Raw genomic sequence first — 144,179 nt, 5'->3', positions numbered from 1 at the left:
GATCATAAATATATCAGCAATTAAACAACATCTTCAATTTCTCTTCACACAATACGTCTCCTTGCAGTATCAATACTAATTTGGCTGACTTTTATATTTGATCAAATTGGTAGATAGGTAGCAGTGCACAGTTGATGGACAGGGACTTGTAGTTTTTAAAGATATTATTGATTTTATTTTAATTAAAGAATGTAAATACTGAGTTGAGAGAATAGTCAGGGGTTTTGGGTGATGGGAGATACATCGATGGATTCAGAATTTCAACAGCTTACCATTAAATGACGGATATACCTTTCTGTCTGTGATGTTTTACAAATCGGATATTAATGTGTAGAAGTAAAACCTGTCAAATAATACAGCAATATCCTGTACAATTATGTGAAAACATGAATGCAACTACACATCTTCAGATGTACATACATAAGTGTCCTACACTAATAATAAAAAGTATAATTTGTTGTGTTAACACTTTAAACTTGGCAGTTTTTTAACCCGCACAGTGGTTAAAGGACGTTATTGAATTTTTTTGTTGAATATGTTATATTTGATGAAAAAAAGTATTAAGAGTACATACAAAATAGGGGGAAAGTAGAAGGTCAATGATAGAAATATAGAATATAAAATATCAAGAAGCTACTGTAAGTGATCTCTACAATAAAACAGTTTGGTGCCGGATGTACAAAGATATTAATAGGAGGATGTGCATAACGGAAAAACGAATTTACCTTTATTTAAATATGAAGAATACTTTAGGTTAAAGTTCTTTTAAATAAGAAAAAAGCTTTGGGGGTATCTACAGATAAATATTAAGCCTGACAAAGTACTTAACGTCTACTAAATTGCTGCAATGTTAACTACGTTGAAGCACTTATTTTTAACTCATATTATACATATTAATTATACTCTTATAAGATGTATGTAGATAGTATAAGAAATGTGCAGAATATGACAGTTTAATGGTGGAGGTATACACACATATTGATAGATGTCTTGTAATTGTCACAACCTCGACACAAAGTGATGAACCCAAATGCACGACCCAGAGACAAAGTCTTGAATATAAAAAAATGCATATTTATTTATACAGTTCAGGTAATCCCTCTTAACAGAGTAGGTGGTGGAAATAACAAAAGACGCTGACAAGGAGGAAAAAACTAGCGTAACAAAAAGAGGACCATTCGAGGAAGACGAACTGACACAGGACAGGGGAGAGACAGGACTATTTAAACATGAGGTGAGTGGGAACAGGTGGAAACAATCAGACGTGGGACAGACACTGATAATGGCGGGAAAAACACACAGGGGGAGGAAGATACAGGGCCTGAAATGAAAGAGAAGAGGTAAGTACAAAATAAAACAGGAAAATACATAAACACAACTGACGAGACACAACAGTAATGCACTGTTGAGGAACCTGCGACTCAAGTTTTTCATCATTGCATAACTACACCGTAGTTGTGTATATGATATGTCAATAAACCTTAGAAAATCTTGAAATCTTGAAAGGGATGTGCAAAATAGCCATTATATACAGTCTTTAATTAACTATTAATATGCTTTATAGTGATCTTCAGATAAATGTTTAGTCTTTTCAAGCACCAATTATCAAATATCTCACCTGATTGTTGGCACTTGACAATCACCTTCCCTGAATTTTACTCAGGTGTAACTAAAGTCTGATTTAAGGGTTGTTTATATTCCACATCATTAATCAGAATCTGAAAAGTAACTAAAATAAATGTATTGGAGTAGAAATACTAGGTTAACCTCTGAATTGTTGTGGAGTAGAATTACAAAGTAACAATGAGCTGTCATGTGGGTATATTAATGCTGCCCATTATGGACACAAGCAATTTTCCCCAATTTATTAATTATATGTTTTAAATTTGATAACACCAATGTGTTTCTTATCCCCTAAACCTCCAGGGCTGTACACAGTTGAATACTGGCAACTTCTAATTGTGGGAAAAACGAAAACGTAGTTTAGAAAACTATAGGTTACTTACGTAACCCCAGTGCTCAGAGTAACATGAAGTGAGATGTCTCACTATGGGATGCGCCTCATCGCGGAGCAAACAGAAGCATCAATCTCATTACGCCAATCCTGATTGCTGGTGATCTTGACGTCAACGGCAGGGGAAATCACCCCCTATAAGTAGCTTGCGCCACGACGCATGCGTCATTCAAAATAAGCACCTCTTCTCACTTCACCATAGCAAGGAGGGCCGTCTGGTGAGACATCTCACTTCATGTTACTCTGAGTGCTGGGGTTACGTAAGTAACCTATAGTTCTCATTCATAACACTCCGTTCGATGTCTCACTATGGGATATTGTAGCTCCCGTATTGCCAGACGAGCTTATCTCGAAGATCACCGATCAACCAGAATTTAATAGGTGGAGTCCCGACTCAACAAGGTGCCCAGCACTGCTCGGGCCACGCTTGGAGCGGAGACGTCTAACCTGTAAAAGCGGATAAAAGTGAGCGGCGAGGACTAGCTTGCCGCTGCACAGATGTCTCGGATGGAAACACCCTTGAACAAAGCCCAGGATGTAGCCAGGCCCCGAGTCGAGTGAGCCCGCAGACCCGAAGGTGTTTGCAGATTCTGACTCGTATAGGCCAAAGCAATCGCCTCCACGATCCAGTGGGATAGTCGTTGCTTAGGCTTACCCTTGTGAGGTTTAGCCCAGGACACGAAGAGTTGGTCATTAAGATGAGGCTCTTTTGATCTGTCCATATATGTGTGTAAAGCCCGGACTGGACACAATAGATCCTGCTGCTGCTCCCCGGAGGAAACCAGCTGCGGAGGAAATGCCTCAATGTCAATTGGGGTACACGAACCAACCACCTTTGGTGTAAAGGCAGGGTTGGGTTTCAACAACACTCTCGTTTGCCCTGGGGCGAACTGAGTGCATGAGGGATGTACAGACAGTGCATGGATATCACTGACCCACTTGGCGGATGCCAGGGCCAGTAACAGCACTGTCTTGAGTGACAGATGTTTCATGTCAGCTCCTTCCAGGGGTTCAAATGGGGTCATTTTGAGCCCATTTAAAACCACTGCCAGGTCCCATAAGGGCACCAGCGACCTGGAGACAGGGAGGAGCCTGCGCGCTCCCTTCATAAAACGGCAAACCAAAGGATGTTGGCTAGCCGTCTTACCCTCAAAGCCCACATGGCATGCAGCAATAGCAGCAGGTACACCTCGATCGTGGAGAAAGCTCTGTGTTTATCGATAAAGTCCTGTAGGAATGATAAAATCACCCCGACAGGACATTGAAAAGAGATGTGCCCTTCTTGAAGGCACCACTCCTCAAACACCCTCCACTTACAGTCGTAAAGAGACCTGGTGGAGGAAGCTCTCGCACTCTGAATAGTGTTTATCACCTTTTGAGGGAGTCCCACTGTATTCAGATTGTACCACTCACGGGTCAGGCCCATAGTGCCCCGTGCTCTGGGCGTGGGTGAAGGATCGCCCCCCCCGCCTGAGACAATCTGTCCCTGCGTGGTGGGGGCTGCCATGACTGCCCGCACAACAGCTGATATATCTCCGCCAGCCCGTACGTTGCGGGTGGAAACATCAGAGTAAGTGTGTGGCGTTGCTCCTTCACTCTGTCCAGAGTTAAGGGTAACAGAGCCAGGGGTGGGAACTTGTACAGAGGACCCGGAGGTCAATCGTGTACGAGTGCGTCCCCGCCTAACGGTGCGTTTAAATCGTGCATTAAAAAGAACAGCTGTCATTGAGCATTTTCTCCTCTTGCGAACAGACTTAACGCGGCTCCGCCGTAACGCACCCACAGCGGACTCCCGATCCTTGGATGAGGAGTCCAGTCTGCATAGAGTGGTGCACCCTTTGACAGTAATTCTGCCCCTAGGTGCATAACACCCGGTACCTGTGTCGTTCTCAGAGAGAGAACGTCTGCCGCTCCAAGGGATCAGTTTGTGTGCCAGTGTGTGTGACTGGAGACAACGCAACCTCCCCTGGCGGTTCATACACGATATCGTGTTGTCTGTCCTCACGAGGACATGATGTCCTCTGAGAGAAGGCAGGAAGCGTTTTTGGGTGGGGAACACCGCTAAAAGCTCCGGGTAGTTTACATGTGCCCGCTGGAAGTCTCTGTTCTAGGGACCTCTCACCGGGCGACCTTCGTAAATCCCCTATCAGCCCGTCTGACCTGCGTCCGTGGTGACCACCTTCCGTGAAAGGACTGCACCCGTAGGCGCGTCCCGCACTGGAAAAGTCGGGTGTAGTGCCACTACGCATTTCCTAATAACCAAAACTTTAGTTTTAGGGTTTAGTTTTATTATGAGGCCCATGTTGAGTGGGTGCTTTACGAGGACATTTTCCTCCGTAATCTGACTCCGCTCGGTGGGCATTATAGATAAAACCCCTCTTTCTAGGAGAGAGAGAACCTCTCTCTCCGGAATATGGGTTGACTCTCTCTGGGTTTGTGAAAACTGTTTTGAGAAGCCCAGGCAGACGTCGTGAGTATCTCCTGCTGTATGCTCCTTAGAGCCAGCTGGGATGTCACTCTTACGGCTCCGGCGGGCACTGCGCATGCGCGTGACGGTAGTGCCCTTAAAGCCTCAACCGGCACTGCACATGCGTGTGGCGGTGGTGCCTTCACAGACCCGTCAATAATCCGCCTTTTGAGAGATTCCGTAGCTGCTCTCAAAAGGGGAGAAATTTGGCGGGCTGCTTATTGGTTTTATTGATTTTCTTTTCATATTTTTGAGCTGCGCCCTCGGCCTGAAGCCTGGATGCGTCAGCGGCAAATGTTTAATGACAGAGGAATCAACCAACGTGTGACATGTGTTTGTGCGGACTTGAGGATGGTGTTTAGGCATCTCTTGAGGCGGCGGGAACACATTCACGGAGGGGAGAAGGAGGGGCTGTCACGCCGCTCGCTTCTTCTTCCTCGACTGCTGGCAGAAATTCTGGGTTGGCTGAGCCTGAGCTGCAGCCGGAACCGGAGATTTTCTCGGCCAACTTGCCCTTGTCTCCAGCCTGGGCTGGGGACTCGGGATGGGCTGCGACCTCTGCGTCTTCGGTGTTCTAAACCGAGCAGAGTTCGAGGCAGCTTGGGTGTCGTGAGTATCTCCTGCTGTATGCTCCTAGAGCCAGCTGAGATGTCACGCTTATGGCTCCAGCCGGCACTGCGCATGCATGTGACGGTGGTGCCTTTACAGCTCCAGCCTGCACTGCGCGTGGCGGTGGTGCCTTTACAGACCCGTCAATAATCCGCCTTTTGAGAGATGCCGTAGCTGCTCTCAAAAGGGGAGAGAATTGGCGGGCTGCTTATTGGTTTTATTGATTTCCTTTTCATTTTTTTGAGCTGCGCCCTCGGCCTGAAGCCTGGATGCGTCAGCGGCAAATGTTTAATGACAGAGGAATCAACCAACGTGCGACATGTGTTTGTGCGGACTTGAGGATGGTGTTTAGGCATCTCTCGAGGCGGCGGGAACACATTCACGGAGGGGAGAAGGAGGGGCTGTCACGCCGCTCGCTTCTTCTTCCTCGACTGCTGGCCGAAATTCTGGGTTGGCTGAGCCTGAGCTGCAGCCGGAACCGGAGATTTTCAATATCTTGTTTGTGCAGATCCGATAAGTAATAAGGGTATTTTAATGTGAGTTATGTGCGTTAGTATTTTTTCACTCAGGGCTAATTCAGAGCCTTTGTTATTACCCTTGTGTTTCGTTTAGCTAAACATTGTTAATATTGTTTGATAGCTGAGTTTCTTCCCGTTAAGTGGGTATGACACATTCATAGTTTGTTAAATCTTAAGAAGCCCTCAGACGCTGTTTCTTGCAAGATGTTGCGGTAACGGGGGCATGGGGCTTAACTGGTTAATGGCTGACCTGAATGTAATCAGTTGGTATGTGGGTGTCCTATCTGAACGATAGCCCTACCCTTATTGGAATGTGAGCTGGTAAAAATGAAGGTTTTCAATATGCTACAATTATGGAAGGACCCACATGTATTTGCATTGTTTATGATGGCATTATAAAGGTATTCAGTGATCAAATTGCAAAAGCTATACATGAATATATATATATTATTCAAAATGCAATTAATGCTGGATCAGCCAATCAGGAAGGACCACCAACAGTTCCACTGAGTAGCTTTAACTCCTCCGTTGATCCTTTAAGAGTTCCTCTAATTTCCTTCGATGCACTACAGGTCACAGGAGAATATCCCAAGCCTGACTACAAACGAAAAATCCAGTCATTTGGCTAACCACTAGTTTTCAGATCTGTCTATGGAACCATACACACCCTTTATCTGAGGCTTAAAGTCTGGTCCGCAGGAAGACAGTGGGCTGCAGTCTATCATGGGTCAGTAGAAGGTAGGAGGTGGAAAGGAGTAGGGCCATAAAAACATGCCTCTGAAATCCTTAAGATTAAAGGGAACCAGTACTTGTCCCTCATTGCGATATTAATGCCGAAATGAGTAATTATAGCGTCTCAGATGTTTTCAAGCCTTGGTAGATGATGCAGCAATTTAACTTGTTTGGGGCAGATAACTGATCAAAGCAAGACACCAGCCAGGGTAGTAAAGGGGAAGGAAGGCTGAGCTCCATCAACTACAGTATGATCAAAGAAAAGCAAAAGAAAATGAAGGAGAGAAAGATAGAAAAATAAAGATACTGTGCATGTATGACATGTTTAGGATAGTTAAATGACAGTAAAGAGTTTGATTAGTTGAGCTACCTAAATTAAAAGCATAAAGCCAATGATAAAATGGCCAAAGTTTGCCATAGCTTACAATGCGCCTTTCATCAAATGAATGGGTAATGTATGAATTTTCAGTTAATAATATCAACCAGAAAAGATTGGCATTAACTAAGACATGTATATTGTCTAGCTGTCAACAGTGGGTGGATAGAGAGCGCCTTGTCCTGCTGACTCACAGTTTTTCTAAAACTTCAGCAGTTCCTGATTGACAAAGCATGAATAACCTGAGATTAATACAAGTATGTCAATTCAGCCCTTTCATAAGAAATATAAAAGAAAAGAAAACGCGGCAGATACATAAATAAACAGTAAAAGGATGTTGATAAGGATATCCATGTGGGCTGTATTACTTTCACTATATGTTGTGGGTGTTGGTAAAGGGTTTCCAGCTATTCAAGACAATACATGACAGATGAGAAAAGAATGCAGACATAAAGACCAAACATTAATGGCACATTAAGTGGGCAACATTCCTATGTTTGAGGTCAATAAATAAGATATCAGCCATCTCCAGATGTGTTCTAAATTCAGCTGAGGCCAGTCCTCTGAGGTAAAAAGTCAACACTTTGTGAAATCTGCCTATTTTCTTTGTTGAAGGAAGTTAGATGAGAAGATACGAAATAGGCCTATAACAGCACTTCTAAAGCTAGCCACAACATTATGAATATCATTTGTTAAATCTGTACAGAAAACAAAGTCAAATTTACGAGCAATGTTTACACAAAGATTCAAGAAATTGTCCAACTATTCTTTTGAGATGTCATATGGGTGGTGGTGGCGAAGTCGATATGGACTTGGCTTGGCAACTGGAAGGTCACCAGTTCAAGTCCAGGCAAGACCAAGTGCTACCGAGGTGTCCCTGAGCATGGCACCGTTCCCTACACTGCTCCCCGGTCGCCGTTCAAAATGGCAGCACACTGCTCCTAACACTAGGATGGGTCAAATGCAGAGAAACAATTTCCCCATGAGGGATTAATAAAAGTCCATCTTAACCAAGGAGCTAGTGGTTGACTTCAGGAAGCGGAGTACCGCCCCAAGCCCAATTACCATCGTGGGCATGATTGTGGACAGCTACAAGTTCCTGGGTGTCCACATAGACAATAAACTGGACTGGAGTAAAAACACTGATGCCCTATATAAGAAAGGCCAGAGTCGCCTGTAATTCCTCAGGAGACTCAGGTCCTTCAACGTCTGCAGCACTATGTTGCAGATGTTTTATGACTCGGTGGTCTCCAGTGTGATCTTCGTTGCTGTAGTGTGTTGGGGCAGCTGATGCCAACAGACTCAACAAGCTCATCAGGAGAGCAGGCTCTGTCCTGGGAGTGGATCAGGAGTCATTGGCAGTGGTGTCGGAGGGGAGAATGCTGAGGAAACTCCTCGGCATTCTGGACAACGGGTCTCACCCCCTGCATGCGACGCTGGTTTCCTACCGGAGCACTTTCAGCCACAGACTGAGATCACCGATAACCACCACACAGCGCCACAGGAGGTCTTTCCTCCCAGTGGCCATCAAATTCTTTAACTCTTCACCCCTAAGTAAAGGGCACTGAGAACCTCCATACCAAAACTATGTGCAATATATCAATATAATTAACATCATTGCAATTACTCTCGCTGCTATATATAACTATGTGCAATATTCCATCCATCCATCTTCTCCCGCTTATCCGTGGTCGGGTCGCGGGGGTAGCAGTTCCAGCAGAGAGCCCCAAACTTTCTTTTCCCTGGCGACATCAACCAGCTCTGACTGGGGGATCCCAAGGCGCTCCCAGGCCAGCGAAGAGATATAATCCCTCCACCTGGTCCTAGGTCTACCCCTTGGTCTCTTCCCAGCTGGACGTGCCTGGAACACCTCCCTAGGGAGATGTGCAATATTATATTATATTATTATTATTATTAGTATTATTATTATTAATAATAATGCTATGATAACGTGCAATTACGTAACTGCCACTACGTTTTAATTTTTGCACTACTAACTACTAAATACTGCTAATAATGATTGCATTGATTGTGTGACCATCTATGTTTCTATGTTTCATGTTGTCGGTCGATGTTTGATTGCTCTTTTTCTGCTGTGTTTATTGTGTTTGTTGTATTTTGTTACTCTGTTATTCTGGCACAACAATTTCCTTCGGGATGAATAAAGTCTTATCTTATCTTATCTTATCTCATAATATGGAAACTATACTTTCAGTAGAAACATGGTTCTGCAATAATCTTAATGAATTCTAACTACAACTAATGTTGATGTGTATCAACAATCTAAGCAATACGTGTCTGCGATCATGTCAATTCACTTATTCCTGAACTTCTTCATTGGATTATCAATGGAAAGCTTGGCACCCGAAGTAATTTTGCTAGCTAAATACAAACGTTTTGAAATGATTAAATGAGTCTATGATTAGTCGTGCAGTTGGCAATTTGCAATCAATCTTCATACTTTTCTGTATTTGTATTCTTACATATACGATTTGAAACTAGTGTTAATTTCGTTGACTAAAACTATGACGAAATATGTTCGTCAACGACCTTTTTTTCCATGACGAAAACGAGACGATGACGAGATGGCACCGACGGCAGTAAACAATTACTGAAACAAAATCATCATGCAATATCGTTGACGAAAAGTGACGAGACGAAAATGTAGTTTACTAAATAAAAACTATACCAAATTCTCTCTTTACTTTCGTTGACGAAAAATGAGGAGACAAAATATTATCAAAGATAACGTTAGATCTCTGATAGTCAGTTTTTCTCCCAGCAGTTCCATTTCCAGTGCTGCGGCTGGGCAGCAGCTGTGTGTCTGTGGTGCGCGCGGCGGTACATTTGAATTACACCGGGCAGCGGCACAATATGAACTGTCAGGAAGACTCGGGTCTAACTCATGGTCTAACTAACCTTATTTAACAGAAAATAAAATGGCAACAACAGGACTTGGGAGCAGTGGTCGCACTCGCGTTAACCGAATACCCCAGTGCGAGTGATTGATAAATTGTGCACTCGACAGATAATAATGGATTATGACGGAAATGTTACGATCCTGTCCGTCAAGATGACTGACAACGAAAAAGTCTAAAGCCACCACTGCTTGGGAGAAAGAAACAATGTGATATTTGGGCCCATTTTTGCTACAATGAGGCGGAGAAAAAAAGCGAATGCATTGTTTTATCAGAAGGGAAGCAATGTGGCCATAACACAGCTGGTAAAAACACCAACCTGAGCAGATATCTCTGCAAAGCTGCATTCTTAATCATTCAACCTGTGTTTTTCATCAAATAAGGACAAGATATAATCTTATTTATATATATACTAAAATTACAAATTATTGGTTTTGGCTAGACTAGTTTGACTGAAATGTTCTATATAATCTGATGACTAAAAAAGACTCAACATTTTTCATTGACAAAAAGTAGAATAAAATAATTAGTTTTCTTTGACTAAAATAAGACTAAAATGCTCAGACTTTTAGTCGACTAAAACTTGACTAAATAAAAACAGGATGAAGGTGACTAAATATGACTAAAACTAAAAAGGAAATTTAACACAGGACTAAGACTAAAACTAAATAAAAAAATAGCTGACGAAATTAACACTATTTGAAACTTCCCTATTCATTGCGAAAGTACTGTCCAATTCCATATCCGCATTTAGCCAAGTACGGCCCAAATACCTGGAACATTTGGCTGTCTTCTACTTGGTTAAGCTCAAAGTGCAGTTCTCGATGAATCAGTAAAACCAAAGGTTTCTCCTGGGGAAACCCCTGGACCAAAGGGGTTGGCCTTCTTCCATATATAGCCATTCTTGTGAGGAAATGGTTGACCCTCTGATCAATATTTTAGGAAATTGCTCCTTGTGTCACTCTCCATCTCCCAAGATGACATGGTTGTGATTGCAATATATGTGTGTATGAGGCTTGAGTTAAAGTGAATGCGTCAGCAGGCCCATAGCATTTCTTCCCACCATCTCATTCCGTGTCAGGCTTCAAGAAAGTGGAACTCAAATCCAGTGGAGCAAGTGTGAGCTTAGGTCGAGTGGGACATGTTGCAAATGGTGTTAAAAGCATGTACTCGTTGGCCTCAGCTCTCAATAAATAATGAGAGAAGGCCCACAAAAAATGATCCCTGTTTCCTCTTCGATCCTTCCCTGGTGGAAGAGGGCATGAATTAGTAACGCAGATCAAACTGAAGTGTTAGCGCAGATCAAGTATTTGTAAAGAAGCTGAAAGGACTATTATACAAGAGAGGTCCTATGAGATAATGTGGATGTGCCTAGATGTTCCTTGTTCCTGTCACATTGAATTTTTATTTGGAATGGAGCAATTCTACGAGGTATAAGAATGATGAATTAGTAATCAAACCACAAGACCTATCTTTAGACAGAGATGTCCTTTAAAAAGGTGTTTAAAAAGCTGTTTTATATAAAGTTTAAAGTGAACGATCTTAAAACAGAAAAAAGTATCACCATTCAGTCATCGGTATTCTGCAGAATGTATATTAAAATTATTCAAGGTTGGTTATCAAATCACTGGATAGCAGATATAGTAACTTCAAACTGATTAAAGCTCAGAGGTTCGGTCTGCTTCAGCTAATTGGATTAAACTGTCCACTTGTGTGGGCCTCTCTGATCTAAATCCATGTATGCTGATGTGGTATGTCTAAAATGAACGTAACGGCCCCTACACACAGCGGCGTGCGTTGCCGCTTGCCGGTGGGCATGTCTGAAGCTAGACCAACAACCAATCACCTGAATCTCCCGCCCCGGACACACAAGCAGCGGTTTGATTGGCTAGAGCTTGTCGAAGCGTCAAAAGTAGAACATTGCTCTACTTTTGCAGCGAGCACCGCGAGAAAAGCTACGCTTTGCTTGCACACTGTGGTCTTGTTGCTTGTAGGAATATGCAAAAGTTATGACTTTAATTAGTTTGTTTGAGGAGAACTGAGTAATTAAAACATACTTTACCAGTAATCACGGAAAACAACAATATCAATTAAGCAATTAGGGTTTGATTAATGAATATACCTGTTGACAGTTTGGCAATGCAGTGCCAAAGGAGCATACCTGTCAATGTCCTGGGAAAACCTTTTTTTTCTTAAGCTTAACAGATGGGAGAAACCAGTGAATTTAAAACAACATTTCGATTACAGAAGTTGACTTATGGCGCTTTTTCACTGTGGGGCCTCGCTCGGCTTAGTACGGTATGGCTAGGCCTTGTTAGGCCTTGTTAGGCCAGGCTCACTTTATGCTGCGTTTCCATTACAGTTTAGGAACTGGGGTAGTAACTATATTAACGCAGTGTAGGCGGAGTCATGACGTCATCTTCCATGCGAAACACAAAACCAACATCAGCCGTTAGCTGTTAGCCCTCAGAGCTCAAAGCTCTTCATATCTGTTCAGAAACTAGACAAAAGTTAAACAAGTACAAACCACAGACTGCCTGTGTCATGGTGAATACAGTCGATGGTTTATTTATGTCTGTAGGCCGTTATTGTGAGTGTGGACGGTCGGAGCAACTGCGTTAGCTTAGCCAATCTCCATTCAGAAAACACGCATTTTAAAAGGTTTTTTGTCTGCAGACTTGTCAAAGCATTAATTCATGGTTTTTACTAACCGGTATCAGTATGTTGTTACTCCGTCATCATTTTGAAACGTGTATTACAATTAAATCACGGTAAAATATGTTAATTGTGTTGTAGTTGCCAGCGATTCTCTCACTAGTTTACCATACTCAGCCCGGTTGTTGGCCTGGATAGAACCTCGATTTTGGAGAGCCAGAAAACTGTGAAAATGTACCCGCTTGCCGGAACTACGCCTAGTGGAAACGCAACCAAAAACGGGCCGGGCACGGCATGCTTAAACCGCGCTCTGCGCTGTAGTGGAAATGCGCCATGAGGGAATTGCATCAATCAATCAATCAATCAATCAATCAATCAATCAATGTTTATTTATATAGCCCAATATCACAAATGTTACATTTGTCTCAGTGGTCTTCACAGTGTGTACAGAATATCAGTATGACAATACGACACCCTCTGTCCTTAGACCCTCACATCGTACAAGGAAAAACTTCCAAAGAAAACCCAGTTTAAAGGGAAAAATGGGAGAAACCTCAGGGAGAGCAACAGAGGAGGGATCCCTCTCCCAGGACGGACAGACGTGCAATAGATGCCGTGTGTAAATTGAAAAGATAATACATTTGCAACATAGGTAGTCCAAATGTTTGGAAATGCATGTGTGTATAATAGGAAGATGAATCCACGAGGATATCCATCGAGGACCTATGATCCAGGACCACAGCCACGACTCAAGATCCAGCGCTCGCGATCCAGGACACAGGACCGCAGAATCATCCATGACTCCGGATCCCAGCGTATATAGACACCAAAAAGAAAGACATTTGGGGAAGCTGGGTTAATCGGAACATGAGTGTACACGGGTATAGACAGAGAGAAGGAAGAAGTAAGATGTCCCCCGACAAACTAAGCCTATATCAGCAAAACTAGGGGCTGAATCTAATCAGCCCTAACTATAAGCTTTATCAAAAAGGAAGGTCTTAAGCGCACTCTTAAAAACGGATAGGGTGTCTGCCGCCCGAACACAAACTGGAAGCTGATTCCACAAATGTGGAGCTTGATAAGAAAAGGCTCTGGCTCCCATTGTACTTTTAAAGATTCTAGGAACAACCAACAACCCTGCATTCTTGGAACGCAATGCCCTAGTAGGACAGTAGGGTATAATGAGTTCTTTAAGGTAAGATGGCGCCTGCCCATTAAGGGCTTTGTAGGCGAGAAGAAGAATTTTAAATTCTATCCTGTGTTCTATAGGGAGCCAGTGTAAGGCAGCCAGAACAGGAGTAATGTGGCCCCTTTTCCTAACTCTGGTTAGTACACGAGCCGCAGCATTTTGAATCAGCTGAAGCGACTTGATTGACTTCTTAGTACTCCCTGATAATAAAGAGTTACAATAATCCAGCCTAGAAGTAACAAATGCATGGACTAGTTTCTCTGCATCGTTTTGAGGCAAGATATGCCTGATTTTTGCAATGTTACGTAGATGGAAGTAGGCGGTCCTTGAAATTGATTTTATGTGGGCGTTAAAGGATAAATCCTGATCAAATATAACACCAAGATTCCTTACAGTCTCACTGGAGGCCAAATTAATGCCATCCATAGTTAGTATGTCTTTAGATAATTTGTTTCGTAGATTCTTCGGGCCAAGTACAATAACTTCAGTTTTGGTCGTGTTTAACATCAAAAAGTTTAAGGTCATCCACGTTTTTAAGTCCTTAAGGCAGTCTTGAATTTTATTTAGATGATTAATTTCATCAGGCTTGATTGATAAATATAGTTGAGTATCATCCGCATAACAATGAAAGTTTACAGAATGATTCCTTATAATATTGCCTAACGGAAGCATATATAATGTGAACAAAATAGGTCCGAGCACTGAGCCCTGTGGCACTCCATGGCTAACTTTGGTTTGCGTGGAAGATTCATCGTTAACACGTACAAACTGAGAGCGTTCAGATAGATAGGACCTAAACCAGCCTAAAGCAGTTCCCTGTATGCCAACTAAGTGCTCTAGTCTTTGCAATAGGATATCATGGTCGATAGTATCAAATGCAGCACTAAGATCGAGCAAAACAAGAATAGAGACAAGTCCCTTGTCTGAGGCTATTAGAATATCATTTGTGACTTTAACCAGAGCTGTCTCTGTGCTATGATGTGTTCTAAAGCCAGACTGAAAATCTTCAAATAAATCATTGTTTTTTAAGTAATCACACAACTGTTTTGCGACCGCTTTCTCAAGAATTTTTGAGAGGAACGGAAGATTAGAAATAGGTCTATAGTTGGCTAAAACCTCTGGATCGAGGTTGTGCTTTTTAAGAAGCGGTTTTATCACTGCTACTTTGAATGATTGTGGAACATAGCCTGATAATAAAGACATATTCATAATATTTAATAAAGAAGTGCTAATTAATGGAAAAACTTCCTTCAACAGCTTAGTTGGAATTGGGTCTAACATGCACGTTGATGGTTTAGAAGAGAGAATCATTGAATGTAATTGTTCAAGGTTAATGGCTGAAAAGCATTCTAGTTTACTATCTAGTGTAATATTAGAACTTACGATTCCGGGAGCTGTTGATAACACTATATTGGTCGAAGGCAAGAGGTCATTAATTTTGTTTCTAAGAGTAACAATTTTATCGTTAAAAAAGCACATAAAATCATTACTACTGAGTGCTAAGGGAATAGAAGGCTCAATGGAGCTGTGGCTCTCTGTCAGCCTGGCTACAGTGCTGAAAAGAAATCTTGCATTATTCTTATTCTCATCTATTAATGAAGAGTAGTAGGCTGCTCTCGCTTTACGCAGTGCTTTCTTATATTCATTGAGAGTAATATGCCAAATTAAACGAGATTCTTCAAGTTTAGTGGAACGCCATATCCTTTCAAGTTGTCTAGACTTTTGCTTTATTTTGCGGGTTTCGGCATTATGCCATGGAGCTAATCTATGTTGTTTTATTTTCTTCTTTTTCAAAGGAGCAACAGAGTCTAATTTTATTCGCAGCGCATCTATAGCACTATCAACAACATGATCAATTTGGGGTGGTGTACATTTTGTATAAGTTTCCTCCCCTACATGCAGACATGCTATCGAGTTAAGTATTGGTTGAATCTCTTCCTTAAATGTGGCTATAGCACTAACAGATAGGTTTCTGCTGCAAGAGCTTTTGACTAATGCTTTGTAGTCTAGTAACAGTACTTCAAAAGTTACTAAGAAATGGTCGGATAAAGCAGGATTATGCGGTTCGACTAATAGTTGCTCAATTTCAATACCATAAGTCAGAACAAGGTCGAGAGTGTGATTATAACAGTGGGTTGGTTTATTTACACTCTGACAGAAACCAACAGAATCTAATATAGAGTTAAATGCAACAGTAAGGCTATTTTTATCATCGTCAACATGAATATTAAAGTCACCTACGATAATTACTTTGTCTGTTTTAAGAACCAAAGTTGATAAAAACTCAGAGAATTCTGATAAGAATTCTGAATAAGGACCTGGTGCACGATACACTGTAACAAATAAGATTGGCTGCAAAGTTTTCCAGGTCGGATGCGTAAGACTAAAAACGAGGCTTTCAAAAGAGGTATAATTACATTTTGGTTTAGTATTGATAAGTAAACTTGAGTCAAAGATTGCTGCAACTCCACCTCCTCGGCCCGTGCCTCGAGCAATATGAGTGTTGACATGGCTGGGTGGAGTGGCCTCATTTATGCTGACATATTCTTCATGTCTCAACCAAGTTTCAGTGAGACAGCATATATCAATATTATAATCTGATATTAAATCATTTACCAATATTGCTTTAGATGCTAGAGATCTTATGTTTAAGAGACCACATTTAATCTTCCTGTTTTGTTGCACTGTAGTAGTTGTTACATTTACTTTTATTAGGTTATTATGTATGACACCTCTATTAGGTTTTACCTTAAATTGTCCTTGGGCAGACACACACACCGCTAATATTGGGTATTTTATTGGGTTCGGGATTCCTATGGGTGACTGCCTAGGAGAGAGCGCAGAGAAGCGTGTAAGACTGCGACTCTGCCTCCTGGTCTCAACTCCAGTTTGTCATGGATTACGTCCACAAAGCCCTGAAATGTTTGCCGAAATGAGATCTGCACCTTTCAAAGTAGGGTGAATGCCGTCTCTCTTAATCAGACCAGGTTTTCCCCAGAAGGCTGTCCAATTATTTACGAAGCCCACATTGTTTGCTGGGCACCACCAAGACAACCAGCGCTGAAATGATGACATGCGGCTATACATGTCATCATTGATCAGATTGGGGAGGGGACCAGAGAAGATTACGGTGTCCGACATTGTTTTAGCATAACTACACACCGACTCCACATTAAGTTTTGTGCATTCTGATTGGCGTAAACGAACATCATTACCACCGACGTGAATAACAATCCTACTGTATTTACGTTTATCTTTAGCCAGCAGTTTAAGATGCGCCTCAACGTCGCCCGCTCTGGCCCCCGGAATGCATGTGACTGTGGAGGCTTCGGTCTCTAAATTCACGTGTCTCATAATAGAGCTACCAATAACCAGAGTTGGCTTCTCAGCGGGTGTCTCGCTGAGTGGGGAATATCTGTTAGATACGTGAACGGGTTGGTGGGGACCTGCGGGTTTCGCGTTATGCCCCTTCTGAACAGTCACCCAGCCTCCCTGCTGCTCGGGAGTTGCCGGGGGACGGCTAAGAGGAGCTACATTTTGCCGGTCCGCACATGCTAACATGGGCTTTACTTTAGCTGAGTTACTTTCTAAGATGCGGAGCCGGGCTTCTATGGCTATGATTCCCGCCTCCAACCTAACAACTATACTACATTTAACACATGTATCCTTACCAGTAAGGGAGGCCGGGAAGTAACCAAACATGAGACAGGAAGAGCAGGAAATAGCACCAGAAGGTGGGGAACGAGCCATGGCTAGCTATCAAGCTAAAGTAGCTACCGTTAGCAAACCCGAAAAGAGTGTAGGCAACTGTGGAGTTACAGTCGCTAAGAGAAGGAGAGTTGTGAGTGCTTAAGCTGTAGTAACGTGTGATTACAACGTCAGGCAGTTGCCGTGATCAAGAGTTTTAAAACGATCGATTAAGTTTAAGTTAATAAGCTATCAGCAACAGAACAGGCACACGGGATACCCGGAGATGACAACAACAACAACAACCGGAAGTTACAACGTGCAACGTGCTCACCGCAATAGGTTCCTCCTTCCGCATGTGTTTGACAAGCTATTCATGGTAAAGACGTACATGTCACAACTTGTTATTTACAAGCATAGCGAGTGTCCATTTAGGCATCATTGCATAACAACCTGACCCTGACCTTGAAAAACATTAAAATGTGTTTTACATGTGATTCAGACCTGCTAGTTCGTGCTAAGGGATCATAACATAATAAATCTTCTTCACCAGCATAATGTTGTTTCAGCTCAAATCTGCAGTAACTTTGGGACCTGCTCTCTATCAAAATAACAGCCACTGTTCAAATAAACTCAACACACAAGTTTGGGCCTGGTATTCCTTCCACTGGCGGGAGCTATTCTCATGAAGATTAATGTTTTTTTTCCTTCTATCGAGTAATCTGATATTAAACAAGTATTTCTCATGGATTATCATTTCTGTCCAGGTTTCTGAATAGTCAAATGATCATTTGGCATTTGTTTCTTTCCTTGCAAGATGAAATCATTAATGCAGAAAAAAAGAGAAGGGTTTCTTTCTGATTCAAATTTTATTAAAGTGCCCCATTATGCTTTGGGGGGTTTTCCATCTCCTGCAGTGTGTTATATAGCTTTTTGTACATTAAGGGTGTGTTTACTTCCGTAACATGGTGACATCACTACGTAACAATAAGGGTTTTATTGGCTAGTGCTTCAACACATTAAACGTGATAGTGCAAGGGGCGGGACATCTCTAAGCAGTTGAGCAATCAAAGCAGACTTGGCTCTGGTTTCAGACAGAGGGTGAAAAGAGCTCATGCAGTGTGAGAACAAAAAACAAAACTTTTAACATAAATAAGCAAATAAACATGTCACAGTAGAGGAACAAAATACAAATATGAAAACTGAAAAGAGCATAATCTGTCCTCTTTAAAAGATCGGGTGAACTTTGATTTTTCAGCAATTCAAGTGTGTATCTCAGCAGGTTTCTCAACCTTGACATGAGGTCGTTTTCAACACATTATACAGGCGCACATACACACACCCTGTCACTTAAATGCATGATTCTGCGAAAAGAAACACACATGCTTGCATAAACAAACACTCACGCAATAGTGTTGTCACCCACGAGAACATATCCACACAAACTATTCATGCACATAGAGAGGGAGATGAAGAGCATGTTCACTTAAATCAATGCACTAAAAGATGCACTCTGCATGCTAAAGTCAACATACAGATGGAGCAGCAGGGAGGAGAGAGGAGAGGTGGGAGGGCCCGGCGAAGCTTTCTTTTTTCTCCTTGAAAGCGAGCAGTGTGTTTGGATATGAATAGAACCGCATGACTCTAAAATAGCACCTTTTTACTGCACATCTGTTTACTTTGAAAGTGTATCTCTTGCATTCTTACACTTGACTTGGTGACTTCATCACTTCCCTCCGGGGACAGAATATATAAGTGAGTCAGGACGCTCAACAGGATTTCTCTCTGCACGCAAGCAGCAACTGGTAAGGGAGGGTTTACACTCGACCACAGACTTGTGGTCTTATCTGGTCTGAGTATATCTAGAGAATCCTAACAAAACATTCTGACTATGTGCATTCAAAAGCAATCACTAGTCACTGTATTACAATATGGAGGCCAAGTGCTCCAATGAAAGCTTTTGCACACTTCCTTCACATCGGATTTACATTTAATTGCATATTTGTCTGTGTCAGGATACGTGGAAAAGGTAGGACCCAAATGCAGAATTTAACAAAAAGCGAGCTTTATTAAATAATAAAAGCTGTGTCAAAAAGGCAGTATCCAAAAACAAACGAGCAGCATAAGGAACATGGACCGTGGAATAACATGGAGGGAAAACAATGAACCGACATGGAACACAGGGGAAGACTAGACTAAATACACAGAAGGGTAATCACAGGACAAGACACAGCTGGGCAGGGGAGGGAGAAACACAAGGGCAACAGGTGAACACAATGAGACAATTAGACACACCAGGGAAACTAACGACAGGGAGGAGGACCAGACAAAACACAAGGAGGAAGACAAAACACCAAATGAACAGACTTACAAAACCCATAACCAGACAGACAACACTAAAACCGTGACATAAACCTGGGAGTGTGACAGAATCCCCCCCCCTCAAGGGACGGATCCCAGACGTCCCAAAAAACAAAGTCCAGCAGGGTGGGTGGAGGGGGTCTGGAGGACGGGTGGAGGGCGGACGGCCCAGGGGCAAGGCAGAGACCAATGAGGGGGTCTCGGGCGGAAGGCCTGGGGGCAAGGCAGAGTCCAAGGTGGGGCGAAGGCCACAGCGGGCGAACTCAGGGGGCCGAGCATGAGGGCGAAGGCAGCGGCAGGAAGAGTCAGGGGGCCGAGAGAGGGCTTGAGAGGGAACTCGAGAGGAAACTTGAGAGTTGACTTGAGAGGTGACTTGAGAGGGATCTCGAGAGGGAACTTGAGAGGGAACTCGAGAGGGGACTCGAGAGGGGACTCGAAAGGAGACTAGAGAGAGGGCTTGAGAGGGAACTCGAGAGGTGACTTGAGAGGTAACTCGAGAGGGGACTTGAGAGAGAACTCAAGAGGTGACTGGAGAGGGAATTCGAGAGGAGACTCGAGAGAGGGCTTGAGAGGGAACTCGAGGGGTAACTCGAGAGGGGACTTGAGAGGGGACTCGAGAGGGAACTTGAGAGGAGACTTGAGAGGGGACTCGAGAGGAGACTCGAGAGGAGAAACTTGAGGGGACTTGGGTAGGAACTTGAGAGGAGACTTGAGAGGGGACTTGAGAGGGAACTTGAGAGAGGACTAGAGAAGAGACTCGAGATGAGACCTGAGAGGGGGCTTGTGTCGGTCGGTGCGCCGACAGGACTCGGGGAGCTGGCGTTGGCCGGTAAGCCAGTCCTGGAGCCGAATCTGGAGTCGGGACCATGACTACTGGGGCCGGTACTGAAGCCGGGACCATGGCTGCTGGGCCCGGTACTGGGGCCCGAACCATGGCTGCTGGGCCCGGTACTGGGGCCCGAACCATGGTTGCTGGGGCCAGGACTAGGGTTGGAACCATGGCTGTGTGGGCCGGTTCAGTAGCCGGAACCATGGCTGCTGGGCACGGAACCGGAACACGGAACCATGGCTGTGTGGGATGGTATTGGAGCACGGATACATGGCTGTGGGGGCCGGCACTGGAGCATGGAACCATGGCTGTGGAAACCGGAACTGAAGCCGGGATCATGGCCCTGCGTCTCCTAGAGGCCTTTTGGAGACTCCGTGGACCTCCAACAGGACAGTAGTCGGATCCCAGGAAAGGGTTAGAAGCTTCGGACCAGTCCTCAGGATAACTTGTGAAAAGTTGTATTCACTCAGGCAACGAACTCCTCAACCAAGGCATTTCGGCCACCTCCATTCGTGCCTTTTTGAGGATAGCCTCTTTGTCCCTTCTAGAAGAGGTTGCATTCCACTCGGCATGATAACACTGTAGGGAACAATCTAGATCGAACAGATCCAACTCAAAGTCATGAAAATCCGCTGGGTCCATTGTTTGTCGGTTCATTCTGTCAGGATACGTGGAAAAGGTAGGACCCAAATGCAGAATTGAACAAAAAGCGAGCTTTATTAAATAATAAAAGCTGTGTCAAAAAGGCAGTATCCAAAAACAAACGAGCAGCATAAGGAACATGGAGGGAAAACAATGAACCGACATGGAACACAGGGGAAGACTAGACTAAATACACAGAAGGGTAATCACAGGACAAGACACAGCTGGGCAGGGGAGGGAGAAACACAAGGGCAACAGGTGAACACAATGAGACAATTAGACACACCAGGGAAACTAACGACAGGGAGGAGGACCAGACAAAACACAAGGAGGAAGACAAAACACCAAATGAACAGACTTACAAAACCCATAACCAGACAGACAACACTAAAACCGTGACATAAACCTGGGAGTGACAGTCTGTCATTAGGAACAGTTCTTACTAGACTAAATCCTCCAACTGTTTACATAATACCCCAGTATGTCCTCCAAATAAAAGGTCAAGCCATTAAAAACCTATGTTGAATAAATGATCTGTTTTCCTCCCTTGACATTTTCTTTGTATCCAAATTGCATTAAAATACAAAATTAACTGTGTATTGTATTCTGTTGCTTTTGAGGACCATTCAGCATTCTTAAAAAAGCCAAAACAAGATTGGGTTTTTCTTGGTTCGTGTTGAGTTTGAGATATATGAGAATTGATCTAGCTCAGGGAAGCTAAAACCACACTGTTGGATTATATTACTAAAATGTAGGATACATTGTTGTTGAGAGTCATTGATAACTTCTGAGTCAGAAATTAGAAAACCTCATTCAAAATCCATTTCCAGTTTGTTACTAACAACTGAAATAATCCAGCCCAAATGTCGTTGTTTAATTATATATCAACTTCACAGCTTAACAGGAATGGCGAGTCCATGACCATTTCTAAGAGTAGCGGCTAGCTCAGATGTGTCCTCTATACCAGCGGGACAGAGATGATTGAAGGCAAGGCAAGGCAATTTTATTTATATAGCACTTTTCAGCACGTGGCGATTCAAAGTGCTTTACAGATTGAAGGTTGTAGAAATTGGTACACATTAGGGATTACAACTAGAATGTTGAATCACTTACCTTAAAAGGGTGTTGGTGAGAAACGGAAGAGAAAAAGTCACCAACTTGACAATACATGCGCAGCATTTAGAAAACATTCACCAACTTGACGAAAAGACGACCCGAGCGCTTGTTGATGTTCGGGGATTATAAAGTTGGGCAAATGTCACTCTCGCAGAGTTAGTCAGTTTCATAATTGAAATGGCTAGGTTACCTACACTGAACAAAAATATAAACGCAACACTTTTGTTTTTGCACCCATTTTTCATGAGATGAACTCAAAGATCTAAAATATTTTCTATATAAACAAAATAACCATTTATTTCAAATATTGTACACAAATCTGAAAAAATCTGTGATAGTGAGCACTTCTCCTTTGCCGAGATAATCCATCCCACCTCACAGGTGTGGCATATCAAGATGCTGATTAGACAGCATGATTATTGCACAGGTGTGCCTTAGAATGGCCACAATAAAAGGCCACTCTGAAACGTGCATGTTTGCTTTATTGGGGGGGTCTGGGGGGGTCCGAAAACCAGTCAGTATCTGGTGTGAGGGGTAGGGTTAGGGTTAGGGTAATGTTGTGAATCGAGTGGCCCATGGTGGTGGTGGGGTTATGGTATGGGCAGGCGTATGTTATGGACGACGAACACAGGCCACTCGATTCACAACATTACCCTAACCCTAACCCCTAATAAAGCAAAACTGCAAGTTTCAGAGTGGCCTTTTATTGTGGCCAGCCTAAGGCACAACTGTGCAATAATCATGCTGTCTAATCAGCATCTTGATATGCCACACCTGTGAGGTGGGATGGATTATCTTGGCAAAGGAGAAGTGCTCACTATCACAGATTTTTTCAGATTTGTGAACAATATTTGAGAGAAATGGTTATTTTGTGTATATTGAAAATGTTTTAGATCTTTGAGTTCAAAAACAAAAGTGTTGTGTTTATATTTTTGTTCAGTGTACGTTAGCTAGCTAGCTTACAGCAGATCTGCAGTAATATCCGAAGGAATCATGTGATCACATTGTTAAAATAAACCAGTAAAAACTACTTTTTCCAGGTTTGTTTCCAGTGACGGTGAGAGTTGGCAAACTTTATAAATCCCCAAACGTTAACAAGCATTTGCTCCCAGCTGTGTGCATCACTTGTTATTGTCCCTCTTTCTGTTGTGTTTTGAGCCTTTTTTATTTTGCAGCGTTTCTTTCATGCAGCGCTTTTAGTAAATGCTTCGCGTGTTTTGTTGAGTTGGCAAATGTTTTTTTTAAATGCTGCGCATGTATTGGTGAAGCTGTTTCTAAATTTTTCTCTAATTTCGGTCAATTGTGTTTTATATTTTCAACGTTTCGGAAAAGCTCAGCGCGTTTCTCCAAATGTGCATGTATTTTTTTGTGCTGTTGTAGTACAGTTCACCCACAAAAAAGTGGCCCTTCAAAGGCTTCAGAAACAACAACACAGTACATTTTCATAAATATCCAATGTTACACCATTCCATACCTGTATCTAATGCAGCACGTTGGTTCTTTACGACAATCTTGCCTGATTCCTTTGCGGCTAAAGTGCTTAGTAATAAACAGCTGATATAAGGAAGCTGTTATATTTTTACCTCGATAAAGGAATGATAATTAATCCAATTCAGATGGAAACTTGAAGAGAAACCTTTGAAGTAACCCTTACATTCTGTAGCATACTAAATAACGGATTAATCGTCATCAGCTGATTCGTGACAAAATAAACACAAAACGGTTTTCTTACCAAATACACTGCTCTCGTGTATTTTATTATTCATCACAATAAAGCCCCTCTCAATGTTATGGTCTTTCTTTATTGTCTTACAAATATTAAGTTATCCACAAAAATAAAATAACTTAGATAATAGCGATATTAAAACGTAAAAACACATACAGACATACATACATTACACTTATGACATGAAAAAATGCATATTGCTGATATCTCCCAGAGTTTTCCTGGACACAGTTCTGTATGTGCAAACTACTCATCAAAATCAAAATAACACTGGAAACACAATTCCAGATTTTCTTTTTTTTACCCATCTGCTTTCAACACAGAAACACATTTGCTTGAAATAAATTACACTGCCTGATAAGGAGCCTCACTCAAATACATATCATAGAGACATTCATATCAACTTTGCTTTAAATGTAGTTTAAAATTAACTTGATAGTATCCATATTAGCACACATGGAAGAAGTGTGGAGAAAGTGAGTGTGGATATATCACAAGAAGTCTACGGTGTTGCACGGGCTAAATTGCATCACAAAACAGGAAACACTGATTGATGGCAGCTCAGGATGTTTATAGTGTTAGTAACCAAAGCCTGTTCACGTGCTCTCAGTTTCCCGAGGCACTTTACATTTATTGATGGTATTTGTGCAACATTATTCAATTGTATTTACATTTACATCATGCTAAAAATGAAGGTCTATTGTGCACTGTGTACTCTGACAGTCCTCTTACACACCACACACAACACATGGAACATTTTGGACAATCTGTGCTCTGATTTAGGGTGGCTAACCTTAGCGTGTGCTCTATTGTAGCTGATTTGTAGTCTTTTGGTTGACTTAGCTTCATCGTTGATGTCATTTGCTCCTTTTACTCATATAGTCCTGTCCTTTTTGGGATTCATGTGAACGTATTGTGGGGTGCTATCACCATTTGCAGGGTTACACATTATGCGTGCAACATACTAAAATTGACATTCACATTAACATGTCAGTGAAGCAACACAGTCCCCTGCTGTTATTTTAGGTGAAAATGTGATAGTTGGTATAAACATTGAAACTTCTGAACTGCCCTTGAACAAGGCACTAAATCCTTAAGTGCTCTGGGTGTTGTGTGCTGTGTCAAATCCTGTGAATGTGAGTCCTGATGTGGGAAAAGGTCTTTATTGGTCTCAGACCTTCCATACTGCTGGTGCTATGAAGCAATACTATTTTCTTTTTTGCATGCAATCTACTGCTTACTCTCAACTTCCTGTTTGCACACCTGGATCTCATGCAGCTGTATGTCAATCCTTATCAGTCCAGATTTCTTAGCTTTCAGATAACTATCTGATAAAACTAAGTTCCTTTGTCTCAAAAGAAAGTCAGTGAACATCCGAACTCTCTGAGTTGTGGCAGCTTTAGACATATGTTGCATGTGCACGCTCTTTACCAACATGCGCATCTATCTTTCTGCTGGATCTACTGCTTAACACACTGTCCCCCTGCTTTTGGAAAACAGCAGTCCATCGCAAAAAGGTATGGGGCAAATATATAACAGTCTTACTCCCCTTTCAATTGAATACCCTTGGTTTTAAAAAAGTCTCTTTTTCTTTGTTTTCTTTATTGTGTATAGTCTTGTAGTGTGTGTTTCTTCATTTACAGACACTGACCCACTCTGTTATCCTGCACTCTTCGCACACCACATAGCAGCACCAGTGGAACTTGCAGTTGCAGCGTTCGCTCCGCGTCTGCTGCAGGATGTTGTGGCCTCTCCCGCAGCACAGACTCTCACAGTTGTCCATGCCGGGGCTGGTCTTGTTGCAGATCCGGCCCTGCGTGCCCGCCGAGTCCGAACCCAGGTCCCTCTCGCAGAAATCTGGCGACTTTTCAAAGTAGACCAGTTCGTTGACGTTCGGCCTCCGCCGGTGATGGTGGTTGTGGTGGTTGTTCTGATGATGGTGATGGTGGTGGTGGTTGTGATGGTTATGGTGACTGTGGTGGTTGTTGTTGTTGTGGTTGGAGTGGTCCAGTTGTCCGGTGTTTCGGTTGTGAGCTTTGATGAGGGTGGCGAGGTGGAAGCGCTCTTTGAGGATGGAGCCCACCACCCGGAACTCCGGGGTGACCTGCCAGCAAGTCTTCAGCTGACAGCTTCCCGACGTCCCGTGGCACTTGCATTTCCTTCTCATGTGGTCAAGCACCACCTGGGAAAAGACAGATGGAGACAGACACAAAGAGAGAGTGGGATGGAGGGAGGAAGTGAGAGGAGGTGGAGGTGGGCAGGAAGAAATTGAGAAGGATTAATTACTTTATTGATTACTGGCTACATTTTAATTGTAATGTACACAGGTACAGGCTGCACGTCATATTGCAAAATAGATTTTTTTGGAAACAAAAGGTGTTTGTTATTTCTTATATCACTATTCCACCGTATAGTGTGTGACACATAGGGCCCTGAAGGAATATTTGTCCTGCATTCAACAAGCCAGGTGGTCTGACTCTGAGCCTGTTGTCAAACATACTGATATCAAATAACTCATACGGATGCAGGCATTACCCAAACAGACAGTAAAGTCATTATTCATAATTTGGCTTTAGGTAATGACTCCAAGCAGGTCACACATACATGTAGCTGCACATTGGATAACTATATCTAATAGTTTAATGTTGGCCAATGGAATTATTTAAGTCTTTTAAAAGGTTTTTAAGCACTAAAATAATGTTTCTGATGTCTGTGGAATATCTACTGTACATGCATAAACAAGAATAAACAAAAATGAGAGATTCGTAATTGTATAATTACGTTAGAGCATGACACCACAAAACTGGAAGACCTACCCACCTATTTCAGAAGCACACACACACATACACACCAGATAAGTATTTCCCACACGGCATACATATTGTCGATCCCAATGATATTCCCTGGAGGCTATGTGCATGTATCCAAGTGTGTGTGCGTGCTTAAATCAGTCATCACCTGCTCTAAACTTTAAGATCCAATTACCCAACCACCAGGCCACCCACCGTACTGACAGATGCTGCTGCTGTTGCCTCCCCTATCAACACACACACACACACACACACACACACACACACACACACACACACACACACACACACACACACACACACACACACACACACACACACACACACACACACACACACACACACACACACACACACACACACACACACACACACACACACACACACACACACACACACACACACACACACACACACACACACACACACACACACACACACACATGCTGGACACTTGCACAGTTCAACACATTCCACACATTTGCTAGCAGTAATGCTAATCTCAACACATACCCGCAGACACAAAACATGGCTGTCATTCACAACCCACTTAAGTGTCTTCCATAGAGATTAAGGCATGGCGAAAAACTAATTTAAAAAGACAAGTAGAGGAATTTATTGTTTGTTTGTGTTTGCTTTTAAATATAAACATCTCCCAAGTAGAGCATCATATTATAGATAACTGGACTTTTTCAAGGGGCCCTATCATGCTCATTTTCAAAGTCGAATTTGTATGTTGTACCTCTTCTGTGTCGTGTTAACATACTGCCTGTGCTGCAGCACCTCTTTTCATCCTCTTCAACCCCTTCACCTTCAGCCCAGTCTACCCTGATTGGTTAAATGGCCGGATATGTTGTGATTGGTCAACTGCTTAGAGATGTCCCGCCCCTTAGGCTAATGCTAGCCAATAGAAGTGCAAGTATTATATAGTGATGTCATTATGTTACGAAAAGTATACATGCCCAAAAATCAGATATACATCAATTGATGTTTCCTTTGTTGGATTAGGGTTAGGGTTGGGGTTATGTCAGAGGGAGCTGAAACAAGTTTTTGACGACTTGGTTTGCATGCTGTAAGGCTTCATTCAGTATACTGCAGGCTCCCAATTAAGCTATGCAAAGAGGAGAAAAGGGGAAAAGGGTTGCTGCAGTTTTAAATGATTTTAATGGTGTATTACGACAACTACACAAACACAAAATCTTTTCAGTCTTTTCATCATTGTATGTTTTGTTCACTTGTCAAGGTAACAGAAAGTGAGTAAGAAGTATGCATTTTGGATAAACACGGCTCTACTGTTAATTAGAGTGTTGAAAACAAGGTTTAAAGAAGCTGTGATCTGGTGAGGAGAGGCTGTAAGACTTTATAGTAAACAACATTATAATAGCTCAAACAGCACTTGCACTGAGTTCAGATTGCAGCCTTCGGTTCAGTTTTTACATCAGGGGAAAAGCAACCCCAGAATCACAAACGTGCTGGCCTTAAACACACAGCAAAGTCTGTAATCATAAAACTCTCCAACCCACTTAAACCTTAAAGGGGCAAACTGACCCAGGAGTCATAATTGCATCCACATTGCTTCTGTTTGAAGGTATATTCACAGCAGGATAGGGGTTTCAAAGGACGGTTATACAACAAAAACACAGAAAAGTGTTATTTCTAATGACATTTTGTCATATTTCATAGGGGGGTAAAAAGCCAAATAGTTCTTCATCAATTCTGAGGCAGAAATAGGATAGGGTTTTTCCAACTATAATCGTGATGTTTAAAATAGTACAGCATGTCTTGACCATTCACAACACCCCTACGCCTAAAGGTCCTTACACACCAAGCCAATTTTCGGCGTCGATAGATATCAATAGATGTCTGGCCGCCGATGAGCGTCCTGTCGCCCTACTCAGATTGGTGTGTCCCGCCCCGTCGTGTCTTTTCGGCCGTGCCGACACCTTCCGCTGCCGATTCAGAAATCACTCTGATTGGCTGTTCAGCTAGCGAATCAGTGCATGAGAAGTGAAACGGAAGTGAGGGACCCAAACAAACTATTAAGAAGGCAAATCTGAGATTTCATTTAACTCCAGCTCTCGACACTGTAGAGTGAAAATGGAACGCACACACTATTTGTTGTTTGTTTATATCAAATAAATTGATTCTATTCTCGGTGTATCATGCAGTCTGTCTTCCGGTTGTTGCCTCTTTTGAATGACGAATACACACTACCGCCGCCTGCTGGTAAGGAGAGTTATTGCCACTCACGCATGCGTATGTGCTACTTGGCCGTCGGCTGAAGTCTTTGCGGTGTGTTCCAGTGCGACAGTTGGCCAAGACGCAGGAGACGTGAGGCGACACAACAGTGGGGTCCGTCAGGACATGTGCTTTGGTGTCAGATTGTTGTGTAAGGACCTTAACAGTGATTGACCATCTAGGCTACCATAACTTTATAATTATACTATTTCTATTTGTTCTGTCAGACAAAGCCATTTATGGTTAGGATCAGGGTGTTCACAACATGTTACTTAGCTAAAGTCCAACTTGTTACCATTGGTAAGGCCAGCAATGGTTTGATTGCACCCTTCATTATAAACTCAAATAAAATGGTAAACACCATGTTATTTTTTACACATATAGGTTAACAATGTATAGAAACTACATTGTGATTTTGGCCAAGGAGCGCATTATTATCTTAATAAATTAAGTGGAACTGCATGTTGTAATAAAAAAGTGTGTCACGATAAATGGATAACTCAGACAAAGTCGGTTAGGTTTACAAAATGTAACTCAGCAAAGGTTTTTTGCAGAGCAACATTTGTATGCTAACAAAGTAGAACAATTTGTCATAGTTTACATTCAATTTGGGATGGTTGAATGGTGTTTCGGGACAGTTTGTTGACTATTCTGGGACGATGGTAAAATCTTAATATGAAGCCATTCCCAAAAATCAGACACACCTGGTGGAGATCTGCCCTCTACTGAGTGCACTTTCAAAATAGAGATATATTTTACATCAAAGGAATAGCATATGTCAGTTCTGTTTCAGCGTGGATTTATCCTCATGCTGCACACCCTGTGCTCTGACTGCGCAGAGCTTAATACAAGTTGTGCACGCTTCCTAAAACCCCAACAAAAGAACATCACTCCGGGTGACAAGAACGTGTGTGGTGGGAAAATGTCAAATAGTCTTTTCACATGCAGTCAAAAGGCAAAGAGGTACAATCCAAACGGGAAATATTGAATCTGTCTGCTCATGCTATATTAAAAGTGGTCTGTCAGTATGACATGGGGAGTGCTGATCCATCTGACAAAAGAGAACACTGGGGAAGCACGAGTACATTTTGTACGAGAGGAGAAAAGGAACAAAACAGAAGACCAAGTTTCACCTTATCTAAAGAAAATGCTACATTACATTTTTAATTTGTTTTTAAAGAATCTGGCCAAGTAAAGGAGGAATATGTTTACCAGTTTAGGTGCAGGCAATGTGTTTTCTTCCAATAACTAGGAAACAAGCTAGACAATCAGCTTGTTGACTTTTCCAAGTCAGTGTGGATTTAGGGTTGGAAGACGAAAGACGGGAATACTATTTTTGTAGTCTTTACTGATGAACTACATATCACCCCCTGGTTATTGATGATCAGATGGTTTATATTGTGTGGTTTCTTCCTGTTTCTTCTCATCAATACCTATGGCTATGTTGGATGTCTGTCTCTGTGTTTATGATATTTAACTTGGCTACTACACTAAATTGATGCAGTGATTTATTGTTGTAATTAGCCCTGAGGTTGGTGGAGGAGGGGCAGGGTGATGGAGGTAAAGAGGGGTGTACTGTAAATGTGCAGGTTAAGGCAACCCAGTCTCACAAAAAAACGTGTAATAACTACATTGGTCCACAACTTGGGACGTAGTATTTCTACAAAAACGCCTCTGAAATTGTAAGATCCCTACGTTTTTTTCACCATTCATTTCCACGTGATCTTCAAATTTGTCCCTGCAGAAGAAAAAAAACATGGCCGACATTCGTTTTATTCTCGGTGTAAAATGCCTATTTTAAGGTTAGTTTTGCCATTAAAATGCATTTTGATGTCATTTGATGCGAGAAATATGAGTTGTTATTTCAGATTATGTGTGCAGTGGATGTACATGATCTTTAGTTTGCTAGTTATTACGAAGATTACTTCAGGAAATTGTGTCCATTCAACGTTTTCATTGTTACCAAGGTGGTTGCTAGGCCAGGGACACTGCTATCGATATTATTTCTGTTATGTTGTGTAACTGTTTAATGCTGTTATCTGTATACCTACCCCCTTCCCCGTCATTGTATAGTGTTGGTCCACAGCGCAAATGTATTAGTTTAACAAAATCCGCATCTAAAATTGTGGCATAGATCTACGTTATTTTCCCCTGTGCAATTCTCCATTTACTCAACAATAACACATTGTGTTATCCTTGTGCTTATTTATTTGTTTGATAAACACAAGTTGGAGTCCGTCAGGACCGAGGGTCAGAGCAGCTCATTTGCTTTAGAGAATATTACACCCGTAAGTATTCTCTCCGTTTCACTTGACAAACCCTGTGATAGTCTTCAAACTCTGTGATTGGATGTTTGAGTGTACTCCGAGGGTTACGCCGATCGTCGAACAGCACTTGAAATGGGATGGAACCACGGCAGACAGTACAAAACTGGATTTGAACGGGTCCACCCGTCCCCCCCCACCCCCAACCCGTCCCCAGAACTACACATGCTGGCTATTGTGTTACGCAACATGTTCTCTACACGTCTCTACTGGGAGTTGTAGTTTTAAAAGACGTTTTCGTATTTCCCATAATAAGAAGTTGCCAGTATTAAACTGTGTACATCCCTGGAGGTTTAGGGGATAGGAAACACTCACATTTAAAACATATAATTAATAAATGGGTTAATATTTCTTGTGTCCATAATGGGCAGCATTAATATATACCCACATGACAGCTAAGGTCAGAAGAGCTTTATTTTACAGCTGGTCTTATGTCTGTGACCCCTCCTGTTGTTAATTGATAAGCCTGAAATATGCACTTGTCAAGGTTCAGAGGCAAATATTGCAAATATGGCAGTAGCCATCGATCATCTTAAGATAAGATATACTTTATTGATCCTAAGTTGGAAACATTTGCCTTACATCAGCATGTGTAACAGTTGTAAATATGCAGTGGTGTTTATTTGTAAATCATTTAGTATAATCACACAAATTCTGTGTTTTATATTTAATAATTCTGTGTTCTTTATTTATTGATTGTTCAATATCTGACAAGGTCGGAGATGAGAAACTTGGGTTGCAGGTTCCTCAACAGTGCATTACAAGACATCTATCAATATGTGTGTATACCTCCACCATTAAACTCATGGTCATATTCTGCACATTTCCTATACTATCTACATACATCTTATAAGAGTATAATACATATTTATAATATCAGTTATAATAAGTGCTTCAACATACACTGAACAAAAATATAAACGCAACACTTCTGTTTTTGCACCCATTTTTCATGAGATGAAATCAAAGATCTAAAACATTTTCTATATAAACAAAATAACCATTTCTCTCAAATATTGTTCAGAAATCTGAAAGATCTGTGATAGTGAGCACTTCTCCTTTGCCGAGATAATCCATCCCACCTCACATGTGTGGCATATCAAGAGGCTGATTAGACAGCATGATCATTGCACAGGTGTGCCTTAGGCTGGCCACAATAAAAGGCCACTCTGAAACGTGCAGTTTTGCTTTATTGGGGGGGGTCTGGGGGGGTCCGAAAACCAGTCAGTATCTGGTGTGAGGGGTAGGAGTAGGGTTAGGTTGGGGAAGAGCGCAGCGGAGCCCTGCGTGGTGCACTGGCTCTCGGTAGATAAGTGTTTAAAAAAACATTAAAAACCTCCGTAAACATAAACCTTATAAAAACCCTTTTAAAAGCATCATAAAAGCTCCGGTTATATATATTTTTTTTTCTGTATGGAGACATTTGAAGATCACGTGACATAGACGCCAGCCATTGGAATGAATGGTGAAAAAAAACGTAGGGATCTTACAATTTCAGAGGCGTTTTTGTAGAAATACTACGTCCCAAGTTGTGGACCAACGTAGTTATTACACGTTTTTTGTGAGACTGGGTTGGTTAAGGGGGGGAGGGAAGGAGATAGAAAGGGTGACAGTAGGGGGAGATGATCTTTAGATTATCTCTTTCCCGCCCTACATCTTGATATGTGAGTGTATATGTGTGTGTGTGTGTGTGTGTGTGTGTGTGTGTGTGTGTGTGTGTGTGTGTGTGTGTGTGTGTGTGTGTGTGTGTGTGTGTGTGTGTGTGTGTGTGTGTGTGTGTGTGCTGAAAATACAATAGGATACCATGTTAAACAAAGAAAAGAGCTCCCGTTAAATAGAAAACGGCGGCTGCCAAATGTCAACAAACTGGTCTATTATTATAATAGATGAGACTAATGAAAAGTAGAAGATTACTGGATAGGGAAGATTTTCCAAAAATAATTTGGATTACGCCAAATTGTAATGGTTTCTTACATGGCCCGTGATACAACCTTCCATTAGGTTTCATAAACATCTTGAATTTCTCGGAATGAAAACCTGCTTATACATGCTCCTCCATTGCTTACACATTGGCTTACATTGCATGTACACCGAGCGAGGTAATTGCTTCAAAGTCAATGGCGGACCACAGTTAGAAACCAACATCTGGCAAGTTTTAATTGGCTTAGAGAGTAAGACAGAGGCGTCTATAAAACAACCCCAGACAGAGATCAAATACAACATGTTGGTGGCAGATTAGGACTGCAGGCTACATGCTACAGTAGACTGGGGAAAAAGTACAGCGTAATGGAGTTGAGCACTGCAGACTACCGTGCAATGAAGAGGAATGAACGGAGTAAATTAAAGATCAGAGCTGGTGTCTGGACTCAGTACCGCAATCTGATGCTTTTGCTTCACTTGGAAACAAGCAGCAGGCTGAATCTAAAGCCAGAAAACAAGAGCAGAGAAAGAACATGTTCACCATCCAGAGTTGCACCAAACATTTTCTGTTAATAAAAAAGTGTCAAAATGTGTCAACAAACTGTTTTGAAACAGGGTGTTCCTATTCCCTACGGCAATAGATAATAATTATAGCAACGCTGTTCTTGAACATTCAAACTTAATGAGCCTGCTTTTCCCTTTCACAGCATGCATGTGCCTGCTGCATCCCTAATACTTAAGACTACTATCCTTCACTATGCCAAAGGTGAAGTGTTACCACACTCCTTATAGACTTGATTAATAATAATAATAATAATAATAATACATTTTATTTCTATAGCGCTTTTCTTGAACCCAAAGAAGATTGTTCATATAGTCCTGATTTTGTCATCAAGCTGAATATACAGAGTTAGTGGAGTCAATTCTGACTCATTGGTAATGAAGGAGTAGGAGATACTGTACAGCATATATTATGTTTAGAAGGGAAAGTCCTGCATGACACATATAACACATTATCTGATGGAGGCAAGCAACATAAATTGAGCAATTGCTGTCTATTCTTGTAAAGCACTAACGAGGATTCCACACCAGATATGGTCATATTTGCCAAATATGTGATCCAAAATCTGTCTGTTTGTCTGTAGATTACAAACAACGACAGGCCTGATTTTTATAGAACTTGGTGGGGTGTCCCAAGGAAGAATTCTGGAGCAGATCCAAATCAGGGAGCTGATACACATTACTTTGTACTGTTGTCAATAACAAACAAGATCATTACCTTGGAGGAGATCCAACTTATTTACCTACAGGTTCAGTGTAAAATGCTTTAGCTTAGTCTTGATTCTACTGCAAATTAATAATCAAAACTTGCAATACAAGACTGTAAAAACCCCAATGGGCCTGACTGCTTGAACCAGTAGGTCTACATGTGTATTTTATGCCTTATTCCCTTTTCTGTTGGGCGCAATGAACTTAATGATTGGCCAATCCCTGTGTCATCACTGCTAACCGCTTTTGGGAAAATCTAATTTCTGTGTCCTATAATCGACCCTTCTCGCTGATAAACAACAGACTAGTCTGCATGCTGCCTTGCGTTTGTCAGTTCAAAGACAATCTACTAAAGGACCTTTAAAGCCAAGCAGAAAGCCAAAGCGATATCAAAGCACACAAACAAATCCCACAGCAGCACATTAAGCCCAGACATCACTTTAAATAAATCAAACGCCTCACTTCAAAAGAACAGTTAAGCGTATGCAGACAAATGCACACGCACACATGCAAACACAATGACATGTAATTACTGTGAAAAGCATATCTACAGTTTACAGTGAGAACTACATTAGTGTGTTTGTGTGTGTGCAGCATTTACTCACTGTTAATTGCACACAATGTCCACAGCTCTTATTTAGAGACTAATACAATCTTATTAGCAGCATAAGCACTTCCACCTGCTGAGCTTTTACTATGAAACCTTTGCCTCTGTGTATATTTACGTGTGTGAGTAACATAGAGGCGGGAACATACAGTATGCACGTGCATGTGTGTGTGCATTTGTTGGTGTATGTGGTGGATCAAACGCTCTGCACTGTCAGGCCTGTGGAATGCTCTGCACACCACTGATGATATGAAATGGCCTCTGAGGAGCACAGGACTAACCCCAAACTAATGTTGCTATTTTTGATCAAACACACTTTGCTCTTCTTGTGGGTTCTGAGTCAATGAATTAAAGTGAATGGACCCTGCAGAGAAGTTTATCATTGCTCAAGGGTTAAACTAGGCATGAAAGGATCCCAGGAGTCCCACTATAGCTGGTTTGGATCAGATTTGTTACCCCAGACAAGGAGGTTATGTTTTTGGCTTGGTTTGTTTGTCTGTTTGTCTCGTTGTCTGTCAGCAGTTATCAGGAAAGAAATGACTTCTCCATTTGTGTACATTTCCCAAAGAGCAAGGTTGTTGTGTAAGGTTCCTATTCTAACAACACAGGTGGTATGGGTAGAGGCCAACTGTCACTTTTGAGTGATCCAATCAATTGATTGAAATCCTTTTTACAATATACCCTCAACATGCACCTGCACTCATATAATGGTACTGTTCAGATTACCAAGAGTTAAACGATGAGCTGAAAATATGCCATCCAAACCCTTGTGATTTTAAGAGTCAGGGCAAGGGTTTAAAAACGTTTCCAATAATTGAACCATAGATTGGATTAATTGCTTACTTGAAGGGGGTCAAAAGAAGTTTATATGCACAGTTTCCTTCCTGAAATAGGGGATACAATCTCTTATTACTTCCCTTAAGTCAGGCCCTGATGGTAAATTGTAATTATCGCTCAACACTTGCCAGTAACATGGCAAACTGTTGCATAGCCAGTCACCACCTGCCTAATGAACAGACAGGATCGAACAGAAACTCTGCATGGCTCTAAGCTGTGCACCGCGAAAGCGTGCCAGGCATTTGTTTTGAGGTGTGCTCCTCAACTAGGTTTACCACCTAACAAGGCTTTTAAAACCCCTGTTATACACTACTGAACAGAAGTGTAATCTGGGTCACTGCAACAATGCAATGGAGGGCTGTACATCTTTAATTTAAACAAATGCAGAATTAGGACTTCCCGTCATTGAATTAAGATATCTATTCAGCTGAAGAAAATGTATCACCTTCGTAAAGCAACTTTCACATATTAGTAGTGGCATGAATATTAGTTTAGAAAAAACATTTAAACTTTGGAAAACTTAAAATATTTCCCGGGAGGATATTTATCTTACCATGTTTGAAATGTATACATCTATTTTCACTACTTACTTCCTTCTCTCATACTATTTTCTTTCAATATGTAACTTTACGTTTGCATTACGTTACATGTCTGACATCATAGGTATATTGACCTTCCCCCCGCATTAACTTCTTGTTACAGTATTATTTCTCTAATCAGCCCTGTTGGAGAGAAGTCAGAGGAGGGCAGAGTAGGAGAGGGGGAAAAGGGGAGGGAAGGAAGGGCGAATCTCTTTCTACTTTCCGCCCCGGTGTTTGAAGTCTAAAATCTTTTGCAGAGTTTTAAACATCTGTTTCCAAACTGCCAGCAGCCACTAATTAGGGCTAAAAACAAGACGGAACGTCGTGAGAACCCTGGGGTGGGCATGAGGCGACATGCACACCCCGCTGAAAAACCACCGCATTCCTCTGCCTAAAGACTACTTCTCTGAGAGGGGGGCGGGGGGTTGTGGGTGTGTGGTGGGGAGGAGGAGTGGGGCGGAGGGAGGTGAGGCGGCGGGAGTGGCGGGTCGGTGGGGAGGAAAGAGATACGGGAAGGGTAGGCATTATTTTGAGGCCCCACCTGTCAGTGTTTTCTGTTTGATTCTAGGGGCTGTATGTGTGTGTGTGTGTGTGTGTGTGTGTGTGTGTGTGTGTGTGTGTGTGTGTGTGTGTGTGTGTGTGCGTGTGCGTGCGTGTGTGTGTGTGTGTGTGTGTGCGTGTGTGTGTGTGTGTGTGTGTGTGGGGGGGGGGGTTCAAGGTCTTGGAAAGGCTTTGTTGCGGCTTTCGATACCCTTGAAGTCATCAAGGTGCAAGGTATTTTACGGTTTATCAGCTCTGCGATGACTCACACAGTTTGTTCAGTCTCTCTCTTCTTTTCCCTGTCTTCCACTACCTGCTCTTTTTTCTCTTCCCTCTTTCTCCATTAGCCAGGAATAGCCTCTGTACATAACATTCATCCAATAACTAATCCCCAGCCATTAGATAGCTGTAACAAGCAACCAACCCAACCTTAAACCTGACAAGTCAATCAGCCCCTCTAAGCATCTCCATTGACATTGAACTGGAAGCTCATATTGCCCCAGATGTAATGTTTTTTTAATTTTTCAGTGAAATACATCTATTAAACTCATTTTATAATTTCAACATTATAGTTGAGATTGTTCTCCACTCAATTTGACCAATTATTTCCCCTTCTGTGCAACACAAATTTGAAAGATTTAACTCCAAGTGCTTTGAACCATTACGAAGTCACCCTGGATCATCAAGACTGTGTGAAAATACAAGATGTAAATGTCAGTAGCAATGGGCGTAATTTATTGCTCACTGGACGAAACTGGAATATTTCCCAAAAAACGAGGTACAGCCTCTTTGATGTTGATGACTTTGAGTCAAAGTTTCATTTGTTTGATTGATGCCTCAGCTTGCTTGGCTGGAAATGCATAGCTTGGCACTCAGAAAAACTCAATTTATTGTGAGTAATCTGAGAGCCATCATTTCATCTTTCTAAATAACCGTTCGGAAAGATCAAACTGTAAATTTAGATAAGGCAGAGTCGTGCCAGTTTTAGTTTGTTTTCTTTGAGTGACTGTCAGATTTTTAAAAGATTTTCCTCAGGGCAATCAGATTTCTTTGATAAACTTATATGATTGGAAATATGATTGAAATGTATTTGAATAATGTACTCTATACAATTGGCCTTTCGATGACACATTGCCTTTTATAAATGCCTCTCATAAAACACCATAGTAGCATCCTCAGTCAAATGCATAACACATGCCACTGACTAATGCATTCTTTATCATGCCATTAACCGGCTAATACAGAAGAGAAACAGTAGCTTGCTTGCAACTCTGCCATTTTAAGAGTAATTTTGTCATTTAAAAAATATGTATACAGTGATGTCTTTATTTGTAAGCTTTTGGCAAAACACATTGTCATAATGATGCCTTTGTATATCAAAATTGCTTTTAAATGTGGGGCTATTAGGCTAATTGATGTGTGTCATCATATCTCAGTTGAAGCCTATTATTAAAAGTCAGCAGTCAACTTATTATTTCACATTTTTTACATTTTAGAGACTCAATTTCACACCAACTCGCAAGAATAGTGGGTTTTGGGTGTCTTGCTTAAGGGCATTTTGAAAGGATACACTGCTGCAAACTAACATGAAAGATACAGCAGGATTAAACCTGTTTTGAAAATGGAACCAAGTTCAAGTCTGCCATCCTTAGGCCTTCAATCATGTGGAAGCATGAATACTCAAGAGTAGGCAGACTAAAGACAACATACATGAGGCCAAAATGGGACCCTGCCTGTCACCAAGTTTCATTTCTATGTCCACACCAAAAATGAAAAAGGTCCCAAAAGACAAATGATTTTTACCTAGGATCACGAACCTATTACTACTCATGACATATTGGCCCCCTCTCAACGTTTATTCTTCCAAGTCAGCACTGACTGGAACTTGTGTCACCAGTTCCACCTCAGACTGTTTCTACCACATCTATTGCAAGGAAGCCAGCTGTTGTTGAGTCCGTCTGACGCGCTGCACATTTGTGTTTTGTCTGCATAATCAAGGAAACCAGAAGTAAACTGATGGAGAGATACAGTCCCACATTACTCAGGAGGAAACGGGGAACAATGAGCAATTTACGGTCGCTTCATGTCTCTGTTCCACCACAGTGCTAAGTGTCGTCAAGGCTTATCACTGTCATTTACATATCTTCTCTTCCACTGCCTCAGGCAACAAAACCTGTAGGAGCATGTTATTATAGGGATATTTAAATCTCAAATAGTGTAAGTGGTTAATTAATTCAGAATTTAGATTTATATTAGTTGTTAACCCTAAAATCAATGATTTGGCTCTGTAAAAAACAACTAAAGTAAATCCACAGCCAACAACAATGAAGCCACATTTGGTTAATGATTATTCAATAGCATGTCTTAGTAACAACATATCGATTACTACAAGAGAAATATTTGTATTTGAAAAAGTAAGAAAAAAGGTATTCTTGGCATGAACGAAACATATAAAGATAAATCATTCATTGAGAACCATTACTCTACTTAAACATCATGACTGATCTCACACTGAAGTAAACTGACATGACTACCATGATATCAAACAAAGTAGCTGTCTGTCAAACAGACACTGGTTCATCTTTTAATGCTTTGTAAAAGTCCTTAGAAATGTTTAAAAAAAGACCGGAGTTTCCCTGACGTAACAACAAGATGAGGGCATACAACAGCCAATCAAAAAAGTGAGCACAAGCTAGGGCAAATATGTACAGGCCTTCAGTAGCTCCCAAACGTGTAGGTTATGTAACTTTGCAATTATAAAAAAATAACAAAAATAAAGCCATAACAATTATAATTTGCTGATTGCTTATTTTTACTTCAACAGCATCAATAATTTGTTGGAATATCACTCAATCATTCAGGTGAGTTTAAACATGCATACAGTTACTTCAGACATAGGTATTGGGTAATGCAATCTTCAAAGGCGTATATGAAGGCAATTCATAATACTTAAAAGAACATTGATATTGGGAATTCCCATTATGGCCACATTAACAAACAGGCACATACGTCCACATACGTCCCTTTGGTTTACGGTGAGAAAGGGTGAAAGGGCGAAGTAGAAGGGGCTATACAAGATAATTCATTGGACACAAAGTTCACAATGATATACAGTATACCCCCCTGTGTATCCTGCAACCTATCAATGTTCTTCTTTGCATATGAAACTAAACAAAACTTTGGGATTTTAGCTTTTGCAGACTATTTACATGCACAAATCTATATAACCCACTACAGGAAAGGGAAACCCCCTAAAGCATGTCAGGGCCCATTTAACAACCTGTTAAAAAAGATTATATTTCTAAAAGAACTTTCGCTGCTTTTGTGGTGCCACAAATGGTGTTGAAGTGGGACCTCTTGTAGTTATTGCATGTTTGGACAGGACGCAACTGTTATTGTGATAGGATCTAATTCCTGTTTGAAACATATTTGATCAAATTGTTGCAATAAATATAAAGTGTTATAATGAAAGTCCAATTTTGACATTTTGATTGAAGTTTCAAAGAACAGATTCACCATTATTATTCGTGCAGGTCTTGAACACACACACACACACACACACACACACACACACACACACACACACACACACACACACACACACACACACACACACACACACACACACACACACACACACACACACACACACACACACACACACACACACACACACACACACACACACACACACACACACACACACACACACACACACACACACACACACACACACACACACACAGAGTCTCTGCCAGCAGAAATAAACAGTAATGTAATAATGACAAGCCAATGTTGATCCAACCAACAGAATCAGATTGTGTTGTACTCTGTGGCGTTATCATTGGCCTGGTAGCACTCGGCCCACCCATTCTCCACCTATTTTATTGGGTAATATGTTTTCTTATATTAATCCTATTTAAGTGTAATATTTACACTGATAGCAGAGGGAGATAATGTCACAAACTTTGTTTTCTTTCACAGGTGTGTAGAGACATAGAGCACTGCCGGGTGAGAGTGAACGTTTAACTAGGTCAAATATTAAACTCATCTGCACTTAATGTGTGGTTATATTATGGTAATAACAGAGTATTCCTTTTGCACTTACTACAGTCTCACACTGAGGGGTTTTCTTCTAAACGGTCTAAATTACAGCAGCCTAACATTTAGTTATGGGTCAAGCTCCAAACACACACGAGCCTGCATTTCCCAAAATGCAGCTGGAAAGACTATCATTAGGCCGTCCCCGCCTGGTAAATTGTCTTAAAGGGTCCCTAGTATGCTCATTTTCAGATTTCATATGTTGTGCTTCTACGGTGACTATCATGTACAATGTGTTGGAGCACTAGCCAATAGAAGTGCAAGTGTTCCAAAGTAACAATAATAACAATAATAATTAATAATATTGATAATTATTGCAGATTATAGATTATAAATAAATCATTTAGGGACAAAGGGGTGAGATTAAATAAATTATACTTCTTCTCACTCCTTTTCGAACACTAGATGTGGGACTGTTTATGTTGCTAATGCTGTTGTTGTGTTGTAAATGTCATTTTTTCGTTTTGATTTGTCGATGATGCACTGCAAAAATGTTTTTGTAATTATTTATTTTACTTGTTCGAAATAAAATGTATCTATCAAAGTGATGTCACTGTCGCTGAAGCAAACAAAGGAGTCCAATCAAGGCTTTACAGGCAGGGTTGGGGGGGTGTAGGAGAGAAACGCCCTCTGGAGGGAACTTTGGGATTTTACATAACACAGTAAAGGACAGGGAAAACCCACCCAAAACGAATAGGGCCCCTTTAAAAGTCTCCAGGTTGTCTTAAAAAGCATGCAAAGCAGAAAAGAAAATGATAAACTCCAACCCAGACTGAGAAAACAGTATTTATGAATGTAATTCTTCAACTTTGGAAACCTAGTTTAGAGCTACAAATCATGGCAGTGGTTTAGTGGTTCTCTTTGTGTCATGTCAACTGGACTTGATGTGTACAGTTAGAGCCCCTTGAATGTGAAAAGCCACAAATTGCCAAAGTAATTGATCTCAAAGTGATTCAACGCTATTCCACACGTTATTTGGAGTAATGAAATCACAGCACAATATATACATGTAGGATTTGTGCCGTTGAATGTGACCAGAATCATGGAGAACACATCCACTCAAACACCCTCATTCCTCTGTTCTCACCTGTCTGCCAACTCTGTTATTATGCAGCCTCATCCTGGCGTGGATGTCCCTGTAGGTTTCGCGAGCATCCAAGAAGTCCCTGGAGAACTTCTCACCGAACTCCACGTCGGGGCTGCAGCCGCCCCACTCCCAGGAGTCCTGGGATCCCGGGAGGTCGGCAGGGAAGTGCTCCATGACCCCGTGGACCATACCCTTCCCCCGGTTGATGGCCTCCTGTTGCAAACGGTGCAGTTTGATGCGGAAAGCCTCCTGGTCCCCACGTCTCTTCTCATCACAGCTGCACGCCTTCAGTTTGCCCATGGAGCAGGCGTTGGCCACTGCGTGCACCACGCCTGCTGCTGCGATGGCATACGCAAAGGCACTCTCTCTGAAACCTGTAGTAAAAAGATAGGACAGTTTCTTTGTTATATAGCCTAAAGTGGAATTATAACGTTTCACAAACTTTCACAATCAGGAAACAAGGATTGGAAAATAAAGCACTGTTGTTTAAAAAAACATGTCATAACACACAGTTTTGAAGCTCAGTCCAAGACATGTTCTCAGTAAAAATGGCCAAGAGTAAGATGGAGTTTAAACTCTCTAAACTGACACACTGCTTCACTTTGAAGGTTTCTGAAAGCTGACATGCGTCAAAATTCAGCAATGTGACATGTTTCGTTTTAAGAATGCCTTTTACCAGTGTTATAAGATCAATTGTATTTGAAGTGTCAACACATTTCAAATAACCTGCAGGCAGAACATACCATCGTGCATGTGTCATTTACCTGCCAGGTGGAATGAAAGGATTAGCAGAATGAAGGAGGACATTTGAAAGCAGACCAAATTCAGATTATTATGACTTGTTTACAAGTTGAGTTGGGCTGCATTTCTCATCTTTTTACCATAACAGCACGAGGTACAGTAACACAACACTTACATTTCCCTCATTAAAGTGTTGCTGCGCAGCTGCGTGATACAACTTTAAGATGTCAAGTGATTTTCTGAGCCCTAAAATTAGTGTTGTACCTCCTCTATTTGGATAAAGATACGCAAAACAGTTTATTCACACGTTACATGCCAAGACTCATAAAAATGGGGAAACATCTGGGACAATAACAATTAAGTGTTCGTAAAAACACTTGCATACTTGGTCTCTGTGGGCCATGTGAACATGATCAGACCCCCACCACTCCCATCAGAGGACTCACAGAGGAGTCCCACACTGCGCAGCACTGTCTCCTCCTTGTATACAAGACATGTGGCAATGCCTTCCTCATACTGCTCAATGATGGGAATACAACTATTATCAGGAGTATTTTGGTTACGATTTTGATTATTTACCACGATTACTCATTGACTTTGGAAACTTCATGTATTTATTTAACTTTAAAAACATTTTAGCAGGGGATTTTCTTGAACTTTGAATGTAACACAACTACAAAACAATTACAAAAATTACAAAAAAGTATCAACAAATAAATAAATAAGTTATACAAAATAATTAGAAAAAAATTCAATAAATTCAATTGGAACACAATAAAGTATCTGCTTAAGTGCACTGCTAAATATATTTTCAATATTTTTGTAAACTATATTAAGCATCAATAAGTTAAATTGAGGAAGAATCTGATCTATGTTAAGTAAATTAGGGCGCTAGATTTTAACTCAAGACAAAATGAGATCATCAATAACATATCATCCTGATTATCTTGTTTCCATAATAGTTTGAAGCCAACTCATTTCCCAGCCTTACCTTCTCTGACAATCCATAATCTGTTTTTGACATTTCCCATCCTCCTAATAAAGTTTAAACTTACTGTACCTTCATATGTTGACTTATGTAGACTTCTGTTGTACGCATATCATCTCTCTACAGGATGTGTGAGTGCTTTTGCCATTTTCCCTTTAACCTTTGGGTTTTCTCCGGAAGTTTTTCCTTGTACGATGTGAGGGTCTAAGGACAGAGGGTGTCGTATTGTCATACTGATATTCTGTACAAACTGTGAAGACCACTGAGACAAATGTAACATTTGTGATATTGGGCTATATAAATAAACATTGATTGATTAAACACATTATTTTCTCATTAATAGCAACTTACACGCGGCACATGTAATCAGGACAACTGATCTGCTATGTTGGTCTTCATTTACACAATTGCACTGGCAATACACACATATATAGGGTTGGGTGCCGAGAACCGGTTCCAACATTTCGATTCCAACGGCAACATTTAGAAATGTGAATTTCGGTTCCGCTTTTCGATGCCTGAGGAAATGTTTCTCGCCGCTCTCTGTAGCCTACTGTATGACTGAGGCGGGGCGGGAAATGTAGCGTTGTACCTACACTTCCTACAGCGTAACCTAACCATGTTCGCCTAGGGCGCCAGATCTGTGGAGGCGCTGCGCTGACCGCTCTGGGAGGGAAAAAAAAATGTTTTGACCGTTGGTGCTCATCCTAATGTTCGGCCTTGATGTAACAACATTCATAATTAAGTAAATGTAACACCCTTTTCATCCCAGTTACACTTTTCATTTGCCCTGTACGATGGGCGCTGTAAGTGGTGACAATGGGGGATGTTGGCTTATCTGGCAACCGCAACTCACAGCCGATGTGGGAGTGAGCGTGGGAGTGAGCGTGCGAGTGAGGAGGGAGAAAGGGAGGGTGCACCGGTACGCGCTGTTGTTATTAGTATCTGGTGCTAGCTGCTCTAACGGAAGAAGAAGATGTTTCTACAATGATGTGGAGGAGAGTCCTCTCCAGTCAGACTGAGGCTGATAACTACAGCTCAGTGAGGTAAAGGACTCCGAGTGTTTAGATAGTTCACTTTAGTCTAAGTTATCTCAGTGGGTCTCAAACGTTTTGATCACAATTGATGTAAACACATATTTCCAAGGCACTCCTTTATAATTATTGGGATAAAACAGGTTTGAAATCATTCCAATGTATACTATAGGACAGTAAACCAGACATATCGTTTTAGACTGGAGAGATAAAAAAATATGCATAAATAAAATAGTAAAATAAGATATGAATGAACAACAAAAATAAAATACGTTACATGTATTTGTTATTGGCTATGGTAGGTTACTGGTTATGTTCACATACTTATTTAATTATTAAAATGTAAACCGATCTTTGTCATATGGGTGTTTAGAGTTGTACCCCCTAGATCTAGTCTCTAGTCATTCTGCTTAAAGTGCACCAGATTGAAGCATTTTACTTTAAAATGTTCAAACATTTCTTCCAGGTATGCCTGAGACGCAGATATGCTTGTTTTTCTCAACAAGAACTGTTCTTTAAAAGTTGGACTGTTGCACTGTTGTAGCTTCAGTGGTTCTCAGGTTAAAGTTACATAGCAGTGAATATAAACAGACTGATTAATGTGAATATTACTTTAAACTAACCTGTGTAAAAGTTTCTCGAATAAATGTAATTTTTTTGGTGGAAGAAGCATGTATCATTTTTTTACCCTGCCCCTCAAAGAATCGGAATTGAGAACCGTTAAGAATCGGAATCGAAAATTAGAATTAGAATCGGAATCGGAATCAGAATCGTGGAAATTCAAACGATACCCAACCCTACACATATATAACATTAGCGCTGTCCATGTAGATTCCTATCTGGGACAAATAATAATACATTTCAAATAGTTAAAACCTTGAATATTGAAGGAGGAAGTGCGACAGTAGCGCTCGCTCGTACCCTCTACAGCGTTTGTTGTTGGATCTCAGCCTACTGTGCCCTCAGGTTGTATTAAATCAGTCCCACTTGCAGTCATTTACTGGAGCAGAAAACAGTGAAGATTATACTGAAAACTTGTAAGGAAAACATGAAAAGAAACCACTTAGGAGTTTATAGCACGCTGCTTGAAGGGGAAATTATTCAGGCTGCTTATTGGTGTCAAATAAAAGGCTATTAACTGGAACTGCCCTTTTTAGCACTGTTTGATGTTACTTCCTTATTTGTATATTTCAGTCATCTTCATGCTATTTTGTTTTTGTGAGACATGATGTAAAGTATGACACATGTGTTGTCATTGTGGAGTTTTGTATACTTGACATCGGCCACATTAACAGGCGAAGGCAGCGCAATTACCAGTAAATGAGAAATGCATCCATTATGCAAGTGACAGTCTGCGGTTCTCCCATGCAACCAAACTGCATGTTTGAAGTATTGCCAAGACTTTTGCCAATGTGCAGAAAGAAAAGAACCTAAACATAACTCTTGAAAGACCGATTGCCAGTAGATCATCGCAGAGGGGAAAACATTGAAGGGTTGCAACGCATCACAATGTTATCCTGCAAGGCACCACGTTAATCTTAAACAGGCCTTTAAAAAGCCCCCCTATAAGGCATCCACTGCATTGTTTTAATGCAGGGCTGTTTTATTGCAAGGCTGTTTTCAGTCTGACCAAATTAGCCGACCAGACGCAAGTAGATTTTTCGGGAGTTTTAATTCCAACGAACTGCCAACTACCCATAGTGTCTCAAAATGCACAAACCCTAACCCTCAAAACGGCATTACACAGTTCAGTCTGAACGCACAACATGGGCATATCAACAGTTTTAGGTTGGTATGACGACCTGCTAGAAAGTTGCTTATAAACACATGTAGCAGATATGGAGCAACAATACAGTTAACATTGAATCATATTACATCATATGAAATCTCAAACAATGGTTCGAATACCTTACGAAAAGTTACTTCTTTGAATGCTTTTACGAGTTATTCTATCAATGTCAAATAACATGAGTGGTAAGCATGCTTGTGCAACCCCCTGCAGTGCAAAACATGATGAATCAAGAGTAAAGCTTATCGACGGCAAAACCAAACGATGAGCAAAAAGACTCTTTGTAAATCCGTTTAACACACCAACATACTAATAGTTATTTGCTCTTTATTAATAAAACTGTTCCCATTAACAACAACAAAATATGTTAGGAGCTTTAAAATTCAACATCTAATTTAGGGCAATTATGAATTTGGTTTTAAACCAGTAAGAAATTAAATAAACAAGACCCTCACACTCAAGGTACGGGGGAGTAAAAAGGATTGCACTTAGGCATATCCTTAGACATAGAAAGCCTGTTTTAGCTCTTGGCTCTGCAAAGCAGGCCCCCGGTAGACCAGGAGCAAATCAATCTAACAAATAATTTACCAGCTGTGACACGCCCGGCTGAACTGATGGCAGAGGAAGTGACAAAATGAATTAAAGTTTCAAAGGAAACTGTCACTTTGTGTTACAGAAACCGACTAAACTGGTTTATGCCTTTGCCGCCGAGAGTTGGGAAAGTGCTGAGAGCAAATTCACAAGCACTTGCACTGGCAAGGGAAGTAAAAGCATTAGAGCAGCCCAGCGAGGTGAGACACAGACACAGTGACAGAGAAAGAGAGGGAGATTCTCCTATTTCTGTCTATCCATGTCTTGCCTAACGTCCTCTTTAGCCTAGTTTTTGATGCAAACTAAACGGGAATGAACATGGGCCCATAAAAGTTATCCGAATCCATCAGCAGAGAGATACGTGGCAGAGAGGACCCAAGCACCGCTGATGTAGTAAAATAAGACACCAAACAAACATTGCAAAGCAGAGCCCCTGATATGCATCTCCAAAACTTTTTACATTTGAGAAATCTCTGCATGAATACTTAAAATGGCATATTCCAAATAAGTATTTCATGTGTATTTAGCTTTGCTAGAATGGCTTTGTGTAAACATGGATTAACTGGCTCTTACAGGATATTATTTTAAAAGCAACAATACCAGTTTGGTATACATAAGCCTTGTTTGAGACTTGATTATTTACTTTTCTATGTGCAGTTACATTGAAAATGTGTGTTAATCTCCACAATTCAACCTAATCCATGTCTGTAAATCTGTCTCAATGAAAGCCCCCCCTGTTGCAGTAGCTGTACGCAACGATAACTGCGGCACACTAACTTGTATCCATATGTTAGCTTCTGTGGAGCTTCTGTGGAGCTTCTGTGGAGCTTCTGTGAACGTATCAACATGTAACACATGAATCATCCGATTTTAAGAGGTTGTTTATGTCGGTGGTTTGGAGTTTCTGCACCCGAGGCAAACCAGGGATTCCAGAGCACCAACAACTGCCTCCAATAATAATGACAAACTGCGAGTCAGTGAGTAGTGAAAGTATGACCAGAGGTGTGTTAGCAAATACAGTAGTTAATCGTTTTTTTTTTTCTAAGATCCACAAAGGCAAGGTGAAAAGTCCTCAGTAAGGGTTGAAAAACCTTTTGTCATATTGCACACAGATTGAGGAGAACCTATATTATAGCAACACCCCTCCGGCCAAAGATCTGACGCATTTAATCAGGTGTTATGACGGGGGAATCCCATCAACTATTCAACGATACAGTCTTGGATAAAAGTTTTAAATAGACTACAAACTCAATATTGAAATGGTAAATAGGTATTGTCATACAAAATCCAATACACTTCAATGCAAGAAGAGCACTATGATGTACTTGAAATTAATTTGCTTACCAACAAGTAAAGCCTGAACTGTCAATTGATGATAGATTTAGGTGCAATTGGCATACTTATTGATTAATAATTCAGCTTATAAGCACTATGTTCTTTCCTATATGGTAAAATACAGGAACTCAACTAAAAACATGAACTACCAACCACATTGGTCATCTATCAAGGTGTGGTGGTCATTAGGAAACTGATGCCTCTCCCAGTCAATAACCTGGGATGATTCCATCTGGAGGGCTTCCCAACTCCAAAGGTCCTCTTTCATCCTTTGTAGCTTAGTTGCAAAGCTTCAAGCTCTACAAATCATCAGAGAAAACTGATCTGCATGAGGTCTGGTAATCTTTAGGTGACTAACTGCTTTTGAAGTTACCTGCTCTTTTGTCCAGGTTATTAGGAGACACGGTGAGGGTTGGAAAGTAGATACAAGTCTGCTCTTTACTAGAGCGAAAACTAAGCATTTAGAGACTTCACATCCGCAAGATAACATTCAAGAATTTCTTTATATGTGTTAAAGTAAACTATCCCAAACCCAGTGACCCAATATTACATCAACGCTTGTTACGGACAAGTTTCTTTGTGGCAACTAATCTTTCTAAGCCTTTCCTTTCAAGGTTTTCTATCAAAGTGTGTTTGAGGATGAAACCACAGCCTGTTTGAAGACCAAAACCTTTGAACTCCATGCTTGCACTTCCTTGTTTTCTTTCAGGTGTTTTGTGGTGACACCTCACCTCTGTAAATTCCACCTCAAGACGTCTCGTAAGGATTCTCTTATGAGATTCTTATATTTTGATCAACTTTGAATCAACTTATTTGTGCTGAGACAATATCTGTAATGCAAGACATCCAAAGCACTCACAGGAAAATCAATTCAATTACAATTGAACAGTAGGCTTAGGGTTGGCCGAATGCTGTTGTATTGGGACATGGAAACTGACCTCTTTTAAAGACTATGCTGTCGTAGGGTATTTTGTTCCTCGTCTCCAGGCTGGAGCAGTTCCAGCGGTGCCCTCTGAACTGGTGCTGGCACTCATGGATGGCAATCTGGATTCCCTGGATTGCTGAAGCAGTCACGTCTGGGTTGCGCATGCACACCTCCAGCTGGCGCCGCGTTAAACCCGGCAGCGTGAGACACACGGTGTTGGCATTCAGGATCGGGTCGATGTTGGGGAGCTTCAGGCCCAAGATTTCATTGGAGTCTACCCTGCATGGAGCACATAGGTCAGGTTATTGACAGAGACGGAAACTCATAAATCTTTTGTCACTCACAAAAGTTTTTAGGGTTCTGAAAAATGCTTGTTAGGTGCCACAACGGTGTTCAGTTCCCACAGTATTAAACATATCCTGACAAGATGAACCAGTGTTGTTGAATAGCCTCAATAATACAGATACCGCGGGTCAATGGTGGCTAAACAGTTACCACATGCTGGAGGTTAAAAAAAGAGAAATGTGCACAATATTTATTTGCTTTTTAATTTTCAGAGTCAGTTGAGAATGCAAAGTTCGGTTATCACCAATATGATATACATTTAAGACTGATCATTATGATAACAATAAATCCATTTGCTCAAATGATATTGCCAAATATCACATATCATTTTAGCTTTTTAAATCTACGACACCCTTTTTCCAGGGTTCATACTATTTAAACGAATATGCCAAAGCTTTCTGCAAAGGCATTCTGTTTCAGTTTGATTTTGTGTTAATGTTTGCCAGATTCACCTTTGGTTTGCGAATCTTCAAATTGATGCAATATAATCGTTGTACAGTGGGTAAGTTGAGGGAACAGGATTTACTTACTTATTTACTGTCGGCATGAATCACATAGTTATAGTAAACGTTTTGGATACACAGTCGCTTTTTACCTCAGTAAATCAGTTAGCATGTCAATTCAATGACTTTTAACGCTGCAAGGTGTGTCCCTGTCTGCTGCCTCTGTTGCAGATCAATCATGTGAACAACAGTAATTCAGCTGACGGCGGTCAAAGCCCTTTTCTACTTCACAGAGAAACACTAACAGCAATAAGCAGGAAAACACAGGCTGCACTGATGATTGAGCCCAGAGGTGCACAGCTTTTTAGTAAAGTAAACCACAGGTTGTATGTCGCCCTGTGTGTATAACCAGACACACGAGTGAGGAGCATGTATGGCTGTGGGCGGACATACACACATACAACACCTGACATGTACGCAGGAATACCCAGGTGGAGAGAGGAGGGAACAGTAACACTCACAGAGACACTAACACAGCTGCAGAACTTTGCATACTTTTTCTTTCCTTAGCTTTTATGTGCTACGTGTAACATCTGCAGGTTTCTCTTGTGCAAGCATTTTCAAACAAAGAGAAAAGGTTGACTTCCTGAGTGAAAAAAATAGCTTTAACTGTCACAACATTCTAAACTGCAACATGCCGTGACATAAAATGATCTTATGCATATATTAAGGTGGCTTTGCATGTACTGCAATTACCAGTTTGTGTTTGTACCTGTTGTGTTTCTTGCTTTGACAGTTGACCTGTTTCAACAGATGTCTTTATAAATGTTAACTGTTTATTGATTGGCAACATTGTTTGGGAATGATGCATGGCAAGTAGTAATTTGCAAGAGATTGTAAACTTGTAAAAAGTAGATCCAGGTTTCAGTATATATGTGACCAGCTCTATTGAAATCAGTCGGAAGTCGCAACGGCTCATTTCAGAATAAACGTGGATTTGGGTGTTTTGTTTGATTTTAAATAAACAAAGTCTTGGCTTTCAGAATATGAAACTTGTATTGCCAAAATATCCCGATAAATAAAATGTATGAAGTTTGTAAATTATTATTTGTGTTCAATCTTAATTGTGTTACCTTATGCTAAATCACTTTTAAAGATCACTGTATTAAATTATATAAGTATATAAGTTATAATGAGTAAAAAACCCAATTTGATGTAATAAAAAAACATTTTTCAGTTAATTAAACCAACATAGGCTATAATAACTTTTCTTAGTGGGATTTAACTCCATATTAAACTCAACTCACCTTTTATCCAAAAGGCAGATAACCACCAAGACGCATGCTATTCTGAGGACCGAGTGTTCCATTTTGAGCATTGCAATTGTGGAAAAAAAGTTTAAAAAATAAAGACACAAGGGTTTAAAGTCCAGTATTCCGCCTTAAAGTTTAAGGGAGGACTAAACAGAGGAAGGAGGTCAGGTCAGGTCCGGATAAACGTTGGCTCTGGACTTGACAGCTCCGACGACGTCCAGATGTGGCAGCAAGCGGCGGGATACTAATTCACAAAACAAAAAGTTTCATCCACCTTTAGTGAATGGAGGAGGTTGTTAAAAGTTTGAGGAAAAAGTCAGAGTTGTCCCTCTCATACACATCCGTATACATCCCGGTGTTTTCTCCGATGTGTTTGCATAGGTATAACATCCGAAGAGAGACGGCAGGAGCAGATAGGCGCTCTGAATGAAGTCTGCCTGACTAGTGATGTTTCGGTGCGCTCCGATAGTCCTAAACTACTGCACTTAACGCTTCGCCTGCCCACTTTTTTTTTTGCGTCACCTAGGGAGAAGAGGAGCGCCGAGGGAGGTCAAGTGCCTCGTTAAAGCAGGATAGAGATCCTTTTAGATAAGGAAAGCACAAACACTTAGCCTGCGCCCTGTGTGTGTGAGGGAGAACATTTACATTCACTGCGATGCTGAGGATGAGGAAGGTGGTGGGCGGCATGGGGAGTATTGCAAAAGTGAACTTGTCTGGGGAAAACAGGAGGATTTTTATTAAGTAGGGCAGGGGTCTGCCACCTTCACTATAAAAGAGCCATTTTGCTTCTTTTTCACAAGATATAAATGCCTGGAGCCATACAATCTCTTTGATAACACTGCTTTTAAAGTTTTAAATATACACACATGAGTTTGATGCATCTGTGAATTATAGATCGACATAAAAAAACATTTTGAAAGTTTGATGCAAACATTTGTTGTGATTTGTTCATTTCTAGCACTTTATCAAGCATAAAGATAAAGCTATCATTGTTTACAGTAAAGAATATATACATCTTTACAGGCAGAATTACACTTTCTATTTCATTTGTGACTTTTCATTTTGTTGGATTTAACAATGGTTAGTTTTCCAAGACCAGGAAATAGACAAAGAAGGATTTGACTTTGACGCATATATTATCTGATAAAATATTAATATTATCAAACTTGCCTTGCCTCATGGGTCAAGAGCCGTGGATTCCCCTTGATGTAGGGGAATAAAGGATGATGATAAGAATGATCATGAAGGTGATTCTGAGTTGTTAGAAGAAGCCCATAGAAAACAAACTTTTTGAACACAAAATATGGGGATGTATGATGATTAGATGATGAGACCTTCAATTGATTTTTATCCTTAAATCACACCAGGACTTTTGGCTACAGTGAATGTTAGCATCCATGTACATTGGCACACCTTTTTTGTATCCAACAATCACAAAAAGACATTTGGAAATGTAATTGTTTACTTTTAAAAGTACTAAATTATTGATTTGAAATTCAAATGCCTATTTCAGAGTTTGTTTTCTAATCTTTTTAATGTACAGTGTGGCTCATTTTTTCTTCAATCCCTCTTTTTAAAGGCGACTTTTAGTTGTTTTTAGATTCATTTCCATAATGTTTGGGGACTCTAAAGAAAGTTGTTTTAAAAAAGAGTGGTCAAGATTGAGCAGTAGAGGCTGTCCTGTCTTCACTTTAAATCCCCATGGTTCTTGCTCCATAAGTGTCCTATAATGCAACAGCATATTTTCACTACACCCTCCCTGCCTGGTTATTTTCTCTGTCCCTTTTTCCAGAGCTATACAGAGGACTGTTTTCACAGGCTACTAAAAATGACAATAGGCTAAACTGATGGGATGGAAAATCAGTGGAGTGGTCCTTTAATAACGGACACATGTTCAAAAGCAATGATATATGGGGGTGGGTTTGCAAAGTTCCAATTATCTTAATGTGAAGACAATCGTGTGAGTATAAAAAAAGTATCATGGAATAAATGAGGGCTTGTTAAAAATTGTCGACTGAAGTTCATGGTGCGCTCTAACCTTGCCTGAGTGTTACGGCCTTTAATCTTTCAATTTAAATGGCTACAAAGTATAACAAAAAGCTCCCTTGTTGACGAAGACCACATGATATCACTCATCTCATTGCTTTATGAGTAGCCTAGAATAAAGATCCAGAAACCACTAATAAAAAGGTTTTCCCCCATTGGAGGGGAAGCAAGCATTCTACCAGTGTGGAGTCACCAAAGTAGTAAAACACTACACGATGTCAGCATTCAGACACAATTAAGTTGCCATACACAAATTGAGGGAACAATCCCACATCAAATTCTCTCTTTGTGAGATTTATCACCTGATCTGGAGGAGTTTGGCAATGACGGAAACTTTGTTCTTAATTATTTCAAGCCTTGTTACACTTAGTGGTTTTTGTGACTTTGGTTCTACAGCAGGATGTGTCGCACGCTGTCATCCTGATTTCTCTGCAGCACTCGCTCTCATCATGACGATTAAATGACTTTGTGAATTACAGCTTCTTATAAACTTGACTCATATAACTCCCCTGTCTCCACGTGGAGAATCAAAAAGAAGGGACCTTTTATGTCTATTGTGACCTGGTGAGGCAGCACTATAAAGGAAATCCTGATAATGTTTAATTGGTGGTACTTTTATTGACTGTCTGGGTTATATGGAAGCTAATGACTGACCGAAAAATACATGAAAAATATAATTTTGATAAATAAAAATAAAACTACGAAAAAAATCATGAGTGACAATATGATGAACTTACAAAGTGAACATTATTCTTAAAACCATTTATAATATTAAATATTAGTTTTAAAAATGATGGGTATAAAATATTTAAAAGGGACCTATCATGCAAAAAGCACTTAGTGATGTGGTGTATACATAAATATGTGTCCTCGGTGCGTCGGAGAACTCACGCAGCATCAGAAAAATAAAACCCTCTCTCTTTTCCTCCGTACCCAAATCTTTTAAAAACGAGCGGATACAGATTTCCATCCGCTGTGACGTCATAGCGGCGGCGGACCCACAGAAAGTTGCTATCAGAAACAATGCCTGACGTGTTTTGGACGTCTTTGTTTACATTAGCAAGCCTCGCTAACACTCAGAGCTAACCTGTACTGAAGAGCACATGTGTTTAAACAGCAGGAAATAAAAAAAGAACTCACCTTGTGATAAACCCGCAAGAGAAAAAGCATTTGAGCTCCATACTGTTTCAGAAATAATCCTTGACGTGGTTTAAACGTTGGCGTTTTATCACAACCAAATGTAACTTTATCTCCGGTAGAATTCTGATCAGGCCTTAGCTCCGCCTTCTCTTCTTTTATTTTGTTCAAGCTAAGGACCCAAAATCCGCGTTTCTCTAACTGCAAAAGAGGGGTTTGAGCAGTAAGAAGCATGGCTACAATGGGTGATCTGTTTGGTATTTTGAAAAAAAACTTCACAGACATATTTTATATAGGTATGGCCCTACAATATATTTTTCAAATATAACATGATAGGTCCACTTTAAATGAAAGCAATATTAGGTAACTTTAATGTATCTCCTATAATAGGAGATACATTAATAGGAGTCCTATTAAACATTAAAAGTTGGATCCGTAAGCAGTGAAACTGTCTTCAGGTCAACGTGTTGGTTTTGCTGCTACAGCCTTATCTGGTGACCAGCATATTGTCGTTGCTAATGTTAGCTAACGCTATCAACCATAGCTAGGCATTGTTTTTTAACTGACATCAGCGTAATGAATCTTTAAAACCATAGTTTTCACTTAAGCAGAGTGATCTGTATGTGTTTGTGTTTAAAACAGGTCAAGACTAACTTTTGCTTAACAGCTGCTGCTGTGGCAACAAGAAAACTGTCAGTTAAATGGCCGCTCTAAATGGCAAGTTGGCTAGTATAAGTAGATATTAGCTATCAGTCTCTACAAAATGTAATAAAATATTTAAAAAGTCTATTACTCTACGTTCTTTGAATTTATTTTTCATCTAATGTTTTATCTATTTTATTCTTACAAAAAACAAAAATATGGGATAGTTAATCCAAATTATGAAGCATCAAGTAAAAATGAATGTATTGTACATTTCTTATCATGATTATCTTCCTATGTTTAATTCTCTTATTTTTTTGTGCAAATGTGTGCTTGAAGCTCTTTCGATCAAAGTCAGAGATGTCAATGTTGTGTTCTGATTAGCTGTCACTTCAAATTATTAACCGACTAGTCAATATGGATTAAGCGAATGTCATTGGAAACTAAAAGCCCCACCTGTTTTTTATTTAAACATCACAACTCTCAAAATTTGTCAGCAATGATGACTTAGGGGCTTTCTTTTTAAACTTTAAGTCCCACCAGGCAACAGCTCTTTTTAACACTTAACATATTTGCTGTGGATGTTTTAAACATTTTTCATAATGGAAAGGATATTGTGCACACACACTCACGCAGACATATAATACACACGACTTCCACATCTGGACTGGAGTCCTCTGCCAAGTGTTGCCGTCCATGTATCTTTTTGAATGTGTTTCTTTTTCTCTCTCTCCCTGTTGCACACACACACACCTTTAATTGTTTCCCACTCTTCACCGGAGAGTATGTTCTTGTACAGTAACATTCATTAAAAATGATATGGGAAACATTTCACTGCTAGTCCCACTTCAACTCGACCCCTGTGTCTAGAGACATAACAACTTTATTTTTTATCAAATGCTCATGCCAGGTTCATTTCATAGTTCCTCTTTTTTCTGCCTGAACATTTTTGTTTTAACATGATGTTCATGTATCCCTTGAAAACATTAATTCTTTTTTTATCTTGCAGTGCTCACTCTCACTCACTCTGCTGCATGAAATAGGAACCTGCCTAACATTTAATTCAATAATAAAGGAAAACACAGAGTTTTCCCAACAGCGCTGGTTTTTCTTGTGGAATTGCAGTGTCTGGTTCAATTGAAACTTTATTGTCCTGCAGGGAGAGACACGGCGGAGCTACGTTTTCACAGTCTGGTAGCGAGTGCCATGTAAACACATTAGGTCATACAGTATTTATGAATATATAGATTCTGGTCTTGTGCAATCATACTGTTAGCTGTAGAAGTATCACGCCACAGCAGTGATTTACTTACTGGCTGGCAGAACATGGAAACATAAGATTTTATCTTTATGTTACGCTGTCAGACAAATCCGGTGACTTCATGTTGGGCTTAAGGCTTAAATACAGTAAGTGTTGAGACTGGGTTCATCACGTGGCTTTTGACTCAGGCTCAACGAAAAAATCTCTCGAGACAGGTCACTTCTTTCCAAGTGATCCTCCCCTGTATTAAATACACAACAATAGTTATTTGCAATGGCATTATTACCAAGCAGAGTTGAATTGTGTGCTATGCAAGGCAATACGCTTTTTCTATACAGATCATAGAAAATACATAACAAATATTTGATACAAAAAAAAGGTAAGTTGGTAAACTTGACTAAAGAAAGTAAACTATTATTCTGCTTGACAAAATGATTGTGCTTTACATGTTTGAATGTTAAGTCATTTTCCACCCAAATAGTTTGTAGTTTTCTTAGCTACACATATGGGGTTAATATCCACAATACAGTAATGCATTAAAGTATTATATCACCGTTTAACACAAAATGCAGTTACAGTAGAGGGGATATTGGAAAACAATAAACACTTTGTATCCAAAATGAAGCAATAGTTTGTCAATCTTGACAGAAGTTGGATAAGAAGATCCATACCACTCTGCATTCAGTATGCTAAATATGAAGCTATCAACGTGTTCATTTAGTTCTCATTCATAACACTCCGTTCGATGGCTCACTATGGGATGCGCCTCATCGCCGAGCAAACAGAAGCATCAATCTCATTACGCCAATCCTGATTGGCTGGTGATCTTGACGTCAGCGTCAGGGAATTCACCCCCTATAAGTAGCTTGCGCCACAACGCATGCGTCGTTCAAACACCTCTTCTCGCTTCAGAGCACATCTCTACAGTAGCCGGACAAGCTTAACTGTCCACAGACTGAACCCAAATACCCATTTCGGTCGACGGGCGCTCGCCGGCTACTCCTTCTGCTTCGCAGGAAGACGGTAGTACTAACGCAGTTAGTATTAAAATCGACCTCGCCCTTCTCTTCCCGAGAAAGTAAGGTAGGTCTGATTTTTTAAGCTAGCAGCACACCTGTTGCTAGCTCGCTCCCTCTCTACCGACACCACAGGAGCGAGGACGTTTTTCTTTTCTCTTCTCCACGGAGGAAGAATGGATTAAAAAGAGCATACTGTCACACCAGTCAGTATTCTCCGGGAATAAAAGACCCACACCGTCCTTTTCTCCGGATTAAGGACAAGGTGGTAACATATTTTTCTCCCATCCTACCTGTCGAGAGCGGGCCCTCTCCACGCCATGAGGCGAACAAGATGGACGCCCCTCTCCCTCACACCAGAGGAGTCAGGGACTCGGTGGCTCGAGTCTGCGGCTGCATGTTGAAGATCTTGGGCACAGACACATACCAGGTCTGTTCTTCCTGCCTCGGGCTGGAACACGCCCGAGGCGCTATCGACAACACCGCCTCGTGCGGACATTGTGTCCGCTTCACCGTAAAGAGCCTCCGCCGACGGGTAGCACGACAAGCTAGCCTGTCGGAACAGGACCCCCCCATGTCCACGGACCCGCCGGCCGGCAGTCAAGACACGGGGGCGTCCGCCACAGAGAGTGAACCCCTCTCCGTGACGGTCTGGAGCTCATTATCTGCGATGGCTACAGAACAGGAATCCCGCGCCCTGGCAGGCCGGGACACGGTGACGACAAGCTGGGGCTCCCGGTTAGACCTCACCATGGTCTCACCTGCGGAGGATGTCCTCGAGCTGGACTACGAGGAGGTTGAAGAAGAGGACGCCTTGGCGTTCCTCCTGTCCGAGTCGGATTAACAGGAAGAGGACACCTTCATGTCATCGGCGAGGGCTGCAAAGCCTGGAGCGAGGGCTGCTCTCCCGGGCGATAGCACACCAGCTTCGCCCGGTCTGAGCATGGACCTGCAGGCCGTGTGTAAACGCGCTGCGGCCAGACTCAACGTCCCGTGGCCTGAAATGGCCAAGGAGACCTCCAGGTCCCGCTACGAGGGAAAACATCTTCCCCAAGCAGCGGGAGAAAAGAGGCAACTCCTTCCGGTCTTCCCGGAGATATTGGATGAGGTGTCGGTCTCGTGGAGAGACCGGCCCTTCAGCAACAAGGTCCCAATCCAGGGTGCCTCCTCCCTAGACTGTGACGGAATGGAGAAGCTCGGCCTGCTCCGCATACCGCCCATGGAACCGCTGGTAGCGGCCCACCTCCTACCAAAGGTGGGCCCGTCACCGAGCAGAAACCCCACGCTGCCAGCAAAGTCGGACCGTTTTCAGTCGACAATGACTGAAAAGTCCTACAAAGCTGCAGCATTGTCCGCCAGGGCCCTGAATGTGTCCTCGCTGCTAACCGCTTACCAAGCGGAGCTCTGCGAGGACCTGTCGGGTAACCCGGGGGCAGCCACTCTGGACGAGATGGCAGCAGTCACAGACATTTTTCTCTGTGTCCAACGCTGCGCCGTCCAGGCCACGGGCAAGGTAATGGGGATCATGGTGGTGCAGGAAAGAGCGATATGGCTCAACCTCACCAACCTCCCAGACCGGGAAAAGGAGGATGTGCTGGATATGCCCATCGTTCCCGAGGGGATTTTCGGCTCCGCTCTTGCCTCCATGCAAAGGAGGTGTGAGACGAAGAAGAAGGAGGACGAGGCACTCCACCTCTACCTCCATCGAAGGGTCCAGCCACTGCCTTCACAGCAGCAGTCCTTCGCCCAAGCTGCCTCGAACTCTGCTCGGTTTAAAGCACCGGATAAGCAGAGGTCGCAGCCCGCCCCGAGTCCCCAGCCCAGGCTGGAGACAAGGGCAAGCTGGCCTAGAAAATATCCGGTTCCGGCAGCTCAGACGCAGCCAACCCAGAATTTCGGCCAGCAGTCGAGGAAGAAGAAGCGAGAGGCGTGATAGCCCCTCCTTCTCCCCTCTGTGACAGAGCTGGAAGTTCATTCCCCAGCTCTGAATGTGTTCCCGCCGCCTCGAGATATGCCTCAAAACCATCCTCAAGTCCGCACAAACACATGTCACACATTGGTTGATTCTTTTGTTATAAAACATTTGCCGCTGACGCATCCAGGCTTCAGGCCGAGGGCGCAGCTCAAAAAAATGAAAAGAAAATCAATAAAACCAATAAACAGCCCGTCAATAGTTCCCCTTCTGAGAGCAGCTACGGCATCTCTCAAAAGGCGGATTACTGGCGGGTCTGTAAAGGCACCACCGTCACGCGCATGCACAGTGCCAGAGAGTCAGAGAGTCAACCCATATTCTGGAGAGAGAGGTTCTCTCTCTCCTAGAAAGGAGGGATTTATCTATAATGCCCGCCAAGCAGAGTCAGATTACGCAGACAAATGTCCTCGTAAAACACCTGCTCAACATGGGTCTCATAATAAAACAAAACCCCGCGCGCCACGGCGTGCGGAGAGTATTGGTTATTATGAAATGCGTAGTGGCACTACACCCGACTTTTCTAGTACGGGGCGCGCCTACGGGTGCTGTCCTTTCACGGAAGGTGGTCACCACGGACGCATGTCAGACAGGCTGATAGGGTATTTACGAAGGTCGCCCGGTGAGGGGTCTCTGGAGCAGAGACCTCCAGCGGGCGCACGTAAATCACCCGGAGCTTTTAGCGGTGTTCCCCACCCTAAAACGCTTTCTGCCTTCTCTCAGAGGACACCATTTCCTCATGAGGACAGACAACACGACCACAGTATCGTGTATGAACCGCCAAGGGAGGTTGCGTTGTCTCCAGTCACACACACTGGCACACAAACTGATCCCTTGGAGCGGCAGACATCTCCTCTCTCTGAGAGCGACGCATGTACCAGGAGTGATGCACCTCGGGACAGAACTACTGTCCAGAGGTGCACCACTCTATGCAGACTGGACTGCACATCCAAGGATTGTGAGTCCGCTGTGGGTGCGTTACGGCAGAGCCGCGTTAAATCTGTTCGCATAAAGAAAAAATGCTCAATGACAGCTGTTCTCTTTAATGCACGATTTAAACGCACCGTTAGGCGTGGACGCACTCGTACACGATTGACCTCCGGGTCTTCTGTACGCGTTCCCACCCTTGGCTCTGATACTCCAAACTCTGGCCAGAGTGAAGGAGCAACGCCACACATTTATCCTGATGGCTCCGCCCTAGCCCGCAACGTACGGGCTGGCGGAGATATATCAGCTGTTGTGTGGGCAGCCATGGCAGCCCCCACTACGCCAACCCAGTCTCACGGCATTTCGTGTTCACCAACACGATTTTTAATCTATTGATTCGTGTTCACCATCACGATTTGCCCCTTTTTTTCGTGTTGTTTCGCGTTTTTTAAAAGCAATGTATTTCTACTGGTAACGTATTTCGTGCCTGCAGGCTGCAGCACGTCTTTTTCTCCGGTCGGGTCGTGGAAGACCGGAAGCTGTGTGGTTCATAAAAACATGTTCTTACTCAATATCAAGCCACAATTATTGCTTTTATTTTAAATCGTATAATTTCGGACTTTTGCCATCTGTGAGGAAAATAAATGGGGCTCAGAGCTTCAGGATACTGAAATCTATAGGTTACTTACGTAACACCAGTCCTCAGAGTAACATGAAGTGAGATGTCTCACTATGGGATGCGCCTCATCGCAGAGCAAACAGAAGCATCAATCTCATTACGCCAATCCTGATTGGCTGGTGATCTTGAAGTCAACGTCAGGGGAAATCACCCCCTATAAGTAGCTTGCGCCACGACGCATGCGTCATTCAAAATAAGCACCTCTTCTTGCTTCACCATAGCAAGGAGGGCCGTCTGGTGAGACATCTCACTTCATGTTACTCTGAGTGCTGGGGTTACGTAAGTAACCTATAGTTCTCATTCATAACACTCCGTTCGATGTCTCACTATGGGATATTGTAGCTCCCGTATTGCCAGACGAGCTTATCTCGAAGATCACCGATCAACCAGAATTTAACAGGTGGAGTCCCGACTCAACAAGGTGCCCAGCACTGCTCGGGCCACGCTTGGAGCGGAGACGTCTAGCCTGTAAAAGCGGACAAAAGTGAGCGGCGAAGACCAGCTTGCCGCTGCACAGATGTCTTGGATGGAAACACCCTTGAACAAAGCCCAGGATGTAGCCAGGCCCCGAGTCGAGTGAGCCCGCAGACCCGAAGGTGTTTGCAGATTCTGACTCGTATAGGCCAAAGCAATCGCCTCCACGATCCAGTCGGATAGTCGTTGCTTAGTAACAGGCTTACCCTTGTGAGGTTTAGCCCAGGACACGAAGAGTTGGTCATTAAGACGAAGCTCTTTTGATCTGTCCATATATGTGTGTAAAGCCCGGACTGGACACAATAGATCCTGCTGCTGGTCCCCGGAGGAAACCAGCTGCGGAGGAAATGCCTCAATGTCAATCGGGGTACACGAACCAACCACCTTTGGTGTAAGGGCAGGGTTGGATTTCAACAACACTCTCGTTTGCCCTGGGGCGAATGAGTGCATGAGGGATGTACAGACAGTGCATGGATATCACTGACCTGTTTAGCGGATGCCAGGGCCAGTAACAGCACTGTCTTGAGTGACAGATGTTTCATGTCAGCTCCTTCCAGGGGTTCAAATGGGGTAATTCTGAGCCCATTTAAAACCACTGCCAGGTCCCATAAGGGCACCAGCGACCTGGAGACAGGGAGGAGCCTGCGCGCTCCCTTCATAAAACGGCAAACCAAAGGATGTTGGCTAGCCGTCTTACCCTCAAAGCCCACATGGCATGCAGCAATAGCAGCCAGGTACACCTTGATCGTGGAGAAAGCTCTGTGTTTATCGATCAAGTCCTGTAGGAATGATAAAATCACCCCGACAGGACATTGAAAAGAGATGTGTCCTTCTTGAAGGCACCACTCCTCAAACACCCTCCACTTACAGTCGTAAAGAGACCTGGTGGAGGAAGCTCTCGCACTCTGAATAGTGTTGATCACCTTCTGAGGGAGTCCCACTGTATTCAGATTGTACCACTCACGGGTCAGGCCCATAGTGCCCCGTGCTCTGGGCGTGGGTGAAGGATCGCCCCCCCCGCCTGAGACAATCTGTCCCTGCGTGGTGGGGACTGCCATGGCTGCCCGCACAACAGCTGATATATCTCCGCCAGCCCGTATATTGCGGGCTAGGGTGGAAACATCAGAGTAAGTGTGTGGCATTGCTCCTTCACTCTGGCCAGAGTTAAGGGTAACAGAGCCAGGGGTGGGAACATGTACAGGGGACCCGGAGGTCAATTGTGTACGAGTGTGTCCCCGCCTAACGGTGCATTTAAATCGTGCATTAAAGAGAACAGCTGTCATTGAGCATTTTCTCCTCTTGCAAACAGACTTAACGCGGCTCCGCCGTAACGCACCCACAGCGGACTCCCGATCCTTGGATGAGAAGTCCAGTCTGCATAGAGTGGTGCACCTCTGGACAGTAATTCTGTCCCTAGGTGCATAACTCCCGGTACCTGTGTCGCTCTCAGAGAGAGGAGACGTCTGCCGCTCCAAGGGATCAGTTTGTGTGCCAGTGTGTGTGACTGGAGACAACGCAACCTCCCCTGGCGGTTCATACACGATATTGTGTTGTCTGTCCTCACGGGGACATGATGTCCTCTGAGAGAAGGCAGGAAGCGTTTTTTTGGGTGGGGAACACCGCTAAAAGCTCCGGGTAGTTTACGTGTGCCCGCTGGAAGTCTCTGTTCTAGGGACCTCTCACCGGGCGACCTTCGTAAATACCCTATCAGCCCGTCTGACCTGCGTCCGTGGTGACCACCTTCCGTGAAAGGACTGCACCCGTAGGCGCGTCCCGCACTGGAAAAGTCAGGTGTAGTGCCACTACGCATTTCATAATAACCAAAACTCTCCGTACGCCGTGGCGTTCGGGGTTTTGTTTTAATATGAGGCCCATGTTGAGCGGGTGCTTTACGAGGACATTCTCCTCCGTAATCTGACTCTGCTCGGTGGGCTTTATAGATAAAACCCTTCTTTCTAGGAGAGAGAGAACCTCTCTCTCCAGAATATGGGTTGACTCTCTCTGGGTTTGTGAAAACATAAATTATAACTGTTTTGAGAAGCCCAGGCAGACGTCGTGAGTATCTCCTGCTGTATGCTCCTTAGAGCCAGCTGGGATGTCACTCTTACGGCTCCGGCCGGCACTGCGCATGTGTGTGCCGGTGGTGCCCTCACGGCTCCAGTCGGCACTGCGCCTGCGCGTGCCGGTGGTGCCCTTAAAGCCCCAGCCGGCACTGCGCATGCGTGTGGCGGTGGCTTCACGGACCCGTCAATAATCCGTCCTTTGAGAGGTGCCGTAGCTGCTCTTAAAAGGGGAAGAATTGGCGGGCTGTCCATTAAAGCCCCAACCGGCACTGCACATGCGTGTGGCGGTGGTGCCTTCACAGACCCGTTTATTATCCGCCTTTTGAGAGAGGCCGTAGCTGCTCTCAGAAGGGGATTTATAGTTAACGGACTGTTTATTGTCTTTCTTTTCATTTTTTTTAGCTGCGCCCTTGGCCGGAGCCTGGATGCGTCAGCGGAAAATGGTTTATTCAGACAAGAAAGATGTGACATGTGTTTTATGCAGCCTGTCCTCCTACAAAAAACGACCATATAGGTCGATTGTTCAGCAGCTAAATACGACCCAGAGACACGTTTTAAAGTGTAGCACCTCTAGTGGTCGTGTAAGAAACAACATGCTCCTGTCGATTGCAAACGCTCCGGAGGGTCTCTGGAAAATCCTAAATTGTGGAATAGTTTGGCCATTAAAATGCTTTTTTATTAGATTTCTAGCGAGAAGTGTATATTGTACTTATAATCCACGTCCAGTGGATGTGTAGGATCTACAGTTTGATAGATATACGAAGATGATTTGAGGTCTCGCCAGGAGAAACGTGTACTGTATATGGGGCAACTTCCATGTAAAGTTAGCGTGGGTGAAAACAGTATTTCCGGTCTCGAAGTTTTCATAATAAAACCGGAAGTATTCCCCACACTGTCAAATGATTACGCAGTGATATCTCCATTACTCATCCACTAAAAAACATCAGTGTATCCTTGTTAATTACACAATATTGATTGGTTTAAATTGTGTACAATGCTTTTGTGTTTTTAACCTTCGATTCGGAGAAACAAATTGTTTTTTCGGAGTTTAGACATTACAGAGTTTCCGAAGACACTACACTACCCAGAATCCCCAGCTATCATTTGGGACTACAACATCCGCCTTGCTTTACAAACCCCGTGATTAGCCCTCAAGCTCTGTGATTGGATATTGGAGTGGCAGTGCGACAAGGTTACGCTGAGCGTCAAAGCTCTTTGAAATGGAATGGAACCACGCCAGACTATCCAAAACTGGACTTGGACGGGTCCAGCCCGGCCCTCCCCCCCCATAATTACACTTGCTGGCTATTGTGTGTTTCGCAACATGTTCTATGGCACGTCTCTACTGGGAAATGTAGTTTTAAAAGACGTTTTCGTATTTCCCACAATTAGAAGTTGCCAGTATTAAACTGTATACATCCCTGGAGGTTTAGGGGACAAGAAAAACATTGGTGTTATGACATTTAAAACATATAATTAATACATGGGTGAAAATTGCTTGTGTCCATAATGGGCAGCATTAATAGCACATGACAGCTGGTCTTATGTCTGTGACCCCTCCTGTTGTTAATTGATAAGCCTGAAACATGCACTTGTCAAGGTTCAGATGCACATTTAACAAATATGGCAGTAGCCATCGATCATCTTAAGATAAGATACTTTATTGATCCCAAGTTGGGAAATGTTTTTGTTACAGCAGCATGTACTACTTTGTTCTACTCCACTACAATTCATTTAACCTGGTATTTTTACTCTACTACATTTATGTTTGTTACTTTGCAGATTCTGATTAATGATGTGAAATATAAACAACCCTTAAATCAGACTTTAGTTACACCTGAGTAAAATTCAGCCTTATCAGTTTGTCTGTTTTGCACATCCTCCTGTTAATATCTTTGGACGTTTTATTGTAGAGATCACTACAGTATCTTCTAGATATTTTCCATTCTATATTTCTATCATTGACCCCTATTTTGTATGTAGGCTACTCTTAATATTTAAATGTTTTCATCAATAACTAAATAAATATAACTTGTTCAACAACTACATTCAATAACGTGCTTTAACCACTAGGAGGTGCGGTTTAGACCAGTGGTCTAGTTAATAAAACATAATAATATCGTACATAATATGACTATTCACTTTATTGTGAGTTTAAAACAGAACGGTAAAGGAAAATACAGTTTCAGTCTCTCGATGTGAAGCTTATGCATTGTACCATGAACCTGTATAGACCTGTAACAGTCAACTGCAGGAGTTGGAAAGGTAGTTCAGAAAATCAGTAATATCTTTAAAAACTACAAAAAAGTCCCTTTCTATCAGCTGTGCACCGTTATGGTGTAAATACAGACTATCTACTAATTGGATCAAATATAAAAGTCAGCCGAATTAGTGTTGATACTGCAAGGAGACGTATTGTGTGAAAAGAAATGGAAGATGTTGTTTAATTGTTGATATATTTATGGTCCACGTCACGTATTCAGTTTGGCGGCATCTCTTCCAGTTTGTCAAAAGGTCTTCTGATCAGGGCTCTATAAATACATATCTAGGGCAGATATGTAATATTTAATGCAGCCGAACCGTGTATTACAATGCCGTTATGTGATGACTTTCAAAGAGAAAAGCAAGAACACTCGGAATAAAGTATTATTATTATTTTTTGTAATGTTTTCCGATTTCATATCACATAAACACCATATCCCGACGTGCATTGCGGCGTGATTTTAGCCTATCAAAACCTCTGAAAAAAGAAATGTGTCTCTCAGAATCGAAAGAGAAAAACCTATGGGAAAAACACAAAAGCATTGTACACAATTTAAACCAATTAATGTCGTATAATTAACTAGGATAAACTGATGTTTTTTTAGTGGATGAGTAGTGCAGATATCACTGTTAAATCATTTGATCATTGGTTTTATTATGAAAACGGCGAGACCGGAAATACTGTTTTCAACCCGTAACTTTACTTGGAAGCTTGCCGCATATACACGTTCTCCTGACGAAATCTCAAATCATCTTCGTAATATCTATCAAACTATAGATCCTACATATCGACTGGACGTGGATTCTAAAAGTACAATATATACTTCTCGCTAGAAATCTAATCATAAAGCGTTTTAATGGCCAAACTATCCTACAATTTAGGATTTTACAGAGAGGGTTATTTGTGAATAAACAACCCTCTGTAACGTTTGCATTCAACGGGAGCACTCGAGGCCGACAATTTTCAAACGTAATTATAGGTCGTATTAAGCGCTTGAACAAATGACATATTTGGTCGTAATAAGGGCTTAAACAATCGACCCATTTGGTCGTATGAGTTGGAGGACTTGTTGGTTTTATGCGGACTTGAGGATGACGTTGAGGCATCTCTCGAGGAGGCGGGGACACATTTAGAGCCGGGGAAAGAACTTCCAGCTCTGTCACGGAGGGGAGAAGGAGGGGCTGTCAGGCCGCTCGCTTCTTCTTCCTCGACTGCTGGCCGAAATTCTGGGTTGGCTGCACCTGGGCTGCAGCCCAAACCGGAGATTTTCTAGGCCAACTCGCCCTCATCTCCTGCCTGGGCTGGGGACTCGGGGCGGGCTGCGACCTCTGCTGTCCTGGTACTTTGAACCTAGCAGAGCTCGGTGCAGCTTGGGCGAAGGGCCGCCATTGCAAAGGCAGCGGCTGGACCCTTCGAGGGAGACAGAGGTGGAGGGCCTCGTCTTCCTTCTTTTTCGACTCGCACTTCCTCTGCATGGAAGCGAGAGCGGAGCCGAAAATCCCCTCGGGAACGATGGGCATGTCAAGCACATCTTCCTTTTCCCGTTCTGGGAGGTTGGTGAGGTTGAGCCATCTAGCTCTTTCCTGCACCACCATGATCCCCATTATCTTGCCCGTGGCCTGGACGGCGCAGCGTTGGACACGGAGACAAATGTCTGTGACCGCGGCTATCTCGTCCAGAGTGGCCGGTCCAGGATTGCTCGACATATCCTCACAGAGCTCGGCTTGGTACGCGGTTAGCATCGAGGAAACGTTCAGAGTCCTGGCGGACAATGCTGCGGCTCTGTAGGCCCGTTCCGTCATGGTAGACTGGAATCGGTCCGTTTTTGCTGGCAGCGTGGGGTTCCTGCTTGGTGGCTGGCCCATCCTCGGTAGGAGGTGGGCTGCTACCAGCGGTTCCATAGGTGGTATGTGGAGCAGGCCGAGCCTCTCCATACCGTCACAGTCAAGGGAGTAGGCACCCTGGATTGGGGCCTTGTTGCTAAAGGGCCGGTCTCTCCACGAGACCGACACCTCATCCAACATCTCCGGGAAGACCGGAAGGAGTTGCCTCTTTGCCCTCGTTGTTTCCCCTCGTAACGGGACCTGGAGGTCTCCTTGGCCACTTTGGGCCATGGGATGTCTAGTCTGGCCGCAGCGTGCTGACACACGGCTTGTAGGTCCATACTGAGACAGGGCGAAGCTGGTGTGCTATCGCCCGGGAGAGCAGCCATCGCTCCCGGCTTTGCAGCCTGAGTCGATGACATGAAGATGTCGTCTTCCTGCTCATCCGAGTCAGACAGGAGGAACTCAGAGGTATACTCTTTGTCCTCCATGTAGTCTAACTCCAGGACATCTTCCGCGGGTGAAACCATGGTGAGGTCCAGCTGGGAGCCCCAGCTTGGTATAGCGTGGGGCCCCGTTCCCGTGTTTCTTGCCGCCACCGGATCTCGGCCTGATATGGCGCGGGATTCCGGTTCTGCGGGTGCCGCTGTCGGTGAGCCCCAGACCGCAGTGAGGGGCTCCATCTCTGCGGCAGACGTCCCCGTGTCTTGATTGCCGGTCGGCGGATCAGTGGACATGAGGGGGTCCCGTCCCGACAGGTTAACTTGTTGTGCTAACCTTCGGTGGAGGCTCTTCACGGTGAGGCGGGCACAATGTCCGCACGAGCCGGGGTTGTCAATGGCCTCCTGGGCGTGTTCCAGCCCGAGGCAGGACGAACAGATCTGGTGTGAGTCTGTGCCTGACACTTTCAACCCGCAACCGCAGCACCGAGCCTCCGAATTCCTGACTCCTCTGGTGTGAGGGAGAGAGGCGTCCATCTCGTTCGCCGTGAGGCGTGGAGAGGGCCCGCTCGTAACAGGTACGTGTTTACCGATCTGTCTTTAATCCGGGGGAAAAAGGACAGCGTGGGTCTTTTTCTCTCAAGGATATTACCTGGTATGGTAATATTCCTGTAATCCTTTTCTCCTCCGCGGAAGAGAGAAGAAAAAAGCGTCCCCGCTACAGTGGTGTCGGCAGTGAGGGGAAAAAACACAAGCTAGCAACTGGTGTGTTGCTAACTTGAAGTCAAAACCTTACCTTAACTCCAGAGGAAGAACGGCGAGGTTGACTATAATACTAACTGGTGTGTTAGTATCGTACGCTTCTGCGAGGCAGAATAGGGTAGCCGGCTAATGCCCGTCGACTGAAATTAGCTTTGGTTCAGTCTGTGGACTGTTAAGCTAGCCCGGCTACTATTAGAGATGTGCTCTGAAGCGAGAAGAGGTGTTTGAATGACGCATGCGTCGTGGCGCAAGCTACTTATAGGGGGTGATTTCCCCTGACGTTGACGTCAAGATCACCAGCCAATCAGGATTGGCGTAATGAGATTGATGCTTCTGTTTGCTCCGCGATGAGGCGCATCCCATAGTGAGACATCTCACTTCATGTTACTCTGAGTACTGGGGTTACGTAAGTAAGTAACCTATCGTGTTGCACAGCACGATTTTAAAAGCAATGTATTTCTACTGGTAACGTGTTTCGTGCCTGCAGGCTGCAGCACGTCTTTTTCTCTGGTCGGGTCGTGGAAGACCGGAAGCTGTGTGGTTCATAAAAACATGTTCTTACTCAATATCAAGCCACAGTTATTGCTTTTATTTTAAATCGTATAATTTCGGACTTTTGTTGTCGTCTGTGAGGAAAATAAATGGGGCTCAGAGCCTCAGGATACTGAAATCTGTATTTTTTAAATCTTTTTTTCCTTCTAATTTGTTATTCTTTTCAAAATAACACACTGTTATTTACTCACCAATAACACACAATTATCCTTGCTTTTATTTATTGGTTTAATTCCATAATCTCGGGCTTTTTTGGTGTCCGTCAGGAACTGATCGTGGAGAGTACCTGGCTGCTATTGCTGCATGCCATGTGGGCTTTGAGGGTAAGACGGCTAGCCAACATCCTTTGGTCTGCCGTTTTATGAAGGGAGCTCGCAGGCTCCTCCCTGTCTCCAGGTCACTGGTGCCCTTATGGGACCTGGCAGTGGTTTTAAATGGGCTCAGAATGACCCCATTCGAACCCCTGGAAGGAGCTGACATGAAACATCTGTCACTCAAGACAGTGCTGCTACTGGCCCTGGCATCCGCCAAGCGGGTCAGTGATATTCATGCGCTGTCTATACATCCTTCATGCACTCAGTTCGCCCCAGGGCAAACGAGAGTGTTGTTGAAGCCCAACCCTGCCTTTACACCAAAGGTGGTTGGTTCGTGTACCCCAATTGACATTGAGGCATTTCCTCCGCAGCTGGTTTCCTCCGGGGAGCAGCAGCAGGATCTGTTGTGTCCAGTCCGTGCTTTACACACACATATGGACAGATCAAAGGAGCTTCGTCTCAATGACCAACTCTTTGTGTCCTGGGCTAACCCTCACAAGGGCAAGCCTGTTACTAAGCAACGACTCTCCCACTGAATTGTGGAGGCAATTGCTTTGGCCTATACGAGTCAGAGTTTGCAAGCACCTTCAGGTCTGCAGGCTCACTCGACTCGGGGCCTGGCTACATCCTGGGCTTTGTTCAAGGGTGTTTCCATCCAAGACATCTGTGCAGCGGCGAGCTGGTCCTCGCCGCTCACTTTTGTCCGCTTTTACAGGCTAGACGTCTCCGCTCCAAGCGTGGCCCGAGCAGTGCTGGGCACCTTGTTGAGTCTACCTGTTAAGTTCTGGTTGATCGGTGATTTTCAAGATAAGCTCGTCTGGCAATACGGGAGCTACAATTTCCCATAGTGAGACATCGAGCAGAGTGTTATGAATGAGAACTATAGGTTACTTACGTAACCCCAGCACTCAGAGTAACATGAAGTGAGATGTCTCACCAGACGGCCCTCCTTGCTATGGTGAAGCGAGAAGAGGTGCTTATTTTTGAATGACGCATGCGTCGTGGCGCAAGCTACTTATAGGGGGTGAATTCCCTGACGCTGACGTCAAGATCACCAGCCAATCAGGATTGGCGTAATGAGATTGATGCTTCTGTTTGCTCCGCGATGAGGCGCATCCCATAGTGAGACATCTCACTTCATGTTACTCTTAGCCCTGGTGTTACGTAAGTAACCTATAGTTTTGCTTCACATAAAGATAGTAAGGGGAAAGAAATAGGCTAGCTGCTTCAGTTTTCTTTAAGTTCAGCTTTTGTAAAGATTATACAAACAAGATAAAAACGTGTTAAATAATAGGGCACTCGGATGGTTCAATCCTCTGGCAAGGCTGTCCATAAGGGAAACATAATTAGTGTTGCTGCCGCGTGAGTTGGATCTGCTCCAAAATGCATAAATTGTTCCTGGAACAATGTCAAGCTTCCAAAATGTCCTATGAAAATTGGGCCAATAGTTTTTACGTAATATAGCTGACAATCAAAGTAACAAACTACAAAAAGGTTAAAAAAAAAGCTGTGCTAGTATAAACCCCTGTTTTCAATAATTTGCTAAAACAGATAAATTGTCAGGTGGTTGTAGCTTAAAGGTGGGGTAGGTAAGTTTGAGAAACCGGCTCGAGATACACTTTTTGTTATATTCCATGGAATGCTCTTAACATCCCGATAGCAATGAATATCTAAAGTGCTTTGACAACAAATCCATAAAAAAATTTCATCTGTGGAAGCCGTAGTACTGTAAAAAGCACGACCAATCATCTGAGCCGGCCCGGCTAAAATAACTGGATGGCCTACCTGCCTGTCAGCCTTCCATCTGTGCAGAAACTTATCTCGTGCCCTCATTGGTCATGTGCACGTTCGTGTGTGTTGGAGGGCTCTGTGTATTTTCAAATTCTAGCGCACTCGAGCTGGTTTCTCCAAAATGACTTACCCCACCTTTAATACTCAGCATACCAACATAAGAGTGGTATCCAACTTTGCACCTGAAAACGATTTGCTGCTGTGGCTCAGGGGGAAATGCCGTCTACCAATCGAAGGATGAGGAGTTTGATCCCCAGACCCTGCAATCAGTATTTTTAAATGTCCATGAGGAAGATACTAAAAGATGCCCTATTATGCTTATGGTTTCATAACTAACCCTTAGTTTGTTGTATCGGTTTTAGTGCATGTAAATGGTCTACAAAGGCTAAAATCCCCAAATTCACGCCAGACGAATTGCGTCGTCACGCCAGACGACAGTTCTCCATTTGACTCCTCTGTTTACTACTGGCTATCTCTTCAACACATTGTGCGTGATATGCTTATGGTCAAGATATTTCCAAAACATCGGTTAACCAATCAGAGCAGACTGGGCGAAAACAGAGGGTGAAACATGATGGTGCAGCACAACAATAAGGCACTTTCTATGTTTAAGTGTATGTAAGTTGCCTTGGATGAAAGCAACAGCTAAATACTGTACAATGTAATGTAATAGCAAGCAGCCATTATATTTACTTAATTTTAACAACAAAAGTTCAATCTCTGCTTTCATGCTTGGAAGAAAACCATGGTTACTTTGGTCCTTTGTCACACTTGTAAAGTGAAAGGTGATGAAGTATATTAATGCTATTTCCACTGTAAAAAGCTCCTATTGGGTGCTTGGACTTTGGTGCATTTTACACAGTAGTGCAGTGATGTGCATTCATTCGTTTGCAGCGTCCCCCCCTTTAATGCCATGAACTTTTTAAGATTTACTTAATTGTTGCACAAATAGCAACGCAGGTTGCATGGATACCATTTAATGCATGCACACGACTATGAAGAACCTAAACCAAAGTTACTGTCACCCTGGGATCTGGTACATCCCAAATTAAGTAGAAGGTACTCTGACAGGATTTATGAACAAAGGTCAGGAATAATTACAACATATAGTAATTTAAAGATAGCTTGTGGCTTTTTTCGCTAAATCCCTCGTCTTCCATCTCTGGCTAGCGTTGGCCTTTCTCGACTTCGCTCTTTTTTCTCCGCACTGCAGTATATTAACTGACAGAAGTTATGTTTGTCACACCCTTGCTCTCTGTGTCTCTCTGACTAGGGAGTTCAAGCCAGGTTCATGTTTCTTGGAGAGTATTTTGGACACGGCTGACGAAAATGAGCAAAGCAGAGGAGAGCGCGGCGGACCAGAGGTCAGTCAATTACAAGGCTCAACTCTAGTAACAAACTTCTAACACAAATTCTTGGCTCGGTGTGTGTGTGTGTGTGTGTGTGTGTGTGTGTGTGTGTGTGTATGCGTGCGTGCGTGCGTGCGTGTGTGTGTGTGTGTGTGTGTGTGTGTGTGTGTGTGTGTGTGTGTGTGTGTGTGTGTGTGTGTGTGTGTGTATTTGCATAGAAGAAAATAGAGCAGTGTGCACAAGGCTGTCAATAACCACAGGTGTGTGTCTGTTCTTTTGTGCACATGTTTTGTGATTTTGTGTGAAATGTGAAGAGCAGGCAGGGCAAGATAAAACAGTGCAAAGGGAGGGACAGCTGTGCAATTACACCAGAGGGAACTGAGACAAATGAAAGGGCTTCAAGTTAAGACAATCAGTATTCCAGATCGATGGCATCTGTGATTGAAGTGTTTGAAAAAGAGAAAGTTCAAAACTAAAATGAAAGCATGTTTTCTCTCCATTTCCTTTCTTTGTCTGAGTCCTTTGACCCCGGCAGTGTTGGAAAGAAACCAAGCACATTTACTTGAGTCACTTTTTGTACATGAGTTTTTGCATTTTATGCTACGTCGTGCTTTTACAGTACTACACTTCATTAATGTTGAAGTAAATATTGTACTTTTTAGCCACTTCATTAAGTGGAAAAGATTAGTTACTTTGCCGGTTTATATTATTAAACCGAATAATACATTTTGACCTACTATTATGGATCATGGAAGATCATTAAAGGATAGCTTCTCCTTTACTAGCTGCTAAATTAAAATGGTGTTTACATTAATGGTCCAATAAGTATACAAATCCTGTGATAATTTTAGTTTTGGTACTTTAATATGTTTTGATGTAAATACTTTTATGCTTTTACTTAGGTAACATCTTAAAAGCCAGACTTTTACTTGTAACATACAATTATTGTATTACTATTTGTACTAGTAGTAAGAGACCCTTTACTAAAAGGGACTTTTTTGCAGTTTTCCCTTCCCTTTAGTGTGTTTTGTAGTTTTTTGTGCATGTATATGGTCTGCAAAGGCTAAAATCCCAAAGTTCCCTCCAAAAGTGGTTTCTCTCCCACACACTGCCCTCCCTTCCTGAAATGCCTCCATTATAGTCCTTTGTTTACTTCTGTAGCATTGTGACATAACTATGTAACACTCGCGCTTCTATTGGCTAGCGCTCCAACACATTGTACTCAAGCAGTTGACCATTCACAAAAAAGCCGGCCAGCTAACCAATCAGAGCAGACTGGGCTCTGGTTTCAGACAGAGGGTAAAAAGAGGTGCTGCAGCATAGGCAGTATCAATGAATGAATGAATGAATGAATGAATGAATCAATCAATCAATCAATCAATCAATCAATCAATGTGTATTTATATAGCCCAATATCACAAATGTTACATTTGTCTCAGTGGTCTTCACAGTGTGTACAGAATATCAGTATGACAATACGACACCCTCCGTCCTTAGACCCTCACATCGTACAAGGAAACACTTCCGGAGAAAACCCACAGTTTAAAGGGAAAAATGGGAGAAACCTCGGGGAGAGCAACACAGGAGGGATCCCTCTCCCAGGACGGACAGACGTGCAATAGATGCCGTGTGTAAATTGAAGAGATAATACATTTGTAACATAGGTAGTCCAAATGTTTGGAAATGCATGTGTGTATAATAGGAAGATGAATCCACGAGGATATCCATCCAGGACTTATGATCCAGGACCACAGCCACGACTCAAGATCCAGGGCTCGTGATCCAGGGCACTGGACCGCAGGATCATCCATGACTCCGGATCCCGGCGTATATACTGTAGACACCAAAAAGAAAGACATTTGGGGAAGCTGGGTTAATCGGAACATGAGAGTACACGGGTATAGACAGAGAGAAGGAAGAAGTAAGATGTACCCCGACAAACTAAGCCTATATCAGCAAAACTAGGGGCTGAATCTAATCAGCCCTAACTATAAGCTTTATCAAAAAGGAAAGTCTTAAGCGCACTCTTAAAAACGGATAGGGTGTCTGCCGCCCGAACACAAACTGGAAGCTGATTCCACAAATGTGGAGCTTGATAAGAAAAAGCTCTGGCTCCCATTGTACTTTTAGAGACTCTAGGAACAACCAACAACCCTGAATTCTTGGAACGCAATGCCCTAGTAGGACAGTAGGGTATAATGAGTTCTTTAAGGTAAGATGGCGCCTGCCCATTAAGGGCTTTGTAGGCGAGAAGAAGAATTTTAAATTCTATCCTGTGTTCTATAGGGAGCCAGAACAGGAGTAATGTGGTCCCTTTTCCTAACTCTGGTTAGTACACGAGCTGCAGCATTTTGAATCAGCTGAAGCGACTTGACTGACTTCTTGGTACACCCTGATAATAAGGAGTTACAATAATCCAGCCTTGAAGTAACAGTATGAGAAAAATAAAGACCTTTCTGAACATTATAGCATGTAGACATGTCACATAATAGGACCTGTAAGAGTACTTCTTCCACCTCTGTACTTGGCTAAATCAACAATATTACACTTTTTGGAATCTTTGACAAAAGGATATCATTTTTTGAATGGATTTCTTCCCTATGATTGGCATATATTATTCTCTTATTTACAATCTTAATAATCTACAAACCGCACAACCACTAATGCCATGCTGTGGATCTAATGTGTGTTGTACCTTCCAGTGCCAGTGACACATCACCGTGAAGTTTGCTGACGACACGACCGTCATTGGCCAGATCACGGACGGCGACGAGATGGCGTACAGAGAGGAGGTCGAAAACCTCACATCTTGGTGCCAGGATAACAACCTCCATTTTCATTTCATTTCAAATCTTTAGTCAACCAGATTGGTTCCTTGAGATCATAAATCTCTTTTTCAAGGGAGACCAGCATCTCAATGTCAGCAAAACCAAGGAGCTGATTGTGGATTACAGGAAGCAGCAGAGAGAGGGACACGCCCCCTTCGCCATCAATGGGACTACAGTGGAGAGAGACAGCAGCTTCAGGTTCCTCGGTCTCCACATCACTGAGGACCTGACATGGACTCTTCACACTACCACCATCACCAAAAAAGCTTGACAGCGGCTCTTCTTCCTCCGCAGGCTGAGGAGGTTCAACATGGACTCCAGGATACTCTGCAACTTCTACAGGTGCACCATAGAGAGTATCCTGACTGGCTGTATCAAGGCCTGGTACGGCAGCTGCACCGCCCTCAATCGTAAGGCTTTACAGAATTCCTCGACCCCAAATGTGCCAGAAACCATGTATTGATCAACATTGTAGGCCAAAACATTGAAAAGCTCATGTCGACCCATGTATTTTCTTCATCGGGGTCCCGCTTTCTCAAGTCCCGACCCAGGTCCCAATTCATGTCCCTTATCCATTGGCGGTCCAGCCGACACCTGTTTCGTCCGGGGTCCTGCAAACTCCATGTCCTGTGTCGTTGGGGGTTCCGCTGAGGGTCCTGCCAACACCATGTTCTGTCCTGTTCGGAGTCCCGCCGACACCTGCTCTGCCGGGTTTCCTGCCAACTCCCTGCCAATTCCGGTTCCGTTGGGGGTCCCGCCAACTCCTGCTCCCGGTGCTTCCGCCGGTGGCTCCGCCGGTGGCTCCGCCGGTGGCTCCGCCGGCTATGAACTCTGTCCTGCCGGGTGTCCCGCCGACACCAGATCCTATTCCGCCGGTGATCCAGTCGGCCACGAACCCGGCCTGTCCTTGTGCCCGGCTCCCTGATTATGCCCGCCGGGCCTTAGCCGCTTCTGTGCCTCTGCCGTGCCACAGAGCCATCCGCCCGAGTCCCCCTCCTTGAACTCTGCCTTGCCCCGGGCCATCCGCCCGAGACTCCCTCCTTGAACTCAGCCTTGCACCCGGGTCGTCCGCCCGAGACCCCTTCCTGGTCCTCTGCCTTGCCCCCGGGTCGTCCGCCCGAGAACCTTTCCTGGTCCTCTGCCGTGCCCCCGGGCTGTCAGCCCAAACCCACCCTCCGGACCCCCTTCATCCATCCGTACCTTATGGGGGGGGGGGAGTTATGACACGATTTTAGTTTTTGTCTGTCTAGTCATGGTTTTATTTTGAAATTCTGTTCTACCTGTGTCTTGTTTTCCTTCCTGTGTTTGCCCTCCTGTGTCTGATTGTCTCATTGTGTTCACCTGCTGCCCTTGTGTTTCTACCTCCCCTGCCCAGCTGTGTCTTGTCCTTTGATTACCCTTCTGTGTATTTAGTCTTGTCTTCCCCTATGCTCCATGTCGGTTTGTTGTCTTTTCTCACCCTCCATGTTTGTTACTTACCTCGTGCTACCTGTTTATGATTCATGGTTTTTGTCTTGTTTTTTCATGTCAACAGCTTTTTAAATAAACCTCGCTTTTGTTTTTAAACCCGCTTCCCTTGTTAAACTGCATTTGAGACCTAATATTCCCGAACCTTGACAGAACTTTTGAAACAACATCTGTTAAAGACCTGGGGCCTATACTACGAAGCTGGTTCAACCTAACCTGGATATGTTTGAGTTAGCCGGTTGGCCTAATCCAAAACATACGCGCTCTCGCTAAACTGTACTACGACGCTGGTTATCAAGTGGATCGCTCAAGCCAGCCGTGTCCTATCTAGTTAGGTGCGCGTTCACATGAAAGGGGTGGTATTTGGAGCATTCGACCAATCACAAACATGGAGAAGCGCACTGACAGCGCAGCGTCATACTTCCTGAATGAAAAGTGAACGTTAATACTAGTCAAAAATGAAGAAGTTAAACTTTAAACATCCATGACTTAAACACTTTATCCAGGATAAAAGCCACAGAGCTGCACCTGCAAGGTGAATACAGCTGGAAAAAGAAAAAGTGTTTGAATGCGTACATTAACAGGTTTATGATATCACTGCCCCGTCTAAAACACGATCTGACTTTAATTACATTTGTCTCGAGTGTTTCCTCAACTTAATGTGTTGCTTAAAATAATACTTCTGCATTAGTGTTGCACGGCCAGATACGGCTCAGCTGACTCAGATAAGGAGATATATGATGAAGTGATATGCCGCGGACTGTACTTAATGTACTCTGATCCAGTTACTTATGTTGTGGCCGATATGTAAGTAAGCTTTCTTAACGCTAATGTTATAATAGTCAGATTGCTCTGAAGATGGGAGGTGATATTATATTAATGTTCACGTTCACACAGTCGGTGATTTTTGCCGGCCGTCTTTCCTGCAACGGCAGCTTTTCTGTATTTCGTTTCTCCTGTAATATGACTTGATCGCTTTAAACTCCGCACACTGAGCTCTGATTGGTCAGCAGGCAGTGCTTTCACTGAGTTGATCTCTTAGCCTGCAACCTAACCTGGTCCCGACCAGGTTAGCCGCTAAGCATAAGTTACCATGGAGATCTAGCCTGCTAAAAAGAGAACCAGCTTTGTAGGACCGGAAAGCCGGAGTTTCCCCTGAATTTAGCCGGCTAAGCGAAAATCCTGCTTCGTAGTATACCCCCCTGTACTGTTGAAACAACATCCGTTAAACACCTGCAACTGTTGAAACAACATCCATAACATTTCATCTGCCTGCAATTGAGAAATTATTTATGTGTTTATCTAATATATCATATTCCAATAACTTGCATATAGACTCTTATTGCACTATTTCACTTTCACTTTTTTAAAGTATTTTCCTCTTTGTATTTACTATTTACTATTTACTTGCACTATATTTGTCTGTTTACCTGTTTTATTGTGTTGTTGTTGGAGGAGCCTGTGACCTAAGATTGTCATCGTCATAACTACACTGTAGCTATGTTCGTATGACAAAATAAAAAAATCTTGAACCTTGAACATGCAGGGTATTAGAGCAGTCACGTAGCTGTTTCTTGCTATTTTATCTGTGTTGTAATCCCCATGCCGAAACCCCAGTGTGGTTGTTATCAATTAACCCATCACTGCGGGGAATGAAGTAACCTGGGGTTGTGAGAACTTGCTTTATTTTGGTTCATCCTGACGATTCACAGAATGTACAGAGAACACATGCCTGAGGGGAGGTAAAACTTCACGGAGGATCCTTGAACAAAACATTCTAAAAGTCTGTGATTTTCTTATTTCTCCTTGTGAACGGAAAATAATATTTATTGGGTTGTATTTTTTGGGAAAGAGCAAAAGAGTCAGATTATATCATCTTGGTTAAACCAAAGGTACTGCAGTAATTTAATCAGCTCACTTGGAATGGTATTACATTTCATTTTATCAAATTGCCACAAAAACAACATGGATAGATTTATAGTTATTTTTGGAAAAAAACTATCACAAATGTTATTTTATTATGTGTGTTATATACATTATAACACCAGATGCTTTATATTTATAAATATATTATGTTATAATGTTCTAACATTTAACATATTTGAAAGGTTTCAGACCTAACTTTGACATGTATCACACTGTGAAACCCATCAAGACATGTTTCTCTGATTTTAACTAAAGTCAAAATAATTCAAATATTCTGCCTTTTTTAACAAAAATATAAGGTTTGCCTGATTGGTTAGCTGACTGGCTCTGTTGCAATTGGTCAACCACTTAGAGAGGTCTTGCCTCTTGGCCTATCACATACTATACGTAACTATAAGCAATTTAAAACACTAAACAGACCACCACACCAAAGAACAGCATTGAATGTGTTTTATTATTATTGATCTGAAGAAGTTGTCTGTAACTTGTTTGGAAAAGTAGTGGAATGGATGAGACTACCTACTCTGATAACGTGAAGGCTCTGTTCAAAATGCTAAATATGTATAGATTCGCACAGAGACAAACACACAAACACAAATAACTCACTCAGAGTTTTGGTTCAGAAGAATCAGTAATGCTTTTCTTCATGCCTTACTAACCCCTAGATATCTCTAATTGGGGAAGAATACACACGCTTGTTTGTTTGTGTACATTGAGTGTGTGTGTGTGTGTGTGTGGTGCGTGCGTGCGTGCGTGCGTGTGTGTGTGTGTGTGTGTGTGCGTGTGTGTGTGTGTGTGTGTGTGTGTGTGTGTGTGTGTGTGTGTGTGTGTGTGTGTGTGTGTGTGTGTGTGTGTGTTTTGACATATGTGTTTTTCTGTGTTTGTATGCATAATTCAACTATAAAGGGTCACAAGGTAGCAGGCAGAGCCAACTCAAGACTGCATTTACAAAGTCTTAACGTGAAGAACGAGATTGCCATAAAAAGATCTGATGGACAATAATATGAGTTAGTAAGCTAATACTTTGATAAAAATATGTATTCATTTTTCTCGCATGCATAAAAAGGAATGCTAACTTACAAGCACACAGACAAACAAAAGCACACAAGGTCTGATCCTTGGCTATATAGAGCAGAATGAAGGCATGCCAAATGAAGGATAGCTTAAGCTTTATTGTAATGATCTTACTATGGTGTATTCCACTTGATTTCAATCAACTTTAATTTTCATTTGGTGATACCTTTTTTTAATCATGGTATGATAACCAGCAGTCCTCTCAGTGCTGTCAGTCATCCAGAGTATGCTAGACGTGTAGTACTAAATGAACTGCCTGTTACAAGGACGCCATCTTGTGTTCAAAATGAAGAATTTCAGTCAATGTTGTGTGTGTGTGTGTGTGTGTGTGTGTGTGTGTGTGTGTGTGTGTGTGTGTGTGTGTGTGTGTGTGTGTGTGTGTGTGTGTGTGTGTGTGTGTGTGTGCGTGTGTGTGTGTGCGTGTGCGTGCGTGCATTTGTGTGAGTTAGAGAGTATGCAAGTGCTGCCTGTTTTTCAGATTGACTGCCTCCTGATTGGCCCAGTGTGCTGATTGTTGCTTCCTGATTGGCCCACAAGATGACATTACTCCTTTTTTTTTTACTCCTGCAGCATGTCAGTCACTCTACTCTGCACTCTCTCAATTCTCCTGCTCCAGACAGAGAGACATCATTTTGAGTATCTAGTGGTCTGTGTATTGGTGTGTGAGTAGTGTTCATCTGTAGGCCTGTGTGGCACATTTGGTTTTGAATGTGTTACCTGTAGATGCAATGGTGAGAAGCCCTTTTTGTTTGACTCCTGTGATTCTGTGTCTTCTCCTGTTTTGATGGTAAAAGCTTAGGTTAGAAACTAGTAATCTGTTTGGTTTAGTAGAAGCTGCACACATGTTACTGAGGTCAAAGGTCAATGAATGATGCCTTTATGGCTGTGTTGTGCAGAGAGGTTATCTCCCACTCAATTTCCCCAAATGTCCTTGCACTGTATGCTGATCACAAGTTGTCCCATGCACATCTGCGAAGACTCCTGGAAGCTGCGTCTGCTTCCCATCAAGGCATTCCACGACTGTTGTTACACAAAGAAACATGTTTATTGTCTCTGTCCTAAAAAGAAAGAACCTGCCCTGTCTCACACAGAAATGAGCCAAAGCAGCCACAATAGACAGCAGATCTCCCCCCCGACACACCAACCACCCTCATCTCCCACCAACCTCTGTCGGCCATGTTTTCACAACCCAAGATAACATAGGGAAGGGGAGGAGACAGTTTCAGAGTTTGATAAATGACACAATACCGAGGAAGACGTGACAGAGAGGGATGTGGGACAGATGCGGGGAGTTTCGGGGAGGCGGGGGGTAAAAGACATGAGATACATTGCGAGGTCATCTCAGTGTTTATCCACCCACGACAACGATGGGGGTCAGCGAGTGTTTCTCAAGGCAGCAAGTGTTATTTCAGGATGTTGCAATGATGACAGGTTTCCTTGAGGAAAGCGCTCATATTTTCTCTAACAGTATATTTCTGAAGGAGGATATTTGCCAAAATACATTTTTTTTTTTAAAAAGCTAGCCGGGCTTTATCTGCAGGGCAATTTATCTGGCTTAACGTTCATGTTTGGGGAACAACCCTGTGCGTGATAAGTCTTACTCCTGATGTGTTTTGTTGTACAGTAAATGTCATTTTAGGGTCCTGAGGCAAGCTGGGTCTAAAAGACTGAGATGCAATGTCTTGCACATAATGGACTATTAAATCTCTTAGCATTGGCATGCTAGCTGGGTGGCCCGTGGAACTTGTGCAGCAGCTGAGCCATCACCTCCAGGGCCTGCATTAACTCATAAAGATCACTGTCTCTCCAAAACCACACCGAGCCAAAGCGGAGGTCATGTGTGCGCGCGTGTGTTCATGTGGATGTGTGCAAATGCGAGAATCTTGAAAGCATGTCAAATTATACTTTTAGTGCATATTTCATGTTTAAAACAAGCAAGATTGCTTAATTTCACTGTCTGTATTAAACATATGTGTGGGTTTCTCCCACTCCTGTAATTACAGTCGTTGCTATCAGATGAAAATCCGAGTTGATCTCGAGATGTGCTCTTTGTGTAAGCAACATCTCACTGCTAGATTGATGGAGAATTGGAGGAGTTCACACAAATGGAGGAGCATTATAGTGTCGGGTTACCTCTAAGTTCTCTCTGTGTGTCTCGTTTTCCCTCTTTATCTGTCTCTCCTAGTTTCCCTCCTTCCCCTTTTGCTCTATGCATTAATAATATCCCCTCCCTTGTCACTCATTTCCCCAAACACACATTTCTTAGTTTTTCTATCCATGTTTTAAGGTTTTGTTCTTGTTTTTCAGCAAGGGAACACACACACAAACACACACACATGTACAGGTACTGCATGGTGAATAAAGGCAGCAGACCACCTAGGACTCTAGGAGGAATCTACTTATCTGACTGATCTTCGGAAATGACTGTCTGCAGCATATCACTATAGATCCATTTACTGTGGCAACCCTTCATTAATGCTGTGTGTGTGTGTGTGTGTGTGTGTGTGTGTGTGTGTGTGTGTGTGTGTGTGTGTGTGTGTGTGTGTGTGTGTGTGTGTGTGTGTGTGTGTGTGTGTGTGTGTGTGTGTGTGTGTGTGTGTGTGTGTGTGTGTGTGTGTGTGTGTGTGTGTGTGTGTGTGTGTAAAACATCTAAAGTAGTGCCCTTGTTGCACTCTGTAGGCATGATTTCTTGGAAAAATACAGCCATTCTAACCTGGCTGCACACACAGAAAGACACACTCACACACACACACACACACACACACACACACACACACACACACACACACACACACACACACACACACACACACACACACACACACTGACAAAGACAGACACATGCAGCCACATGCACACAGATGTCGACAGACTACCATATTTATACCAATGCTCTAATAACTATATCTCCTCACTTGTCTATTTTCTCTGGCTTCCCCCATGCAGCAGTGTATGCCTGTAGAGCTTTAAGACAGTGAGAGAGAAGAGGAGAGGAGGCTAGTGGAGAGGGGACAAAACAAGATAAGCAGAAGGGAGGAGAGGAGATGAAAGTTAAAGGACATAAGTAGAAAAAGGGACGAAGAAAGAAAAGATTGGGACAGCATACATGTGGAGACAAAAGGAAAGAACAAGGAAGGGTGATGAGAGGAAACAAGATGAGAAGGGAAGAAGAAAAGACACGAGATGATGGGAGACAAGATGAGGAAAGGAGAGACAAATTGAGGGAATTGAGGAGGTAAAACAACAAGATGAGGACAGGAGCCGAGAGAACTAAACAAGATGAGGAGAGAATGACACAGAGAAGAAAAGAGAAGTGAGATAAGTATATTAGAGGAGAGGAGAGAGAAAAGACAAGACAAGAACTGGAGAAAAGACGAGGAGAGCTAAGCAAAGGAAAGGAAAGGACCCAAGAGAGAAGGATAGGAAGAAATGGAGGAGGAAATAAAGGCATATAAAGAGACAATAGGAGAGGGCAAAGGATCTACAGAAGGGAAGATATGAGGAGACAAGTGCCCCATGGTATTTTCTTCCACCTCTCCATGTCTTAAACTGGCCCAACTTTTCTACACACCACCGTGCAACAAATTCCAGGAAAATATGAACTTGTGTCAACTTGTACAGCTTAAACCAATTCAGGCTGACTTTTTTTTTCCTCTTTGTCTTTTCCTTTCTACGGTAAAGATACCTCAAAACAACACCTCTTTTTGCTGAGTTGCAGAAGGGATCTAGTTTGGTGATAACCATCACTGAAGTTAAAACCTGACTCGGCCCTGTGCCTGTTTTTTAATAAGTCTCTAAATATGTGATGTCTATATTTTATTTGGCTGCTTTGATCGATTATTTAGTAAAGAGGTTTGACATGGAATGTTTCTGTATAAATACAAAATGTTGAATTGACACATGTTGTGCATGGAGTCTTTGTACTTTGTTAATTGTATGCGCACCTGTGTATGTGAACATACAGTAGTTTGTATTCCGTACAAACATACTGAAACATTCATCACTATTCAATTAAGAAAAGAAGGGTCTCATCAAGTCATATCTGTGGCCAACAGGATCACATGTGTTACAACGGCCCAAAACACTACCATTGGAAGAAACGTCCAGCAGTTTAAAACATTTTTAAGACATTCAGGAATTATAAAGTTGGTCAACTGTCACTCATTCATAATTGAAAGTGTTATGTCTATAACATAGACATAGTATATGTGAAATGTGAAATGTATAATGACCCAATAAGCTATATTAGCTAGCTAGCTTCCAGAAAATAAATAATATCAGAAGGAATCATGCGATCACATTGTTAAAACAAGCCAATACAACGTACATTTTAGGTTCGTTTCCTAAAAGTGGGCCAAATGTATAAAACCCGAACGTCAACAACTGCTCCGGTCACAGCTCTTCGCATCACCTTTTAGTGACCCTGTTTCCGTTTTTTTATTTGCAACGTTTTGTTTATGCATTGTTTTTATTAAAATATTCCACATGGCTCGTCAAGTTGGTAAATGGTTTCTAAATGTTGCTGATGTGTTGTCAAGTTGTGAAGACTTTGAAAGTGTCTCCTAATGGAAGTGTTTTGGTCTGTTGTACAGATTTGCACGGGTTGGCCGCCTTACACATCCCAGACAAAAAGATGAGATGATATGAAAACAAGAATGTTTTACTTTTTATTTGAATAGATTATTGAATGTGAGTCAAACGGTAGTTCTATGCAAGACGAAAAATATAACATAACATCCAGATATGAAAATACTTCTGATGAATAACAAAATGAAGAGCATAATGAAATGTAAACCAAACATGGACAATATAAATCTTTAAATAGATGAAAAATCAAGGGGACAATGATTTGACACAAACAAAAGCCAAGATGAATTGAATTGAATTATTTAGTTATATACTGTATAATATTTTTTATGACATTATTTACATCATGCTGACAACGCCATTCTGCGCCTTGCTTTTAATCACTTGCTATACATGCTGTAGTTTATTCCAAACCTGTACGTCTAGGTTCTTTGAATGTGCTTAACTGAAGACATTAGATTTATGTCACTAGACCGGTCAGATAAATAAGTGCACAGTACACACAGCACCGTCATTGTGATTTCTTTCTTGAGTCATTCTTGTATTCTAATAAAGTTATAAAAATGAAACCTTTCAAACTTAACATCAGCCAGACATGCCATATTATGACTACTGTAGCTCAATTGTTGCTCATATTTACCACCATCATGCTGCCTTTTATTTACTAAATGAAAGTTACAGTAACAATGACTAAAAGAAAATCATGTCACCAAGATACCATGTAAGATACCTTAAATACCATGTAAGTATGTATATTACGTCCATTCCATTAACACTGTGTTTGCATTTTTTATTTTATGATCTCAATAAAATATTAAATACATGTGTGTTCTTTCCACAAAAAAATACAAACAGCTGTTGCTGCAATAATCATCCTACAGTAATCCTACTGTAACAGTTTAATAAGTTGCACAGGTTCAATGTGCAAACAATTAAAGTCATTGTGTTGACATGACATAGGGGCCTTGGTCATGTATGGATTTAAGCTTAAAATGGATGAGTGATTCCTTCTTGCTTTCACTTTATCAATCTGTCTGTGTTTCCTGTTTTATTTTGAAAAGTGATCACCCTTTGCGTTATGTCAGTTCCTGCCTGTATGATTACCTTATTCTTACAACCTGGTGCCTTTGTGTTTATCCCGCCCTCCCCAGCTGTGTCTTGTCCTTGTGATTGGCTCTGCACGTATTTAAGTCATACAGCCATCCTTACACTGGTCTTTTGTTTGGCTCTTCAAAAAGTCATACAGCAGATAATGAAAGAAACAGTAACGGTCGGATTTGAATTATGATAGCTTCCTGAAACACACACATTAAGATCAGAACGAGATGATTTTCCTTAAGGGAAAAACCGGAGACAATGTATTATTATAGCTCAGTATACTTACTGTACATTGTCTGGTAATAAAATCCAGGTGTAAATGAGATGACAGGTTTATATGGAACATACCTTCTCTGAAAAGGAACAAATAAAAGATCTTGTCTGCCTCACACAGAGACTGAGAGTCAAAGAGCAGTGTGCTTTTAATAACCAACATGATGCAGTTTAACATCAGACAGCTTCTGAAAGATATATAATGTCAACTGAAGGATACGGTGATAACTGGCCAAACTGCACAAACACATTTAAACACTTCCTCTCTCACACACTCACACACATATCCAAATACAGCATCAAACGAAAGCTAACATCCAAAGTGCATTATTACATTAGCCCTGTATATCATAACAGATAAACAAAATACATTATATACATTTTCTCCATACCGAACAATGTGAATGAAGGTTTCTCTTTTGGTTTAATAGAAACGGGCGACCGCAAAGGGTTTAGGTTATTGAAGGAGTCCATCATGTCCAAAGTGCTTCTGAGAGAGATGGAAGTGAGTAGTCTTGTCATCATATCTTTATATAAATAACAGTATTTGCTGCCAGGCCAGATCTACACCTTCAAAACATGGTGTTGACAGTGTTCTTCAAAAATGATACTGTGATACCCTTTCCCTTTTTCTGTATGCTTTTGACACAGTAGAAAATAGCAAGCAAGTAGTAGAGAGAAAAAAGACCAACATGTTTGCTAAATAGCCTAAAAAGCATGCTAAATAGCTGAGTTACTTGTTGTTACTAGCTAGTTGCTTATAGAATCGATTTAGCTCATATTTATTTAGATAGCTGCTTATTTCTTTAAACAATATTGTTGGGACTGCACTTAAACTAGCTTATTAGTGTAACAAGGTGGCTAGCTAGAGCTGATAAAAGCTGGCAGTTGTCACTTAACCTGACAAAACCAAAGGCTGCTTTTGTGTACCTCTTTTTGTCAGGGACCCATTGTTGCATATATTCCTAAGAACTTTGCCTGATAAATCCACGTGCCATGTGAAACAGGGAAGCTTGACAAGTGTATACAGGCTTAGCAACAACTCAAACTCTTTGGTATTAGAACACAGTTCACATTAAGCTCTGCTGTTGAACTATTAGTGGAAGTGACACTAAGAAAACCTCCTAGCAAAAGTCCTCCTCTTTCATTAATATGGAAAATACACATTTTCACATTCTTTGGTCCTTTTTCATATAAAAGAAAAAGAAAAAATTGTTAGTTTGGAAAGAAGCATAAGCAGTAAGGAGCAAGAAGAACCATTTCTCTGTTGACTTTCTATTACTTATTTAAACCACTTCCTATTGTTTCGATGTGGGTGCATTCACTTTCTGTACCTTTTGAACCTTTGGCAGCACTTTTTATTTCTCTTTGAATTCCAGGGAACCAAATAGCAACATTTTGTGGAGCAATATCAAAATGTATTTGCCATAAAAGTCCAAACCCTATCCTTCTTTAACACAAACCAAACTAAAGCAAACACCTCCAAATGCAATATAAGTAATATAAGTAATATAATCAACCAAGTCATATTGACTGCTGTCGACCTTACTTCATTAGTTCATCAGTGACAGAGACTAAGCTCTTTTTGGACCGAGCATTTCTGGCACTGGACCACACAACACCAGTGGAAACGACACAGACAGTTCTCCTCTATCACCACTGATTCCTCGCTGTAGCCGCGCTCGCAGCACAGCAGGTCGCAGCCGCTGATATCCATGGCTGTGCTGTTGCACATGCGCCCTCGTGTCCCCAGTGAACCAGTTTTTCGATTTGCAAGGCAGAAATCGGGCGACTCGTCTGAGTAGATCAGATCCTGCTTATCTGGTGGCTTAATGTTCTGGCCAACAGGGATCAGGGTCTTTCCGTCGTTGCCTCCCATTACCTTTGAAGCTCCATTGAAGCGCTCCAACAGGCGGTCGCCCACCTCACGGAAATGAGGCATCTTTTTCCAGCATGTGCGCAAGGTGCATGACCCCGACAGGCCGTGGCACTTACACTCTGTCCGCATGTAGAGCTTCACAGCCTGGAAAGGAGAATAAGGAATAGGAGGGTGTTGGATGGCAGGGGTAAGGAGAGAGGTGAGGGAGGGGAAATGGTGGATTAATATGGAGAAATAAACAAGGTTGATCAAATATAAAGAAATGTGACCAAAGGAACTTCAAAACTTCTAACCCAAAGTGAAACTGGACAGCTTTTTTTTTCAAATGGTGAGTTCTCTAAAGAAAGTCATTTATTTTGGTGTTTTTATGTTAAATCACAGACAAATCCACCAGGTCACATACACACCCACACACACACACCCACAACACCCACACACACACAACCACACACACCCCCACACACCTCCCCACACACACACACACACACACACACACACACACGCACACACACACACACACACACACACACACACACACACACACACACACACACACACACACACACACACACACACACACACACACACACACACACACACATCCACACACAAATGCACACAATGATAGGTAGGTAAGATAAAAGCCGACGCTATTCAGAAGGAATTTAACTCCCCACCCCCCTTCCCCCTCCATGTTGCCTCTGGCCTTCCTACATCTAACAAGCCTTGACAACAGATCATTCACTTATACTGCACATAATTAACCCATCACACAGACACACTCACACACACACACACACACACACACACACACACACACACACACACACACACACACACACACACACACACACACACACACACACACACACACACACACACACACACACACCTGCCGTTTCAAACACACATGCTTGCAAAACGTGTATACAAGTATCCACGCATGCTTGCACACAAACAGACATTTGCACGCATCACAGCACACTTATTTCTCAACCTCTGGGCATTTGTGTGCTGTTCTCTCCTTTAGTTGAAATGGTTTGTTTTCACTAATGTTACAGTTGGACTAGGTCCCAAAGTCCTCCCCTCTTCACTCTACCTGCCTTTGACCCCAGCTAAAGTGAACTTTGTGACGCTCGTGCATGTGTCAATATTTCTGAAAGTGGGTGTAACAAACAGAGAAGAAACACTGACAGCTAAAAGTAAATGGGAAGATTTACCGAGCTGTATCTCAAATGAACATAATTAACTTCTCTCAATAGCTACTTCATCTTGAGTCTCTCCGTAGCATGTTGACTTATGGAGGCCATACTTCACTCTGCATTCATACAGGCAACAAAGAGGAACTTTAAACTTATACAGGGGCTGTGGAAACCTTAGAAGCTACCTGCCTTGGAGGCTTGAAAACAAAATGTTTGGCACGCTCTTGTTTTTGTGTTTCAGAAACCTGATTCTTGTTAGAATATCAGCTTACTCCACTACACAAATATGGCTGGGGGCAATGTCTTTCTTGTTGCATGTCCGTGGAATGATGGAACATTCCACAGCATAAGCAACACCTTTGCTGCTCAAATGTTTGAGAGTATCATGAAATATCACATCAGTGTTTAATACAGAACAGTAATTAGTAATAGTAATTCTGAAACAATGTCTTACCAGTCGCCCAGCTTCGTTGTTGTGCAGGTCAATGAGTGTCCTAATATCACTCTTGCCCCGTCTCCTCTTAGCGTCCATGAACTGTTTTGACTTTTCATAACCAAACTCCACATCGTCCCCGCAGCCCCCCCACTCCCACTTGACTCCGTCCCCAGGGGGGGAAGATGAGGACTGCTCCGGAGGTGCCCTGTTCCTGGTCGCTTCACAGCCACATTGCAGAAGGTCGCCCATACTGCAGGCCTGGGTTACGGCGTGGGTCACACCGGCCGCTGTGATGGCATAGACAAACGCTGTCTCCCGGATATCTACCGTAGAATGGACAGACACAACAGGGGTGTTATGGTATCTAATGGTTCCCAAGTTTGGTTGGCACATAGGTCAATAAAATGCAGCATACTTATATTTTCTTATGTTCAGGACGCTTTTGGGCATATGCAAATGTTGCAATCAAGAACTAAGAGTTGACATGCATCCAGCATGAAGTTACAAACATGGCAGACTCACTACCAAAAAAGCACAAATATTACAAGGCAAGATGTCAAACTTGCTCCAAAAGGATTATTTCTGGGGTTAACAAAAAGGCTGGTCACATGCTCTATGTGCCCATGGCTGTGGAAGATCATTGGAGGATCTTTGTAATTATATAGTTAGTGTCTGGTTCTCTTTCAAAATCCAGGACGCTAAACCCAAGACAAGGCTAACTTAGCTGTTTCTATAAGCAAAAGGTAGCATACGCATATTCCCAAAATCCCTTCATGTAATAGGATACTATATGTTAAAAACTAAATGTTAACAGGTGGTTGAAAACAGGGCCATTCATTTCAACTGATATGTTTTGGAAATTAGACTTAACAATCCAAATGTGCTAAATACACAAAGGCACAGACTTCTTTATATGCCTGTGTCAAAAGCAGACACTTAAATTACACCGAACCACTTTTAGACATTTGTTGATCATACTCCTCCTAATCAATCACAGGACAACAACTGGAGAAAAGAGACAGACAACTACAAGTGAAAGAAGCTAGTTTCCATCCATCCATTTATCCAGGCATCTGTCTCTCCTTCCAGTCAGTCCATATTGCAGCTTCATGGAACAGGATGAAAGCATCTTTCTCTGACTCCTGGTCCATTACTACAATCACAGGCGTCATTGGATTTGTGGTGCTGAGAGCATGGCTATCTCTCACTCTCTCATGCACACTCATACACACCACAGCTGCTGGTTTATTTCTGGTTCAGAGCTTTACACTCCTCGCTAAAGGCATGTCCAACCACAACTGCAAATTGATCGTCTGTCCTTGCCGGTGGCTACAGCATCATTCTTACCCCTCAGCTCAACACGTCTTTATCCTCAGTTATTGCAGCTATGACAGATTCTGAGTGACCTACTGGGCTGAAACAAGAGAATGCATAGTCGTAAATATCTAATGCATTCTTTGTGGTCTTTGTCGGGTACATTAGTGGCGCTTTTCCACTGCAGGACCTAGCACGGCTTAGTACGGTATGGTTAGGCCTTGGTAGGCCAGGCTCCCTTTATGCTGCGTTTCCATTACAGTTTAGTACCTGGGGTAGTAACTATAGTAACGCAGTGTAAGCGGGGTGATCGGCTGTTCGGCGGGCGGAGCGAGGCTGCGTAAAACTGCCGTGACGTCATCTTCAATGCGAATCACAAAACCAAAACATCAGCGGTTAGCTGTTAGCACTCAGAGCTCACAGCTCTTCATATCTGTTCAGAAACTAGACAAAAGTTAAACAAGAACAAACCACAGACTGCCTGTGTCATGGCGAATACAATCGCTGGTTTATTTATGTCTGTAGGCCGTTGTTGTGAGTGTGGACGGAGCATATACAACGTTAGCTTAGCCTGATCGATCTGATCTCCATTCAGAAAACACGTATTTTAAAAGGTTTTTCGCCTGCCGTCTTGTCTGTAGACCGGTATCAGTATGTTGTTACTTCGGCATCATTTTGAAACGTGTATTACAATTAAATCACGGTAAAATATGTTCATTTTGTTGTAGTTGTAGCTCCCTTGCCAGCGATTCTCTCTGACCATTCAGCAGTCGAGAGTCTGCTCCGAGAGTCGTTTACGTCAACCCGCTTGTTGGCCCGGTAAGAACCTCGATTTTGGAGGGCCAGAAAAAAGGTGGCAAAGTACCCTGAGCCGGAACTAACCCTAGTGGAAAAGCAAAAAGAAGCGTTTCGGGCCAACTCAAACCATGCTACGTGCTGCAGTGGAAAAGCGCCATTAGATACGTTTTTTATTTGTCACTGTTATATCACTGGCTTTAAAAACATCCATATTTTTTGTTAAAAACCTGGGTTAAATTATACCTTGCTAAGCAACAAAATGTATAAAATGAACTACATTTTTTACCAAATTTACAACACATGCGTAGAATTTAGAAAACATTCACCAAGTTGGCGAAAAATGCTGCAAATAAAAAAACCGTTGCAAGAAGCAACAAAAATGGGGACAATTAAAAGTGATGCACACAGCTGGGACCGGAGTGCTTGTTTGCTTTTTAGAATTATAAAGTTGGCCAACTGTCCCTGTTGGCAAAATAAGTCCGTTATATAATGGTAAGTGTTTTGTCAGAATATTTGAAAGGCTTCGGGCTGAGAACCACTGAGGTGACAGACAGAGTAATGCTTGTATTTCCTTCTGTTCACAGGATTTGTTTAAAACAAGTGTGTAAAGATTTCGCCTAGAAACAAGAAAGTAATCGAAATGGCACAGGACATAATGTGTTAGAAAGAATGAGAGGGGGAAAGAAATAATGCCACTTAGTGGACCTTTGTATGTGTGCGGAAACTAAGTGAAGGGCTTTTATTTCTAAGGGCTGGAAAGCAGGGAGCGTGCAGTCACCATGTCAACACTGCCAACTCCATATCTCATGATTCAGTGAATGGGATTCATTAGAATTGGTAACACACGAAATGGGTGGAGTGCGACGAGACATGCACACCCAAGAAAGCCATAATATCAATACCAGCTGTACACCCCAACACCCAGAAATGTTTTTGAACGTTTATCGTTAAGTGTTAATGTGCATCTGAATTGCTTTGTGTAGATGTATGCATTTTAAGTCAAATCCTCACATATTTTGTCTCTTGTATTTTGATGTTAAATGAACAAGTTCTGTGTTTTTTTCTCTTACGGTTAGTTTGAGATGAGCGTTACTTGCGGGCAGATACAATAAATCTCTTAATATTGTTTGTGTGTCTTTGAATGTGCATGGTGGAGCATGTAGAACATTGTGTGTGTGTGCTGCTTAACCTCCTTGCAGAAGGGTTAGGACCACACCTAGCTGTTCCTGCTGTTCAGCAGAATATGGCTAAGATTATCAAGAGCAGCAACATACTCAAATCAAGATGTGTCCTCTCCAAAACCTCCTCAGAGCTATTAAGAGACACATGTGTGAAACAGCACACAACTCAACATAATTACAATATGAGCTGTGTCCAAACTAGCTAAGAGCCTGACCAGATGTCCTCAGATACACTAGGAACACTGCATTTAGTACAGGAAATCTGCATGAGGAAGTCATCGTGTCAATAGACATTTAATTCAAGCACAAGAGCACTTTACTTTATTTGAAATAAAGTTTCAGTAACCTTAAGCAAGCTAATTAAACAGAGGGAGAATATATGGGTTCAAAAAGAGATACATTGCAGAGAAAGGAGTATTGTTATGCGTAAAAGCTATCAAAATTCTGATGATTTGAGGCACCCTGTTTCATATTTTCCTCGGAGACATGAATTCCAAACAAATTCTCTGCCACTGTGGGTGTCTGGGCCTGTCTACGTCTGCTTCTAATTCCAGAAGTACTATCTGCAGGAATTAGCACATATGCTTGTAATACTCTGCATTGGGATATTGGAGCTGAAAGTACTTCAATTCAACTCACAGTTCAGATAAGCATAGTTAAATAAAACAACTGTTGTTTTCTCAGAGGGAAAGGGGTTAATTCTGATGATTATCTTTTTGAAGTTTGTTTGGTGACAACAATTGTGACTGTTGGTCACAAAGATGAGAATGCAGTCTTTCAGAAAGGCTAGTAGATACGCTGGGTTATTCTACAATATGTACAATGTAAAGAAAACCATAAACTAAGTAACTAAATAGTACAAAAGGTACAAGTATAAATAAATACAAGATGTGTAGTACATCATTTTTTTTTTAAAACATCGCTGCTTGCTTTAAAAGTAGCTATGTCTGGACCGTTGCGTAAAAATGAGGGTTTCTTCTCAGCTGTTTTCTTGTCCCTCTTTGCTTTTCGGCCAAACGGTATACAGTTAAATCGACCGAACTTCTTTCTGCAGATTTGAGCGTCCTTAACAACGGTCAATAAATCCTTGACAGCGGTCTGTCTGTTCTGGATTAATAACGTGTCACGTGTTCTGAATTGACCAATCAGAATCGAGTATTCAACTAAGCCATGTAATAACAGTAAATAACACTAACCTTGCCAATGGTGGACCTAGTATCACAACATGGACATGTTATCTGGGAGCCCAAAGATTGCAAAACAGTGTTTTATCAATGAATGTACAGGTCTCCCAAGAAAACGAAACAACATATGTTTCAGTGGTCAGTATGAATTGAACAAGGAAGACGTCCTTTGACATCATTAATGAGTGAATAAATGCATGTAAAGAGGATGTTGCATGAATGACACGGCCAACAAGACTTTGGACTTAAAGCCAGGATATTGCTTTAACCAGTTTCTAACTATTGGTTGTGAACAATCCTTGGAACGATTTGTAAAGAACAGTCATTGTACGACTAAACCACGTTAACCACACATGTATTATTGGAACCATTACGAAAAATGAATTCAACCCAAAGCACCATCCCAACCCTGACCCTAACCCAAACCCTTAATCCAAACTTTAATCTTTTGATCTTGTTTTGCGCTCAAAATGAACCAAACCATAAGCATTGAATTGTCACATATTAAATCAAGTGAGAAGCTAGGTCATTTTTTGGAATGGGAATCACCTCCTGCTGGTCCCTTGAAAGAATGCAGGTTCAAGGCACTTGCGACTGACATGTACACATTCATTCAATTAGATCTATCAGCCAAACACATGAATACAACTTTAAATTGTGTTTTCATAATCAGGTTTGAGCAAATCACTGAATCATATAGTCTGAAAAATTAACAGTGCCACCTACTTTAAATAACAGTTAAATACAAGAAAACACAATGTGTGTAAAGCTTAACATGTGCATGCCTGTTTCTAATACCTTTGTGTCGAGCTGTTAAAATCGTTAATACGATAACTTTCAACCCATTGACTCACAGCAGTACAATACAACACACATATACACATACATGTATACACAATCTAATGTATAATGATTGTCACTGAGCAACAACATTCTTCACTGCATGTGATCACCTGCATCACTGTCTGCTGGCTCGCTCACTCTGTATAAAGTAATGATAGCAGCATAGACTTAATACGAATAATTATGAGGTTAATACGTTACAAAATGTTTGCTAAGACACTTGTTTTACACCTGTGTGAGAACTGTACGTTTTGCAGACTGCACAAGCTTCCCTGCCTAATTTATCAACAGAGGAAAAGTCATGTGATTCAAATAATTTTAAAGAGTCTATTATCACATGAAATCTAAATAGATGTCAGTGAGGTTAAGTAAACCACTTAGAGGGAGTGAACAATAAATACAAAGGCACTTTTATTTTGAGATGTACTGCTACTAGTTCATGATAAACAGCCATTAAGAGCAGATCATGGTAATTGCATACAGAGGCTTCAAAACAGAGTAGCACTTTGGACTCCCTCATAGACAGGTAGGAATGTATGATTAATTGTAAGTCTGTCTTCTACTGGTAGATTCTTGTCCCCTTTTCCCTCTCGCTTCCCCTCTGTCTCAATATATCTTTGTGTCACCATCCTTTTTTCCTCATTATTTATATTCCTGTCAGGCACATTGGCAAGTGGCAAGGCAGTGTCCAATGAGATAAAAAATAAAAAAGCGTGCTTGTTATCCATATAGTCAAGTTCATGTACATGAGTTACTGACAAATAATGGAAACTTTTCTTATCAACTGAGGCCAAGTTACGCTAACGTGAACATCTGGTTACTCCTTTGATGTGAAGTATTGAAGATTAATGGTCCAGGACATTTTCTAAAGGATTATGTACCTTGTGTTCTTTAGAGAGATGCTTTCAAGGAATATTATAAAAACTGTATATAAATGCAGACAGATATCAGCTTCCTGACTGCAACATACATCAAAGCTTTGAGGTCATCTACATCTAGGTGGCCGACAGGTGCAAACACGCTACAACGGTCCATACACTTCCATTAAGAAAAATGTGTTGCACTTTCACAAACGATGCAAATTTAAAGACACAAATGTGCCAAAACACATGCAAATAAAGAAACATCTTCACTAACTTGATAACACATACGCATCATTTAGAAAACATGCAAATAAAAAAAGGTTGCATGAAGCTCAAAACACAATGGAAACAGGAACAGTAGGCTATTAAAGGTGGGGTAGGTACGTTTGAGAAACCGGCTCGAGATACACTTTTTGTTATATTCCATGGAATGCTCTTAACATCCCGATAGCAATGAATATCTGAAGTGCTTTGACAACAAATCCATAAAAAAATGTAATCTGTGGAAGCCGTAGTACTGTAAAAAGTACAACCATATCATTTTAGCCAGGCCGGCTAAAATAACTGGATGGCCTACCTGCCTGTCAGCCTTCCATCTGTGCACAAACTTATCTCGTGCCCTCATTGGTCATGTGCGCGTTCGTGTGTGTTGGAGGAGGGGCTCTGTGAGGAGGTGGCAGATTTTTTCCGGCTGTGTATTTTCAAATTCTGGCGCACTAGAGCTGGTTTCTCCAAAATTACCTACCCCACCTTTAAGTGATGCACACAGCTGGGACCGGAGCACTTGGTGACATTTGGGGATTATAAAGTAAATACACTTGGCAGACTAACTGTTTTCCTTTATGCATCGCTTTCAGTAAAGGCTAAGTTTCATCAAGTTGGTGAAGATGTTTCTTTATTTGCATGTTTTAGGCACATTTGTGCATCGTTTGAAAATGCAGCGCATTTCTCCTAGTGGAAATATTTTGTGCCGTTGAAAAATGCTTACCTGTCGCCGGGCCACCGTACATATATTCCGATAAAAAGTGCCCCAAAAAAATTGTTTTACTCATCTAACTCCAATCGTAAATATCCTGATAAGTTGACAATGAATGTGTCTTAGCAAAAAGCAACAAGATAAGCACCCTAAACTTAAACATTAAATGTGTACACCTGCATATCTTAATTGTTGATTTTTCTTTCCACGACAGGAACATTTTAAAAGTTTAAATCAAAAATGTTCAACGGAAATATGTTTCCTAAAAAATAACTTTTTCCAAAATGAGAAAGCTTTGATGTTCTAAACAAGCCTCAAATAGCAATTCAGTATTGACTGTTATATGACATCATAGATTAACTAACATTATTGAGAAGATCTTAATGACAGGTAAGCACACATTTCCGTTCTTCCAGCAATGTGACCCCAAGTGGGTTTAATAACAAGCTGGTTATTTCCTGTTTGTTGACTAAACAGAAAGATAAAATCTCTCTAGCTGGCAAAGAAGTGACAGGCAGCTCTCTATTAATCTAATCATACAAGAGAAAAACCAACACAGTAATTGGAGAGGACCCAGCGCTGACCCGGCATTAGTTATATTACAGACTTCAAAGAGCCGGAGGAAGAAGTTCAGAGATCTTAAGAGAGATGTTAGGAGAAAAAGGCAATTTTAGCTGATATTTTCAAGCGTGCCCAATCTGATGAAACAGCGAGTCAGTCAAGTGTGAATATGTTTGGTCTGAAATACAACAGCATCCCTTGTCTGTTGGACTGACATCAGACGAGGATCTGACCTCAAGTTGACGTAGGCCGTCAGCTGTGGTCGTGAGGTTGTTGGTTCAGATCCTAAGGTACTCAAGGATGAAAATATATGGACATGACAATATATGTAATCTGTGGAAAGCCATTGGAAGGAATGATGGAGAGAGCCACAAAGATTATGATGGGAATTTCCCATCGTTAGTCTAGGTCAGGGGTGGGGAACCTCCGGCCCCCGGTCCGTATACGGCCCGCGAGACCATTTGGTACGACCCACGAGGTAATTTATAAACACACGCAAAAAAGAAAAAAATTAAAGAAATCTAGACCGCAAAAAAATTAAACAAGTGAGTGCCTGTTTTTCCTGGCCAAAGTCAGGGTCCATGAACACAACACGAGCCTAACGTGTCATCACGTGGTATATGTCTTGTCTGACAGGGGTGCAGTTCTGACAGAGAGCACCAGAACGCCACTCCAGCACTTCAGAAATTGCAGTGCCCATAAGGAACCGTACACATGCCGCAGTTTTTGCGTGGCTGTGTCTTTAGTTGAAAGCCCGGTGGCGATCTGTTCATCTCTCATACTGATCATACAGTCAATAACTTTGTTGTTATTAGCATCTCGTTAGCTCGCTATGCTAACGAATATAAGAAGCTTTTTCTACAACCAGTGAGGTAAAGGCATCTTGATATGATCATTATAGTTATAAAAAAATAAGAGAATAAAGTAAACAGGTATAAAATACTATGACAGTAAAACAAGTTGTTATTAATAAACAAGAATACAGTTTGAAAGGGGAGTGATTTGTAAAATATCCATAAAGAAAAAGAAATCTGCTTACAGTTGTGTTTCATATGGGTGTTGAGAGATGTATCCATAGATCTCTTCATGTTGCTCTCAAAGTGCTCCATATTGATGCTTTTAACTTCAACATTTATAAAAAAGTCTTCCCGGGAGAGCAACCCCCTAGAGGAGGTTAGGTCCCCCCCCCCACACACTTAAATCATGTTCACATGGATAGGAAACTAAATACATTTGCACACATCTATCTTGTGTCCATATCTTTCTGTTTTTGTGGTCATGCCACAACCGTGCACGTGCATGCGCGAGTCATGGTAAGATTTCTGGACTAAGAGGTTCATTTCATTTCATTTCAAACCTTTATTTATACAGATAAAATCCCATTGAGATCATTGATCTCTTTTCCAAGGGAGACCTGTTCAAGTAGTTCCACATGAAACATAAAAGCATAAACAGAACAACAAAAGGTTATTTTTCTTTGCACAGCATGAAAGAAAGGCCAAATGAATGGGCTGTGATTTTAGTTTTTTTAAGCAGAGGTCAATAATTTGTAGGCCCTAGGAGGATGTTGAAAAAATTGAAATGGCCCTTGAGAGGAAAAAGGTTCCCCACCCCTGGTCTAGGTGATGGGTCAAAAATCCATAGAACTGAGTTACTGGTTGTATTGGTATAACATAATTTGGTTGATGCTGATCCTTATATTAATATTGAACTGATAGATAAAGGAGTGGTATTGATTGCCACATCTTAGTCTTAGCCATGAGGTTGAATGTTTTCTTTAAGTAGGTATAGATGAGAGCAGCACTCCATCACTGCACAGCAGAGGCAGATCTAGAAAAATATTCATGGGGTGGCAAGAGGGTGGCAGAAGAATTTCAGGGGTGGCATCCCCTGGCAGAAGTATATGCTGATTTAATCGCAGTCATATCAATTAATGTTAACTTGGAAAGCCACAATATTTATTTTAACTCAATAACATTAGGTGACATTATTGTGGCACATCAGTAAAGCCTTAAATATGAATATATAAGGTGGCAGACATCATTGAATGAATTTTAACTGAACAATAACTGAATGACTTTGTCTCACTCTTAGACCAGCAGGGGTACCAATCTATGCAGACTGCTGCAATAAGTACATTAATTAACTGTCTCGTCGATGTTTGTCTAAATTAATATGATACTATTAACAATCATATTATTCCTATCAGCTGTCAATCACTGTTATGATTCACATATTCAGTGTTATTATTAAATAAACTATAATTTTTGGAGGAGTTAATGATGAATATTCCACAAGATGCTTGCTCACCCTCCTTCAAATTTGAAAGACAAGTAATTACTATCATATATCAAAATAATCAAAAGAACAGTTCAGCACCCCACAACTTAATTGCAAACAGTTACAACCTTGACTTTACATCAGAAAGAACAAACATTAAAGAAGTGACTAACTAGCATCAGTTAGGGTTAAAAAACGTGTATTCAGCTAAAACATATACATCGCTGCAGCTATTATCCAGTGGAAAGTCCTTACCTACTGGCCTAGTTAAATCAAAGTGGTTACTTTCTGTTGGCTGGGCAGTGAAGTTTTACACACCGTCTTATTTGACTTTCTCAGGACTTAAAACTGTTTTTCATAAAGAAAAAAATATATTTACACACCTAAGGTCATCATCTTAACAGTTGTTTATGCTCATCGAGTCATCCGTGAGCAGAGCATCAAGTTGGCATGCCTATTACAGCTGAATGTGGCGATTACCATCTTGTTCAGCAAAATGCCTCACAAACTTATTAAGATTTAAAGCTATGGTGCATTTTGATTCAATGCTGAGTCTGAAGAACATATCGAGGATTAAAAAACTAATGTCACAACAGGACTTAGAAAAGCTTGTCCATGCTTGTATCCAGGGCCGCCCCTCCCTACAGACCAATCACGCAGGCTGCATGGGGCCCCGCCTTGCGCAGGGGGCCCCGCCCAGAGGGCCTCAGCTGCTGTGCGCAGTTCTCCGCGCAGTTCTCCGTGCACCCCCGCTGACATGCAAGAGTTAGAGGTGACAAGGGGAGCACGTCTGTAACCCGACACCGTTGCAATGAAACGTCATCTGACCAATCACGGCTTTGATAAGGCCACTAGTGCAGGTGAAGAGATGTCGGTGAAAAGACAGTTTCCGTCCGGCGCAAGCAAGAGGGAAAAAAAACAAAACATGAAGAAATTAGAGCATCACTCGAAGGTGGGTTATTGTATGAGTCAAATGTACAACTTGCGAATGTTGTATAAGTCAAATTGTCAATTGCCATATTAAAACATCAGCTGCAACTCACAACATGAAGAAGGCAGTCTCTGAATAGCATAGGCTAATGAAGATGCAGTTATTTCCAGCATTCTTTATTTAACATTCATTCAAGTATGTTATGCCTTGTATCTGCTAATGTACAGGAGGAAGAGTGATAAACTGTCTGTCTAGTTGGCTTACATAAGAGTTCAAGTTTACAGCCTAAAAAACATGGAGCATGTTTTCCCCTTTTATTCATTTTTATGTCAATTTGCACATTTCATGGTGATGCTCAGCCTCTCCCCTTAACTCCTAACAGTCATCATCATGTCAACCACAACACAGAGAAATACTGATAGAAATGTGTGTGTCGTTGTTGATACATTGCTGACAGAGGGAACTACATTTGAATACAGATTTAAGAAATATCAGTTTTTGAGCATGTCATAAGCATGTTTTGTCTTGACTATATTACAACTATATTATAATAAAATAATATAGTATTTATATTATTTAATTGATTATGATTATTAGTAGAAGTAGTTTATTTGCATTAATTATATTTTAATCTTTTTGGGGCTAGTATTTGGCAGGAAATGCAGACGTATTCACCTATAAACGCATACTGAACGACATACATGCACATTTACCATTTACCTCACTGTATAAAAAAGTAACTGTGTTGATAATAATAATAATAATAATAATAATAAACAGGAATTATATTTGCAAAGTAGCCTACTTTGTTTCCAAACAATTTTATTTTACTCCTTTCGGTTGGGGGGGGGGGGGGGGGCCTCATCTCACACTGTCGCTTGGGGCCCCAAGTTGGCCAGGGGCGGCCCTGCTTGTATATTTAGTAGACTCACTCGACTACTGCAATAGTGTATTCACAGGGCTGACAAAAAAATCCATCAGAAAGCTGCAGCTGATTCAGAACGCTGCTGCACGTGTCCTCACTAACACTAAAAGAGTGGATCACATCAGTCCGGTTCTGAAATCTTTACATTGGCTTCCAGTCGGCCAAATAATTGATTTTAAAGTACTATTGCTAGTTTTTAAATCATTACATGGTTTAGGACCAAAGTATATTGTTGAACTCCTGCATAATTACGAGCCATCATGGTGCCTCAGGTCTTCTGGGACGGGTCTGCTACAGTGTATCGGTCCCGAGAGTAAAAACAAAACATGGAGAGGCAGTATTTAGCTATTATGCCCCGACAATCTCGAACAAACTACCCAAATCATGCACGTCTGCAGAAACGCTTACTATTTTTAAATCGAGACTAAAAACATATCTCCTTGGCTGCTTTAAATTGAGCTGCTCATATTCGCACTACAGTATGCCTTTTAAACATGTATTGTATACCTGTGGTATTTATTTTTATTATTTTATTATCTTTGCCTGTTGTAAAATGCCATTATATGTGTTTTTACTGTATATATTCCTAAAAAGTATTTTAATTTGTTTTGTAAAGCACTTTGAATTGTCGCGTACAGAAAAGTGCTATATAAATAAACTTGCCTTGCCTTACAGCCAAACTTGACAGACTCTGTCATTGTAGACCGCAAATACCTCATTCCTTCCGTCTACTTGGATCCGAAATGCTTCTCGTTTTGCGCTGTCCCCCGTTCAAATGAAATCGCCGCCAATCATATTTCCAGGCTCGCGCCAGGGGCGGAGGGGTTACAAGGCTCGCATCTTGTGCTGCATTCACTTGCACTCGGACATTAGAGATTTTCTCTCATAAATGTCCGATGAGCCACAACTTTTCTTTCAAAACAAAGCTGCCAACTGGGGTGGCAGCTGGGGTGGCAAGGCATTTTTCTGAGGTGGCAGCTGCCACCCCGTGCCACCCCGGAGAACCGCCACTGCTGCACAGCACACCCCCTTTTTGGTGAAAACAAAACAGAAAAATATAGTTTCATCATGTCTTTAAGCTGCTGTGAAGTGTATTGCATGTTATTCAGCAAAAATGATCCAGAATTACGATTTTCTTTCCTTCCATTTGAAAAAAAGGACAGTAAAAAAAGAGATCTTTGGCTTGAAGCTATCCACAGAAAGGACAGAAATCGTAAACAATCGGAGCCTGTCAGTCAATACTAAACGTCTGTGGAAAACCACATCATGAACAGTTGTAATGTTAAAAGTCAAAGTAAAGAATGCAGATGCCGCATTAAATTATAAAACCATGGTAACAATCCATAATTTAGATTCACTAGACATTCACCATACATCAATGCAGATCATCGATCTCCAATGACATTGTGTATTTGTTTACCTGGCTTATTTTGTCTCCATGTAGATACAAAAATGCTGGGTTTTTCTAAATATTTTTGATTTAATTGTTAAAGACCTCAGAAGTTGAATTTACCGGCAGTCAAAGGAAAGTACATATTTTCACCCAAACAGAGGCAATGACGTAGAGGGAAAGTACCCAAATAGGTTGCTATCATGTACAAATTGCAATCCATACTAGACAATAGGGGGAGTATACGGGGGAAGAAATTATGCTCGAAAGCATTTACCAAAAAGCAAAACACATTCCGTCGGGACTTACCTTGCTGCAATATTTTGCCAAAATACTTGTTGTGGCTAGTGCAGTTCCAGCGGCGGTATCTGAACTGGTACTGGCACTCCCTGACGCCCAGCCTTGCTCCTTTGGCCACCTCACTGACAATCTCTGGCTGAGTTTGGCACAGCTCAGCCTGCTTCCCTGCCAGACGCTTCGCCTTCCTGCAAATGCTGTTGGGGTCCATCACCAGCGGACTGCCGACCGCCCTGGGAAAGATACAAAAATGTTAGATAGAATAAACAATTCTTACAATATCATGAAAACATGTCAAAGTTTTCTTGGAATATATCACATCTTAACTTAGTCACTGACCCTAACCCTGCAAGTGGTGTTAGTTGCCTACCACCCTGAAAAAACGTTAAACTATGTAAGAAATAATATAATTATCCCACAGTATCATGATAACAAGTTACTACTTTTTTCTTGGTTAGCAACCCCTATTAACCTATTCACTGACTCTAACCCTAACCCTTATTCTGCAAATGCTGTTGGGTCCATCACCAGCTGCCTACCACTCTGGTAAAGTTTAAGCAATGTTAGAAAGAATAGGACAATCACGCTGTATCATGATTACAAGTACCCCATTTTTTCATTGTAAGCTACACCTGTTAACTTAGTCACAGAGTAAACAATGTGGCTTCACTCATCAACGACCACAAACCAAATGCAAGCTAAGGCCTTCCTGCGGCTGCTAAGCCTGCCAACTCTACCCACCACTTCTCGGCTGTGGCAACAATGTGCTTCTTGAATAGGCATGTGGGAGACAACAGAGCACAGATTTTCCCAAAGGCGTCTCAGCTCTGACGTCAGATTCATAAGTCTGTATTTCACTGTTGGACAGAGCTTTGGAGAACTGTGTGGTCCTCACAAAGTTGGAAGTGAAACAGTTGGACGTCTCTTCACAGACAGGCAGTTGATCCTAAAGTTAATTTTGGTAAACCAGGAGATTTCCCGACGATACAGCCTCTCTTGAGTTTTAGTAGCAGTTAAGAACTTCACAGCTTAAACCACACATATCTCTCAAATAAATAATACACAGATGAAATCCATCTGAATGAAAAATGTACATGTATTTGAAATATATATACATCTTGTATTTGATGAAAACAGACCCTGGACCTTAGTAGCTTTGAGAGATGACTGTATAAAATAAAGATAAATAGTTTATTCTAACTCTTAATGGGAAAATGGGCTTGGCTCTGCCACTTGGAAGCACTGCCAGCATCTGTGGCCACTTCAGTGGAGTAACAGGAAAGTGGCTTTATGAGATGACTTTATTTCCATTATTTTTCTCCTCTCCTTGCCTTAACTGTTATCCACTCATCCCCTCTATGCTGTTAACTTTATATACACTTAATTCCTTTTCTCACATCCTTTCATAAACTCCATCTCGCTCTTTCAAATCTTCTCCACAGTGGATTGTTAGTCACTGAATCTCAGCAGATGTGATCTTTAACTTAGGGTTTTACTATGAAAAAGATGTCAGGAGGGTATGCATGACATTGAGTGGGAAAGCAAGAGTGAGAAAAAGACTACCTCATAGCCTTTAATTCAGCCTTGTCCCTGTTAATCGCGCCGCCTGATATCATTCATCTGCACCGAGAGTTTATTTTAAGAAGCAGAAAAAAAGCCAATCCCCTCTCCTGGCGGTCTGATTCCGAGTTACACACACACAGGCACATTCACCCTAAACCCTCTGTTTTTGAAGGTTTTGACAACCTAACCATCTTCTTTATAAAGCTATATAATGTCCTCACGTTATTGAAATCAAGCACCATTCACAGGGATTCTTGTTCCTTCCTCTTAGCCGATAACATTGCAGAACAGAAGGATCCAGAGGAGGCCCAAATACTGTTATCCACCAGGACATAAACATGTGATAGAATGGATTTAAGTTATGGTTTCCATGTAAAACCATTCTTATAATTCAACTTGTCTGAAGATTAGGGGGGTTACATTTTCCTAATCATACAGTACGAGCAATAATATGTGGTGTATAATGTGGAAATGATAGTAAAAGATAATAGGTGCATTGGCACAAAAGCCTGCACCGTCTGCAAACACACACACACACACACACACACACACACACACACACACACACACACACACACACACACACACACACACACACACACACACACACACAAACACTCCAGGGACACCCACTGCTGCATTCCTTCTATGATAGTGTGTTGGCAACATCGCTATGGAAACAATGCTGTTTTTGCAATACAGGTGTTCTGTATGTACACTGTGCATGAGCGTGTATATATTTTCAAATGTGTGTGGCAGTCACAAAGATAATGAAATGATACAGACTGTCTGTATGTGTTAATTAGCAGGTACAGGTACAGTACTTAGCAACGCATACTCCCTCTCAACAACCACTCATTATATACCCACTGATATCAGGCTGTGTGTTTATGTGTGTGAGGCAGAGAGAGACAGATAGAGACCAATGTAATGCATGTCTATACAGTGTGTGTCGATTGTTATGGATGTGAGAAATGCAATGTATTTTTATTGTGCACGTGCCATGGCCAGCTCTGAGGCCAGTTCTGTCAGCAGCTTACAATAGCCAGCCTGGTTTTTTACAATGGGAGGTGTAGAGTTGTAAAACAAGCGAATGTACTGGATGACATTTGGGTGGAGTCCTGGAAGCCAAAGACAGAACGAGTCAGAGGGCTTTGACAACGGGAGTAAAATATATGTTTGATATATGTTTGATCTCTGTTTGCGAAAAAGCAAAACCAACTGGTTGAACTAATGAAGACATATAGCTGTTGGTCCAAGATTAGATGCATCAATATATTAAAAATGTATCTGTATTCATTTTGTCATGAATTGTGGTATCCACTTTATTACCACTGCCAAGGAGCTTATGTTCTAGGTTTGGTTTGGTTTGTTTGTCAGCAGGATTACAGAAAAATCATCATTATGGTGGAAAGATGTAGCATGGGCCAAGAAAAAATCCATTCAATTCTGGATTGGATCAGAATCACAGGGTAAATACAGGCATGACTTTTCTCTTAGGACAGGTTTGGCGAAGGTCTGCGCTCTCCAAGTGTCCTTTCTACTTTTGAATGATTCTCAAAAAAACGGACAGATTATATATTAAACATTTTTCTTTCTCTTGGTACAGTTTACATGTTTGACATTCGTCAGTGGATATCAGACTTGGAGATTTCTAAGTGTGTAGTATTGTAGTATGTATTAGGAAATTGTATAATACATCATACATCTGTTTAGCAGTACCTTCTCTTTCTCTCTAAACGCAAAACATGAAAAATAATGTCTTACGTTGCATCACTTACAACTAAATGAATCTTCGTTAAACTGCATGAGCAGCTGCACAACAGTTGTAAAGCGATTACCAATTGACCTTTTCTTAAGTATAATTACAGGGTTGTGTGAGTTATAACAATTAAGACAAACAAAGTACTGATTTAGACATGTACTTCAGAACAAAATTGTGTAACCCTTTTGACACGGTGGGATGAAATCATCCCTTTATTTCGGTTGAAGGCCATTTTGTTAATCCCCATTGGACTGTCTGTATTATAAGTTTAAAAACTGGGAGTTATCTTAGTGGAATGGGAATGTAGTCTGAATCGGAAACTGGAGTGAACTGAGGTGGAAAAGCTCATTGCCGGCGCCATACCCAAAACTGGGGTGCGGTGATTGGATAATAGGATGACAGTAAGCGCCTAGCATTCTTGCCCTTGTTTGGAAGTCGGTACATAAGAGTGTGCACCGCTGCAAGGTTGAAAAGGACATGGGAATACTTTGTTGGAGACTCCAAAAATGTGCATGTGGCAGGTGCAAAGAAGAGCATAATTGTTTTTATTTGAATCTTATTAGAAAAACCTTGTGTTTTTTTCCTGTTCAGTGCAACTTCTATGAAGATAAGAAAAAATACTATGTACTGCATTTTAAAACTCTGAAAGGGACCATTGTTCTATTCTAGAAAACTATATTCTAGAAAACTCAGAATAGGATGCTTAAGTGGATGCTTACGTGTGCACAAATGCAGGTTGCACACAACATCCTGAATATACAGCAAACACATGTACATCTATCCAGGCCTCACTTCTGTGCAGGCATGCAAAAAGATAAAAGCACACTTGGATAAGGAACTACAAAGCCAGGCAGTAATCAGATCTTCTTCATGCAAAGTGCCAATGTCATTTATGAAACATCTCTTGAACAGATAACCATGCAACCCATTGATAGTATCAGGGGCTTTGAGGAAACATTGTCTTGCATGAATAGCTCTTGATGATGATACCGTTGCAAAACAGAGACATTGGGTCATACAGTGAGAGATAAAACAGGATAAAGTCAAATAAATACCCAAATCAAATGCTGCTTTCACCTGCTACAAGTTAACAGTCCAATCCAAACCCTTTGGTTAACTGTATTGCTTGGAAATGGTAATGAGATCATGTCAGTGATGTTAACATCTGTGACTGTTTTTCATACTGATGTTGTAAGTTAGGGCAAATTACTTTTTCAGTATTTTCTGAGCCCAGAGGTGGGTCAGAAAGAGATTAAACGTTGGTGCTCAGAGCCACCTGAGTTTTCATTAACGATCTCACAGCACCATAGATAAAGTGCGGTGCTGTACGGGGCCCTTCTTTTTTTTCACACCACCCACGAATGAGTGAATTTCATCCCTCCTTAATCCCTCAAGTATGCTGGAGATGAAGACAGTCACGTCAGGCGTTAGTCTGAGACGCCAGCATGAGAAAGAATGAGAAATAGTCAAAGAAGAGAAAGCTTAAGAGAGGGTGTCTAGAGACAGAAAGAGAAGGAGGGGGGTCCAGTGTGAGATAAGAATGAGATACAAAGACATAAAGCAATGATAAAGTGATATAGATATTACATTCTAAACAAAGGTTTGAACTGTCTGGCATCCTAAAACAAAGGGTTGTGAACAAATTCAACTTGCTGTCCCTGTGTTGTTGTGCCTTCAATAATCAATTTCCTGTTTACTTGACCTGCAATCTGGAACACATCAGTCACTTTTAGACATGTCTGATCATGTTGTTTTTACTGATGTAGAACACTTCTGAAAACAATTAAGTTCTCAGCATTTAAAAAGCCAAAGTGTGACCAAGACGAAACCAACACCACCAAACCAATTTCACAAAAGAAAAACAACTCATTTGTTCTGTTTTAATAACGTTGGTACAATGGCACACCCAAAAGCACTGACAGCTAAAATGATCCAAGAATGGATCTTTTCAGATACGAAGTAGGGTCTGGAAAGGTGCGTGGTTGTTTGTTGGGCAATGAAGGAGAGCAGAGCTGGAATGACAACTTGTTATAATCGTTCTTTTGTTAACACATGGGAAGCTAAATAGGTAGAGGAGTAGCGCCTCTGCTGTACAAAGTTAAAACACATGTTTTTATTTTGCATTAAGGGGCTCATATCAACGCTGTCTGTCTTTTAGTGTGTTTTAAATGATTTTCCAAGTGAATGTATGAGTAGGGCCTAACGATAGCACGTGTTTCTTGTAAGCTAGTGTGTTAGCTTCGGTATCAGAGATGCTACAGAGATCTTTCAGAAAATCAAGTGGGATGTATGTGTAAAAGTAATGAAAACACTGCAGGTGGTTTACTTGCAGATTTCTGACCCAAAGCTACAGTAGCTTTGGGTCAGAAAGTTAAAGTTCCTCGAAGCTTCAAGTGCCAATCATTTGACATTAGCTGTAGTATCATGGTCATTACAGTCTTTAAAACATATATTTGAGATAGAATTAAGCATTAGGTGGTCATCTTCACTTTGAGACCTTTTACCAAAAAAAGTCAGGGGCCACACATGTTAGATTTGTTTTCCAAAGGTCATGGCATGAATAAAAAATAAATTATCTTAAGTCCCATGCTGTTTCTCCCCAAAAAGAGATCATTTTTTTCAATTTGAACAGTTCACACTATTTAGCTTGTTCACTATTTTAGGCAGTATGACAACTGACAGAACATTAGAAAACTGTAATAAAACCAATGCCATGTAACAGTAAGAAAGATAAATGATTAATACAATAGGAACTCCTACTTTAAACTGAAATCCAAAAGGCATCAAAACCCAGGCTAAGCTAACAGAATCTTAACGTTAGCTTACAAATGTAACATTAAGATTTCAAGCAGGCTCAGCCAACCCCAAATCCGTGAGTTTGGCAACAGTTGTTGCCCTTCTTCGTCGAATTACAGACATATTGACATTTCCTGGACCATTTTACCCGCTAGTCTACTGTATATACTTCTGACACTGGAACAAATATCAAGTATGAAATCCCACAAAAAGGAAAAAGAGCGCAAACACACACATAGCCACACACACATACACATATTTAATTCACGTCCCTCCCTGAGGCCAAACCCACATCGCCATTTAATCTTTATCTGTACCCATCTCTCTGGTCCTGATTAAACATCTAGCTTTTCAGACAAGATCATATCTGTTACAATGAGACTCTCTTCTGGTAATGATGGTGGTTCTGACTATAGAGGCTATGTGGGCGTGCGTATGTGTATAGTATATTTTCCCTATGACTGAATGAGTGCATTTGTTCATCTCTGAGTGCATGTTAAACTGATTAACGGGCATCAAAACATGGGCTAAGCTAACGGAGTCTTAATGTTAGCTTCAAATGTACAGTTCAAGCTGTCTCAGCTAACCTCAAACAATGAGAACAGTTTCTGCCCTTCTTCGTCAGATTGTAAAATACTTTGATATTGTTGTCATAAATTGACCATGCCCGTTTAGCAAATCAACCTGTATTTCGATTAAAAATGAGTTTCTAAAGTTTTGTGATGGAATTTTGAACAGTTGCAACACTATCACGCTAACAAATTATTTTTCTCAGCTGGCAAACGGAGGGCGGATGTACAGACAGACAGTCAAATATAAACATTCTTGTGTGGCAGTTCCCTCTACAGTAGGTGTCTCCAGTATGACAAGATACAAACAAAGGAGAAAGTTGAAACACACACAAACTGCTGTGTGTGTGCACCTGTAGGCTTGTGGCACACTCCGGGCGGGCTGTTTGCCAAACTAGGTCTGTGTGACAGACCCACACACACACAAACACACACACTAGTTGGCCCTCCTAAGCACTGCGGTCAAAATCAGTATAAGAGAGCAAAGGCATTCCTCCCTCCTCTGAGTCTCTGCTCTCAGGCCAAATGATTAGAGTGCTTCTAATCAGCAGAGGCTCTGAAAGGACAGCTATCTCCCCGCATTTCATCTGCCTCACTCGCCGTCTCTCACTGCAGCTCTCTCGCTTCTCCTTCAGCGACAACCTATCTGTATGATAGTACGGCTAAAGAGACATACAGAGACATTGAAGGGGAGCGAGCATGAGACAGAGAAAGAGAGATGTATCGATGGTATGTCCAGCAGCTTTCAACAGAGAGCATCATTGTCCTGGCAGAACCCGGGAGCAATCCACAGGTGTATAGCTTCACCCTAGCTGCACCCCTGTGTAGGAGTGTGTGTGTGTGTGTGTGTGTGTGTGTGTGTGTGTGTGTGTGTGTGTGTGTGTGTGTGTGTGTGTGTGTGTGTGTGTGTGTGTGTGTGTGTGTGTGTGTGTGTGTGTGTGTGTGTGTGTGTGTGTGTGTGTGTGTGTGTGTGTGTGTGTGTGTGTGTGTGTGTGTGTGTGTGTGTGTGTGTGTGTGGGTGTGTGTGTGGGTGTGTGTGTGTGTGTGCAACAAGTGAGTAGGTGAAAGAAGATGACAACGCATGTCAGTGGGAATAAAGAGGAAGTCATTGATGTCTTAGTGTTCATTCCCTTAATCCACTACAGCTTTACTTCAAATGAATGTCCTGCAGAATGTGCTGACCATAGACTGCTATTGCAGAGATTAAATATAGTTTAACAAAAGGGTCTGCTACTGTAAATCAAAGTTTCTTACGAATTCAGTAACCAATGTGTGTTTTATTCTCTCTTACCCAGTCTTTAGTGTCTTCCAGTTAATCCATTGTTAAGCAATGCTGCGTATAAATGAATAACTCTTTTGTTTGGAGGTAAAAGGAAAATATGTTAATACCGTAATGTACTATCTTCTTGAGTTTTTTGTCATCTTTATTTTAATGGTTCAGGCTAGGTCTGACATGATTTTGCCCAAAAGGGTTTGAAAGCAATGTTAATGACTGACCCCTGTAGGGATATTGTTTTTCCCTACAACCCTTCACAGCTGGGTCACCGCACAGTTCAGCCACAGATCAGCACCCCTCTGGCTTAAACTGTCCCGTCTTTGTCAATACTATGTCCTCCATCTTTCCTGAGGCTGCATTTTCTCACAGCTGAAAACTGTCTCCAGTAAACCCGTCCCTGAAAATCCTGTTGATGTGTTAGCGTGGACATGGAAAACCGAGCTTCTGGAAACCAATCAAGAAATGATTCTCCAGTCGCAAGTAAAGCTACAAGAGTTAACTTAGCTTACCCTCTTTGTGATCAGTCATGTTACACATCTCATCCGTATCCATGTGAATTTTGTCAAACAACTGATCAAGCTAGAATACAACAGATAAACATATAGAGCACAAACTACAAGTCTGGCTTTATTGCAGACGAACTAGACAAAACAATGAAGAGCATTTGATAGAAAGGACGGAGGTTTACCCAGCTGAGACTGGACTGTGTCGTTTTTCTTAACAGATGCTTGCTTCGATGCATTCTTGAAGTTTGCCAACAAAAAGAGGACAAAAAATGAGGACACAAGCGTTACATGCAGGTTGTGTATGCTTGTGCACTGCATTGTCTTGTCAAAGTACACCCAGGCAGATAACATGCTTTCCGACAAGATATCTTGAATCCCATGTCCATTGTCAGTATGCAACCTCACTTTTACAACAGTATGGGAGGTCCTTTCATCAAGTCAGTTATTTCACCAAGGCAATTGGGAGCAGGTCATATTTTCCTTTTCACATCCAATCAATTCGTCCTAGATCCTTACAGAAACTATCAATTTTTCCTAACAATAGTAATTCCATCTAATTCTTAAATTCCCCACAGGTTATGCGTTTACCTCACGGGTCTACTATAATGTAGGCTTTTGAAGAGACAGAATAATGGAAAACTTCACGTTCAAAGAAACATCCTCCTGTGAAGCTGACAGACCATCAGCCAGTCATATAAGGACATCGAGAAGACTTACACAGCCTCTGTGACACTACAACCCACAGTGACCTTGACTGGGCTGTGAATGAACAGTGGGAGGATTCGCTGAAAGGAAGACAAAAAAAATCACAAAGCTTCACATTCAAACACTGCCGCTTTGCAGAAGTTTGTGTGTGTGTCTGTGTTTGTGTGTGATAAAGAGAGAGGGCAAGACAGAGATACATATTAGATCTTGTCAAATGAAACTCTGCCCACCACAAGAAGACAGTTGGAAAGATTGCACAGACAGACAGACAGACAGACAGACAGACAGACAGACAGACAGACAGACACACAGACAGACAGACAGACAGACAGACAGACAGACAGACACACAGAAAATATGTTATCAGCAGATCTGCAGGGTCTGTCTGTCTGTCTGTCTGTCTGTCTGTCTGTCTGTCTGTCTGTCCGACTGTCACACACCTTGCGAAGCTGAGCCCTTATGGATTGTTTTATGATGACATATCCACTGCGCCTAGAGGGCCACCTGACATTCCTGACTCTGAACCCCCACTACACACACACAAACACACACCACCTCCACAAATCTCCCTGTCCTCTCTCCTTGTGTATTACTGCAGGCAATGAGCAGCAGACACCTCTCTCACCACTCCTGTTCCTCTGTCTCTTTGTCCTGCACCGTGGGGACCCATTTTTCCCAGAATCATTAAGACATATTTTGACTTATGGTTAATGTTTCCATTATCTTAAGCTGCGTTTAGGTTAATATTGTCTCAAAAGTCAAAACATGAAAATAATGATATTCTTATATTATTTATTTTTGAACCAACGAGATTATTTAATACATGTAGGAAACCGGTGTTGTTCTTCTCTTCTTATTTCCAATTGTAATGTATTATTTAAATATGTTAGTTCCTTTTGTATATGCTGCATTGAATATATGCATCTCTGTGTTTTGACCACACTCCATAAAAACGCAGACAGAATGGTATATGAAACACAGAGAGGTGTGTGAGGTGCTGTGAAGGTATATCAAACATGATTAAGCCCCATAATACAAATAAAACCAAGTCAGGTGAGATCGTTTAAATATCAGGTTGACAAGAGACTTAACACACGTGGTAAATACAGAGCACTTACCACCAGAGTCCGATGATATTGACCGGGCAGAGCAAGATAAAGAACAGGGCCAGTTGGATCCGTGATAGACGAACCCTCATGGTGAACGCAGCAAATCCTCGAGGAGATCCCCCGGCAAAGTTTACAAAACTGACGAGCTCAGCCAACACAGAGTTGGATTATTTCTTAAATACATAGGAGGTCCTTGATTTCTGTCGGTAGCAATAAAGCTCACTGGAAACTGTCTGTCACCAAGAGCGCGAAAAGTTCCTCATCCAAATCCTCTTCGGTGGGGCGCATCTTAATGCGCAACGAAGTTGGTCAAGAGGCTACTGAAGAGATGTCCGCTTTCAAAAGTGTGGTTAACCTCTTCATTATCGTTCTGCACTATATGTCGCTGCACAATAACATGCTTTCAAAAAGGTCAGATGAGGAAGGAGAAGTGTCTCAAAGCCGGGAAGTCCTCTGCGGGAAAGCGTATACGGTGGTTATGAGGACAATCGGGAGTCTCGCCACTCTGGGGATATTAAAAACAATGAAATTATATTTTTGAAAAAAGAATAGCACTGCTGTAAGAAATACATGTGTTGGAGGTTCTTCGTTGTCTGCGCGCTGTGCCCTGACGTACAGATTAACTTGGAGAAGTGGTTTTGGGTGCGCACCGGCCGCATGTAGAGGAGTCTGTGTGTGCCACAGTCTGTCGATGTGTTTTCTTTGGATGATAAAGGGAGGAAAAATGCGCTCTTCTTCTTCCACCTTGGTGTGACGTCGCTCCGGGCGAAGCGAAATCCTCGCTGTCACTCAGAGAGGGAGAGAGAAAGAAACTTCAATTAGTTTCAGGAGGACCCGGCTGAGAGCAGAGAGGGGGTAAACACACACACAGACACACACTCTGTCACACAGTGTGTTTACGGTGCACCCGAAATTAGAGTTTATGGAATGAGATGATGTCAGCGACAGAACAGGTGTGGTGGTACCTTTTTTATATATCTGTGCCAACAGGCTGGCACCTTCTGAAGTCACCTGAGGAGCTCCAAACAAGCCGTTTAGGACAGAGAGTGAATACAAGAGATGCTGTATGAGAAACCAATGCGATTTTGTAAAATTGCACGATATAAATCGATTTTAATATACCTCAACAATGGAATTATGATCAGTAGAAATGGCCATGACATGGGACCTTTAAGAAGACTTGTTTTGTGTGTTATGCGTGACTAAGTGTGTGTGTGTGTGTGTGTGTGTGTGTGTGTGTGTGTGTGTGTGTGTGTGTGTGTGTGTGTGTGCGTGCGTGCGTGCGTGCGTGCGTGCGTGCGTGCGTGCGTGCGTGTGTGTGTGTGTGTGTGTGTGTGTGTGTGTGTGTGTGTGTGTGTGTGTGTGTGTGTGTGTGTGTGTGTGTGTGTGTGTGTGTGGACTGGATAGTATTATCACCTATCTGGCCAAGGGCATATCCATTGAAATATAACACCACCATACTGTAGTCGCCATAAAAGCACTGACACCCGACTTCGTTCCACTGCAGGGATCCAATCAATCACAAGTGTAACACAAGGCAAACTCACTAGAACGACTTTCTTTTATGAAGGCCTCGGATTTATTAACTATTGCACAAACCATAACCTTTGCTGTACCTCATATTTAAAGTTGACAATGAAACGTGTCAACTTGATGCAAACATTTCTAGTGTTAAAAATAGGAGTCACATTTTACTCAAGGTGGAAACACTAGTTGAAGTGTCATTTTGTGCCCAGAGTCCCATTCCCATAGTCGCATGTTAGATAACCTAGTCATTTCAAATATATTGACAAATTACTATGTACTATGTATGAACCAGACATACTCTGCCATCAATGTTGTGTTGTCGATTTGTTGAAGATTTTTCTTCATTTGCATGTGTCTTTGCAAATTTGTATTTTTATATTTGCATAGTTTTTTTAAGTGAAGCATGTTTCTTGCACTTGTCGTCCAACGTTTTCCTGCATCATCGACATCAACCTGTACAGACTTATGATTTGTCAAATTGTATTTTTATGCATTATATTGGTCATATAATCATAGTGTGGTAATACATCTGAAAATGTGACAAAAAATATGGCTATGAAAGCGTAATTCATGTGCTTTCAAAACACGGTTCTGTCTTGGGAATTTCTTAAATTGTCCCTGTTCTGGACTTGTTCTCATCATGACATTTATATTTTCTGATAGTTTACTGACTTTTTTTTCAATGAAGCTGTTTGGCAGCAACACATTAAGCCTACGATTTCAGATTTCTTGAAAATGTATCTTTGAGCTCTCTTTTGGGCATCAAATCCATTCAAGTCCTGAATCAATTCAGTCTATAGATTTCATTGAAATGTATCATATCGTGGAAGAAAACAAGCTTATTGTATTGCATGCATTCAGTGTTGATGGTCGACTGTAGTAAATGCAGACCTTTCAAATGTATATTACATTTGAGTGGTTGTGACCTGACATGCCACTTATTATAGCATGCCCTTTCTCTTAATGGGGCATAATAAAGGCTTATATCTTTTTAAACTTTAGAATGGATGAGGCTTTTCACCTATCAGCTTATAAATGTATTAGCTACTGGATAGAGAGCAAGATCATTTCTTCTTACTCTGAGACATTGGCCTGAACTCTTTGAAGTTATTTTTACACATAAATACCACATAATGTGCTTGGACACACTGTGTCATTCCGTACACATGACCCCTACTGCTTAGTGCAGACGATTGTGATACAGCCTTTAATAGGAGTATCAGAATTAGATTTACCACTTTGATGTTGCCAACTGCCCCACTTACCTTTGAGCTGCATTTGGTGGTTCTTCATTTCAAGCCCTGTGTATAAAGATATTTACCATGGTGTTTGAATGAGATTTATATATTGTTCCCATGAAAAAAACGTCTTTATTACAATAAAGATAGTTACATTTATAAAGATAGAATGTTATTTTTATATCATGATGTTGAACAACGCTTTCCAATCGTAATGTACGGTTGCCGACATGTGCAAACCGCTACAATGCTAAGAAACATGCTGCATGTTCAAAAACGATGCACATATTAAAACAAAAATGTCCTTTTTGGTTTTCTCTTAATTCTCTCTTCAAACTAATTTCAAGTTGCATAAGGCGTGTGTTCACCAAAAAGACTCTGATAAATTAATTGTGCAACACCCGCCGATAACCAAAAAGCAGCAGACAAAGTTAACAATTAGCTTGTGAACATGACAAAGCTTTGGATATTTCTCATCATTAGTTTGTAGGGACAAAAACATGGCTGGAATAAGAGCTTATCTTTGTCAGGTCTCCAGGAACATGACTACACTTCTGCTGAACTGAAATGGATTGCCAACACATTAGCCAAAAAAACCTAATTTTGGGAATAAAAGCTTTTTGTGGAGTTCTGTCCATGTTAAATGTTCTTCTGGTTGCAAAATTGTTAATACAGTGATCGTCCACATGACATGAATGCAACATTTGACCTACCATCAAATTGCAAGTTAAACCAGGTAGCTTGAGAAGATGGTAAAATATATTGGAGGGTTAGGGCTAGTGGATCTCCATTGTGGATATTTTCCCAACTCAACTGAAAAGTTTGAGGACAGTCGGTTGTAACAGAACTGCCAATATAGGTCGATGATAGATTGAATTTTATGAAAAGCGCCATACTGTTTTTATAAATGTAACTTTATTACATCTGGTTATGTTAGGCCATTGCAGGCATCATGCCTAATCTCTGACCAGAACCCATAGTGGAGGATTTTTTGTTTTGATAAATTGGTTCACAGTATTTGTGCAGCTAGTATATAATTAGGCTTTTTGAGGCATGCCTCATTCACCCCTGTTGTAATATCAGGGAGCCACACGCTAAATCAAATATGATGCTGTTTTCATCTTCTGAAATCAGTCTCTGCTTATCTCGTGGTCATCTGGCCTTACTGAAGCAACAACATTTTTTTTACTTTGCATAACTCTTCAGAAGGGCTGCATTGAAGTATCTGTTATTACTCTTTTGCTTTGCAGAAACTATAAAGAGTTAGTTCATTAGGTTCACCTTTTACATATTCTTTCTTCTCCATTGCCCTTTTATATATCACAAAACAAGGTGAATGCAAGTGGCTGTTACAGAACATACTTTGATGTTGTAGCAGAGAACTCCACAGAGTGCTGAATTGATATGTGAACTGGGACCACCCGTAACAAAATTAGAAAGTTATGAAAATTGAGTTATCTCCCAATGAGCTATAAATAACTGTGGCATAGTTGTGAGCGTGATCATTGTACTATGCTTTGAACTGGCTGCTCTCTCTCTCCACATCTATCTCTCAAACACCTTACCCTCTCATTCTTCCCCAAATCCTTCTCCATTTCTCTGTCTGTCTCACTCACCCCCAAGTTCTCTCATGTCTTGTCCCTCTCTCTGCTGGTTGAGTGGTGTTTTGTTAGGGAGGGCTGATTCTTCATACTTGGCTGAGGCTTTATGGACAATAAAGCTCTGATTTCAAAGTCCGGCAGGGTGTTGGGCCTGGGGTCTTGGCTCACAGCTTTAGTTGCCTGCTGGGAGGAGACCCTGCACAGCCCCTAACCAGATGGCTATCAGCCCACATACAGTTCATATTATGCATCATGTGTTTTGTTCAAATACTTGTATATATGCAGCTTCCTACTTCACCATCCAAGAGCTACTGAGCTGCACTGATCTCCTCAAAAAGACTCATCTTTAGTGTAATAAGCCCTATTGTGCTTTTTGGGGTTTCCCTTTCCTGTATTGTGTAATAGGTGTTTCTGCATGTAAATGGTCTGCAAAGGCTAGAATCCAAAACTCCCTCCAGAGTGAGTTTCTCTCCCACACACTCCCCCCCTGCCTGAAACACTTTGATTGGACTCCTTTGTTAACTCCTGCGACACATAATGACATCACTACGTTACACTCACACTTCTATGGGCTAGCACTCATACACATTGTAAGTGAAAGGCTATGGGGCGGGACATATCTAAGCGGTTGACCAAATCAGAAGAGATCCTGCCAGCTAACCAATCAGAGCAGACTGGGCTCTGGTTTCAGACAGAGGGTGAAAAGAGGTCCTGCAGCACAGGCAGTATGAGAAAAATAAAGAGCTTTTTGAACATTAAAGCATGGCGACATGTCACAGTCGAGGCACAACATACAAATACACTGAACAAAAATATAAATGCAACACTTTTGTTTTTGCTCCCATTTTTCATGAGATGAACTCAAAGATCTAAAACATTTTCTATATACACAAAATAACCATTTCTCTCAAATATTGTTCACAAATCTGAAAAAATCTGTGATAGTGAGCACTTCTCCTTTGCCGAGATAATCCATCCCACCTCACAGGTGTGGCATATCAAGATGCTGATTAGACAGCATGATTATTGCACAGGTGTGCCTTAGGCTGGCCACAATAAAAGGCCACTCTGAGGCTGCGGCCCCACGAGGACGAAAACGGCTAAACGCATAGGATTAATGCAAACGCAATCGCAAACGGCTTCCGTCCACATGCAATAATTATCCGGATAGTGTCTGCCCACACGAGACTGCTCCGTTTAGCTCCAACCGCTGGAGAAGCTGCAGTACATATGCAGGAGCCTCTACGTGGCGCTGTAACTTCCTCTACAAAAGCAGCGAAGAAGCATGGTTGTCATGGTTGCCCTTCTGTTTATTCTCCGCGGTGAGAAGTTTTTCGCCAGTCAGCGTGTATTAAAGTTGAAATCTTCCGGACAAAATTATAAAAGTGCCGGTCAAAGGTCTTCTTTGTTATTTATTGAGCTTTAAAAAAATTAATAACGACTCTATATAATATAATGATAAAATACACGGAGCCTCTCTTTTTCCTCCCTCTCTTCAGACAGCGTCAGTGTCTGTCTCATGCAGCAGCTCATCCAGTAATCAGTGACCCGGCCGACAGTAAACATAAACATATTTATAACTAGTTTAGTTTGAGAGGTAATTAAAATAGCTAAGGGTGATGATCTGACTTGAAGTGTGTGTTTTGCTGCAGCGGGAGGAGCTTCAGGTGAGCAGAGCTGCGTGTCTCCGTCCTGTCAGATTAGACTTCACTCGCGAGAGAAAGATAAATAATCTGAATTCAGGGTGCAGTTTACTTTGACGCGGGGGTGAGCAGCAGAGGTGGGGAGAGGCGGGGCTATTGCCTCATCATTATTGCTGTAGATGTTGCACAAACAACTGTAGCATGGTCAATAGCGTCCGGAGCACTATAGCAACTCTGCGATCCGCCATTGTTGTTGTTGTTGGTGGCGAAACACTTCAGCACTCACGGAGGTGAGCAGAAGAGGTGCGGAGAGGCGGGGCTATTGCGCAATCACTATCAGTGATCTGAAAATGTCCGTATAGGGCGCACACACGGAGCTGTTTGACCCCCCAGAGAGTGGCGTATGCATTTCTATCCACCTTGGGACCCGTTGTCGTTTCCTCAGTCGTTTAGTGCTGTATTCGGTCGTCCTCGTGTGGCCGAACGGTCTATATGACACTAAACAGTAACGCAAACGGCCGAATTCGTCCTCGTGGGGCCGCAGCCTGAAACGTGCATTTTTGCTTTATTGGGGGGGTCTGGGGGGGTCCGAAAACCAGTCAGTATCTGGTGTGACCACCATTTGCCTCACGCAGTGCAACACATCTCCTTCGCATAGAGTTGATCAGGTTGTTGATTGTGGCCTGTGGAATGTTGGTCCACTCCTCTTCAATGGCTGTGCGAAGTTGCTAGATATTGGCAGGAACTGGAACACGCTGTCGTATACGCCGATCCAGAGCATCCCAAACATGCTCAATGGGTGACATGTCCGGTGAGTATGCTGGCCATGCAAGAACTGGGATGTTTTCAGCCTCCAGGAATTGTGTACAGATCCTTGCAACATGGGGCCGTGCATTATCATGCTGCAACATGAGGTGATAGTCGTGGATGAATGGCACAACAATGGGCCTCAGGATCTCGTCACGATATCTCTGTGCATTCACAATGCCATCAATAAAATGCACCTGTGTTCGTCGTCCATAACATATGCCTGCCCATACCATAACCCCACCACCACCATGGGCCACTCGATTCACAACATTGACATCAGAAAACCGCTCACCCACACGACGCCACACACGCTTTCTGCCATCTGCCCTGAAAAGTGAAAACCGGGATTCATCCGTGAAGAGAACACCTCTCCAACGTGCCAGACACCATCGAATGTGAGCATTTGCCCACTCAAGTCGGTTACGACGACGAACCGGAGTCAGGTCGAGACCCCGATGAGGACGACGAGCATGCAGATGAGCTTCCCTGAGACGGTTTCTGACAGTTTGTGCAGAAATTCTTTGGTTATGCAAACCGATTGTTGTAGCAGCTGTCCGAGTGGCTGGTCTCAGACGATCTTGGAGGTGAACATGCTGGATGTGGAGGTCCTGGGCTGGTGTGGTTACACGTGGTCTGCGGTTGTGAGGCCGGTTGGATGTACTGCCAAATTCTCTGAAACGCCTTTGGAGACGGCTTATGGTAGAGAAATGAACATTCAATTCACGGTCAACAGCTCTGGTGGACATTCCTGCTGTCAGCATGCCAATTGCACGCTCCCTCAAAACTTGCGACATCTGTGGCATTTTGCTGTGTGATAAAACTGAACATTTTAGAGTGGCCTTTTATTGTGGCCAGCCTAAGTGTGTAATAATCATGCTGTCTAATCAGCATCTTGATATGCCACACCTGTGAGGTGGGATGGATTATCTCGGGAAAGGAGAAGTGCTCACTATCACAGATTTTTTCAGATTTGTGAACAATATTTGAGAGAAATGGTTATTTTGTGTATATGGAAAATGTTTTAGATCTTTGAGTTCATCTCATGAAAAATGGGAGCAAAAACAAAAGTGTTATATTTATATTTTTATTCAGTCTAAATATATCAGCAATTAAACAAAATCTTCAATTTCTCTTCACACAATACGTCTCCTTGCAGTATCAATACTAATTCAGTTGACTTTTATATTTGATCCAATTGGTAGATAGGTAGCAGTGCACAGCTGATAGACAGGGTAATTTTCAAAGATATTATAGATTTTCTTTGAATTAAAGAATGTAAATACTGAGTTGAGAGAATAGTCAGGGGTTTTGGGTGATGGGAGACACATCTACAGTATGGATTCAGAATTTCAACCGCTTACCATTAAATTACGGATATACCTTTCTATATTAATGTGTAGAACTACAATATGTGAAATAATATTGGAATATCCGGTAAAATTATGTGAAAACATGAATAAAACAACACATCTTCAGATGTTAGAAAATACATAAGTGTCCTACACTAATAATAAAAAGTATAATTTGTTGTGTTAACACTTTAAACTTCACAGTTTTCTAACCCGCACCGCCTAGTGGTTAAAGCACGTTATTGAATTGTTTTGTTGAATATGTTATATTTGATGGAAAAATATTAAGAGTACATACAAAATAGTGGGAAAGTAGAAGGTCAATGATAGAAATATAGAACATAAAAAAGTCAAGAAGATATTGTAAATGACCTCAATAAAACAGTTTAGTGCAGGATGTACAAAGATCTTAATAGGAGGATGTGCAAAACGGAAAAACGAATTAACCTTTATTTAAACATTAAAGAATACTTTAGGTTAAGGTCTTCTTTTAACTGAAGAAAAAAGCTTTGGGGGTATCTACAGATACATATTAAGCCTGACAAAGTACTTACCGTCTAATATATTGCTTTCCTGAAATGTTAACCATGATGAAGCACTTATTTTAACTGATATTATACACATTAATGATACTCTTATGTATGTAGATAGTATAAGAAATGTGCAGAATATGACAGTTTAATGGTGGAGGTACACACATATTGATAGATGTCTTGTAATGCACTGTTGAGGAACCTGCGACCCAAGTTTCTCATCATTGCATAACTACACTGTAGTTGTGTATATGATATGTCAATAAACCTTAGCTTAGAAAATCTTGAAATCTTGAAAGGGATGTGCAAAATAGTCATTATATACAGTCTTTAATTAACTATTTGTAGAGAATAACGAGTAATGAATATGTAGTGGAGTAGAATTACATGAATGTCATGTGGGTATATTAATACTGCCCATGGACACAAACAATTTTCACCCATTTATTAATTATATGTTTTAAATTTGACACCAATGTGTTTCTTATCCCCTAAACCTCCAGGGGTGTACACAGTTTAATACTGGCAACTTCTAATTGTGGGAAAAAATGAAAACGTCTTTTAAAACTACAATTCCCAGTAGAGACGTGACATAGAACATGTTGCGAAACACAATAGCCAGCATGTGTAGTTCTGGGGGGGGTGGTGCTGGACCCATTCGAGTCCAGTTTTGGATAGTCTGCCGTGGTTTCATTCCATTTCATAGAGCTGTTTGACGCTCGGCGTAACCTTGGCACACTGCCACTCCAACATCCAATCACAGAGCTTGAAGATTAATCACAGGGTTTGTCAAGGCGGGACTGTAGTCCCAAACGATAGCTGAGGATTATGGGTAGTGTATTGTCTTCGGCAATACACTGTTTCTCCGAATCGAAGGGGGAAAACACAAAAACATTGTAAACAATTTAAACCAATCAATGTTGTGTAATTAACAAGGATAAACTGATGTGTTTAGTTGATGAGTACTGCAGATTACTATGGAAACTTTGAGACCGGAAATACTGTTTTCACCCCAAGCTGTTGCCTGGAAACGCAATTCTGTTGACAGTTATTTCATATCGCATTAACACCATATCCCAACGTGCATTGCGGCTAAAACATCCAATCACCGAGCTTCAACCATAGCTGAGGATCTTGGGTAATCAGTTCAGTGGGTGTGTATCGCACGTCTGTTTCCGGTGACTTTATTTTGAAATGCAGTTCCTGACGACAAAAAAGCCCGATATTTTAGAATTAAAGGCAAGGCAAGGCAAGTTTATTTATATAGCACTTTTCAACACAAGGCAATTCAAAGTGCTTTACAAAAAATGAAAGCCATTAAGAAAATGGCATTTAAAATCAGTCATTAAAAAGAAAAGCTAATAAAATAAACATTAAAAGAAAAAATACATGGATAAAAGTTACAGTGCAGTCTAAGATATTAAACAAATAAATAAAAACAAGGATAATTGTGTGTTATTGCTGCGTAAATAACAGTGTGTTATTTAGAAAAGAATAACAAATTAGAAGGAAAAAAAGATTTAAAAAATACAGATTTCAGTATTCTGAGGCTCTGAGCCCCATTTATTTTACTCACGAACGGCAAAAAAAGTCGATTTAAAATAAAAACAATAATCGTGGCTTGATATTGAGTAAGAAAATGTTTTTATGAACCACACAGCTTCCAGTCTTCAGCCGTTAGCTGTTAGCACTCTTATCTGTTCAGAAACTAGACAAAAGTTAAACAAGAACAAACCACAGACTGTCTGTGTCATGGCAAATACAGTCGCTGGTTTATTTATGTCTGTAGGCCGTTGTTGTGAGTGTGGATGGAGCATATACAACGTTAGCTTAGCCTGATCGATCCGATCTCCATTCAGAAAACACGGATTTTAAAAGGTTTTTCGCCTGCCATCTTGTCTGCAGACCGGTATCAGTATGTTGTTACTTCGGCATCATTTTGAAACGTGTATTACAATTAAATCACGGTCAAATATGTTCATTTTGTTGTAGTTGTAGCCCCCTTGCCAGCGATTCTCTCTGACCATTCAACAGTCGAGAGTGTTTACGTCACTAGTTTAGCATATTCAGCCCGGTTGTTGGCCCGGTCAGAACCTCGATTTTGGCGCGCCAGAAAAAAGGTGAAAAAGTACCCTGAGCCGGAACTATCCCTAGTGGAAAAGCAAAAAAAAAAGTGCTACGTGCTGCAGTGGAAAAGCGCCATGTTTACCAAAAACTCACATTGAATCAAGGGAACCAACTACACGAATGCCCTAACGAGAAACCTCCATATGAATGCATTTGGCTATATCTAGAAAGCGTGATTTATTTTGGATATGTATACTTTAGCCTTCTGCCGAACGGACATTTGTCCACTTTTATGGCACACAAGTCACAGCGGAGCGTTAGAAAATGATATTAAATACCGTAGGCCTACTGGAAAAGAGAATTGTACTGCGTCATTCTCGGTTTGGATTATCTCATGTCAGAAGGCTTGTCTGTATGGAAAAAAAGCAGAATAAACAATCAGTTGCAATAACTTTGGTTTCCCCTTGGTCCGCCACTGATTGAACTGAAAGATTATTGGTCCAGGCTATGGAGGGTTCCCTCCCTCCCTCTATTCCACTTAGGAAAGGCTAACAGGCCTAACCCCTGTACTGCCACACCTACGGCTACACACACATTCCCCCTCTCACGCTGTTTTCATCTGGGCGTGAAATGGATTCCTACTGTCTGCCAGAATGCACCACCTATCTATGGATGTGATTCGATTTCACCCTCCTTCTCTTTCCCTGTCTTTCTTTTTCTCTGCCACACGTGTGCCCTTTTGTTTCCATAGAAAAAACTGCCTCGCCCACACTGCAAAGTCCACAAAACACATTCCCGGGGTGGTTATCATCGAGAATAGATTAGAAATCCCAATATTTTATATGACAGCTTGAATAAGATCTAAATCAAAAACACATGATGGTCCTAACCTTTTTAAAACAAACCACGCAGTCATCCCTGGAATCCCCAGGAGAAAGGTATGTTCATGAAATTCCTTCATAACTGGCACACACACACACACATACTGAAAGTGTGAGAGAGGTCGTAGTATAAAATATTGATACCTCTCCCTGCCACATGATTTTACTTGTCCAGAAGCAGAGAGTCTGTTTTTCAAGAGGAAGGAACTGAAGTTATGCAAAATGATGGTCTTGTTACAGCAAGTAATGAAAGTAAACCCTGTTCCAGGCAGCTGCTTCTCACTGAGGACGGCTGCAATCTGTCAACAAAAGCCACATGATTCAATGCGATTCAGATATATCATGCTTTTTCTCTCTCATAGGGCTGGGCCGTTGTCAGTGCTCTGACCCGATCATAATTGGACACAGATTATTTGGATAATAACAAACACAGCTGACACATAACTTCCCGTTATCAGGAAAACATTTTAAATCTGCAGCGAGTTGATATTAAGCAGGTACACCTGCATTTTAAAATGAACCATATACAGATCAGTTCTCAGTAAGATCTAACTTATGTCCCTTAAATTGCCAGAGGAATCTTTATTTGTGGCACAATCCCCCCCTATATTTGTACAGAGGAATAGAGAGTCCAGGAGAAAACACTTAACTTAGTGGTGTCTGTGCTAAGCCCTTATGTTCAGCACTGTTTTATTGGATTGCTTATGTAAATCTTAAATGATTATTTAATTGCTTTGAAGGCAGAAATATAAAGAAAAAGACAAATTCTAAACAATAGAACTTTTCAATATTTAGCTCATAAATGTACAAGATTCTGGCTATAAAACTGCTTTTGATATATTAAACAGTTTTTTGCTAAATGTACCGAGCAGAAGAGGCTGTGACATGCATTTACTCACGAGCAGAACTTTGAGACTTTCATACTGTACTGTATATTTGTACTACTTTTGTATTTGACAGCTATGGTTACTGGTTACTTTTCAGATTAAATGTGCCCTAGAAGCATGTTTTAAAAGTGGGCCCCTTTTTAGTTTCTTATGATTACATCATTATTAAAGGATGTATTTTCATCATCACATGGTTGACGCAATTTACATTCAGACAAAGGATTCTTGGCATTCCAAATATCTACAGGTGGCATGATGCACCAAGAAAAACAGCAATTTGCAGAGAACATGAAAACTGCAAGCTGGCAATCAAGGAGGTAAACTATGCAGGTTAAATCTTAAAGAAATTGCTTTGTATTTAACATGTACATGTACAAAATGTGTATTGGTGACAGTAGAATTCGTAACACTTACTTACACTTTGTGTACAAAAGCACTCAGGGTTACTTTAAGGTGTTACAGATTCATTTACCCAATAATTTAAAAACAGTTGTAAAATTAGCACCCTCTCAATGAGTTAAAATACTGTGTTACATGTTGCAATGAAAAATATGTGTGGATTACGGTGGCCAACAGGTGCAATCGGGCTATGAGGTCGCAAAACACTTCGACTGGCTGCACTTTCAAAAACAATGCAAATATAAAATCACTAATGTGCCAAAACACATGCAAATGATGAAACATCTTCACCAACTTGACAACAAATGTGCAGCATTTAGAAAACATCCACCAACTGGACAAAACATGTGCAACATTTACTAAAAGCGTTGCATTATCAAAATGCTGCAAAAACATGGTGCAAGAAGCTCAAAACACAATGGAAACAGGGACACTGAAAAAGTAAAGCACACAGCTGGGACTGAAGTGCTTGTTGACGTTCAGGGATTGTAAAGTTGGCAAACTGTCACTGGAAACGTACCTAAATGTGATCGCATGATTCCTTCCAATATTATTGCTGACCTACTGTAAGCTAGCTAATGTAGCTTTCCAATAGTCTTTTCAAATATACTGACAAAACACTTACAATTATGAAACAGACTCACTCTGCGAGTTTTGGGCCATAGTAACACATTGGCAACTGTTGGCCACCGTGGCTGGTACATGTAAGGGACCGCAATAAATGCTGACTGTGTGAAAGTTTTAAACCACTTAAGTGTTGGTGTGATGAACTCTTCATTCTCAAGTAAAGTTATCCATTTTGACTAATCCAAAGCAGCAATTATTTTGGTGAGTCACATCCTTTTGTGAGTAATGATAAAGTCAATGCTGAACCTATGATTATTAAATTAGATTTGGTCAAAGCCTGTGTGTTTGTGTGTGCATGTTTATAAATGAACAAGTACAGGCATGTGATTCCACTCTTCAACAATTAATCTTGTCTTCATATAATTTTTTAAATGTCCAACGTTTGTGATGCAAATTAATGATTTTCATTCTAGACCATTCAGTAGGTGGTAGGCGTCTTTTTTTGATTTTTTTCTTAAGATAATTATTTATGAAGAAATCGGTTGATTCAGCTTTACCACTGCAAAGGAAATAAAAACTGACTGAAGTTGTACTCACTCTTCCACTATCCTCACACAACACACACACACACACACACACACACACACACACACACACACACACACACACACACACACACACACACACACACACACACACACACACAGACAGACAGAGTGACTATTCAGTGTGATTCATCAGCATTACCGGCAGAACAGTAACTTTATTATAACAGATCTTATCTGTCTGCCCTGCTCGATATTGGAAAGCTCTGGGTCTTTTTACTCTTTCTTCTTTCTCCAACTTGCGTCCAGAGGGCTTGTGGTTTTGCAAAGAGATAGAAAGGGGAACCAGCCAGATGGGCAATACCTCTCACACACACTCAAATTCAGAGATATGGGGTGGAGATGACATTCGGATCAACCTTCTCTGTGTCTCACCAGCCAGACACAAACAGCTCTCAACATAGACGCATTTTTAACAACAAAAAACAGCACAAAAAAAATAATAAACATGTGTTGTGCAAGCATTGTGAAATAAAAGCAATGTGAACTTATCTGAAACACACGGTTCATAATGACAAAGTCATGCATCACTAAAAAAAACATGTTGTCTGTAGTTGAATAAACGATAAACACTTTATTCCCAGGGTTTCAGATACCAAATTCATTTTTCTGGTCCTTTTCGTCTCAACTGTGTTAATTCTATTACCGCACTTCCCTAGATCTCCTTTCCCCATGTGACCTTAAAGGGGCACTATTATTATTTTTAGGGGTTTCCTTTTCCTGTAGTGTGTTATATAGGTTTTTGTGCATGTAAATGGTCTGCAAAAGCTAAAATCCCAGAGTTCGCTCCAGAGGGATTTTCTCTCCCACACACTCCCCCCCCCACACCCCTAATTGGTTTACTTCTGTAACATACTGGCAGCACTATAATGGTGGGTTACGTATTGTAACCCTAGGTATATTACCACAGGCGGACCTTACCACAGGCGGACCTGGGAGGCGTGGTGCAGGTATCTTCCCCCCCCCCCATGACATGATGCACTTATGTTTTCCCGTGCTCCTTAGAGACCCTGGGGGCATGGTGCGCAGTAAGCCCTGTACGGGGCTGGGGGGGAGAGCCCTCCTCACTGTTTTCCAGGCACACTATTCACGAGGTAAGCGTGTCTGAGTGTGCCCTACCAGCCAGGTAAACTGCGGCCCCCACCTCTCCCCGGGCACAACCGGAGGAGAGGAGGTTGCGGGGCAGTGGCTGTTAATCAAACAAAGCCAGTCAGGGGCAGTGTGGTGACTCGATGTTGTTGGCCGACAAGGCGTGTACGCATCAGGGCAAGCCTGTGTGAGATATAACGGTGGGTTACGTATTGTAACCCTACTTTTAACACAAAGTAACTGCTTTATAAGCACAGGCGGAGCCCTCTACTCGGGGCCCTGTCTGTCCTATGCTCCTCGCTAAAGAGAAGTGTAGGATGACAGGAATGGGAGGCGTGGCCGCCTTATATACGGTGGGCTTGTGCACGCATTCACGTAGACCCGCCCCGGGGGCCGGCTACGGTTATAAATATCTCAGTAAGTGAATGCTCGCATAGTATGGTTGAGAGGTAGTACTCATAGAGTCCAGTAGAGGGCGGAGCCTGTGTGAGATATAACACAGGCTTATTGGCTAGAGCTGCAACACATTGAACATGATAGGGGCGGTACATCTCTACGTGGTTGACCAATCACAACAGAGCCGGCCAGCTAACCAATCAGAGCGGACTGGACTATGGTTTTAGACAGAGGGTGAAAAGAGGTGCTGCATCACAGGCAGTATGAGAAAAATGAAGACCTTTTTGAACATTAAAGCATGCATACATGTCACAGTAGAGGCACAGAATACAAATATGAACCTTAAAATAAGCACAATTGGGCCCCTTTAAGACCTTTACATCCTACCCTATGTCCTGTATAGCTTAACTGAGAAATGTATTTATCTTAAAGATTTCTTTAAGGTGGACATGGATTTGATCATTTCTAATCTTGCAATGGTGTTGTTGCAGATTAACAAACCCACGTGTGTCTTGTGTTTGAGTTTGGAGGAAACAAACTTTGCTCATATGATTGAAAACTCCTGGCTTTCATGCATTCTGATCTGATGCCATTGAACCTTTAAGCCTGAACCTCCTAACTAACATTTGTGCTACCCCGTACAAAAAAAAACGTTCTGACTTAGATACACGTTGAATGCAGGTCTAATATAGTTACTGTTACATGTGAATACATTAAATGATGTGTGGGCTCTGTCTAGCAAAGACTTGGAATTGACGATTCATTCTATCTTTGAATGAACACATATCACTCATGTGCACACACTTTCTTGAATGCTTGAATCAGATGGACAAGGGCGCAGCCTGGTGGCTATGAAGAATATGTACACCTGTATCACAAAATGTGCACTTTATGAATTTAAGGGCTAAAGGAAACCCATCCTGTCACTTATTTGGAACAGACTTAGTTATTGGAAAACGGTAAGCATAACTCTATGGATCGGTGCCACTCTGCTCTGATGAGAAACGTTATGGGGTTTGGTATCATATAGTGATAAAGTTATAACATATAAGGACTTATTTTGAATTCTGCCATGAATGAATAATAGCTAAGTTCTGTTTGATGTTGCATGCTGATTGAGTATTGACCGTACATGATAGTAAGATAATTAGTAACAACTTTCACAGGCTATGTGTGTGTGTGTGTGTGTGTGTGTGTGTGTGTGTGTGTGTGTGTGTGTGTGTGTGTGTGTGTGTGTGTGTGTGTGTGTGTGTGTGTGCGTGCGTGTGCGTGTGTGTGTGTGTGTGTGCGTGTGTGTGTGTGTGTGTGTGTGTACATCCTTCTTTTGCTCCAGATAAGACCATCAAAGCATTCAAATGCTTATCGACTCCTTGTTCTAATTATAGCAGTGAGCCGCAACAGAACAACACAGAACCACAGGCTTTTGTGTGTGTGTGTGTGTGTGTGTGTGTGTGTGTGTGTGTGTGTGTGTGTGTGTGTGTGTGTGTGTGTGTGTGTGTGTGTGTGTGTGTGTGTGTGTGTGTGCGTGCGTGCGTGCGTGTGTGTGTGTGTGTGTGTGTGTGTGTGTGTGTGTGTCCTTTGATCACCTGGCTGTGTTTGATTGAATGTGTGCTGCATTAAAGCTGTGTTTTGATACGGCTTTTGTTACATGACTGAAAGGAAGCAGCAGGTGGGCTTGTTTAACACCAGATGTTGCTTTTGTCTCGTCACATGTTACATGTTCATGAGCATGGTGGCCACATTAGCTTTGTTAGCTCATGCTTCAAAGATGAGTGTCTGACCATGCTTTATTTTTGATCAGCTTGACAGGGTTGTCGGGTTGAGTGCGACCTCTTCGACACAGACAATAAAAGTGCTTGTGTTTTCATACAACAAAACCAAGCATCAGACACACAGAGTTCTTGCTGCTGCAGATTATGACGGATATAAAGATTATTATGATATCGTTATTCAAGTAGTTAAAGTAACATTTACACTTGACGAAGTTGTTAAATAGAGTGCAATAGTTTCACATGGGTGGAATTCACAAGCTACCTTGAAGCTAATAAAGTAAGAAATGAGCTCCTCCTTTACCAGATTCTCCAGAGAATTGATATACACATTAATAAATCAATAATTTGAATAAATGATACAATTTATTATTTTACACAATTATTAAAATATTGTTACAAAATGGGCTGTTATGAATAATGGCTATTTTATTTCTCAAACTTTAAGTATTTGTTCTGATTCTAACACCTTTACTTTAGAAAACAACCCTTTTATTTGTAGCAGAGTTCAGTATTACTGTTTTTACTTAAATAAAACATCTGCCACAGTTTGACAAGGTGATCATTGTTTTCATCTATGAATTTGCAAAGTAACTAGTTGATATATTGTATAAGCTGACATATATATAGTGTACAGGGGGGAATTGAACATGCACAAATCTATATTCTCAATTATAAATGTGTGTAAGTGTAAGCAGCTTGACCGAGCTGTATAGACTGGATGCATATTTCTCAGGGCGAGCACGACTCTATGACATTTGAACTGCCCCATTCAGTGGTGTTAACAATCCTGCTTTGTCATGGATGAGAAAATATGTGAATATCTGGTAAGGGTGTGTGTGTGTGTGTGTGTGTGTGTGTGTGTGTGTGTGTGTGTGTGTGTGTGTGTGTGTGTGTGTGTGTGTGTGTGTGTGTGTGTGTGTGTGTGTGTGTGTGTGTGTGTGTGTGTGTGTGTGTGTGTGTGTGTGTGTGTGTGTGTGTGTGTGTGTGTGTGCGCGCCATTATCAGCAACTCCATGGCCACGCAGCTGCAGACGAGGAGGAGAGGCAGCTCTTTAACAAGTCTGTGACATTCACAGTGACCCACCTGTTTGTGTGTATGAGTGTGTGTGTGTCCGTCTGTGTGTCTCAGTGTGTGTGATCCCACCTGCCCCTCTCTAGATTGCATTTTGTCTCCACCTGCCTGTGTCGGCCATGCTAATCCCTCCCACCGGCTTTGACAGACATGTCTGCGATAAGACACGACACCCAATCCCTTTGCTACCGTTTGATGTACACACACACACACACACACACACACACACACACACATACACACACACACACACACACACACACATACACACACACACACTCACACACAGAAAACACAGACAGACACTCACGCACAAAACATCTCAATTCTGAAACACAAGGAAGGAAAGGCAGCAGTCAGATTTTGTCACTTTTTTTATCAATATTTAATTGAACACATTTCATGAATGTTTTTCCATGAATGATAATTACTCATGTTACTTTTAAACAGAGGTTGAAGAAGTACTCAGATCTCATACTTGAGTAAAAGTAGAAGTACCAGAGTGAAGGAATACAATACAAGTAAAAGTCATGCAAGTCAAAATGTTACTCAAGTAAAAGTACAAAAGTATTGGCAAAAATATACTTAAAGCACCAAAAGAAAAAGTACTTATTATGCAAATTGGTCTATTTCAGAATAATATATATGATATGTTTTGATTATAACTATTGATGCATTAATGTGTTTATCAAAGCTATCAAAGTTACTTCCCACCGCTGCTTTTAAAATATGGTTTCAAACCATGCATCATATAGTGATTAAGGTGGATGCATATTGTATAATGTTTTGCAAAGGTTTATCTTTGTCTGATCTTCAAACACTTGGGAGGTTCACAAAGTAAAAAACCTTTTTTGTGGTCACTCTTTGTCTTTGTCAGTCAAGTCAATCTAGATTACCTTGGCCTTTTTTAAGGTGCATTTTCCTTTAACTTACTCACAATTTGGTGTAATAATGAGTCATGTTATTAGTAAAGGAAAGGTTTTTTTATTAAATGCTACCAAAATGTTTTCACTTTTTGTGTATTTTCCATTTGCATGCCTGTGTGTAGTACATCACAAACACAAAGTATTTAAAGCAGTGAAGTTTTATTTTCCCAGCTCTCCCACTTTCCAGCTTGCAGACGAGTGTCAGCTGACAGGAGCGTTCTGTCACTAAAGCTATTATTAGTCCGAGGTCTCCGAAAACCTCCCTCCTCCTCTCCTCAGTCTTTCTGCCTGATATGTCATCCCACGGTTTCACTAGAACTAATTAAATGTTAGGATGAGGTGGTGAAGACGCCTGCTGACAGGAAATGTCAACAGCAGGCTCTCCATGATAAATATGTCCACTGTTTGTCTGGATTTGCAGCTGGGTGAGAGGGCCCTCTAGTGGCCAGCGTGTTAATTGTCCTCCCTAAATGTACAGATTGCTTCCAGTATTAAAAAAGACTGAAAGATCCATAGTAGGGCTGTCAAACGATTACAATTTTTAATCAGATTAATCACAGCTTAAAAATTAATTAATCATGATTAATCACCATTCGAACTATGTCCAAAATATGCCATTTATTTATGTATATTGTTGTGGGAATGGAAAGATAAATGAAAGAAGGCGGAAATATCCATTTAACATACAGTAGCCTATCTATGTTTATTATAACATTTTTCTGCGTGTCAAAATGAAAGACAACCCACACACCTATGATCATTATAGTTATTAATGAGACTAAATGAAAAACAGGTATAAAATACTATATGACAGCAACAAAAAAGCTGTTAAAAATAACAAGAATAGAGTTTAAAAGGGGAGTGATTTGTAAAATATCCTAAAAGGAAAATATGCTACAGTTCTGTTTCATCTGGGTGTTGAGAGATGTATCCATATATCTCTCAATGTTGCTCTCAAAGTGTACCAGATTGATGCTTTTAACTTCAATATTTAAACATTACACATATCCACAGTATTTAAGTAATGTTAATTGACAATAAATATTGTTGTTTTTGAATTGTACTTTCTTTATTTGATTGGCAGTCAGTTGTTGATTACATGCAGACGTTGATAAAGCTACAGGTCACTTCAATATATATCACACTAATTCATGAAGCAACTTAGACATTTTGATGTTCCGGACCTTTGCATGGGGACATTTTCTCTAACTGGACCTCGTTGAATTTTAGTTGAAGACCTCTGGTCTACAGTGTGTGCCTATTGAGCTGTTTAGAGCCATGTGGGACAAAAACTGATCCTGCCCCTCCCTCTGACTGTCTAAGTCAGGGGTTGGCAACCCGCGGCCCACGGGCCGCATGCGGCCCTTTAAGCCCTCTGCTCTGGCTCCCTTGAGTTTAGACAAAAATAAGAAGGAAATAAAATAAAAGTATTTGTAGGACTATTTATATTTTGTTGCATGGTTGAAAATGTTTCGTATCTTGTATTTTGAGGTGATACTGTGACACATAAATAAAAAACAAAACGGTTTTAATTAGGTCAACTAAAATATGCGTCACATCCTGCTCGAGCGCCTTTTCTTGGAGGCGAATAACCCCCGGCTCGATGAGCGAACTATGGATAAATCAAAGAAAAGTACCGGAGGAACACGGATTTAATTCTGCGTGGACAGAGTTATCTGCTTTCACAGCAAACGATGCTGGTTTACCGGTCTGTCTGATATGTAGAGAGAAGTTGTCAACGGTGGTGCAGCCTTTACGAGGGAGAGGAAGACAGCTGACATCTTCAGTCATAATTCAATGGGGTATGTAATTTATTTCAGAAAACACTTTTTGTTATATTCCATGGAATGCTCTTAACGTCCCGATAGCAATGAATATATGAAATGCTTTGACAATAAATACATACAAAAATTTATCTGTGGAAGCCGTAGCGCTGTAAAAAGCACGACCAATCATCTGCCTCAGCCCGGCTAAAGTAACTGGATGGCCTACCTGCCTGTCAGCCTTCCATCTGTGCACAAACTTATCTCGTGCCCTCATTGGTCATGTGCGCGTTCGTGTGTGTTGGAGGAGGGGCTCTGTGAGAAAGTCTGAAGGAAGAGGTTGTGTATTTTCCGGTTGTGTATTTTCAAATTCTAGCGCACTCGAGCTGGTTTCTCCATTCTTACCTACCCTACCTTTAACTCTTTTTAGGGTGCAGCTATATGTTTTATTTATTTCAAAGTGGGCCCATTTTAATAATATTTTTTTTCCCTTCAAATGTGCAGAGGACTCCCCAAGTGCTGTGTTTAATTTATTTTAAAGTAGGCCAGTGTATTATTTTTAATTCTCCTTATAAGAGTTCTTTGTTTCTTATTAGAGGTTAACAGTTTTATATCATGTAATAAATAGCATAATAAATGCAAAAAACTGTAGTTTTTGTCTGATATAACAATAAAAAACTATGAAATATGTTTTGCGGCTCCAAACAAAAAATATTTTGGAAAAATAAGCAAAATGGCTCTTTTAGTCAAAAAGGTTGCAGACCCCTGCCCTAACCCATAGATCCGTGGGTGAATAATGTCAATCACCACAATAGATACGTTATTTTCCCCTGTGCAATTCTCCATTTACTCAACAATAACACATAATTATCCTTGTGTTTATTTATCTGTTTGATTAATAAACACAAGTTGGAGTCCGTCAGGACCGAGGGTCGGAGCAGCTCATTTGCTTTACAGAATATTACACCCGGAAGTAAGTATTCTCTCCGCTTCGCTTGACAAACCCCGTGATAGTCCTCAAGCTCTGTGATTGGAGTGTGTGCAGAGCGTCGAACAGCACTTGAAATGGGATGGAACCACGGCAGAATGTCCAAAACTGGATTTGAACGTGTCCACCGCGTCCCCCCCTCCCCACCCCGTCCCCAGAACTACACATGCTGGCTATTGTGTTTCGCAACATGTTCTCTATGGCACGTCTCTATACTGGGAATTGTAGTTTTAAAAGACATTTTCATATTTCCCATAATAAGAAGTTGCCAGTATTAAACTGTGTACATCCCTGGAGGTTTAGGGGATAGGAAACACTCAAATTTAAAACATATAATTAATACCTAATTAATACCCATCCTACCTAACTGACCTCCTCCAGACACACTCCCACTCGCTCCCTCCGCTCTGCTACTGCCAACCTCCTGTCCCTCCCCACCCAGACCAACCTCAAGTCCTGTGGCGGCAGAGCCTTCTCCGTTGCTGCACCCACCCTCTTGAACTCACTACCCCAATCCATCAGAGATTCTTCTTCCCTCACCGCATTCAAAACATCACTCAAAACCCACCTGTTCAACATTGCATTCAACCACTGACCCCCCCCCCCCTATGTTCTGTTTTGTTTATCTCTTTTTGTATTTTTCTTTGTTTTGTTTTTTTGTTGTTTTTTTCATTCTCGGTCAAACCGTCTTTGAGTTTCCTGAAAAGCACTATAGAAGTCGCATGTATTATTATTATTATTATTATTATTATTATTATTATTATTATTATTATTATTATGGCGAGTTTGTGTTTCCATAGCAACAGCACTAGGAAAAGCGCCATACAAATTAAATGTATTATTTATTTTGTATTATTATTGCAAGTTTGTGTTTCCATGGCAACAGCAGAAGTCTAAACCAAACTATTTCAGTGACATCACTTATGACATCCTCACACACTGAAGTGATGAGATCATTGGCTTTGATGAGTGTTCCGTCACAGAACATCAGAGACATCTGTGATGTCACAATGATGTCACAGGAGTCTGAAGGAAGATTGCAAGGGCATTCATGTGCATTCACTCGTCACTCTTCACTCCAGAGCCAGAGACGCATTCAGACGACCTTCACAACCTTCACAGTCTTCAGACAGAACACTTCTTCCAAAGAGAAATAGATTATTCTACCTACGCACAACACACGTCTACAGACGGTGCCATGGATAGAAGAAGCCACCAGAACTACCCGAGGGGAAACCCGAGGCCATTCGACCATGGAGCAGAAGCCGATCGAGCTTACAAGCAGATCCACTGCAGAAATGGCCAGATAAACGGCCTGGAGGAGTATCATGGGGCATTTCAGGCGGAGAGGACGACATTTTGCCACAGTATGCGCAAACAAAAAGACAAGATCAAACGTCTTGAGGAGCTCCTGAAGTACAGGGACTCAGGGCTCCACAAAGAGAACACAAAGCTGGTTGACACCATCATGGAGCATGAGGCAGAAATCTCCCGTCTGAATGGCAATATTGAAAATGCAGAATGCCAACACAAGAGGCAGATGGACCAAATTGTGGCAAGGCATGAGGCAGAGAAAGGAAATGTCTCAGACGAGAAGGCCCAGGCGACATCTGACAGCGTGAACAATGATGTTCCCCTGCAGTGTGACCCAGAGATCATCAAACTGAGGATGAGGAAAGGGGAGACCATGAAAGAGCTGATGAGACAAGGGGAAGAACTCCTTGAGTGTGTGACCATCTTGGAGGATAGAAACAGCGATCTGGAGGAACAGATGAGAGAGCAAGAGGAGAAGTTCTCCAAAGACCTGGCCGATAAGAGTCACACCTGGGAGACTGAGAAGCAACAGATGGTGACAACACTAGATGAGGTGACTCAGGAAAAGAACAACATGACCAAGGAAACCCTGACCTTGGAGTCTGAGTTCAAACAGGTGGAGGCTAAATTAAAGCAGGTGGAAAAGGAGAGAGATCGCCTGGCCGAGAATAACCTGAGCTGGGAGACGGACGTCAAACAGCTGAAAGAACAGGTAAGAGAGCAGGAGGAGAAGTTCTCCAAAGACCTGGCCGATAAGAGTCACACCTGGGAGACTGAGAAGCAACAGATGGTGACAACACTAAATGAGTTGACTCAGGAAAAGAACAACATGACCAAGGAAACCCTGACCTTGGAGTCTGAGTTCAAACAGGTGGAGGCTAAATTAAAGCAGGTGGAAAAGGAGAAAGATCGCCTGGCCGAGAATAACCTGAGCTGGGAGACGGACGTCAAACAGCTGAAAGAACAGGTAAGAGAGCAGGAGGAGAAGTTCTCCAAAGACCTGGCCGATAAGAGTCACACCTGGGAGACTGAGAAGCAACAGATGGTGACAACACTAAATGAGTTGACTCAGGAAAAGAACAACATGACCAAGGAAACCCTGACCTTGGAGTCTGAGTTCAAACAGGTGGAGGCTAAATTAAAGCAGGTGGAAAAGGAGAAAGATCGCCTGGCCGAGAATAACCTGAGCTGGGAGACGGACGTCAAACAGCTGAAAGAACAGCTGAGAGAGCAGGAGGAGAAGTTCTCCAAAGACCTGGCTGAAAAACAGCTGAACTGGGAGCAGTTTGTCCAAGGCAAGGAGACGGATTTCAAGCAGTTGGAAAACCAATTGGAAGATCAGAAGAAGAAGTTCTCCAAAGACCTGGCCCTGAACCAGGAGAGCTGGGAGTCCAAGGTTAATTTGGTGGAGACCAAATTAAACGAGGTAACTCAGAAGAAGGACGACCTGGTCAAGAAACACCAGAGCATGGAGACCAAGCTTCACCTGACGGAGACACAACTGGAACAGGTGGAGGAGCAGAGGGACGACCTGGCTCAGAGAAGACTGAGCTGGGCAACGACTGAGAAAAAGATGGAGGAGGAAAATAAACTTCTGGAAGACCTCTGTCTTCACATGAAGAATAAGAGCAGAGGTTTCTTCTCTCGCAGGAGGGGGGACCCTGAGGATAGAGACGTTGCCTTGCAGAAAATGATAAGCAAGATGCAAGAGAAGGAGATGAGGAAGAAAGCCAAAGATGCGAGAAACACCTCCTCAGAGAAGATGGAGAAGATGGAGGAGATGGAGGAAGCTTCTGGTGATTCAGCTCCAGCTGGACAACAGTAACTCCCTCCCTCCATTTCCCTCACCTCCTTCCTCCTACCTCACCCCCTCCCTCCTTCACTTTTTGCTCAGATAGGGTTTTCTCCTGGAGCTCAGGTTTTCCCGAAATCCATATTAATAAGGAATCAAAAAAACACCAACACTAAGTCCCTCCTCCATTAAGTGCAAGTCAAAACGACATTTCACAAAACACTACAGCATTTCACAAAACAGCATTTCAGAAAACGCCACAGCATTTCACATTTTACGGAAAGGGTATTCTTTTAGGGAAAACACTTCTTGTTTGTGATTGGACAGAGCCAGCCAGAGAAGCACTGCTGTGATTGGTTGTTTTTGCTGCCAGTCAAGAAATTACGCTTCGTGATTGGTCCGCACCCGGCCGACAGCACCACGTATTTCCTGTTTGGTACTGTTCAGCTGTTTCTTCACACATTTTAAACTGAGTTGGAAAGAATGAAAGAAGAGATGTAAATCTTAAGGGAATATTTGAACGAAGGGTATACATACGATGTTATCCTCGACATGCTGTCAACCCATCACAACATCAACATGTCCCTTAGAACCAGGGGTGTAGTGCAGCTGTGACTACCCGATTTGTATCTCTGCCCGATTTGCATTGCGCAAGCGCGAAATGGACTGCCGTATTGGACAGCTACATACGGCAACCCAAATAGGACACTTGACGTCTAGACGGCTGCCCGATTTGCATTGCGTGTGCGCGAGTCATAAACGTCTCAAATATCTATACAAAGATCTTTTATGTAATTGTATTTAATTTGAAATAAAATGAAAGACATTAACAGTTAATGTAATTATATATGAATTAGTAATGCCATACACTTCATAGTAGGGCTGCTCGATTATGGCAAAAATCATAATCACGATTATTTTTGGTCAATATTGATATCACGATTATTAAATACGATTATTCATTGACTTTGAAAACATCCATTTATTGAACTTTAAAATGTTGTAAAATAATAAGTTGAACAGTATGTTTTTAACAATTGAATACCCTGAACTTTAAGTTTAATTCAACTGAAAAACCAATAAAAAATAAAATCATACATATATATCTACATTTGAATAAATAATATCAAAATAATAAATACCAATAAAGAAGATAAACAAATATGTTGTAGCGCACTTCCACAACCTACTAAACATATATAAATATGATAACTAATGTCACTCACAACCTGTAATGTTTAATTATACTGCTACACGCAGTCCGGCTTGACGAGTTAGTAAAGGTTGACTGTACGCTAGAGACTGGAGAATAAAGACACGGCAACTAAAGCTTCCCTTGTAACGTGTTTATATGGATTTATTAAACAGACTGCAACTGCAAGTCACAACACAACCTGGTCGAGAGGGCTTTTAGGGAGGGGGGCGGCAGCGCACGCGCGGGCAGGATGTATAACGCAAGACAAATTGAGAGCATCATTGCGAAAGGGAATGCAGCAAAATAATCGTTTTTTTTCGAATAAATTCTTTTCATAATTGTTGCAAGCCAAAATCGTAATCGAGATTAAAATACGATTAATTGCACAGCCCTAATTCACAGTAAATATTTCTTCAGTATGATAGCTGTCTAACAGAAGTAACATCTATTTCTCATTTATTCTGAGAATGTACTTAACCCAATAAAAGGATTTGTTAAATAATAGTGAAGTCACGTTGTAATAACAATAACTCATCTCTCTCGTTCAGATTAATGTTGTCGGATTTTTTTTCTGCTTTGCGAAACAAGTGTCCTATTTGAGTTACCGTATGTAGCTGTCCAATATGGCGGACCATCTCGCGCGTGCACAATGCAAATCGGGCAGAGATGCAAATCGGGTAGTCACAGCTGCACTACACCCCTGGTTCTAAGGGACATGTTGATGTCGTGATGGGTTGACAGCATGTCGAGGATAACATCGTATGTATATCCTTCGTTAAAATATTCCCTTAAGATTTCCATCTCTTCTTCCATTCTTTCCAACTCAGTTTGAAATGTGTGAAGAAACAGCTGAACAGTACCAAACAGGAAATACGTGGTGCTGTTGGTCGGGTGCTAACCACTCATGAAGCGTCCTTTCTTGACTGGCAGCAACAACAACCAATCACAGTAGTACTTCTCTTGTCTCTGTCCAATCAAACAAGAAGTGTTCTGCCTAAAGGAATACCCTTTCCGTAAAATGTGAAATGTTGAAGTGTTTTGTGAAATGCTTTAGCGGCATTTTGTGAAATGCTGTAGTGTTTTTTTAAATGTCGTTGTGTTATATGAAATGTTGTAGTGTTTTGTGAAATGTTGTTTTGACTTGCACTTCAGGGCTACCGTACCCTCACTCCACCCCAAACTCCATCATCCATAACGCTCCCCCCTTCCACTTTTGGGTTTTCTCCTGGAGCTCAGGTTCGCCCGCAACAAATGTTCCTAATACAATTAGGATTAGAAAGATCTGATTTCAAAATAAAATACAAATTCAAATCTATCTTTTTACGCGTGTGCCTCACTGTGTAAATACAGTATAGCCTACATTATTTACTGTATCACATTTTGGTTACTAAAGTACTTCTACTTATTCATTGTATGTTTAATCAACACTTTCATAAATAAAACAACCTATGGTATGAAATATAAAATTGTGTTTTTATATTTGTCTCACTGTAGACATTCAATTCCATATATTTTGTAACTGTGTTGAAGCTGGTGAAATATTCTGGGACTTTAATAGTACATATTTTGAGGTGAAGCCGAAAATGTAATTGTATTGACTGAAACATGGTGTCACTTTTAAAATAAATACAAAAAATGTATATATGCCTTATGTGATGTGATTTTAATTCAACAACACAAACATTTAAAACCTCACTTAAGAAAAATTAAAAGTAATTATTATCTGCAAAACTTTGGTAAAATCCTGCAAAAAAAATTGTAGGAACATTTCTCAACCCATTTATGGACACAAGTTAATCAACTCCCATTTAAAATCACCTAATTATGGTATGGATAGGGGTTAAGGTTAGGGTTAGTACAAATTGTACAGCATATCTAAAAAGAAGTCACTTAAGCTGTCAGAAAATGTAACTGAGTAAAAAGTAAAATATTTTCCTGTGAGATTAAGGGATTTTGAAAAGTATAAAGATGCATGGACATTTTTATTTTATTTTATTTTATACTTAAGTATATCACTTAGGGAACACTGGGACATGATATTATAATTGATAGTCAAGGCTCTAGATTAAAAAGTGTTTATAATACAATACATTATTGTATGGCGTAACGGCTGTGAGATTGTGGGTTTAATCTCTGAGTTTCTACATTACGGCTACACAGTTTATCATAGACAATTAGGACTATTTCTGATTTCCATAAACTCTTTGGGGGACATGCCATACACGTTACATAACTTGGACTTCATCCTGATTGACACCAAACGTAAAGACTTCGTAAAATCCCTAGGAGGAGTTTGTTGTTAAAGTACGGTGCACTATTCTGTCCCCAGAGTCAGAACTAAACATGGAGGAGTTCAGTTATTATACTCCAAATATCTGGAACAAACTCCCAGAAACCTGCAGGTCCCCTGCAACTCTGACTACTTTTAAATCCAGCCTGAAGACTTTTCTTTTTGCCGCTGCTTATAATTGAACTATTTATCTCTTACACTGCACTGTAACTTTTATTCATGTATTTTATATCTGTGTTATTCTATATTAGCTCGTTAATGTTTTTGGAGAGCACTTTGAATTGCCTTGTGTTGAAAGGTGCTATATAAATAAACTTGCCTTGCTCGAAAAACACGTCACAGTATGGGAAATTAAAAAAATTACTACTTAAAAATACACAAGTACTATCTTCAATGGTGCACACCTGCATCGAGTTCTGAACAACAACAAAAACAGAATTTGTAATCCTACATTGTTTTGAATTTACCTTCAAACTCACCTCTACAGTCGATAGATAGATAGATAGTTAGGTAGGTACTTTATTAATCCCAAATTGGGAAATAATTTTTGTTGCAGGACCAGTGTGCTCAACATTAAAATGCAAATACTTAAAACCTGTTAAGCCCCAAGGTCCCCGCCGGCGGGTACTTTTAAAAAAAAAAAAATCACGACACTGTGTCTCAGGGGATCTTAATATTTAAGAACCTATGAATGTGTTATACCAGCAGTGATGTACCTGAACGCGTTCAATGAATGATCGTTCATGAACGCGTTCCTATTTTGGGCGAACGTGAACTGAACGTACTGTATTCTCAGCGCTGTATAACGGCGTTCAAAAGTGCGTTCATTCTCAGCACTGTATTATAACGGCGTTCAAAAGTGTGCCAGATTTCATATGCCTTTCAGCCAAAAACCCAGTTAAAACACACCGTAAACAGGCTTCAAAATAATGCGGAAAACCACCCAATCTGGCAACAGCAAGCTGCTTGTGACGCGTACGCGCCTGTCACCCCTGGCTGTCGCACTAAAATATAAATATACTAAATATATCAGACTCCTCACAACAAACAATGTGGAACCGCGGAACCGGCGAGCATTGAATGAATGAATGAATTAGTATGGACGAAGCCGAGAGCAGCTGGAGCAGCACTCGCTCAGAGTGAGACTCTACGGCAGGGGTGGGGAACCTCGGGCCTCCAGGCCGTATACGGCCCGCGAGACAATTTGGTACGGATCTCGAGGTAATTTATAAACACACGCAAAAAATAAAAAAAATCTAGACCGCAAAAAAATTAAACAAGCGAGTGCCTGTTTTTCCTGGCCAAGGTCAGGGTCCTTGAACACAACACCAGCCTTAGGTGTCATCACGTGGTATATGTCTCGACTGACAGGGGTGCAGTTCTGACGGAGAGCACCAGAAAGCCACTCCAGCACTTCAGAAATTGCAGTACCGATAAGTCCGTACACATGCCGCAGTTTCTGCGTGTCTGTGTCTTTAGTTGAAAGCCCAGTGGCGATCTGCTCATCTGTCATACTGATCAGACAGTCAATAACTGTGTTGTTACCATTAGCATCTGGTTAGCTAGCTATGCTAACGAATATAAGAAGCTTTTTCTACAACCAGTGAGGTAAAGGCACATCTTTATATGATCATTATAGTTATAAAAAAAATAAGAGAATAAAGTAAACAGGTATAAAATACTATATGACAGTTATTAATAAAGAAGAA

General features: G+C 41.6%; 3 protein-coding genes across 3 annotated transcripts; 1 reads left to right on the top strand and 2 right to left on the bottom strand.

Moving 5' to 3' along the window:
* Nucleotides 1-23,914: 23,914 nt before the first annotated feature.
* Nucleotides 23,915-52,074, bottom strand: wnt10a (wingless-type MMTV integration site family, member 10a). Its single transcript, XM_034109383.1, has 4 exons — nt 51,652-52,074; nt 49,570-49,835; nt 42,154-42,527; nt 23,915-26,021 (listed from the first exon to the last, which is right to left on the bottom strand). The coding sequence occupies exons 1-4, from the start codon at nt 51,720-51,722 to the stop codon at nt 25,473-25,475; spliced, it is 1,260 nt and encodes a 419-aa protein (XP_033965274.1). The 5' UTR covers nt 51,723-52,074; the 3' UTR covers nt 23,915-25,472.
* Nucleotides 52,075-85,254: 33,180 nt separating this feature from the next.
* On the bottom strand, nt 85,255-114,468 carry wnt6b (wingless-type MMTV integration site family, member 6b). The gene is made up of 5 exons (XM_034109381.2): nt 114,384-114,468; nt 113,777-114,272; nt 103,491-103,711; nt 89,954-90,258; nt 85,255-88,441 (listed from the first exon to the last, which is right to left on the bottom strand). The coding sequence occupies exons 2-5, from the start codon at nt 113,854-113,856 to the stop codon at nt 87,980-87,982; spliced, it is 1,068 nt and encodes a 355-aa protein (XP_033965272.1). The 5' UTR covers nt 113,857-114,272; nt 114,384-114,468; the 3' UTR covers nt 85,255-87,979.
* Nucleotides 114,469-136,968: 22,500 nt separating this feature from the next.
* LOC117466960 (golgin subfamily A member 6-like protein 22) lies at nt 136,969-139,464 on the top strand. The gene has a single exon (XM_034110493.2). The coding sequence runs from the start codon at nt 137,078-137,080 to the stop codon at nt 139,016-139,018; it is 1,941 nt and encodes a 646-aa protein (XP_033966384.1). The 5' UTR covers nt 136,969-137,077; the 3' UTR covers nt 139,019-139,464.
* Nucleotides 139,465-144,179: the final 4,715 nt, after the last annotated feature.

The sequence above is a fragment of the Pseudochaenichthys georgianus genome, chromosome 21, assembly GCF_902827115.2.
Source record: "Pseudochaenichthys georgianus chromosome 21, fPseGeo1.2, whole genome shotgun sequence".
Classification (NCBI taxonomy): domain Eukaryota; kingdom Metazoa; phylum Chordata; class Actinopteri; order Perciformes; family Channichthyidae; genus Pseudochaenichthys; species Pseudochaenichthys georgianus.
This window is presented reverse-complemented; position numbering and strand designations above follow the sequence as displayed.

Excerpts from the sequence above, each read along its gene's own strand:
- wnt10a (XM_034109383.1), bottom strand. The coding sequence starts at position 51,722 with ATGCTCAAAATGGAACACTCGGTCCTCAGAATAGCATGCGTCTTGGTG. Across the intron at positions 49,836-51,651 it reads ATCTGCCTTTTGGATAAAAG|GGTAGACTCCAATGAAATCT; the intron begins GTGAGTTGAGTT and ends TGCTCCATGCAG. Across the intron at positions 42,528-49,569 it reads CAGCATAGTCTTTAAAAGAG|GTTTCAGAGAGAGTGCCTTT; the intron begins GTCAGTTTCCAT and ends TTTTTACTACAG.
- LOC117466960 (XM_034110493.2), top strand. The coding sequence starts at position 137,078 with ATGGATAGAAGAAGCCACCAGAACTACCCGAGGGGAAACCCGAGGCCA.
- wnt6b (XM_034109381.2), bottom strand. The coding sequence starts at position 113,856 with ATGAGGGTTCGTCTATCACGGATCCAACTGGCCCTGTTCTTTATCTTG. Across the intron at positions 90,259-103,490 it reads TGGCAAAATATTGCAGCAAG|ATATCCGGGAGACAGCGTTT; the intron begins GTAAGTCCCGAC and ends ATTCTACGGTAG. Across the intron at positions 88,442-89,953 it reads ACAACGAAGCTGGGCGACTG|GCTGTGAAGCTCTACATGCG; the intron begins GTAAGACATTGT and ends TCTCCTTTCCAG.